This window comes from Citrus sinensis, chromosome 8 (genome assembly GCF_022201045.2).
Source record: "Citrus sinensis cultivar Valencia sweet orange chromosome 8, DVS_A1.0, whole genome shotgun sequence".
NCBI classification, from domain to species: Eukaryota; Viridiplantae; Streptophyta; class Magnoliopsida; order Sapindales; family Rutaceae; genus Citrus; species Citrus sinensis.
In genome coordinates, this window is record NC_068563.1 from 4,261,395 (window position 1) to 4,392,658 (window position 131,264).

General features: G+C 34.4%; 16 protein-coding genes, 1 long non-coding RNA gene, 2 other non-coding genes and 1 pseudogene across 26 annotated transcripts; 11 read left to right on the forward strand and 9 right to left on the reverse strand.

The window, feature by feature from the left end:
* The first annotated feature begins 246 nt into the window (after nucleotides 1-246).
* LOC102616021 (pentatricopeptide repeat-containing protein At2g15980) lies at nucleotides 247-2,944 on the forward strand. Of its 3 annotated transcripts, none has more exons than XM_025098452.2 (3): nucleotides 247-1,839; nucleotides 1,964-2,030; nucleotides 2,203-2,524. In XM_025098452.2, exon 1 carries the CDS (start codon nucleotides 288-290, stop codon nucleotides 1,770-1,772), a length of 1,485 nt encoding a protein of 494 aa, XP_024954220.2. In that variant the 5' UTR covers nucleotides 247-287; the 3' UTR covers nucleotides 1,773-1,839; nucleotides 1,964-2,030; nucleotides 2,203-2,524. The 3 variants fall into 3 exon arrangements, with proteins under 3 accessions (XP_024954220.2, XP_024954219.2, XP_006479358.2); XM_006479295.4 differs by lacking the exon at nucleotides 2,203-2,524 and adding an exon at nucleotides 2,569-2,944 and having other exon boundaries at nucleotides 248-1,839; XM_025098451.2 differs by lacking the exon at nucleotides 2,203-2,524 and adding an exon at nucleotides 2,569-2,944 and having other exon boundaries at nucleotides 247-2,030.
* A 210-nt stretch (nucleotides 2,945-3,154) lies between these two features.
* On the reverse strand, nucleotides 3,155-5,278 carry LOC102615728 (CASP-like protein 5C1). Its single transcript, XM_006479293.4, has 3 exons — nucleotides 4,739-5,278; nucleotides 3,694-3,826; nucleotides 3,155-3,609 (listed from the first exon to the last, which is right to left on the reverse strand). Exons 1-3 carry the CDS (start codon nucleotides 4,876-4,878, stop codon nucleotides 3,415-3,417), a joined length of 468 nt encoding a protein of 155 aa, XP_006479356.2. The 5' UTR covers nucleotides 4,879-5,278; the 3' UTR covers nucleotides 3,155-3,414.
* Nucleotides 5,279-5,905: 627 nt separating this feature from the next.
* LOC102615232 (mitochondrial import receptor subunit TOM6 homolog) lies at nucleotides 5,906-8,975 on the reverse strand. 4 transcript variants are annotated; one of them, XR_008051215.1, is made up of 3 exons: nucleotides 8,588-8,975; nucleotides 6,045-7,208; nucleotides 5,906-5,920 (listed from the first exon to the last, which is right to left on the reverse strand). XR_008051215.1 is itself a non-coding variant. In XM_006479292.4 (2 exons), the coding sequence occupies exon 1, from the start codon at nucleotides 8,770-8,772 to the stop codon at nucleotides 8,608-8,610; it is 165 nt and encodes a 54-aa protein (XP_006479355.1). In that variant the 5' UTR covers nucleotides 8,773-8,897; the 3' UTR covers nucleotides 6,984-7,205; nucleotides 8,588-8,607. The 4 variants fall into 4 exon arrangements, 3 of the variants coding, with proteins under 3 accessions (XP_006479355.1, XP_006479354.1, XP_024954222.1); XM_006479292.4 differs by lacking the exon at nucleotides 5,906-5,920 and having other exon boundaries at nucleotides 6,984-7,205; nucleotides 8,588-8,897; XM_006479291.4 differs by lacking the exon at nucleotides 5,906-5,920 and having other exon boundaries at nucleotides 6,984-7,243; nucleotides 8,588-8,893.
* A 5,833-nt stretch (nucleotides 8,976-14,808) lies between these two features.
* On the forward strand, nucleotides 14,809-16,964 carry LOC102614935 (RING-H2 finger protein ATL65). The gene has a single exon (XM_006479290.4). The coding sequence runs from the start codon at nucleotides 14,972-14,974 to the stop codon at nucleotides 16,205-16,207; it is 1,236 nt and encodes a 411-aa protein (XP_006479353.2). The 5' UTR covers nucleotides 14,809-14,971; the 3' UTR covers nucleotides 16,208-16,964.
* Nucleotides 16,965-19,595: 2,631 nt separating this feature from the next.
* Nucleotides 19,596-24,533, forward strand: LOC102614637 (probable CoA ligase CCL6). Its single transcript, XM_006479289.4, has 19 exons — nucleotides 19,596-19,895; nucleotides 20,224-20,287; nucleotides 20,452-20,541; nucleotides 20,622-20,678; nucleotides 20,845-20,893; nucleotides 21,019-21,095; nucleotides 21,186-21,225; nucleotides 21,315-21,409; nucleotides 21,533-21,697; nucleotides 21,899-22,009; nucleotides 22,101-22,188; nucleotides 22,290-22,356; nucleotides 22,428-22,503; nucleotides 22,579-22,696; nucleotides 23,058-23,303; nucleotides 23,433-23,572; nucleotides 23,734-23,919; nucleotides 24,009-24,128; nucleotides 24,219-24,533. Exons 1-19 carry the CDS (start codon nucleotides 19,747-19,749, stop codon nucleotides 24,264-24,266), a joined length of 1,986 nt encoding a protein of 661 aa, XP_006479352.2. The 5' UTR covers nucleotides 19,596-19,746; the 3' UTR covers nucleotides 24,267-24,533.
* TRNAI-AAU (transfer RNA isoleucine (anticodon AAU)) lies at nucleotides 20,026-20,099 on the reverse strand. Its single transcript has one exon. It is a non-coding gene; the product is annotated as a tRNA-Ile (tRNA).
* A 211-nt stretch (nucleotides 24,534-24,744) lies between the features above and the next one.
* On the reverse strand, nucleotides 24,745-26,938 carry LOC102614347 (cold-regulated 413 plasma membrane protein 1). The gene is made up of 4 exons (XM_006479288.4): nucleotides 26,618-26,938; nucleotides 25,721-25,828; nucleotides 25,567-25,637; nucleotides 24,745-25,224 (listed from the first exon to the last, which is right to left on the reverse strand). The coding sequence occupies exons 1-4, from the start codon at nucleotides 26,803-26,805 to the stop codon at nucleotides 24,971-24,973; spliced, it is 621 nt and encodes a 206-aa protein (XP_006479351.2). The 5' UTR covers nucleotides 26,806-26,938; the 3' UTR covers nucleotides 24,745-24,970.
* A 2,091-nt stretch (nucleotides 26,939-29,029) lies between these two features.
* On the reverse strand, nucleotides 29,030-30,649 carry LOC102614058 (allene oxide synthase 3-like). The gene has a single exon (XM_006479287.4). It carries the CDS (start codon nucleotides 30,605-30,607, stop codon nucleotides 29,162-29,164), a length of 1,446 nt encoding a protein of 481 aa, XP_006479350.2. The 5' UTR covers nucleotides 30,608-30,649; the 3' UTR covers nucleotides 29,030-29,161.
* A 7,953-nt stretch (nucleotides 30,650-38,602) lies between these two features.
* On the reverse strand, nucleotides 38,603-39,854 carry LOC102613753 (calmodulin-like protein 30). Its single transcript, XM_052432414.1, has 2 exons — nucleotides 39,559-39,854; nucleotides 38,603-39,423 (listed from the first exon to the last, which is right to left on the reverse strand). The coding sequence occupies exons 1-2, from the start codon at nucleotides 39,612-39,614 to the stop codon at nucleotides 38,781-38,783; spliced, it is 699 nt and encodes a 232-aa protein (XP_052288374.1). The 5' UTR covers nucleotides 39,615-39,854; the 3' UTR covers nucleotides 38,603-38,780.
* A 3,632-nt stretch (nucleotides 39,855-43,486) lies between these two features.
* LOC102613458 (uncharacterized) lies at nucleotides 43,487-50,175 on the reverse strand. The gene is made up of 7 exons (XM_006479285.4): nucleotides 50,008-50,175; nucleotides 49,737-49,902; nucleotides 49,553-49,611; nucleotides 49,073-49,191; nucleotides 48,087-48,324; nucleotides 47,359-47,482; nucleotides 43,487-43,833 (listed from the first exon to the last, which is right to left on the reverse strand). Exons 1-7 carry the CDS (start codon nucleotides 50,065-50,067, stop codon nucleotides 43,754-43,756), a joined length of 846 nt encoding a protein of 281 aa, XP_006479348.2. The 5' UTR covers nucleotides 50,068-50,175; the 3' UTR covers nucleotides 43,487-43,753.
* Nucleotides 50,176-64,767: 14,592 nt separating this feature from the next.
* Nucleotides 64,768-66,843, forward strand: LOC102613174 (protein JINGUBANG). The gene has a single exon (XM_006479284.4). It carries the CDS (start codon nucleotides 64,887-64,889, stop codon nucleotides 66,306-66,308), a length of 1,422 nt encoding a protein of 473 aa, XP_006479347.2. The 5' UTR covers nucleotides 64,768-64,886; the 3' UTR covers nucleotides 66,309-66,843.
* Nucleotides 66,844-71,256: 4,413 nt separating this feature from the next.
* On the forward strand, nucleotides 71,257-92,394 carry LOC102612574 (extra-large guanine nucleotide-binding protein 1-like; annotated as a pseudogene).
* Nucleotides 71,322-83,188, forward strand: LOC102612276 (extra-large guanine nucleotide-binding protein 1-like). 2 transcript variants are annotated; one of them, XM_052432482.1, is made up of 8 exons: nucleotides 71,322-73,550; nucleotides 73,658-73,795; nucleotides 73,888-73,992; nucleotides 74,081-74,248; nucleotides 79,898-80,090; nucleotides 80,971-81,203; nucleotides 81,669-81,835; nucleotides 82,355-83,188. In XM_052432482.1, exons 1-8 carry the CDS (start codon nucleotides 71,763-71,765, stop codon nucleotides 82,929-82,931), a joined length of 3,369 nt encoding a protein of 1,122 aa, XP_052288442.1. In that variant the 5' UTR covers nucleotides 71,322-71,762; the 3' UTR covers nucleotides 82,932-83,188. The 2 variants fall into 2 exon arrangements, with proteins under 2 accessions (XP_052288442.1, XP_024955096.2); XM_025099328.2 differs by having other exon boundaries at nucleotides 71,326-73,550; nucleotides 79,913-80,090.
* Nucleotides 81,829-91,885, reverse strand: LOC127899195 (uncharacterized). Of its 2 annotated transcripts, XR_008051159.1 has the most exons (3): nucleotides 91,737-91,885; nucleotides 82,332-82,552; nucleotides 81,829-82,099 (listed from the first exon to the last, which is right to left on the reverse strand). It is a non-coding gene; the product is annotated as an uncharacterized LOC127899195 (long non-coding RNA). The 2 variants fall into 2 exon arrangements; XR_008051158.1 differs by lacking the exon at nucleotides 81,829-82,099 and having other exon boundaries at nucleotides 82,179-82,552.
* Nucleotides 92,395-96,330: 3,936 nt separating the features above from the next.
* On the forward strand, nucleotides 96,331-96,449 carry LOC127899455 (5S ribosomal RNA). Its single transcript, XR_008051333.1, has one exon. It is a non-coding gene; the product is annotated as a 5S ribosomal RNA (ribosomal RNA).
* A 786-nt stretch (nucleotides 96,450-97,235) lies between these two features.
* Nucleotides 97,236-100,398, forward strand: LOC102611983 (luminal-binding protein 5-like). Its single transcript, XM_052431974.1, has 7 exons — nucleotides 97,236-97,369; nucleotides 97,496-97,763; nucleotides 97,923-98,134; nucleotides 98,243-98,956; nucleotides 99,033-99,187; nucleotides 99,284-99,366; nucleotides 99,446-100,398. Exons 1-7 carry the CDS (start codon nucleotides 97,321-97,323, stop codon nucleotides 99,948-99,950), a joined length of 1,986 nt encoding a protein of 661 aa, XP_052287934.1. The 5' UTR covers nucleotides 97,236-97,320; the 3' UTR covers nucleotides 99,951-100,398.
* Nucleotides 100,399-104,894: 4,496 nt separating this feature from the next.
* On the forward strand, nucleotides 104,895-107,052 carry LOC107177217 (protein DA1-like). The gene is made up of 5 exons (XM_015530717.3): nucleotides 104,895-105,066; nucleotides 105,569-105,640; nucleotides 106,238-106,341; nucleotides 106,505-106,563; nucleotides 106,734-107,052. Exons 1-5 carry the CDS (start codon nucleotides 104,983-104,985, stop codon nucleotides 107,012-107,014), a joined length of 600 nt encoding a protein of 199 aa, XP_015386203.2. The 5' UTR covers nucleotides 104,895-104,982; the 3' UTR covers nucleotides 107,015-107,052.
* Nucleotides 107,053-109,125: 2,073 nt separating this feature from the next.
* Nucleotides 109,126-112,420, forward strand: LOC102610997 (4-hydroxy-3-methylbut-2-enyl diphosphate reductase, chloroplastic-like). The gene is made up of 10 exons (XM_052431975.1): nucleotides 109,126-109,535; nucleotides 109,954-110,150; nucleotides 110,386-110,565; nucleotides 110,679-110,810; nucleotides 110,915-110,989; nucleotides 111,078-111,183; nucleotides 111,269-111,363; nucleotides 111,642-111,827; nucleotides 111,928-112,014; nucleotides 112,191-112,420. Exons 1-10 carry the CDS (start codon nucleotides 109,265-109,267, stop codon nucleotides 112,254-112,256), a joined length of 1,395 nt encoding a protein of 464 aa, XP_052287935.1. The 5' UTR covers nucleotides 109,126-109,264; the 3' UTR covers nucleotides 112,257-112,420.
* Nucleotides 112,414-115,497, reverse strand: LOC102611493 (protein DETOXIFICATION 33-like). Its single transcript, XM_006479278.4, has 7 exons — nucleotides 115,091-115,497; nucleotides 114,036-114,577; nucleotides 113,860-113,946; nucleotides 113,725-113,781; nucleotides 113,229-113,467; nucleotides 112,912-113,117; nucleotides 112,414-112,772 (listed from the first exon to the last, which is right to left on the reverse strand). The coding sequence occupies exons 1-7, from the start codon at nucleotides 115,388-115,390 to the stop codon at nucleotides 112,707-112,709; spliced, it is 1,497 nt and encodes a 498-aa protein (XP_006479341.2). The 5' UTR covers nucleotides 115,391-115,497; the 3' UTR covers nucleotides 112,414-112,706.
* Nucleotides 115,498-126,929: 11,432 nt separating this feature from the next.
* LOC102629863 (luminal-binding protein 5-like) lies at nucleotides 126,930-129,910 on the forward strand. The gene is made up of 7 exons (XM_052431976.1): nucleotides 126,930-127,055; nucleotides 127,168-127,435; nucleotides 127,593-127,804; nucleotides 127,894-128,607; nucleotides 128,684-128,831; nucleotides 128,929-129,018; nucleotides 129,098-129,910. Exons 1-7 carry the CDS (start codon nucleotides 127,007-127,009, stop codon nucleotides 129,600-129,602), a joined length of 1,986 nt encoding a protein of 661 aa, XP_052287936.1. The 5' UTR covers nucleotides 126,930-127,006; the 3' UTR covers nucleotides 129,603-129,910.
* The last annotated feature ends 1,354 nt before the right edge of the window (nucleotides 129,911-131,264 follow it).

Sequence of the window (131,264 nt, forward strand, 5' to 3'; positions counted from 1 at the left end):
ATTTGGTAGGTTCAAATAGTTTCACCCATTATATAATTTACTTGATGTTATCTTTTGAGCTGATAAGTAAACTTTTTATAATGTTTTAAATAGTGAAAATTGGACAAGAAATATCATGTAATTAAATTTAAAAAATTATAAGCGGAGCACTATGTCCCAATTCCCCATGGAGTTAGAAAAAAAAAACTACGTAAACTTGTGTTTTCTATAAATATAATAATAATAATAATAATAAATAAATAAATAAGCTTTTGTGTTTCAAAGGACAGAAACAGAATCCAAGTAAAATGGCGGTCCAAATCCTTAAACACATCATCTTCTCAGTTTCAAAGCCCAAGCCAAAACCCCAGCTACTGTCCCAATTCTCCACCTCATCATCATCTCCACCGTCTGATCAATCCCACAACCTAATCTCCACCGTCGTTTCACTCCTCACTCACCACCGCTCCAAATCACGATGGAACCACCTCCTCTCCCTCTGCCGCTCCGGTTTAACCCCCACCCAGTTTTCCCAAATTGCCCTCGGCCTTAAAAATAATCCCCATCTTGCCCTCCGCTTCTTCTCCTTCACACAACACAAGTCTCTCTGCAAACACAGCCTCAGCTCTTATGCTACAATCATTCACATCCTCTCTCGGGCCAGGCTTATCGGCCCGGCACGAGATGTCATCCGGGTCGCCCTCAGATCACCAGAAAATGATCCAAAATTGAAACTTTTTGAGGTTCTTGTGAAAACTTACAGGGAGTGTGGCTCAGCTCCGTTTGTGTTTGATTTGTTAATAAAGTGTTGCTTAGAAGTGAAAAATATTGAAAAGATTGAAACTTGTGTTGATATTGTTAGAATGTTAATGTCCCGTGGGCTTAGTGTTAAAGTCAGCACATGTAATGCTTTGATATGGGAGGTTTCTAGGGGTAAAGGTGTAATTTCGGGGTATGAGATTTATAGGGAGGTGTTTGGGTTAGATAGTGATGGGACTGAAGGAATTGGTAAAGATGTGAAAAGGGTTGTTAGAGTTAGGCCTAACGTGCACACATTCAATGCTTTGATGGTGTGTTTTTATAGGGAAGGTGCTTTTGAGAAAGTGGAGGACGTATGGGTTGAAATGGTGAGATTGGGATGTGAACCTGATTGTTATAGTTATAGTGTTTTGATGGCTGTGTTTTGTGAGGAAAGGAGGATGAGAGAAGCTGAGAAGCTATGGGAAGAAATGAGGGATAAGAATGTAGAGCATGATGTTGTCGCTTACAACACTATTATTGGTGGATTTTGTGAGATTGGAGAAATGGCAAGGGCAGAGGAGTTTTTTAGGGAGATGGGGTTGAGTGGGGTTGAGAGTAGTAGTGTGACTTTTGAGCATCTTGTTAATGGATATTGTAGAACTGGGGATGTTGATTCAGCAATTTTGGTGTATAACGATATGTGTAGGAAGGGTTTTAAGTCGGAGGGTTCTACGATTGAGGTGTTGATTGGAGAGCTTTGTGATAAGAGAAGAGTATTCGAAGCACTGGATATATTGAAGGCTGGAGTTGTAAAGTTTGGTTTGTTTCCGACAGAGAAAAGTTATATGTTCTTGATTAAGGGGTTGTGTGAGGAGGGGAAGATGGAAGAAGCATTGAAGGTTCAGGCAGAGATGGTAGGGAAAGGATTTGAGCCAAGTTTGGAGATTTATAGTGCTTTTATAGATGGTTATATGAAAGAAGGAAATGTGGAAATGGCAACAATGCTGAGGAAGGAGATGTTTGAAAATCAAGTGAGGCAGGAAGATGGTTAGTTTGGAGTTTTTGGATGAGTATTAGCCAACCCTATAAGTCATGACATCATCCAATCACCATTATAAGGTTGAATGGCTTCAACTATGTGGTGCTTCCGACTTGATATTATGAATAGCTTACTTATTTTGTGCTTTTGCTGCAACTTCAATGTCTAATATTTTCTGGCTGTTGTCTCATTGTGAACTTGTAGGTGCTTGTTTGGTATAGGGGAATTCTTTTCTGTTGTTCTGGGTGAAGCAAATCTTGACATGTTCAAGGTATGGCACTCAATAATGACTTCTTTAACAGATTGCTTCTTGTGATTATAGAAACACAAATGTTCTGGAGGTATACTTGACTGCTGAATTATCGATGTTAATTTGGTATTAAAAGGATAAGATATGAGTCCTACATAGTTGATATCATTCTGAATTTAGTTTTGTTCTTCAGAAGAACCTGTGACTTTTCATTAGAAGCTAGAAGCAAAACCTGTATCAGTCATTGGTTAAAGGGACGTATCAAGTTAGCTATCTCTGGATTACTTATATAATTTTAGGTATATGATGAGAATCATGCACTTAAAGATCTTTTTGGTGTTTTATGGTCTTAAATCACCCTAGAGTTGGATGCATTTCTCTATCTGGGTCATGAATATAGTACTCTTTAGTTTAGCATTGAAAAAGAATTCATATTTTGCTGTCCAAATTAGAAAAAGTCGATTACGTTTCTTGTAAATTGATCTGATTTTTTCGAATGGAAAAGAGTAGTAAAAGCAATAGTCCCATTTTTTATTCGCACTAAATATTTTCTTTACAGATTCGTGTCAGATGTTGCTCTTAGGCAGCCACAATTTGCTCAATGGCCATCCACATGATCAATTTTCTGAATGCATTGCGATGGAGGAAATCAAATGCTTCTGCTATTAGGCTGTGAAGTAGAAAAGAAGCAACTGGGAGATAGGAGCACCTGCCGAGAAGCAGACGGTGAATCTTTCCTAATTGGTCACATTGACCATCATATTTGATGTAACATTTTATATCCTTAAATAGGTTATTCTTATGTGAAATTCAATGTTAAGGGCAAAATCGCCTTGTGTAAATAAAATCAAAATCAGTTAAGTTACTAAACTGATGATGTAATTTGACCTCGATTCATCTATTTTCTGCCTTGCTTGTTCAGGGCAACCATTCAATCTTATTGCAACTATATTAAGATCACAAGAGAAATTCATAGCTGGGGATAAAAAAAGTTAGAGCAACCGGGGCAGGAGTTTCTTGAATATTTCTAAAAAAATCCAATGTTGTTTTATATTCTGGATCTGCTTTCTCTGGGCAGTTAGGCCACAAATGGAATGATTTTTCATCATATTTTTGCACTCTTGAGCAATCAATAGATGGAAAGATTAAAAGCAATTCAAATCTCAGAACTTCATACTTGATTGTTTCTCCCACGCTGCCCATGGATTCACTGTAATAGATTATTTATCATGCCTGCATCTACATTTTTGAAGGGAATAAGGCGAATATAATCTGTCTGCTATTAGTACTGCCTGTGTACAACTGCCCAGATCATTTACAATTTTGAAAAATGGAGTGCTACTACTATACGAATTTCTGATGTAGGAAAATCGTAAACAAAGATTGTGATGGATCGAGTTGAGAATCACAAGGAAGGGAGTAGCCAAAGATTGAAAAGCGAGGAAGCCATTGAAAGAAACCAGGTCAAGAAAGCCATTGCAGCTGATATTTGATATCGACTACAAAACTTAGGAGGGCAGTAAGGATTTTCTGCGCGGAGCAAAAGATCGACAACACTCGCCGTTGAACATGCTGCTGCTAGTGTAAGAATAGACAAGACCTGTCGTGAAACGTTACGAATTCATCAAATTTTACTTGTTATGGACGTAGTATGGAGTTGTGAACGAATCAAAATGGGGCATACCCAATCTCCAACGACAATTATAAGTAGAACTCCGGGTTGGCGAATGGGGCATTTGACTAGAACAGAGTATCCATCCACAATTGCCATCGTGAAACTCCAGGGAATGACCAAACCCATTATTGTTACCAAGTAGCTGAAAGTTTAATACCAATCCAATGAAAATCAGAACATTTCAGTCTAGTTTGAAACAGAAGAAATCCAATCTAATATCAATATGACTCTCATCACATTACAGGCAGATAAAAATAAAGTACCCAGTTGCTTTTTGCAACTTAAGAGAGTAAATAATGGAGTTCTTGAAATGAGCTGACATTTCAGAGCAACAAGGTATATTGAGCAGATGCTGCATGAGAAACTTAATTCAGCTAATGAACATTAAAATGCAGGGGATTTATGGATATACAAAATGATTCTGATGGTAGTCAACTCAATATGGAGAGAATCGCTGCACCATAAACCAAATTTCAATACTTTAATGTCACTCCTTGCTGACTAAGCCGGCGCATCAGACTTTTTAAGGGCTTTCAGAGCCGGCGCTGACCGGCTCAAATTTCTGTAGGCTGCCATGGGTAAAGTACATGGCAGTACTCTGGTGAGTGATGATTAAATAAATTCATATGGGAAGATGCAAATTTCTCAAATCTCTAAAACATTATTTAGAGATGCAACAATCATATTGCAGCTAGCAGTCTGATAAAGGACAACTGAAATGTCAAAACCAATTCAATAATAAAGGTTGACTGATTCTTCTTATTCCAAAGAGGAAAAAAAGAAAAAAAAAATTAATTAGCAGCATAAACACATAAGCAATTCTCATGTAAAGCTTCCAAAAAATATAATCGATCATCAACCATATGTTAGCAAACATAATCTTTAGATAAACTGATTCACTAACTAATTCATCAAGATCAACCACATGAATCTGTCGCTTCATTTTACAGAATTAGAAAGCCAAAAATGAAACTGAAACAAAATGATCATCCAAGAAAATCAGAAACATTCAGACATGAAATGAAAGAATATAAAAGAGAATGAAAAGATTTACCAAAAAGAAGTGTAGCTGTAAAACTCAACACCTAAAGACATGAAGAGAAGAGAAGCAGAAGAGAAAATGGTCTGTCCCAATCTCAAAGACAAACTAGCACTGGTTCCGACAGAGCCAGGCACTTGATTCTCTGTTGCCATGTTGCATCAAGATATCTTCTCTCTTTCTTTCTGAAGCTCATGATCGTCTTACTTCTTCTTCAATTCCCCACCATAGCCACCGCCTCCCCCAACAAAACTTATCATCTATATATCAACCCAGAAGCTATAAAATACTATCAAATATGATCCTTCAGTATCCAAGATTTTCGTGAAAAACATTCTTGGCCATTTCCCTTTTTTTTTTCCCCTTTTGCAAAAGAAAGAGAGAAGAAAGTTGGTGTGATGCAAAACCGGCTAGTCTTGAGGTGAGAGTTTGAACTTGTTAAAAACTAGTTTATTGGTCGATTGAATAATAATGAGAATAATAATGATGATAAAAGGTTTCTTTAATTATGACACTTGTGTTAAATTCTTTGTTTATGTGGGTGACATGGTCTTATTGGCTATGATTGATGTGGCTATATTGGATTAAGGAGATTTTGGAACTTTGCTTTTATTTTTGGTATTTTTCAATTATATATATATATATATATATATATATATATATATATATATATATATATATATATATATATATATTTCAAATAATTTTTTTTTATTTGTCAGGCAGCAACCACCAAAAATATCTGCTTGTTAATTGACAACCAACTGGAGTCGGTATATTATTTTCTCAAAAAAAAAAAAAATCATTTTTCCAATACTATTCGGCCGAAATTTCTCACGTAGATCATGAAAAACAATACTGGAGATATTAATAAATTTAAAAGAAGAATTAAAAAATTAACAACCCCTTTATTCGAAATCTTATATGGTTGTTAACAAAATGGGAGAAAAGGGTAGCTTTTATGAATGTCAAGCACTCCTGTTTTGGCTTAATAATAAATAATAACAATAAACAAACTTCAATACTCATCAAAATAATATGCAAATGGCCAGAAGAAGAAGGTGAGCCAGTGCTTCAAAGGAGGGTCATCGATTTACCACGTGTCTTCCTGTAATGGAACTCCCTTATTAGCGGGAAAGTGGCATCTACTTTACCAGGGGATGAATCTTTATTAGCCTTTTTGAACTGTAGTATTCCCTGATTACCAATACAAATCACAGGCAAAATAAAAGTGAGTTGCTCAAAAACTAATAAATTCATACCCTTTTTTTTTTTTTTTGTTACCGTGCATAGTTGAGAAATAAGTGTTCGTAAAATCTACCTCATTTGTCATTAATGGAGAATTGAACCCCAGTGAAAAAGCCCATTTAATCTTGAGTTTATCATTCTCTATGATCAATCTGTAACTTTGGATAAATTTCGATGTTGGAGCACAGCGTGGAGAAAAATAAATTAGCAACATGCATGTTTTCAAACGCACTAAAAGCAGTTGAATATTTTTACGGGTGACTTTTAAAGTCTATTTTGTGTCGGCAAACGACTCATTGGTAGCCACCCACTTGGTGTCTCTCGCGACTTTTTCTTCATAACAATCTTGTAAATCAAAATTTCTAATCTCCAACAAAGCATGTGGATTTTCTGGCAAGAGCATGGAAGGTTCAAGTCCTCTTCAAGGCATAATATTGAGAATGCTCATCATCGAACAAACAGAATGGTAACGCAGCATGGAAACTAAAACACAGCAACCCAAGTGAAATAACTTCGTAATTTTCTGTTCATACCTAGTCCTGGATGGCCGGATTGCTCGCAATTGATTTGCTACAGAAATTTCCACAGCTATCACAATCAAAATTTATGTAGCTGATAAAGACGAAAGAAAGAGAGACCCTACAAGCCACAGCCAAAAAGTCTAAGCAGAAGCTTGTGAATCAAATGCATGTGACGTGCTTTATAAGCAGGCTACTGAAGCATTTGCAATAATCAAAGCCCACCTAATTGTTTATACATGTATAGCTCATAGGTTTGGACCAATTTCTAATTTCATCACTGACTGTAGAAACTGTGCTAGAAAGAATATGGATGTTAAAATCTTGGCCAAATCACCATTCATCGAGGATATTCATTCAAAAGAAAAAATTCAATTGAGTGTGAAAGAAAAATTGAATATCCAAACCTCAGTCTCTGGAATGGATTAAGAAAATGTTAACGGTTTATTTAGGGAAGGTCTTTAGCATGTGAAAAAACGCGATAGAACAATGTATAACGACAATGGAGAAATTAATTAGTAGATACTGCTACCAAAAGTAAATTCAACAAGAATAATCATAGACCAGTTATTGCATTTTACGAAAGTACCCACCCAAGCTTCAAACTCAATAACAAGTTACAGGTATGTTACCCCTGCCAAATCCAGGGCATACATTAAAAACAATTATGACACTTCTAAACAGCACGTCGTTTTCTCTTCATCTTCATCTTACAGCTGCTGCACCACCAAACACAGAGAAAAAGACGGTTCAGCTGCTTAGAGAAACCAAAATTATTTGGCCAAGTTAAATAAAAACTACAAAACTTAACAAGTAATCAAGCATATTAAAAGAAGAACTGATGAAATAATGAGACAATTAAACCATTTTATTCAAGCAATGACTTCTCTCCTGTCCCCCTAACCCACCAACCAATTAAAAACTACAATGATCCTTCATGTTGACAAACTAAAATATTTCAATGATAGGGCACAACATTCCACAAAAGCAAATTTCTGTATATATGCACAGCTCATTGTTGAACCACCAGCACCATATTGTGCAAATCTATTACCCAATCACAGGATCCAGATCACAAGACATCCATCAAAAAAGGTTCTTTAGAAAGAAATAACCGAGTAAGGAAGGCTTGAATCATGAAGATCAAATTAAATCGGTGATATTAGCGGGGTATAAGTTACAAATTTGTACAGTTTAGGTTAGCTGGGATAACAGTCACCAAGTTGTATTCTTCTATTTTGTTCTCTTTTCCCAATTCAAATAAAAATATACAACTTCAAGGTAAAGAATGTAAACGATTTGGGAAATCACAGGGCAACAAAGCATAAAGATTCTCCTTATGCTGACCAAAGATCAAATAATCAGACCATAAAATATTAGATCTTCAACAATTTTAACTACCAACCAAGACAAGGCCAGAAGCCAATCATGGTTTGTTTCTAACAATACAGACAAGGGAGACATTTATGACACGCTTATCCAGCAAACTATTTCCCTTGTAAAGAAGTAATGGCAAATGCGACAGACTTGTTGATCAGGAGTGTATGGAGAAGAAAATAGGCAATCTAAGTATCTCGATGCCCCCATTGGTATGGTCAGCAACATTATATAACAAATATCTTTAGCTGTGCATAAATCACATTAATTGTTTTGCGCCATTTATTTGACATTGGGAATAATCATCCCAACAACGAATTTAGTGTTCCACTGCTTAACCACTCCTTGCAATCCTCCTCTTCATCAAGCTCAGTAATAATACTAATTCAAAGGGGCAGCAAAGTAACCATTGACCAGCAATCTCCTATACATTGTCGACATTTCTGAATTCCTGCTACTTACTAACTAATTGAAATAATGCGTCTCATAGATTAAAAACATCTTAGTTGTATTTGGACTATTCACACAAACAACCTAAATAAAACAAAAAACATCACACAACCTAAATTAAATACTCATGCAAAGCACAAAAAGAATCAAAACAAAGAAGAAACCGACGAATGCCCACTTCACAACAAAATCAATAATCGAACTTTACCACATCGATCAATCCCTAATCACATCAAACTCGTAACTATTTAAAACAATTGATAAACAATACCTAGAGAGAGAAAAAGAGATTTAGAATTCGAGCTTGAGCTCTTCTTTTTCTCTGGAGAAATAGTGAAGAAGGTAGGGGGTGACGCGAATCACAACGACCCAGGTCCCGAACATGGCCACGTGGCTCCGCAGCTGCTTCAAGGCCGCCGCCTTGTCTGGCTTCTTCATGAACATTCCCGGAAACATCCTTGCTTCGGCTTAAACCCTAGCTTTGTGTTACTCTTTTGATCAGACGCTTCAATATGTTTTGTTGCTGTATCGAGCGAAGATTATTATCGGGGGTTCGGGGTTTTGGGTTCTAGTTTTAGGGCGTCAAGGGAGCTACTTTGGCACGTGCGAGTGGCTTTCGACCGTCCGTTTCACACGTGTGTGATCTATTCTTGTGAAATAACGCATTGCTCCCGCGACTTTCACTAATATTTGTTACTTCTTTCTTCTCAAGCCATGAAGCTCTCAAAATGTGAGTAAAGTTTGTTTTCTTGTTTTTTTTTTTTTTTTTTCAGAATGATTAGGGGAGCCCAAATTACAATTTTAACTGAACTCTCAAGTGGCAATTAGAATATGCTATTTAGGGTCTTATAGATGGTATAACTTACGTCAACTCAAAACCAATTTCTTTTTTCTTACGACTCAAATATTGTTTGTCAAACAATTAGAGATTGAAGAAAATTACTTTAAGGTCAATTGCAAGTTACGCATAATGTAACTTAATAATTTTGTACAACTAAAACAAAAACTTGATTAAGACCTTGAGGGACTAATGCCAGCTCTATACTTGTTCGGTTATTGCTTTTAGTTTATCATAACAAGCCATAGATTTAAAATTGAAAAAAAAATATGAAACTTTTGTCCACGACCTCAAGTTTCCTTAAACCGGCCTTGCTTAGCCAAATAAAATTAGTTTTGAGTTAACGTGATTAATTCTTAGAACAATGTGCTTAATATTCACAAACAATTCAAGTTTGGTGTAGAGTGGGGTTGATTTTTGGGTATTGAGGGTCTTAGGAGATTTTTATTATTATTTACATTTAGCAATTTCAATACTAAGGTGGTTTTTTCTTTTTTTGTCTGAAATCTGAATAGACTTGAATTAGTTTGAATTTTGAATAGAGCTGAATGTATGAATCTAAATGATATGTTTATTTTTCTATTTGAATCGCTAAAGATTAAATATTAAGTCGTTTTTTAACTTTAAAAAATTGAAAACTAATATTTTTACGTTTATGCCCTTACAAATTATAAATGTTAAATAAATAATAAACATCTCAAAGAATATAAATAAAATAATAAATTATCATAACATAAATCATATTCAATTGAATACAACTTTTTAATATTATATATTATATATGTTGATCAATTTTATTATAGTTTATGATGTTTTTACGTGAAAAATATTAATAAAAAACTATGAAGATAAATAACGCTGATTTAAAGTAAATAAAAAGACAAAAATAATAATAGTTTACCACTATATATTGGGTCCAGCTACGTGGGTTTGGTGCCCCATTTTTTTGTCTTTTTTCAAATTCACTGTTGGATACAACGCAAGACTTGCATAATGGCTTAGATGTGATTTTAGGCTATTAACATTAAAGGCCCCTCTTGTTCGTGTAAAATAAGAAAAATCAAAAGTTTTATAATTATGACATAAAAGTCCATAATATATATATATATATTTTACACTATTAAACTAGATTTCCAATTAAATGACTTATTCTTACATGTATTAATATCTATTTAAATTAATAAATTTACTTATTAATTAAAAAATTAACTAGTTTATTATATAGTTAAACTATGTATATTATTTACGAACCATAATTAATGATAAATATAATTTTTTTAATTTAACATAATGGCAACCAGTTTCCTCTCACCCATGTGACCAAGGTTCAAACCCCATAATCTTTTTTATTCCAACACTAGAGATTTTACTATCTCAAGTAAATGTAATGTACAAAATATGAAAATAAATTTAATTTGATATTCTATGTAGTTAATTTTTTTTTGGAAACATAAGATTTATTTAACATATTATCAATTATTTAATTATGTAGTAAAAATATGTTAATTTACTAATAATAATAAAGTGTTAGTTTATAAATTTGTAAAATAATTTTTGTTTGTTTGAACAATGAGTTTGTATTTTTGGTTGAGTTTTTGTCCTTAAATAAAAGAATAAATTTAATTACACACTTAAATAAATTAATATTTGTTACTCCACCCCAACAGTTTAAATAGTTATTAGTACACGTCTATATAGTTGAGATCTTTCATTAACTTAACTAAGAGAAGGGTAAAAAAATTATAAACAATTACTCTATTTAAAATAATTTAAATATTTCCTTAGTTTTCTTTTATTTAAAATAACTTAAATAATTCAAAAAACTTTTCTTTTAATTTACTAGTGTTTGTATGTATAAAGAGAATAAGTGCTTGAATTCTAAACAAATCATGGCTTTTAGAAGCATTAATGCAATTAAAAATATTTAGGTGCAGGATTAATGTGTGAAAATTTAAAATTTTTTAGTGTTTTTGTTTTCATAACCAATAACAGGACTTCATTATAATTAACCTTGAAAAAGACAAAAGAAAGGGGTATCAAACCCATGTTGCAACGTAGTTTTGCCCCTATATATTATTACAAGTTATATAGAGATAGGTAATAATGCTAATTATTAAATTTTATTTAGGTAATAATGAAAATTAATTAATTAGATAGAGATATTTTGGAGAATATCTTTTAATGGTATCATTTAGACTTTTTAGATTAAGCAAAAAGCAAAAAAAAAAAAAATCAGCTCAATAACTTAATGACTAAAAATCTTTATTAAGTTGAAAAAATTAATAATGAAGCTATTGTACAATATTATTAATTATACCTTTTTAAAGTTATCAAATATAGAATTTATATAAAAATCTTAATTGTAGGATACTTATTAATTAGAGAAAGACCTAAAAAATAAGTTTTTATACTAGCGATGGCAGAAATCCCCATGGGGACAGGGGTCTTCGAGAATTTTTCTTATTTGGGGAAGGTATGAGGATAATTTTATATTTAATTTCTTATTCGGGAAAGGGATAAAGATAATTTTTTACATAATTTCTTTTTCGGGGAAGGGACATGGATGAGCTTGAATCCCCATCCCCTCCCCAATACTCATTTTCCCAATTTGATTTTTAATTCTAACTTTATTCTTTAGAAATAGTAATGAATAAATAATAAATCTAAATTATAAAATATTAAATATAAATATAAATATAAATTTCAAAATATTTATACAAATATACTATAAAATTTTAGGGCCCAACTAATAAATTGGAGTCCTAAATTTCTATTTGATTAGGTCTTATTTAAAAGGTCTTGGCCCAAAATTTTTTATTTTTAACTTTTATCTAATAAAACAACAACTAAAGCAAAATGTAAAGCTATAACATCCAAACTTTACTAAGATATATTGTCAAACTTTATTTTTATTTAAATTTTTTATTTTAATATATTAAATCAAATTTACAAACTAAAAATGTATTGGTTATTAAGATTTTTTCAAGGATCGGGAATCCCTGTTTTATAATTTGGAGAGGGAATGAAAATTTCTTTAAACAATTCTAATGGGAACGGGAACATATATAAAATATCAAAGAGAATGGGTACGAGGATATCAATCCCCTCCCCTCTCCTCCTCTCCCCATTGCATCATTATTTTATACTGTATACAACTTAAAAAATTTATTAATTCAATTATTATTAGGAAAACAAAACCCAAAAAAAAAAAATGAAATGTGGGTCACAACCAACCGTTTAATTCGCGGCCTAAAGTCGCCTTGGCCCTGGTGCAGAGTTGTGTTCAACTTAACAAACATGAAATGAACGCGACTGATGAGAAGAACTGAAGACGATTTAATGATTATTTACAGGAGTCAATATCAAGAGTTGATTTTACATTCATTTCTCGTATTGTCTCTATATATATGACAGCAAAAGATTGAAAAGAAGCAAATAATATTTTTGTCTTTTAATTAATATTATCACCCTTATTGTATTAAAAAAAAATTGCTTAATTAAATACTAGTCAACAGTCCAATATAGAGCTGACAAAATATCATAATACTTATTAACATTTTATAAATAAGGAGAGTATATCTCTTAATGCATATGAGTTGAGTTAAAAGTGGGGGGTACAGCACATAACTTGAGGAAAAAAATTTATCTATTTTTAGAGTACTATTCTTTTCTCATTTATTTTTTCCTGTGTATATTTTTTTTAACTATAATTTACATACATGTATAAATAATCAATGAATGGATAAGAAATAATGCTTCTGAAGTAATAAAAACCTTCTCTAATGTGAGACATAAAAAAGAGAGAAGATGGCTTTATTTTTCAAGTAGTGCCAAAAGCAAAAATATTTAATAAGATTTGTCAATACAATTAGTTGAATAAAAGGACAAATAAATATTATTCTTATCAAGAATTCAAGATAAGATTATGTAGTTGCAAATATCACAAAAGAAAAGACATCATCATTTCTTCAACTATTGCAACTATAAAAGCCAAAAGATTTAATGAGATTATTCTATCTCATTAGCCATTGTGAGAGATCTACACCACAAAATTTGGACTGTGTGGTTCATTTCAAAGAACTTTCTCCTTTCTTTTTTAGTGCTCCATACTTTTTATCTGATAGTCCCCACCAGCTTTAATAATCTACATACAATTTTCCACTCTTTAGATTTCACACACCGATTTTCTCACTAAAAGGACAGTGATAATCACAATATTTACATTTTTTTTTCTTTTATTAATATAGTATTTTTAGTTTATTGCGTTGTGGTTAAATTGAAATAAAATCTCGAACATACACAATCATTGGTCTACACGATATTCTCTTATCTTATACACAAGCTCTAAGCAAAACTTTAACCAAAGATAAATTCATGTATCTTAAAATTCTATTAGCACAATGGGATACAATTTATTTTGGGATCATCTTGAATTGTGTAGTGTTATTGCGCCGTTGTGATTTTAAAGTCAAATTCAAAGCTGCTATGAAAAACGAAGTTATAATTATGAATTAAAAATTGATAAGTGTGTACTCGGTATATAGCTTTTTATATTTCGATGAAAAGATTATATTCCGAAGTCATGTTAGATAAATTTTATATATATTTTGATAAACTACATAATGATTCCTAATATTAGCTTAAAAGTTAAAAACCATAATAATATTTAATGTTAACTTTCAAACCACAGTTGTAAATATTTACCGAATATTAGAGTAACTCAACTTTAGTAGCACAGATAGGGGTTGGTAAAACGCCTGCACTGTATCAATTCAATTCTACTTCGGTTCAAAATTTAAAGAGTTGTCATGGTTTCGGTTATGCCTTTTTAAGACAATCAACCGAGAATAAAAAAAAAAAAAAAAGAGTAAAAGAACCTGACAACTGAATCAGTTTCTCAAAAAAACAAATTGAACCCAAAATTGCCTTACGCTAAGAATTGTTAATTGTACAACAATTATTACAAATAACGAAACCTATGTACTTATAAAGTCCTATTAACTCGTGTTATATAAATTTACAGTGTGGTGGTGTCTATATTAGAGACATGACTTATATTTGTAATTCTAATGATCCAATACACACGCTTTCATACTTGCATGATTAGGTGAATGATCAAATTTACATGATTAAAAAATTGAAATAATAACACCAAGATCCAGAGGATTTTAGGTTTCAACAAGTAAGTGCATAATTTTCCATTTGTACGAAACAGGTCCATAATCCTTAGTGAAATGACCAAACGGACAAATTACTTAACAGAAGTGGCGGAAGATCCATTTAATACAAAACGGACAAATTATGTTGCCATTTGTGAAAATGAAAGCTCTCGGGGACCTGGGAGTTATTTCCCAAGAAAGCCAAAAGTTCAAGAGCCAATGAAGAAACTGGCAAACAGCCTGCCCCCTACAATCAGTCATCAGAAAAAGCAGAGTGGAAGTCAACAAAAAGAGTTTATATTATGCATCATGTGCCTTTTAGTTTTGTGGAAATTGCGACTGTGGGCCACCCTATCAAAGCCACGTATTCCCTTTGCTTTACTCTCACAGCCACGTGGATAACAAAGATAAACACGAAGCACCAATTATGACGTGCCGAGAAATAATAAGCGCAGCAGTAAATGCTTCTATTGTCCTTCACACGCACCTGATATCTCCCCATGTGCCTTAAATTCAGTTGCAACGACGTGTCACTCGCCCGACTCTCCGTCAACAAAAGCTCCAAAATACGCAAACAAAAACAGTCAAACCTTAACATTAAACCCCCTGCGCGAAAACCTCACTGGAGGCGCCCAACCTTCACCTCACCACCATCATCATGATCAGCTTACCCCCCGCATATCCTCCAATCAGCCCGACCACAGTTTACGACATCACGTCGTCGTCGTCGTCAACATCACCACCGTCGAATAATAATAACAATAATAATAATACCAAACCTCCAGTTGACTTCAGCCCGCCGTTGATCGCCATGGTAGTTGTGGTTGCCACCGCGTTTCTAGTCGTCACATACTCCCGCCTTATCTCCCGCCATCTCCTCCCCCCACTCATCCGCATTTTCCGCCGTTGGAAACGCTGGCGCCGCCGCCGCCGCCGCCGCTACCGACTCCCTTCCTCCAACGGCGATCCCCTCGACTCCCCGCCCTTCTACCCTTCCCCCTTCAACCATCCAATCGACTCCTTCCGCGTGTACTCCCCTTACGGCCTCGACGACTCCGTTATCAAAACCATCCCTCTCTCCCTCTTCACAGCCAAGAACAAAACGACGTCCAAGGCGTTACGCGAAGCGAGAGACTGCGCCGTTTGTTTGTTGGAGTTCGAAGAGAACGACTACGTCCGGACGCTCCCCGGCTGCTCCCATTCGTTTCACGTGGACTGCATTGATATTTGGCTGAGGTCTCACGCCAACTGTCCCTTATGCCGAGCTGGAATTTTCCTGACGGAGTCTCCGTTTGTTCCCATAATGGCGGCGAGAATCCGGCCGAGTCTCGACGACAGCTCGTTGCTGCAGCACGTGACCGTGTCCCTCGAGTCTCTATCCGAAATCCAAATGCCGACGACGACGGCCGCTTCCACGAACGGTTCTGAAATCACGCCGTGCGTTGATGACGTGGCGGTGGCGATCAACAACAATAACTTCAACTCGGAGGAGAGGTTCAACGGCCGTGATTTTTTGTTGAAGCGGTCGTATTCGTTTGGATTCGAGCGGAGTCTCGCGTCGGAGAGGATGGTGACGGAGGCGGTAACGGCGTCGCCGTGGCGGTACAGGAGGGGGAGTTTCTGGAGCAAACGGCCGTCTCCGTTTGGCTCGTTGACGAAGTCTAGAGTCTTCTCATTCAGACACTACAGAGGAATGAAATCGCCTTTTTTGAGACGGAGAGGGTTTTTCCCGTTATCAGAGTCGAGCGTGAGATTCTCCGGCTCGTCCCGCCGGAGCAAATCAATGACAAGCCCTATGTTTCCTAGATCGTCGGCGTCGGCATTCTCGTCGAGCCGGCTGCGGTGTGGGGATCCCGAGGCGTTATTATCTCCGGACAGGTTCAACAGAAGGTGAAAAAGTTCGAAGGTTTTTGGGGAAAAATATGACACGTGGATGGACGAGATTGAGAAGGGGTGAAGAGTAGACGGTGGGAGATGGATCGGTGACGGGGAGGAGATGATGGGGGGGTCAGGTGATCATAAATGGAGAGGGGAGGGATCGAGAGGAAATGGAGTAAATGAGTTAATGAGATGGTCTGGCAATTTGCGGAGAACATTTAATGGGAGGTGGGGAGGGCATTTAATGTAAAAATTGACGAGCGGGTGAAAGTTTTAATGAGCCATTTGTCGAAACACTCAGATTTTTTTTTTCTTAATAAGAGTTTGGGGCTTATTATTTATAAATATGCACAAACTGTGCGGCCTTCGTGGCTTTGGGTGTTTAATGGTGTGTCACTGTTTGCTCTGATTTCTGGAGCTCCACCGACGCACTAGTTATGGGCAAAGGGCAACTGATGATTATTTGGTGCTTTCAAGATGTGAAAAAAAACTTCTTCGGTCAACCCTTTTTTTTTTTTTTTAACTTTTGGATGCGGAAGAGCATTGATTTTGATGATAATTGGCCAAATCGTGTATAACTTGATTTGGGGTGACACTTGTAGTAAAATTTGGGCAGGAAATAGTGGCCAATTTTGTGTTACTAGCCCGAAATTGAATAATCTGTTTTTCCTGTTGTAAATTCTGGTCTGGTTATTATGTTTTTATTCAAATATTTTCAATAACAGATGGGCAAATAATTCGACTTAATCCGAAATTTTGTGGGTTAGGATCAAGTTTGGATTGGCTTCAAAACCCGATTAAATGGCTTTCTTATCAATCCGATTAGATTGTGTTCGGATAGGATCAGACCCGATTCGATCCAACAACTCAATTGGATCAACAAATAAAATTAAAGAAACAAAATCTAAAATGGTAAAAACAAGAATCCTATTTGCTAATTTGTTATCTCCGCACAAATCCTAAAACTGTAACACACGGCACTCAACCTTCCGCACCTCACTTCGGCCCAAAACCAGTCCGATATGAATTCTCAACGTCACCACCATCAGAACAACTTCACAGGCAACTCCATCGCGAGCGTGACTACGCCAGTCCAGCTTGATCTCGCCTCGGCCAGCTCGACTGGCACCTGGCGCCAAGCCACCGTTTGCATTTGAGCCCAGTCGCGGTTCACCTTCTCCAGCCCAGCCAAGCTGCGATATTTTCGAGTATTCATGCTGTTTTATTATTATTATTATTATTTTGGTATGTATCTTAATTATGATATCTTCAAATATTCAAATGACTGAGTATTTTGCATTGTATGATAAAATTTGATCACTTAAAAATTAAAATATATGTGAGTAGATTTCATTTGAAATTCCACTGGATTTGCAAAAATACAAAACATGATTTTCTTCTTCTAATTTCTGAGTCATATCTCTGTTAATGTTAACTTTAAGTGGTCTTATTAATGTTAATCCGATCCGATTCGATCTAAATTCAAAATTATCATCCAAATCGATCTAATGAGTTTGGATCGGGTCGCATATTCAAATAAAATTCGAATGACTTTTCTCAAACCAGATCAACTCAAAATTTGACCGATTAGCCCACCCTTATATTTGAACAATGGTGAAAAAGCGGGCATTAAGTTTACTTATTTGGGTTGCTAAGTAAGATATTGATTTAATTACTTTTAATATAAATTGGCGAAAATGTGAACTCAACAAGGGTAGAGAAAAATGCCGCAAACCAATGTCCGAGTACCCCCTCCCCCCAACTTTCACGTTTGAAAAATAAAATAAAATTAAAGAATAGGTGCATCAAAAGGACACCGCATGGTGCCATTTATGTTATCCTTATGCGACAGTTAATTGTAGTTTTTCTTTTTATGTTATAGGGGAATTTTAAAATACATTAGATGCAATATAATCAACTGATGTATTTATGATATGTTAAATTGAATTTAATATAACTATTATTTACATGATTTTTTAAAAAAAATTTAATACACAAATATCGTAATATCATTTACTGATTATATGACTAACAAGACATCTCTTATTTTACTCTAAAAATTTTCCATGTCATAATCATTGTATATAGTCTTTGTAATTTAATATGGGGGCTTCAAAAGCAAAGCGAATTGAAGTACATCCATCACCTAAGGGAAAAGTAGTTTCTCCTAAGCGTTCACGACACTATCAATATGACAATGATGAGACAAACATGCCATTTAATTTGCTGTACCAATTTTCTTGATCTCAAAAGACTGGAGGGGGCAACAGGCAAATGAGGCAACGTTTTTTCAAGAGTTGTCCAACTAATTAGTAATAAGTGGAGTATGATTTGATCTACGAAGCAGCCCCGCCACATGTCAATTCTAGGCCAATTAACGCCTCTCTTTTTAGGTTAGTTAGCAACACTCACGTAATCAAAAATTGTCACCACCCACCCAAACTCACCTACATTACGTACGAATAATCGTCATTAATAATGCCACCGATCATTCTCCTCGAAGATTTGTAGTACAATGCAGCGGGATGCGACTGAAATTTCGTTTTGGTGGTTGAGAATTCATCGTGCTTAACTACGAGAAAAATTATTAATCATGTACCTAGGATTTTCTTTTTCACTTTTAAATCTTCCATTTTTGATCTCTTTGTTTCCACGTGATGAAAGTAAATCTAAGCACCCTATATATTTGAGTTTCTCCATCCTATGCCTAAATCCCCCACTATATCCATGTTACGTTGATTAATAGTGGGCCAAAATTATTAATCATCTCCCTTAATGTTACATTAGTGCGCCTGCACGTACTTAAGTTTATATTAAAATTTTTTTTTCTCCTTTTATTGGTACGAGGCTACACCTTCTATTTTAGCCTCATAAATAAGATTAACAAATAGCCGTATTAGAATGTATTAATAAAAACTTATTGTATTACGTTATTATCCAATTATCCAAAATTTTTCACACGTGTAGAAGTATTTTTGTGGCACCTAAATGTCTTAAGTTGGTTCTAAATATTGATTATAGTAAGTAATGATTTAATAGGCGACGTTGCACATCTTTTAATAATGTTATTATATATTTAATTGATACGTAATTATCATATTTTTTTATAGATAGTTAGAGAATTATAACACATTTTTAAAAAAACTATACATACCAATCAAACATATTATGAATTGATTAAGGGAAAAGAAAGGGAAGAAATGAAGTTTTAATAATTTTCCGGGCAGAGCAAATATGAGAAGAAACTTGAATTGTAGGGCACATTCACCAACTTAGCACCTAACCTCATAAATAAAAAGGCCAATGTATCAAATTTCAAACACTACTGAAAACTGAGGCTCATAAAAGCCGCTCCAAAATTTATCAGATGTGCCAGCTTATTGATATTATATATAAACTAAAATATAATCTTTTGAATTTATTGCTACCGCTAGCTCAACCAACCAAACCCACCTCCCATCCTCTCTTGCTCTCTCATTTTTGTGTTAAATTCAACAAATTAAACTAAAAGCTTATCAGCTGCATAATTTCTCGCATATTTTGTTGGTGGCAACAATGTCTGAGACCTATACTGTCAAAGTTGAAGAAGCAAGGCCTGCTGCAGATGGCAAGCCGTCGGGCGGCCCGGTTTATCGGTGCATTTATGCCAAAGATGGGTTACTAGAGTCACCGGCCGGTTTGGAGTCTCCATGGCAGTTTTTTTGGTACGACCCTTCACCCTTTTCATGCATGTTCTTGTTGAAATGAACTTTTAAAGTTCAGCTTTTTAAAGTAACATTATGAAATGAAAAACGGAAAAACGGAATGGAAAAAAAATATAAAAAATATATATATTGGCCCATGCAGGTCTCGAACCTGCGACCTTCGCGTTATTAGCACGACGCTCTAACCAACTGAGCTAATAGGCCAATTGATTGCTGGGACTATCGATAATATTAATGGCATTTAATAGTGACGGAAAAAACAATCCAATTTCAAATGGTTCGTTTAATGTATATGGTGGCTAAAAGCTCCTGTGTGATATGCTTGCAGTGATTCTGCCAAAAGGATTCCAAATAACCAAATGCTGGGTGGACGCAAAGTCAGTGACGGAAAGGTACAAATTTTGGTGCCTGATATGTGCAATTTTTGCATGCATGTAGCTAGCTTATAGAATGAGTTAGTGTAAAGATTACATGAGCCTGTGGATGCTGATTGGATTCATTTTTGTTGAGAAGTGTCTTAAATGCTAGAATCAATATATGTACGTTGATTTGTCAGGTTGGTCCTTATGTGTGGCTCACATACCAAGAGGTCTATGATGCTGCGATTCGTTTCGGTTCCGCCATGAGGAGCCGTGGTGTCAATCCTGTAAGTGACAAATGTTTTTATACTATATTGATAATAGAAAGATATGTTTGATTTACTCAATATAAATGTTATGTTTCCAGGGAGATCGTTGCGGTATTTATGGATCTAATTGCCCTGAATGGATTATAGCTATGGAGGTATAATCTTTATTTCATACAGCAGTGACACTGGCAGTCTGGCACATCATATAAAGAGCTCTAAGTTACAAGTTTATTAGATTATGAGAGGAAACTAAAGATTTGGTCAATAAAGTTTGTATTGATTCAATTATGTGGTGCTATTTGTTTGGTTTTCTTGGTGCAGGCTTGTAATAGCCAGGCCATAACGTATGTACCACTATATGACACCCTAGGTATGTTATCTTCAAATTTACAGTAAACCTTGGCATGCTAGTTTAAATCATTTTTTCCCCCGGCAGATAAGAGTTTAGTGAAATACACTCAATCATCTTGTAACCTGACATGGTTTTCATCTCAGGTGCTAATGCGGTGGAGTTCATCATCAATCATGCTGAAGTTTCAATAGCTTTTGTTCAGGAGAACAAAATCCCTTCTGTAGGCATTCATTGTGTTAATTCACTGTATTGTAATGTAACAGTCACTTACGACCACGATAAACTCTGATTTTCTCTCTGTTTCATGCAGATTCTATCTTGCCTTCCAAGGTGTTGTTTGTACTTAAAAAGTGAGTATAAGTTGCTAACTATTTGAAGTACTTGAAATTTAAGTGGCCATATTTGGATTAGGATTCAAACTACTGTTTCTTTTCTTCAGCTATTGTCAGCTTTGCAAATGTTTCTAGCTCACAGAAGAAGGAAGCTGAAGAACTTGGGGTCTCTTGCTTTTCTTGGGAGGAATTTCTACAGTTGGTATGATTTTAATGCAGTTGATCCCTTACAAAAATCAGTTTGAATCATCTGTAAAGTCATGTTTGATTGGCTGTTCATTTTGATCTAGCCATCATTGTGACTTGGTTGTCCACCTTTTTCCAGGGAACTCTGGATTGTGAACTTCCACTGAAAAAGAAGACTGACATTTCTACAATAATGTATACAAGTGGAACAACAGGAGAACCTAAAGGTGTCGTTCTCACTAATCAGGCTGTTGTAGCAGAAGTACTGAGTGTCGACCAAATGTTTGTGGTTACGGGCAAAGTGGTGAGAGACCAAACACTAGTTCTGTCTCTAAATCTGAATGCCTGAATGTGATTATGATTTTCCTATTTTTCTCCTGCATTTTTCATGCCAGAATTAGGTTCTATTTTTCTTTCCATTGAAGTCAAAACTATGTCCGTTCTTAGTTACATGGTATGGCGAAGGAATGCTATAATGTTGAACTTATGGTCTTCTCTATTACAGTGTTCAGAAGAGGATACATACTTCTCATTCCTTCCTTTGGCCCATATATATGATCAGATCATTGAAACTCATTGCATCCACAAGGGTTGTTCAATAGGATTTTGGCGAGGCGTAAGAACAAACTCTATTTCACAATGTGATTTCTTCAGTTTTCTAGATTGAGGCCATCTCCACTATATTTCTTGTTGATTATTGCTTGCAGGATGTCCGGTATTTGATGGAGGACATCCAGGAACTGAAACCAACAATGTTTTCTGGGGTCCCTAGAGTGTATGACCGTATATACACTGGTACAATATGCCAATGTACACATAAATTAACTATCAATTAACATATTATGCTTAACTGTTGACTTTTTTATTCTAAACATCGGTTTTAATTTGTCTTGAAGGAATATCCAATAAAATATCATCTGGAGGCGCACTGTCAAAGAAATTGTTTGAATTTGCTTATAACTAGTATGTTTAACAACAAACCTCTGTCATTTTATTTTGTTTCTACTCCACAACTAACAAGAAGCTACCAACAGCAAGTTGGGAAATATGAAGAAGGGCATGCCACAAAACAAAGCAGCACCACTCTTAGACAGTCTCGTATTCAGTAAGGTCAGTCATTTGATCTTCCTCAGCTTGATTTGAATGTTTCTGTTTTACATTCTAAATAACTATTAATTTTGCTAGATAAGGGAAGCTTTTGGAGGAAGACTCCAAGCCATGTTATCTGGTGCAGCACCTTTGCCTATTCATGTAGAGGAGTTCCTACGGGTCACTAGTGGTGCTCCTTTGACACAAGGATATGGTATGGTAGAATGATTGTTTGTCTTAGTACTCAGTCGAAGTTGTCTAGTATATTTCAGCATTATCATGAAGCTTTTGAACGGAAACTTTGTGTATAGTTAAGAGTAAATTCCTTGACGTCAGAACCACTCATTGTTAGCACATTGATATGAAAATATATAGAAAATATTAAATGTGAAAATTGGTACACTACCTTTATCTTAATCTTCTTATAAAATCCTCAAAAATATTCCAAAACTCATTGTAATGGCCATTAACAGTCTGCTTACTTTAAAAATTAAGCTGTTTAGAATGACTAATCACTTCTTAATGTTTTCCAGTGTCATATTCTATGCCTACTTCTGATACTTTGACAATGATAGGTCTTACGGAAAGTTGTAGTGGGTGTTTTACATCCCTAGCCGATGTATTTAATATGATTGGAACTGTTGGTGTCCCTATGACAACTGTTGAAGCAAGGCTTGAGTCCGTGCCAGAGATGGGATACGATGCCCTTTCCAGTGTGCCTCGTGGAGAGATTTGTCTGAGAGGAAATACCTTGTTCTCAGGTTATTACAAGCGGCCAGATCTAACTGAAGAAGTCATTGTTGATGGGTGGTTCCATACCGGTAAAAACCCTTGGCAATACACATTTAAGAAGCTTATGTGAAGGGATGATAAATTATGAATTTCCTATTCTATTCCTCCATGTCTACTTGTAACTAAATCTTCAAATTATAATTTTGAGAGGTTCACAGGTGACATTGGAGAATGGCAACCGAGTGGAGCTATGAAAATAATTGACAGAAAAAAGAATATATTTAAGCTTTCTCAAGGAGAATATGTTGCGGTTGAGAGCATTGAGAACATATACTTACAATGCCCCTTGACAACATTGGTACATTTCTGTATCTTTGATGCATATTTGAAGCTAATGCAGACTAGAATGTTACTATGTGCCTGAAATTGAAAATGAACATTTTGTTCGTAAGTTGATCCTAAACCGAGCATTTAGGCTTCAATGGTTGAAAATTTCTGAAACTTTCAATTGATACACAGATATGGGTCTATGGGAACAGTTTCGAATCATTTCTTGTAGCTGTTGTGGTCCCTGATAGAAAGGCACTTGAGGATTGGGCGGTAAACCATCTTCATGAGGCTGTTGATTTTAAATCATTGTGTGAGAACCCTAAGGCAAGGAAATACGTTCTAGATGAGCTCAACAGCACTGCCCAGAAACACAAAGTACGTATGTGAAACATTTTCTTGATTTTCCTTCTTCCTACTTGCTTGATGAATAGTATCATCATCTGACCTGAACAACAATTCTACAGCTTAGAGGTTTTGAGATGTTAAAAGCCGTTCATCTCGAACCAACTCCCTTCGACATTGAGAAGGATCTGATTACTCCGACATTTAAACTGAAGAGGCCACAGCTGCTTAAATACTACAAGGTTTGCTTTATGCTCTTCGATTTCACATGTTGGTAAAATTATGTTGCAACTCTAGCTCTAATTTATGATTATGCTGCTGCAAACCTGCAGGACAAGATTGATCAATTGTACAGTGAAGCAAAGGGATCAAAGCCGTGAGAGCAATTTCCGAAGATAGAAAAACCAATATTCGGATATACAGATCTGCAGATGCTTCTAGAAAATTCCTTCCGACTCATGTTCAACCTTTACAAGAGAACCATGGTAAAGAAAAACTGCAATGTTGATCATTGTTCTTGTTTGTACATGAATAAGATTGTTTGAAGATTTCTGATTCAAGGAATCATGTTATTTCTGATTCAGGGAATCATGTTACTCCCTCTTGAATGTTTTCAATTATATAGAGTTATTTCCTCTTCCCTTGAATCCTTATTTTCACACATTTGATTATTTGGCTGTTTTTATGATTTCATTAAGAGAACTTTATTCAGAGCACGGGAGCAAAATAATCCTTAAAAACTTAAGCCGCAGCAGAGCCCGTGTTCATGGTCTTGTTGCAGCCAAATGTTGCTACAAATAGTTTTCGAACAAAACAGAAGTTCCAACGACAGCTAATGATAATACAACAATCTTTCAGTTCTTTCAATAAATAATTTATTTGTTCAACATAAAGATAATACACGCTTCACACTCCAAACATAGTTTTCCTTCATATTTTCCCAAAAGAAATCAATGAAAAGGAATTTACAGAGCACGATTAATTAATGATGTAAAAGAGGATAATTCATATCATCTGCAAACTTCGAAACAATCCTTATAAATTTTGTAAAATTCAAACAGTCGAGAAGCTGAAGATAAGGTGCCTATAGGATGTAAAGTACCAGGGCCCAGGCAGGATAGACCACCAGAATGATTATGCCAACTGAGTTTGAAACGCCATGGGCCTTTGTGAAGGAATTTCTAAAGCCACCAGATGCTCGGATGTGTTCTTGCAGCAAATAACAAGCGATGGCAAGACATATTACCACACCAATCCAGCTGCTTCTTATGTAGCTTGCAAATAAACTGGGAGCAACCACTATTAGAAGAATCAAAGCAGCAGGCATTTCCAGCCAATCTGCAGTTGAAGTCAAGGAACAACCAAATTTAGTTAGATTAGAATCTCATTACATAGTTGTATAATTACAAGCATGGAAAGCAGAAGCTGGAGGTCAGTATAACATTAATCTAGTGCGTGCAAGAGCCACTAAGCAAGTGTGGCTTAACTGCTTAAGCATGATATAAGATGTACAAGAGTTCAAGCCATCACAAAAACCACTTGTGTACATTCAATCAAATGATGATGTCAACTGTCAAGGGCTCAACGCAAGGCTCTCCATTGGCAAAGGTTGCACATCCCTTCACAAGTGTAAAAGTTCAAATGCAATTGAGTAAAGCAAAAACTATATCAACATTTTACCTGGGAAATGTCTTGGGAAGAAAAGGCGCAAGATAATAGCAATGAAAGCAATCCATTTTCCAACATCTCCCCTGTACAATAAAACAACATATAAGCATGAAAAGAGTAATTATGAAGTCAGCGAAGAGGTACAGCCTAAAGAGTGGAAGATCACCTGAATACGTTGAAAATCAGTGAAGGAAGACAAAAGAAGATATAAGGGATCAACAATCCTGTAAGAATGTTAGTTCTCCAATTTGTTCGGTCCAAGATCAACAAATAACTGCAGAAAGCAATATATTTAGTCAGTACACCGAGTCGATCACAACTTATGTTCTCAAAGACATTGGCAACTTCAAATTCTGATTTGTAAATTAAGTTGGTTTCAGAGCATTGAAGACCTACTGGACTAATGCATAGTCTACAATTACGACTATGAGAATCATAATGGGTAAAAGTTTTTCTTAGCAGAGGATGATGAAGATGAACACAAGCTCATATTATGGCGATGCAAAAAATAGTAAAATTGAATCTGCTCATTGATTTCACATTTGATAACACTGCAAGTGATGACTTAGAATATCAAGTTGTCTAGAGCATAACTATAGCTCAAAACATGTTAACATGATGCGTAATTTGGAATCTAGAAAAAATTAATTTCATACAATTTATGTTATTAAGCATATCGGATTTCCGACACATAACACAGCAGTGGCAAAATCCACAGAACTAATCAGAGCACTCAAATGCTAAATAAGAGGAAAGGTGTAGCATCAGAATTTTAACAGTAACATATCCACACACATCTCGAAAAACAATCAAATGATGCATATTAAAAAAAAAAAAAACTTTGTCATCATGCACAAAAGATCTAACCCAAAAAAAAAAAAAAAGGCCAAACAATTAAGCAGGAAAGAATAACAGCTCAAATATGAATTACCAGGCACATAAATCATCCCAAAACCAACACAGTCACAATACTGATAGAGCTAAATCTTAAAAAATTTTAAATTTAAAAAATGTAGACAGATATGTTGCTAGCTAAAGAGATATTGAGAGATAGTGACATTACATAGCAGCAAAAGAAGCAACCCATTCGAGAAAAGTGGTTCCAAATCCTAAACCACGGAGCTTGATGGCATCCACTGAATGATCAGCCAGCTTCTTTGCAGCCACAACAAGCTCTTTCATGTCCGAGCTTATCAAATCACTTGTCACCCCACCAGCTCTCGTGGCCAAATAACTCTTCTGACCCATCATCACTTTCAATCTTCCGGTCAAAACCCACAACTCAAGAAACAGCAAGAAGCAAGCGAAGATTACTATAGAGAAACTGTCCGATGGAGACAAAAAACTTTCGACTGTCGGCTTGTGCTGTGATTGTAATCTAATGTAAATATCAACATCTAATTGGTCGGTTCCGGAATTTAATGCCACGTGGACGCGGGAGTTTCCAATTTGAGTTCATAACGTGGCCTATGTTTTATTTATTTATTTAATTTTGTGTTCAATTGAAGCAAGGTATCCATAACTAATAAAGTAAATTAACTTTTACAATAAGGTCGGCTTAAACGGGAAAATTGAAAGTGATGGGGATTTAGCCACGTCTAGTTTTCTCTCTCGTTTCTTAGACACCTGCCATTGCCATCACTGTTTCGGACATCATCTGTTTGCTAACTTGCATTGCTGTCGCATAATTAGGCTATGTGCCTATGCATCATTAGGCAGATGAATTGTTCCAATAACTGATTGTGGGCTGTCATCTGATCATTCACCAATGCGAGTTTCCATTACATGTAGCAATTTCTGATTTATTCGCAATTTGCAAGTATTAAGAGGAGGAATCTGATGACTTGCTGCTTTCATTACTTCTCAAACGACAAATGTCCACTTTGAACTCTCGAGGCGAGTTTCTAAACTAAGTTTTAATGCGAATAATTTTATAAGTATTGTCATAATATTTTTTTTGATATATTACAATTTTAATATTTATAATTAAAAATTTATTGGGACTTATTATGAGTAATTTTATTACGATACAGTCTGAATATTAATTTTTACTGAAGAGAGATTTGCACTTACAATTAATATTAGAGAAAAATTAATCATATCCTAATGTGAAGAGCATAGTCCGAATATCAATTTTCACGAGAAAAAAATTTGACCTCATAATTAATATTAAAAAAAATCGGTCATATTATAATGTGGAGAGCCAACTAACTCCCATTATATAAGGAGACAAATCCCAACGCCGACTCTACACTAGACTTGAACCTATGCCATCAAAAACCTTGAGGGCATGGGCCCATAGGCAGATTTGTCATAATATTTGAGATGAAAAACATTAATTAGCCAACAATCTCGTTGACCAAAATTAGAGATATTTCTTCAGGCGAGGTCGAGGTGAAGGGAACTTTATTTCTTGTCTAGTAAGCGGATTACGGAGATAATACTCAGGGTTGCTGTAATCCCAGGGCTTAGAATCATTAGAGCTTTCTCGGAGAACTGTCAAGTCATCCGAATAGGCTACGGCAGAACGTCTGGGATGAACAAATCTGATTATACGAATAAGTTGGCTATAATTAGGGGCTTTGGGATAGTGAATAAAGGGCAGGCTGGGGATATTTTGGAAATTTCGCACTTGGGTCTTTCGATTGTATTGTAACATCAAGATCAAGTTGATGGAGAGGGAAAGGGAATCAGTATCAGGGTAATGGTGTGTGGGCTGATGTTAGCCCATAGGGAAATCCAGCCCAAAGCCTCACTTCTAAGGCCCGTCGAGAACTCTTAGCAAGACCTTAATAGTAGTTTAAAAATTGGGTTAATTTTGCACTGCCTCAACAGAATGATAATCTTCCCTCTATTCCAAAAGTGCAAAAAATATTAATTCATACTAAATGATGTTAATTTTAATAACTGACTAGCGTTCATAGTAACAATATAGGCTAATAAGTAATAACGGTGTTATGGGTATCTTTTACATAGTGATTAAGGTTGACATCTCTGATAAAACTGGGAAAAAGATTAAAATATTAAAAAAAAATGTGATCATCTTAAATACTGAAAATTAAGAATGAGCTGATGGGCAAAAATAAGTATTTTTATTTCTAATTTTGGCATTTGAATTAATGAAATTACAAGCCATGGCATCAAAAGAAAGAATATTTCCATCTGTTCCCTACAGATCAGGGCATCCAGAACAGTTTTGTGCTAAGAATTAACAAGCAAAGGCCTCTAATTCAGAATTCTGTTTCTTCGCATTATCAAAACCGGAAATAGAAAATCAATAAACTATATAAGCTTTAATGTTTTATAAATCACATTTGTTAGTTTAAATTTAAGACACAGTATAGCCGATCCATTAATATAATCCAGTAATATATTTTATTACATTCACGAAATCTCCCAAAGAGACACTGGGAGTTTATTACTTCTTAGATTTATTAATTTGGGAGGTATTTTAAGAATAGTCAATAATCCGAAATTGACCCAAAAGCTATGAAATCTTTTCCAAATCTAACCAAATTACAACGAGACAAGAGGTACAACAAATTTCACATGCGCAGTGATACAAAGAATTGTATACATTAATTCGAACAAACTAAACAATGATTAATTAGATGCTTGTAGCCTTGGTCAAGGATTTAATTGTTGCAGATGATCCCGTCAACAGCTTCCCAGCCTCAACAGTAAACGTGTCATACCTATGAAAGAACTCCACCAGAAAAACCCTAGACAGCAGCACCACCAGATTCTTGGCGGGACACTGCTTATTCTCGGCCGTTGGATCCTCCGTCTCCCGCCCATTTGACCAATAAACATACTTCAACAACTTCTCACCCTCCCCCACAAATCTATGGCCCACAAACTCCTCGGGATTCTCAAAAACCCTAGGATCCTTTGTAGCAAACGGCTGATACCCAAAGATCATATTACCTTTCTTGATCTCATAAGCTGCGTCATGGCTGTGGATCACCATATCAACTTTAGCCTTTCCGTACTGGAACGGCACCGGAGGCTCAATCCTCAAAGCTTCATAAACAACTGATTTGGTTAAGGCCATCCTCTCTAAGGCAGCAAAAGTGACTCCACCTTCAGCTTTAACAACGGTCCTGATTTCATCAGCAAGCTGGCGGTGTAACTTTTCTCCAGCCAATCCAACCCATTTTATCAATGCAGGAAACCCAGTCTTGAGTCCACCATATGCATTCAAAGTAGATAAAAATACTAAGTTATGGCAAGCTTCATCTCTTTGAATTCCAAACCTTTCTGCGTCATCAAGAATTGGACCCGAAAACTTATTGAACGCATCGTATAGTTTCTGATAATCAGATTTTGCAACAAAGAACGGTAATGGAAATGTGTGCAACAACAAATCTTCTAAAGGGTTTAGAAACTTTGGCAGCCTTAGTGTCGTAATTGGTGCAAGTTGAGGAAACAACCATTTATTAGCAAAACTTGGACCTTTTGATGCTATTTTTGTATCATTAGGGTTTTTGTCGCAAAATAAGCGAAAAAAGAAGTTGAAAGCTAATGTATCATTAAGGGTGTTGTAATTTGCTTCTCCTTTTTCAGCCATTTGATCTTCAAGCTCGATAAAGAGCTCGGATACACAAGTTTTAAAGAGGGGTATGAACTTGTCGTGCTTGCTCGCGAGTGTAGATAAGATGAAAGATTTCAAAGAAGAATGTTTGGGCTCAGAAGGATCAAGATAGGCACAAACACGGTGGCCTCCGGTGAAGGACACGGAAGGGAAGAAAGTGCCAAACAAAACATTGCGTTTTTCGACTTTGGATGTGTCGAAGAGGACGGGGAAGGAGACGGCATCGAGGACAGCGATGACGTTAGGGTTAGAGGCAATGAAAGGACCAGGAGGCATGTTGGTTTTGAAGATTGTGGATTTGTGTTTGTTGATTCGGTCTTGGAAGAACTTGTCTTGGCCTTGAAAGTAGAAGTAATCTAGACGATCTTTAATGGGGCCAAAGAAGGGCAAGCCATAGTCACCTGGGATTGGTTTCAGTGGAAGATTTGAGGGTGGTGATGAAGTAGAAGAGGAAGCCATTGTTTGGACACTTCAGTTTTTCGTATACGAAGGAGATGGCATGTAAAACGTTGATATAATTGAATTTTTATACATAAGTTTGGCGAATAAGTGATGAGATATTAATTTGTTCTTTTGATTAGGTTGAGTGTCCAAGTTTACTTTTGAAATTGTCAACGGCATTTATATATGAAATGACTTTTCTTACTATAAAACTTGCAGCATTTTTTTAGAAACTGACACTATACATTCGTTGTACAGTAAACTGAATATCAAGTGGGATGTATAATAAATTGGATTTTTTAAAATATATTTACATGTATTTTTTAGGAGAAAATCTATAATACATTAGAGGTATCGTGTCAGACATATAATAAGTAAATAATACAATGACATACGTACATTTATTTTGAAAAATCATCGTGTAAGTGATGATTATATTAAATATAATTACGTATGTTATGTATGCATCAATTGATTTTAATAATTAGATGTATTCTAAAATTTTTTATTATTTTAGGTCAATAGTAGTTTAGATATATATACGTATATACACACAATTTAGAAATTTATGTACCAAGATTATCTAACTCGAAAATCTATTCTTATTCCACATTTTTGTAGGGGAAAAAAAAAGGAGTTTGACAGAGATTCGAGCCGGTGTCCTCACCAACCCACCATTGGGCTTGATTACTAGAAACATATTTAACTTGATATCACGTGGCATATTTATCATTTGAGTACGACCAAGTTTGGTTGCTTCATTGGCGGGAAACTAAGTACATAGACCAAAGTAGTCTAAGAGATTTAACGTATCAAAATTGAGTAGCCATTTGTAAACTACATGATTCCATGAACACGCATGTTTGGCGCCTTTCAGGACTGAGGATAACGAAATGTTTTGGAACTGAATAATATACAATGTGAATCTCTTCTAATACTAAAGGTTTCCTTCTTTGGTGCTTTCTGATCAGCCCATTTATTTAAGTTTGTTCACCTGAAAATAGATTGTCAAACAAGAAAGTATCATATTTACGCAATTTAGATATATGTTATTGGGGTATTTTGGGTGCAATTAATTTGTACGACACGACATTCATTAATTAAGTTAATTTGTTAATCATATGTCACTAGTGACAACAAACAATAGTATTATCGACGAAATATTTTTGGGGGTTTCATATACTCTTAGTAACAGGTACTTTTTACAAAAGGAAAAAAATTGCCGTCGGATAAATATTACAAATATCATTAATTTTCTTCAAGGACAATTTACACTCGGTGATAAAGAATTGAAGATCAGACTGGCCAAAAGGTAGATGAGTAATGATAAAAGTATTCTTTTATGCTAAAATTCAAAGTAAGATAAGCCCGAACAATGTCTTGTTTTTGCTAGCTCAAAGGATTAGACAAGAACAGATAAATTTCCAGCAAAAATAAAAACAAAAATAAAAATACGATTAAAAAACTAGAAAAGTTAAGAAGAACCGCGAGTGAATAAACCGGCACATTAACAACCGGAGTCCCTCAAACATAAACCTAAGGTATCTTATTGTTCTCTAGGCATGCCATTGAAGCCACTGGGACCGCTCGAGCTTTTACTCACCTAAAATTGATTTCATTTGAAAAAAAAAAAAAAAATTTGTGAAGAAGACAATCACATGATCATGGCGCTCCCTCTTAATCTCCAATCACTTTTTAATCTGACTGAGATTTGTTCGATCCAGCAATTTACCTTTTCACATCTCCATTATTCTCACTTCACGGTAGTGTGAAGGTAATTATCTCACTTCTCCCTTGTTCGATATCTTAATTTTGCAATTAATTTCTTTGCTTTTTTCAAATTAATTTAGGGTTAGATTCAAGTTAGTTTTGGTTTAAGTTATGGTTTCCATCAAGTTAGATTTAGATTAGGTTATGGTTTCCGTTACAGTTAGGAATCTCTTCACCTTACTCAACAGTTAATGATTATGATAGATTTACATTTTAAAATAATTATATTAAATTTTATAGTGTTCAAATTAAATTCTCTGCTAAAATGTAAACAAACAGTCATTTAACTATGTCATTTGGTGACCATTTGATTTTGATTTTGATTTTTTTAATAATTTATTTTTAGATTTTTTTTTGGAGCCCCATAACCGCCCCAAATTAATCGGGTCCTTGCAGGTTCGGGGCTCGCAGGTATTGCTGCCAATAATACACAGGAAACAACTAAATGTTAGTGACATAACATTGATAATTATTAAAAAAGATCCAAAAAAACAATGAAAAATACTAAAAGCGAATAATAAATCACTCACATTTTGGAAAAGGGGATCGAGCAGTGTCTTGGCATTGGGAGTCACAATAACTTTAAGAAAGTGGCTTAATGGTCTTCAAATGACAATGATTATCAAGGCTTTTAAGTAATCAATAAAGCATAGATTTATATATAGTGTCATTAGTAAGTAATCAATAAAGCATAGATTTATATATAGTGTCATTAGGTTTTTTTTTTAATTATTACATGAGACTATTCCTCAAGAGTACAACTCATATTATATAAGATTGCAACTTATATTTACAAATCAGACTATTATTGAGACTAATTTACATCAATTCTTATGAAGTACTGCCTATATTTTTACCCTCTCTAATATTTGAGGGACGTCTACTCCGCTCACATTTCGAAAGGAAGAGGACTACCTTCACTCAAATTGAGGAAGGAAATAAAACCCTCACAATGTATTGTGAGAGCTCGAATCCATGACCTCACAATTGTGAGATTTGGATTCTAACCACTAGGTTTTGACTATATAGTGTCATTAGTTGCGTTGCCATTTTCCATCTAAATTAACTAAGTTCCTCTTGCTTTGGAGCGAATGTAATTGGTGGCGTGCAAAGAATTATATTAGTGGTTTCCATCTTATAAAGCACTTGAGTGAAGTCTTCAACTTCAAGTTATAATAACTATATCATCAGAGTATTGCTGTCTTTTCACTAAAGTATGTGCATGTTTTTAATTAATTTGCTTGTTTGCTTAGAATTACTATTTAATTTCTGTATTAACATTAAAAAAATGAAAAATGCTAGTTGCCCCGGGTCAAACCCCGAAAGCAACCAAAACAACGCCATTTTGGTTTTTTTTTTCCTCTTCTTCATGAAACGTTGTCGTTTCAGCCAAGTAAAAGCAAAACCAACTAAAGCAGAAAAACCATAGAGAAACAGCTACTTTATGAACTGAGAAAAATGTAGAATCTTTAAGCTCTTCCTCTTCGATTTACCACACCTAGGGATGGCAAAAATCCCCATGGGGATGGGTACCCTCGGGGATTTTCCCCATTCGGGGAGGGTACGGGGATAATTTTATACCCAATTTTTTTTTCGGGGAGGGGACGGGGAAAATTTTTTACCCAACTTTTTATTCGGGGAGGGGACGGGGATGAGGTGGAATCCCCATCCCCTACCCATTTCCCCATTTTAATTTTTAATTTTATTTTTATTTTTAAAATTACTAATAAATAAATAACAAAATTATAAATATTGTTAAAAATAATAAATATCAAAATAGTTGTATGTTGGGAAAGTGGTCACCCTTTGCCGGGAATTAGTTGAAGAGTATTAATTGAAGTTTTCACCAACTGTTTATTGCTTTGATTATACTGGTAGTAGTTCTTCTACTAGATCTACAGGGGATTCTTATAAGAAAGCAACCAAATGGATGACAGGTTTTAATGATTATGTAAACAATGGAGATTGTGCAGTTGTTGCAGATGAATTAGATTCATATTTGGATGAGAAAGTTATATCTCGGATGGAAGATTTTAATATTTTGAGTTGGTGGAAGACAAATGCTAATAGGTATCCTACATTAGCTCGAATTGCTAGAGATATTTTGGCAATTCCAATTACAACAGTTGCTTCTGAATCAGCTTTTAACACTAGTGGTAGAGTTGTGAGCTCATACCATAACAAACTTCATCCAAGCACATTGGAGGACTTAATGTGCTGTCAAAGTTGGTTACGAGCTTACAATAGCGGTATGAGTTTATTTTAATATGATTAATTTAAAATCGAAAATAAAAAATGTATTAGACTATTAATTATTCGGGGACCGGGGACCCTCGGGGATCCCCTGTTATTATTCGGGGAGGGGATGGGGATTCTCTCAAGCAATTTTGACGGGGACGGGGAGGGGACGGGGACATATGCAAAACATCGGGGATGGGTATGGGGAGATTGGTCCCCTCCCCTCCCCTCCCCATTGCCATCCCTACCACACCCGAGTGAAATGAAGAATCTTTAATCTCTTATATTCCTCGAATGTGATAGGCTTTAGGTGTTTCACACATGGCTAGGACTGTAGTCTCAAATTGACGACTTACTTGAAGTGGCCTATAACTAATTTAGAATTCCCATATTAAGAATGAGCGATGAGAGTTTATGTCTTTTCTTTTCTACACGAATCGGGTGAGGTACTTTGTTATGATCTCCCACTTGCTGCTTGTCATTTTGGGTGTGCTAAATATAGAAGAGAAATAAAGCTTTTCTGATAGTATTTGCTGATCTTTATATCATTTCTTATCAACCAATCTACATTCATTACATGAAATTTTAGCTGTAAAATACCCCTATTTGAAGGAGTCTGCTGTCACGCACTTATAGATCTATACGTAACTAAAAGCAACTAATCGCAACTTCAGAGTCAAGGGAGGGCTCTTTGTTTCATATCTTTCACTTCTTCTTTCGTATATGTACTTTCTGGCTGATCTAAGAAAGACAAAAAAGAGCGGTTTAGACAAAAAAGATCTCGATTTGGATCTTAAACAAAACGAACAAAACGAAGAGGAGAGGAAGAGGATTGGGTTATGTCATTCCCTGGTGAAACAAAGAGGAGAAAATGAAGAGGAGAGGAAGACGAAAATGAAGAGGAGAGGAACATTTGCTTTTGCTAGGGTGAAACAGTAGCGTTTCATGAAGAAGAGGAAAGAAAAAAAAAATTGAAACGACATCGTTTTGTTTTAGTTTTCGGAGTTTGACCCGGGATAAATAGCAGAACTCTAAAAAATTTTGATTTAAAAATTTGCAGCGCCACATCTGCAAGGCTGCAACCTCAAGCCTGTGATATCCACCTGCTCCATAACAGTGTTGGGCCTGATATCAGGTCAAGTCGTCCTACAAACCAATATCATATTTTGATTTTCGATAAAATGCATAAAGAATAGCCTTGCCGAGCCATAAATATTGCTGGAGAAATTTAACAGTTTTATGATTATTAAATTGCATAAACGCTGGTCTTCATGAGCCATAAAGATGTCAAAAGAAGCATTGAAATTTTTTGGATTTCCTTTTTTTTTTGGTTTGATGTCAGCAATTTTAAAATCTGGGATAACCTTTCAGTCAATCTGGAATGTTATGAACTATGTAACCGGAGTCATATGTTGCCCATTCCGAAGTGGTTTGAGCGGGGGACTTAGCGGGAATGATGAACGTTGATGATTACTCTGTTTTATAGAGTTTTACTCTATAGTTTGAACCTTTTTTTCCGTATTCTTTTTCCCTATTGATTCTCATCATTTCTCTGTATCCAGGTTGCGAAGGAAGATTCTGACATGGGATTGGCAGATGATGATTTTAGTACAATTGTTTCTGCTGTTGGTGAAGGCAGATCAATTTACAGCAACATGAAGGCTTTTGTCACGTTGGTTGGTTCTTCCTTTTCCCTTTTCCCGAGTTGTCCCCTCAAATTGTTAATTGTTTTTGTTTTGCAACAGTATTGGACATTTTTATTGATTTGTGGCTGTTATATTTTTTTGAAAAATAATATCGAACATAATGAAAATAACTAGATTATTAAAATAATAAAAATAACTAGATTATTAAAATAATAAAAATTTACTTTCTCTGGAAAGTAATGGGGACATCATGTATATATCCATAGTTGCTGGACGTACAGTGCTCCAATATCTGAACTTATCAACCTGAACTTGTTTCGTGTTATAATTAATGATCCCAACTCCCAATCCAAGCATATTTTAAAAGTTAAGTATATATTAAAGAAATGAAATTTAATTTGGATTTATGTTAATTAGTTTTCCTTTTTATTTTCAATCTGTTACGTAGTGGCCTTATGTTTTTTTAGCGAGCATGCATGGTTAGCACTTGTTTGGTGGTTCTCTGTTGGATTCTTTTTATAAATCTTTTTCATAGGAGTAGGGTTCGTTATGTGCCCCCAATTAGGTGTAACTTTTCTTTTCTCATTAATAAAACTTCCCTCGTACCGCTGAGATTCAACATCGTTATAGTGTTAGGAAAAGAAAAAGAAAAAAGAAACCAGATCAGACTGTCACCGTGATAGAAGCGAAGATGAAAATATAGTTGATGATTTGAAAGACGTGGAAGAAAAAAGCAGCACTGTTGAGTGTAGTCTTGACAATTAATCTTTGTATTGATTAATAAAGATAGAGACAATCATTGATCATTTTGACTTATTGTTTTGTCTACATAATCATTTGATTCTTCTTGATATCAAGCTTTCATAGTTAAAGAACAAGGCAGAGATAAAAGGAAAGGAGATATTGGTTGTAAATATATAAAAGAAATAGATTATATGGCAAATGCTATGTTACATGAAATGTAATATAGGAGCTCCCAGATTATATATATAGAGTCCTTTTTTAATACGTACTTTTAAAATAGAATTTTAAAAAATAAAGGCGTGCATATATTATTTTCTGATGCGACCGCCTACATTTTTCAAAATATAAATTTAAGATTTTACAATATTATAAATTAATTTTTCAGTTGTCTATAATATTATAAAAATCTTTTATAACGTTGTAGAACCTCGAATTCATATTTTGAAGAATAAGAATGCCTGCAGATTTGAAGATAGATCAGCGGCCCTTTCAAAATACTCTTTTTTTATTACGTCAGTTAATAACCTTCAAATCTATGAATAATCAATGGGTGAGATTTATTATATTTATACTAATAATTTTTTCAACTCCCATTCATCAAGGTCTCTTATCTCTTGCCTCAGCCTTTAAATTCTCTTTCCATTTCACTTCTTCTCACTTATTTTTTCAAGTCTCTTATATTCAATTTTTTACTTTCAACTTACCCAAAAAAAAATAAAATAAAATAAGCATGTTAACTTCTTCCTAGTGACTACTTTTGCTACTATGTTCCCTCCTCCAAATCTTGAACATGGGTTTATAAACGAGGTCGATATTGGGTTTCTTAAAATATTATCATAACCATAGTTATCATCGTCGGATACGAACTCTTCCTTTTCTTCATTATCTTTTTTGTTATTGTGGTGAAAGAATGGACTCGAAGGACCAGAGTTGTCTAACAAGACCGCAATATTTGGATTGAATGAGTTGAGTCTTTGTACCTCTAATTTGTACACAATGGAACCATGAATATGAATATGTGGGTGATAGCCGAGAAGAGTTAATGAATTATAAAGAAGACTGAGATGAAGGAAGTAGCTGCTTGAGACTCAAGAGAGGAGAAGAGAAGAGCCATATGAAGAGTCAATGGGGTTGGGGTCCATGGAGAAAGAGAAAAAAAAATATTAACCAATTTTTAATATTAACGACCATAAATTTAAACCATTGATTAACTCAGCATGGGATTGTCATAAAGAAACATTAGTTATACTAGCTAGATCGTTTTGGCACGATTGATTTATAATTTTGTTAATGGATAATTAGCCATCATGACATGCTAGCTTAGGCCAAATTCACATAAATAATCTTTTTTTGAAAGAGAAATATTCATTAAATTAGGATGAAAGTATAACTTCTTTAATGAATTGTTAAAGGTTTACATTCAGTTGTATAATTTAAATTCATCCTTGGTCCGGTTCAAATTGACTAATCAATGACAGGATTATAATATTTCACCGTTATTGGGTTATGTATTATCACGATCTGTTTATTCTATAAGCACCTTGTCACAACCAAGCTAGCTAGCTTGGACCAAGTTAATGTGCTCGTAATTAACCAGAAGATAATGAGACATAAAGAATCTAAAATTGGTGTTAATTAAAAATTAATACGATGTAATTATAGTGTATATATAGTTGACCTTGATCTTGATGCTTGTGGCCTTGGGGATCTTGATAAATTCACACATGCATACTACATTAGCATTAAAACACAACTCCTAGGGGATGCAACAGCAACACATACAGAAGCATTAATTAAGCCACTTTCACATTGCGAGTCATCATGGTCATGAATTCATCCATGTCAATCAAACCATCCCCATCAGCATCCACCCCTCGGATCATTTTCCGACAAGAATCCAAGCTGTATTTCTCCCCCATCTTCCTCAACACCTCCATCAACTCCTCAGCACTTATCTTTTTATCACCATTCAAATCAAACAGTTGAAACGCACCTTGAATATCATTCTTCTTTACTCTATTATCCCCCATGTCATGCATCATTTCAATGAACTCCTTAAAGTCAATATACCCATCTTTGTCAGTATCAATGAAACGAAAGGACTTAGCCATCTCAGCTTTTGAAATTCCCTTACCGAGAACACTCAAAGCTGAGTTGTACTCGTCCTGAGAGATCTTGCCATCTTTGTTGGTGTCAAATTTGTCGAACACCTGTCTCATCTCTTGTACGTTTGACCTCGAGGCTCTTGGCACGCTAGAATTTTGCCTTTCCTTGGGCATGCTCTCTTGGGGGGTTGATTTAACTGAGGGCTTTCTTGAAAGGCCATTATAGAAATTGAGGAAACTCACTTTCGACATCTCAAAGGATGATAATATCTTGCAACGCAAGCAAAGATGTTCAAATGCCGGGATGACTTCTGATACTGAAGTTACAGGCCTATATATACAGAAATTGCTGAGTCTAATCGGATAGGAAGTGGCACTATTGGTTTTGGTATTTAATTCCACGCTTACTAAAGAATGTAAATGTCCATGAAAAACTTGTGCTAAGTTTTAATAAAAGTGGACTAACCAGATGCAAAGCAACAGCATAAAGAAGATGTCCTTCGTCGAAAAGTTGAAATGCATCTTTTTGATTCCCCATTCAACCTGTAAATTACTGATCAAAATCTGTAAAGAGACGGATGCTTTCTCTTTCAAGTGGCGGTGGAAACAGAATTAAATTGTGACGCCCACGTGAACAAACAATAGAGGTATATGTTGACCTTTGCAGCGCACTACCACCTTGGACCCAAATTGGCAGCTGTCTTCAGAGCGAAGTTTTAACTTCTCAAAATTTTGAAATAATTAAACAAATATTACGGTATTAATTTTCATTAGTGGACTTTGTGAAATGCAAAACTAATTTATCATAAACTAGTCTTGAATTTAGTATAAGCGGCATTTGTTTTTTTCGTCGAAATATTAATAGACCTGAATTAATTTAATTTTTGAACATAAATAAATGTTTGAATATGAATAATATGTTTGTTTATTTTTTTTAATTGCTAAAAATAAATATTAAGTTTATTTTTTTAACTTAAAAAATCTGAAAACTAATATTTTTACATTTTTGTCCTTATAAATTATAAATGTTAAACAAATAATAAATATCTCAGAAAACTTAAATAAGATAATATATTATCATAATATAAATCATGTTCAATTGAATAATATATTGTAAATAAGTATATGTTAATCAATTTTATTGTAGTTCATGATGTTTTTATATAAAAAATGTTCATAAAAAATTGTGAAGATAAATAATGCTAATTTGAAGAAAATAAAAAGATAAAAGTAATAATAGTCTACCATTATATAATCACAAGTTATAGAGATAGGTAATGATACTAATTAGTAAATTTTATTTAGGTAAAGATGAAAATTAATTAATTAGATAGGGATATTTTAGAAAATATATCATTAGACTTTTTAGATTAAATAAAAAGTAAAAAGCTTTAAAAAATTGGCTCAATAAGTTAGTAATTTAATGACTTAAAATTTTCATTAAGTTGAAAAAACAAACGAACTTAACTGACTTAACTGACTGAAATTAAGTCATTAAGTAAAAAAAAAAAAAAAGAACTACACCAAGATTAAAGGCCTGTCTGGGATTGAGGTTGGGCAGTTGTAGCTTAAAAGATACAGTACTATAACGTTTGGTAAACACTAGATGTTGTAGCTTGGAAGATATGTTGATATGATTTTTTACTTATATGATGAAAAATATTTTATATCTTTAATAATTTTATCAAAATTATTATTTAAAAATTATATTTACTATATATTATTAACTTTTGTTTCATAGTTTACAATTTTTTTTTTTTTATAACTAAACTACAAAACTTCAATCCCAAAGAGGACATAAAAAGATTCTCTGTATTTCTAAATAGCAACTAAAAAGAGTACAAATGAATTATAAGTACCTTCTCATTTTTCTATTTAATTAATAATGGTCAAAAATGTAAAATGGTTAATTGATAAGGACTAATTTGAAAGAAATAGTAAACTTAGGGGACGAATTTCATAATTCTTCAAAAAAGAATATCTACTACTACTACTACTACTAATAATAATAATAAGGCAATCCCTATCTTACATGCATGTAAGATACATCCCTCTCACATGAATAGTGCATGTGTGGGATTCACACACTATTCATGTGAGAGGAATGTATCTTACATGCAGGACCCTAATAATAATAATAAAACGTGTATATAAAACCAGGCATACTCTGCAAAACAAATACTGTGTTCTTTGTCTCCTTTCGCTGGTTCTTGTTTTGGCTTTTGTATTTTTATAACGGGTTTAGTTACTTGGAGTATCTTTAATGTAGAGCAGCATGTTTTATATTCAGTTACACGCATTTGACGATCCTGGGAGCTGCTCTATATTGGAGCATCTCCAACGTAACCGCTGCCCGTTATTATTATTGAGTTTGTTTTTTTGAGTACAAGCTGCCTGCTCTGGTTGGTTGCTTAATCTTTTCATTTAAGAGTGTGTGTGTGTGTAGCTAACATTTTAGCTTGTTTATAAAAAAGGGGACTCTACTATTAAACTAACCATCAAAACTAGAGTTGAAGGTGATGTTTGGACTTAAAAATTTAGTAGCTACAACTTAAAAGTTACAAGATCAGAGTGTTTAGTAAACATTAACTGCTATATCTTGAAAGTTATAATGATATAATTTTTCACTTGAATGATGAAAATTTTATTATATTTTATTAATTTTATTAAAATTATTATTTAAAAATCGCATTTACTATATACTATTAATTTTTATTTTATAGTTATAATTTTTTTACAGCTTAAAAGTTACAACACCTCAATCCAAACAGAACCGAAACTGTCAATTTTTTTTGCCTATGGACACTGAAGGGGACAAGGGAAATTGGGAATTGGATAATTTGTTTAATCTTGTCTATTAAATGTTTATTTTTAAATTTGAAAACGAGTCTATAGCAGTACGTTTTCAAAATAATAATTTAAAAAGAATAACTTCATAAAAAAAAATTATTTTCTTATGAATTATATTTTTGTTAACTTCTTTTTTTCTCATTTGAAAAAAGAAAAGAAAAAGGAATTGTTTGATGAACAGTCTCAAACACCCTTTTACCTTTTTTTGTAGTGCAAAAAGAAAATAAGAGATTAGAATTAGGGAGAAAATTATGGTGCAATGGTGGTATCGTGCCACCGTTGCACCCAGTTATTGGATCTCAGTGGATCTCTCCATCCAAGTGAATCCAACGGCTAAATGCAACGGTGGCGTGCGTAGCCGTACCCTAGAATTAGAAACTTTTCTGATACTGTGTGTTCCGTTCTCCATTTTACAAGTGGATGAAATCCCATTTTTCCACCGATTCCCTTGCACGTAAAACAACATATTTCACTTGGACAAACAATCATGTGTGTTGAGTACATAAAAGCACTAGGTCGGCCATGCTACTATTTCCGCCCCGGCACGGATCGCTTCAGCCAAAGTGATATGAGCAGAACACGTGGGCTAACATGAGCCAACCAGAAATGAATACAACTAGGGAAACATATCGACCAGAGGTATATACCGAGCCGGCACTCATCCCCAGAGAAGCGGGAACACGATCCCACAGAATCGCAGTAGTTGCGTTTTTCCCAGAACCGTTGAAGGACACGCGAGATCCACGTTTGCCCACAATGTAACAGTTAGAGTCCCATGAGGGGCTGCCACTACCCGAAAAAGGTGGGATGAAGGGCAAACGGAAACGTGGGGAAAACGGCTATAAAAGAAGAAGAAATCGATCAAGAAAGGGACAGAAAAAATTGGGAGAGGAAAAACGCTGCCAAATTGCAATCAGGCCATTTTCTTACAAACTCCGAACAATTTAGAAACCATTTTTTAGATCTAAATTGTACTGTTTTCCCGTAAACGCCTTGAGCTAACTTAGGCATCGGAGGGTTTATGCCGGCAAAACCACCGGCGTCTCTGATCCGTTTTTAGTGAACGCAGGTCTATTGAGAGAAAGGAAGACGATTCCAATCCCAGTGGTTTGAGCAACAGCAGATAACACAAGCATTGGTGAAAGAATCTGATCAGTCAAAGGCGTGCAGATTTGAGGAATCTGGTCGGTCAAAAGGCGAGCAGATTTAAGCATCAACAATGTGCTTTAAGGTAATTTAATTTAATATCCTCAAAAATTGAAATTTTCACATTGATGTCCCTAGGAGTTGGGAGGAATTTTAGGTTCAAATTTTACTTTATATTATGCTTAATTAGTTGGAATATTTAATTTTGTATCCCCAATTTATGTATAACCACTAGAAATTCACCTTATAAATTAGAAATGATAAAACTTAATAATTAACTATAACTTGAGCCAATCAAAAAAGAGACATATCATTTACTTATATGAACTAAATATCCCAACTAAGTAAACTAAGCATAGTATCATTTGCCACATTCTTTCTTTTTCTGCATTAGGTAAGCATTAGGTAATAACAAGAGTCAGTAATGAGGAAGGAAGGATGATTTCTATAAAATCAAACAAAATTTTCATCTATGTTTTAACTCAATTCTGAAACAAGTTGCACAACAATAATTACTAATCCATTTCTCTCTTTCCCTCTCTAAATTCAACGGACAAATTTTCCTTTCCACTAGGCTAAACTATTGTAAAGGTTTTCAGATCACAGACCAGGAGAACACTGAAAGACCTGTGATATCAAGCTTACCAACTTGAAGTTGAACAATCCTAGAACATAGACATATCAGGAGGTGGTCCATACACGGTCATCCATGAAAATGGGACAATCCATTTCTCACCATCATCACCTGAAATAAAAGAACCCGTCAGTGCATATGAGTATCCATTGTTTGACCTCATAAAAGCTGTCTACTGTCTTAAAAAATACCAGTTACAAAAGCCAAAAGTAAATATGAAAAGATAAACTAGTACAATCAAGTACTAGAATGGCATGTGTACTGGAAAACAACTTCTAACGTGGACATATATATTTCATTTGATCACCATAAGCACTTTCAATAGATCATGTTGAGTTCTTATCCTTCTTTTTTTGTGAAGAGTTCTGATTAATAGTGAATACAGGGGTTTCAGAGACATGTCTTAAAATGTAATCATCGAATTTAATAATAATTGGAATATTTATGCAGAAATCTGCTCAGTTAAGTGGGACAATATTAATATATGAGATGACACTGAAAATTTAAGTGGTTTAACACTTGTCTCTGTTTACGGCAGAAAAAGGTTGAATCACTTCGGTATTGAAAGAACGATAACAGCACAGATATGGCATATTCTTTACTCGTTTATTGTGTGTCATTTGATTAGCAAAGTCAATGTATATATAGCGTTTTACTAATAATATGGAGTTCAACTTGCATTCTCGGTAATGCTTATCCCATAGAATTTGGACGAAACTTTACACTTTGACTCAATCCCTCCTATCCCTATCTCAATCCCTTTAAATAAGAACAGTCTGCTTCCATAATCCGTTGCCTCGAGCCACCCTAGTGTGCTTTGAATCATAGAACTAAGTGCAGCTGCTCACTTTTGATGCCAAACTGATTACTTGTGATTGGGCCACATTTACTCATAATCTTACCTACAATTCACCTAACAACTTTACTATTCGAGGTCAAATCACATTATTCGTGGTCTGGCCAAAAATTCCTTATTTTCCTCCTAGTAATAATTAGACGCCATGGCCTAATCGAGAATTCCTTCCTTGTAGCCTCTGGTCTGTGATCCCTGGTCAGGCATCTTGGACTAACCAAGAATTCCTCCCATGTTAGACCCTAAAATATGTGGTCCCTAGTAGATGTTCTTGGTCAATCACCTTCGACTAAACAAGAACTCCTTGGACTTTTCTTGATCCTAGTTTGACCAAGAATTTCTTCTATATAGACTCCAATAAATAGTCCATGAACCTTGCTTAGTCATTTTCGATTGACAAAGAATTTTTCCTCTGTGAACTCTAGCATGTGATCTCTAGACTGTAGTAGTGGTCCAACCCCTCATATTTAGAATTTTTATTTATGTAATTTTAGTTGAAGTGAGTTATCTTAAGAGTTAGGCGGCAAGTGTCATAGCAAGGTAGAAATTACATGAATAAAAAATTCAAAAATATGAGAGGGCCGGACCACCTACCACCTACTTGAAACCATGTACCAGGGTCCATAAAAAAGGAATTCTTAGTTGACTGCTACTAAGTGTCAAGAAGCCTGAGAGAAAGCTGAGAGAAACGGCAACATATTTTGCTTCTCTCTCTCTCTCTCTCTCGGTTTTAACAATTAAAAAATTAAAAAGATAATAAAAAAAAAGAGGGAATTTAAAAAGCAGCACATGCTCTCCTCAGTCATGGTCTCCTCAGTCACCAAACATAGTCCCCATCCTCACCGAACATACCCACCAGCTCTGCTCTTTTCCATCACCAAAACTCTATACAAGGCCCACATTTTCATTCACACACAAATTCTCCCAAACAGAAGCACCACCCGTTTTAGATCTTGAAGCAGAACCCGAAGCTACTCTCGAAGCCGAAGTCCAATCCACCATCGAGGTTGTTGAGTCCACTGAGACCATCTGCTGAGCAGAGCTTCGATTTCAAAAGAAAAAGTAGAGGATGGTGATTATGTTTGGTAGCCGGGTGAGGATAAGCTGAGAACATCTGCTGCTTTTTGGATTTCCTATTATCTTTTATCCTCTTTTTAATTTTTTAATTGTTAAAAAGAAGAGAGAGTGAGAGAAGCAAAACAGCAGCAGGTGCTGATGTTTCTCTCAGCTTTCTCTCAGGCTTCTCGACACTTAGCATTTTCGTTCTTTGTTTTGTTCTAGATGACTGAGTAGGGACCACAAACTAAGTACCACATACTAGGGGTCCATAGAAAAGGAATTCCAGCTCAAACCAAGTCCATGAAAAGTCCAATGAGTTCTGGGTTAATCAGAGACCAAAGACTAGGAACCACATACCAAAGTACAAAGGAGGATTTCCTAGTCAAACCAAGATCAGAAAAGTTAAAGGAGTTCTTGGTCAATCCAAGGTGAATTACTAGGCCCATGTATCAAGGTCCACAAAAGAGGAATTTCTTTTAGTCCAAGGTGATAAACCAAAGACAACCTATCAGAGGTCACAAAGGAGGAATTCTCAATTAGGTCATGGAGTTGATCAGGACGTCATTAGAGAAGCAAAATAAAGAGTTCTTGGTTAGACCATGAATAATGTGGTCTGACCATGAATAATAAAGTCATGAGATAAATTGTTGGTCCGATAGTGAGTACTAAGTAACGGCGGCAGTTCTGCACTTGCTAGAAGCCCATCTTGAAGAATGGGCTTTCTGTACTCCTTTCCAAGAGCAACGGTGACAAGTGAGCAATTGTAATTGGTGAGCACAAACATTCAAAACACATTAAAATGGACCGTGACATAAAATTCTAGAAGCAAATTTTGTTAGAATTTGACTAGAGAAAGGATAGAGATGGAAATACAAGAGATTGAGATAGCATTTAGAGTTTCATCCAAATCTTACGAGATAAGAATGATTAAGGAGAGATCAGCTTGAACTTAATGCTATTTGTAAAATGCTATATATAGTGTCTCTACTAATCAAATGATGCACAAAAAATAAACAAGCAAAGAGCACAAAACTATCCTATGATAATGAAGTAATCCAACTTTTCTCTCATGGACATAGGCTAAGTGCTTAATCACATAAGTTCTTAGTTTCATCACATTTGTTATACTTTCCCAAATATTTCAAACCTAGTTGACAAGATTTCTACATCAATGTTTATCATAAAATTATTTCTGTAGCAAACAAAAGCTTATCAATGCACAGAAGACATTTCTTCTTAAACCAGAGTCAAGATTTCTTTTACTGAAAACATCCATGGTATCACAAGAGGTCATTATATCAAACATCCTAAGCATGTAAACACCTCATCGTTTGAATTCTTACCGTTAAAAAATGTTTCTTAACAAATGAATTATATGGAAACTTAGTTTTTGTAGCCCGTAGGATCAGTGGACAAGTGACCAAACAATAGGGACCTAAGCCTCCGATATAGTTGAAGAAATATTGAACACTTATGAATCATCAGATGAATAATATATACCACACATTCTAATTAAGACGCATGTGAAAAGGACATGTTATGATTATGACAAAAACAAAATAATAGTGGAAGTTTCAGATTCTTAAATGAGCAAGAAACAAAATAGCAGTAGGCTGACAATTTGTACTCCACCTACCTCGAAGTTATTCACTTTGAGGATGGTGGAAGATGGGGTGTATACGTTATATATAATTCAATATCCAACTTGAAAATCCAAAACTCACCACGGAGGTTGTCAGGATTCAGCCTCAAAAACTTGCATGCTGCATCAGCCAGATTGAAAGCATCAGCCATATTGTCCCCTTCTGAGCAGTAACATAATAAGCATGTAACCTTCAAGCCTCTGGCCTGATTCAATAACCAAAAAACCTCCTAAGTCAAATTTACCGTAGTTAACATAAATCAGATCACAGTCTTTCAGAGAAAAGATGGCTCTTATAATCCTTTTCTGCATGTCTTTACAGTTGATGTGGTGGACGCTTGCTTAGTTTCTAAGCTGATGTTAAACTAGTTCTGCACATTCTTGAATTTTTTTTCTCTTTTTTTTTTTACTTTACATCAGCTTTATCCAGTATATTCCCTCTAGAACAAGCATGGCACCCCTTGCACTCTTTTATTTGTATTTTCCTTTTCCATTCAAAAAGAGAGCAACAGAAAGACGCATTGATAAATCCATTCATAACTGTCTAATGCTAATTTGATGCAAGGGGATCTCCATAAGAAATATGTAATAGGAATCTGCATAAGATACACAAGTCGTATCTCTCCAAATTGTATATATGCATACATTTACATAATGGTTGGGAAAGACAAACCAAAAAACAGATGAAGTCAAACAGAAACAATGAAACATCAAATCGTAGCTTAAAATGCAAAAATAAATCAAGCTTTACAGCAACAGACAGAAGCCATTGAAATATGTAATATGCTCATTATGAGTTCAAATTTATACCTTAAAGCATGAAAATAGGGCAGCAAAAGGCAAACTTGGGTAGTAATCTTCTTCTTCCAGATCATCCTCAAAAGTAAAATTATTCTCGTCCCCAACATCTCCTTCAGCTAAAGAGCTAAGATATTTCCAGCCCCTCTGAGCTGGGTTGTATTCCTGAAGTCTTTTCCATCCAAGTTGCTCACAGTAATCATCTGTCCCATCGACACTGGTGCTAGATAGGTAATATATCTGTGGCCCACTGAAATGACCCAAAAAAGATACATAAGACATCTTGAAAATGCAAGGCTCACTGCAAACAGTGTATCCATCTTATCCCTCAGGAGCTCCATAGAAGACAATTATTTCAATACAACTTAAACAATTTATGAACTAGCAATAATAGTAAATGGAAAATAAATTTATTGCTTTGAAATTTTCAATGACATTATGTCTCATGCTTCTTCATCAGTTACTAGCGAAAATTTTTATGAAAATTTCCGTTTAGAATGGTCTACTCTATCAGTGAAGTTTTAACTAAGCAGTTCACTCTTCAAACTCCTAAACAAAAACAAAGGCTGAAAACACACTAAAGTATAGTGGCTGTGAACAAAAAATACTCAACAGAAAAGCTATTAACGAAAAAAGAGAAAACAAAATGGATAACAAAATGAGCCACAGAGAGAGAGGGTCAAAATGAGATTGGGAGACAGATCAAACATAGGAAGATTCTGTTCTGAATTTGGCAGAAAATAATTAACTGTTTAGCATACTTCAAAATCTCCTTCCATGTTTCTCTCTACCCTATGTTTTTTGACTTAAGACAAGAGACTGGTCCTACAGCCAGTAAAGACATCTAAAACCCTACTCCTAGTAATTACTGCTTGAAAACTGAATTATTAATTAACTAGGTGCCTTGGAATGCTTACTTTACTCAAAATTCATGCTTATCAAGAGAAGAATCTAGGGGGGGAGGGGAAAAAAGAAGTTTCTGTACAATATTTCTGTACCTTGACATATCAATTCTTTGCAACCTCCCAAAGTCTAAGGCAGACAGCACAACCACATGCTTGTTTCCGCTAGCAGCAGCAAAGTCCGCCAAGTTCTTAGCATATTCAACCATCATCCCCTGTTTAAATGACCATGAAAAGATCAGAAATTTGCATGCGATCTGTAAAATGCATTACAAATCCGCTAAGGAAAAACCTGTACCATTAGAAATTGCATTACCAGGCTGCGCACGAGGTATTTAGTATCAATAAAATAGCAACATACACATTTCAGAAAATCATATACTCAACGCTAAATGATTTTCACAAACTAAGTGACATAGCTATCCATAACATATCTATATCACTTACCCAATCCATCATCATTCATCACACAACTACTTCCACCAGCAATACTTCTTCCACCAACATCACAACAAAAGCATTGCTATCGATCAAACATTACTCAAACACTAAGCTTAATGATATAACAAGCAATACCTTAACAACTGGGGATCTTTGCTGGATAAGAGTCAGCCCACTAGAAGATGACTCATAAGCTGCAAACAAGGACACAATATACACACTCAATTCACTCACTAAATGCTTTCAAAAATACACAAGGCTGCATTACTGATATTTACTTACACGTTCACAAATCTCAAAATTGAATAAAATTTTATACCTTGAAGAGGAAGAGCAAGGCCGCCACGTGGACTCGGCCGGTAAGCATCGTTACCGACGCAAGGAAGCACGAATTGATCGTCCAAGTATCCAACTGTTTCAGCTCCGGTCGACGACACGAGTAGGTCCACCGCCAGCTGGCCCACATTTCCGATCGATAACGCAGGCTACGATTCAAATTTCATATAAATTTAAAAAAAAAAATCAATACAATTGATGAATTAAAAATAAATAAATAGACATTGAAGTGAAAATTAACAAACCGAACAAACCAGTATTAGGTTTGAGCAGCTCTCGCTGAGGTGTTTGCCTTCTTCGAGAACGAATTCCATTTTAAAGAGAGAGGGTAAAAGCTCCAGTAGCTTGACCGCTTGAGAATCTCAGGAAACAAGCTTTCATTCATTTCAATACACAGAACTTCTCCGCAAGAAAGTGTAAAACGACGTAGTTTGAGATTTTAATCCTATTTTGGGGTTATTGGGCTTAACAAACTATTTGGGCTTTACAACTGACCCGAGTACTATTAACAATCTGCTATTGTCAAAGTACACCCACATTAATTAAAAGAGTTGGCTCAACTCATCTTGACATTAATCAATATATTAAGGAAACCATTTCAATCTTCAACTGTCAAAACAACTAGATCAGGAAAATTTTCACTGAATTGTCCATCAATTTGTGTTTCTTTTTTTTTTTTTTCCCTTGACTTACACTTATGACTCTTGGTCTGAACTTCGAACATTTATTGGTAAGTTGACATTATGTTTGCCTTATCCTGAAGCAAGCCAAGAAAAGCAATAGTGGGTAGCCAAAACAACTTTTGTTTGACTTGGATAATTACTTTATAGGACAAGATTTTTGAATGATAAGCTAGGTTTTATATTTAATTATTGTAAAGGATTAACAATAAATTCTCTATATATAATTCAATAAACCATCTTCTTAAAAAGTTCTTCGATACATAACGATATGTTTATGATTTTGGAATATAAAGCTTGTATCCTAAATGATATAGTACATGAAGTTGTATTCATTCATTGGCGATGTGAAATCATTAATGACGATATAAAAAGTCAACTATTACCATACACATGTCAGTCATTAATTGGTGACACATCATTTGTGATACAAATTTTTTATAGCTTTGTAAGTAGACTTACTCTTAAATTGAATTTTGCCACATATATATTTATTTTTCTGTGGTTTTATTTTTCTATGATTGATTTTTGAATACATATGCATGCATACACACAATATTTCACATTTTTTTCTTGGGCCTAGGCATACAAAATATTCCATTGAATGATAACTAACCAAAGATACACATGTCTATTTCGAAATGCGATTTGTGAATTTTAATATAGACACATAATAAAGACAAATATTGATAATAAAAAGAACGTAGAACACAAGATTTTTCATAACATAGCTATTCTTCTTGAATATACATTTCTATGATTGTATGATATATCTGGTTTCTTCACCTGGCCATAAACATTTGAAACCAATGAAGATGATCGAAGGGCTTCTAGTTTTGATGACTCTTGGCAAATGGCAATCACAATTATTGATTTAATTTTAATCATAATGGATTAGGTACACAAACTTGACACGTGCATGGATAAGTCAAATAAATGTGCAACAACCTGCAGACATTTTGGCGTGATAATCCCCATCTGCATGCTTGATTAATAGTGCATGATTTGAAACAGTTATAATCCAAAACTTAATCTAAGATTATGTCATGAATTAATCAAAAGTAGATATTTGTTTTCCTCTTTCACAGGGAACATTAAAAATAGGCCGGTTGGTAGTGGTAGCTAGGAGAGACTGCTAGTTGTCTGCTAGCATCTGTTGGATAGTCCATGTTTTGGAATCTGCACGTCTCAAAATTATGCATGGGAAAGCCAAGTGTACAGCACTATTCAACGCTAATAGTGACTTTAAGGGGCACCCACTTCCCCCTGTTCATTGGCTGTTTGTCTAGATTCAGGTGTTCAGTTTCAGTTGTACCATAGAAGCAAAGCCATGTGTACATCACTATCTCTTCTGCAAAAATTCCAGATTTTTCTCTTTCGTGCGAATTAATCTCTGGTCTTTTTAATTGATCTTCACATTCAATAATGGAAGATTGATATGTACATTTTTGGGCCCATGTCCTCATTTTGATTGAAAAAAAATATATATCAGAAAGAGTTTTCGCAAATGGGTGGAAAGGAAAGTATTTGGAGGAGTGTAAGCATCAACATGTGTATTTAGGGATGAAATAATTGAAATCCTTGTCATGACTAGAGTTTAGAATGGGACCAAATTGTGACTTCATTGAATACACACACACTTGTCATTGATGTTATGGGAAAATCAATGTCCTTATCTAGGACGTCAGAAAAAGAATTATGGAAATTAAGAAAATATTTTATATATCTTTAGTTTATTATTATTCTTATAGGATCCGCTTATAATACAGCCACTGCATGTCATACAGCAGTTTTTATTTTTTTATTTTGAAATCTATTCCCTGTTGGATTGCTTTTATAAGCAATCCAACGGCTTTTATTTTTTACGCATGAAACCTGCTACCGAACGAAAGAATTGGAAGTGGGAACTGGCAAATATCAGTAGTAATTATCACATAGCTACACCAATTTTATCTAAATATCAAAAATATCAATTTAAATTAGGCAAATGTCAAAGACACCCTCCTCAGCATGAAAATTTTGCATTTTCTTATGGCTGAAAAAATTACTTTGAAACATGTAATGTCTATATTAGTGAGAATAATATTTATATTAGTGTAAACTAAGTATATTTTTTTTTATTTTCCATTTAACTATTGGATAGTTTTCAAATAATTATAATTATTCATAGTACCAAATATCCTTATTAATCATCAAATATTGTTATTCTCAATATTAGTTGAAATAGTGACTAATATTAATGGTATAAATTTGTACTGTATACAAGACATATATAATGTACCATATATTTGATATTTGGATATACTCACAAAGTTTCTCTTACACAAATTACTTCATACAAATTTATCACAAATTATTTAAATTATTGCATACTTGTTTAATTTTTTTATTTTGCTACATTATTAAATTATCGCATGCAACATATTTGATCTTGAGTTATTACTAGTACTATAATTAATGATAGTTAAGAGAAAATAAGAATTACCTCCTACTGCCCCCCCCCCCAAAGTTATAATAACGTTAGCTTTATATATCATTTTACTATTCTACCCCTAATCTTACTGTTAGCTATAAAATTTAAATATTTTGAAAATACAAATTAAGTCAAATAACTTATATATCCTTAATGATCAATTTTATTTTATAATAAATTGTAAATTATAGAGAAAAATTACAAGTGGGGAAAATGTCGTAAATATCCCTAATAGTTGTAAATTATCCATTTAAATTGGAATAACATTTGGTTATATATATCCACAATATGTGTGTGTGTGTGTGTGAAGTAATTTTTCTAGATAATTTATTATTAAATTTATTTAATCATTAGGGTTATATAAGTCATTTCACTTTATTTATACTCTAAAAATATTTAAATTTTATGGCTAACATCAAAACTATGTGTCAAATAGTACAATGATATATAAAGCTAACACAGTTAGAGTTGCAGGAGAATTTGAACTTATTTTAAAACAAGAGAGGGTTTTTTGTTTTTCTAAACAACAAAGGATAATCTTTGTTTTTTTTTTATTATTGTTAATAACCGTCATTATAGTAATTATTATTATGATTAAACTAAATTCAACTTATGATATTTTTTACGATATTATATATTTTAATGAAATGTCTTGTATAGTCTATATGATTTTATTTTCTATAATAATAAAAGTTTTAATAATGTTTATATATATAGTCCAATTGAATGTGTTTTTCTAAAGTGTGTATAATTTGATTTTATTTTTAACCCCACTTGAAAACCACTCAATCAAGTCAACAAGGTACGATTTGTTAAAAATTAAATTTTTAATAATATCAAGCATAATTTTTTAGGTATTATTACAATAATTGTTATTGACATTGTATTGTACCCTTAACTAAATTAACAATGTAACTAGAAAACTATAATTTTAGTGCAACACCGAGAATTAAATAATTTAGGAAAAAAGATACCTATACCCCCGAGATTTGGAAAAATGATCATATAAAACCCCATATTTTCACCCAGGGACCCTAAGACCCCTTTGACTATAATACAATTTGGATTTATTGATTCAAAAAAATTGACTTTTAGATTTTTAATAAGTACAAATATAATTTAAATAGTTTAATTTGTCTAATAAATTAATAATATTAAAAAAAAGTTAATATATAAAATAATTTTTAAAATGTAAATTATGATATTTATTTTAATTATATAATAGTATTTGTTAGAAAAATTTTAAATAAATCTTTAGGTTAAATAGATTTTATAATTAATAAAATATATCTCATGTATTAATAGTATTCAAATTTTGTATACAATATTGAAAATAATTTAAAATTTTAAATATTTATTTTAATATTATGTTTCTATTTATTAAAAAAATTTAGTTTAATATAATATAAGATTGTAAAGTACTAAAATATTTTTTATATATTAATTATTTTAAAATGTATATATTGTTACATTTATTTTAATATTATATTTCAACTTATTATAAAACTTTAGAGTCAATTTTTTTGAATTAATAAAGTCAAAAAGCATTATAGTTAAAAGGGGTTTTAGTGTCTCTTAGTGAAAACTCAGGGATCTACATGATCATTTTCCCAAGCCTTGGGAAGTGAAATTTTCCTTATTTACGCTTAATTGCATATGTGATTATATGATTTAAGTATAATAATTAAAATTTTAAAGTATAATATATTAATTTGAGTAATACTCACTTATAAAATAGATATTATATAATTCAAGCAGTAATCAATGAAAAATATGATGTATAATCAATTATTACAAATTTATTACACTATTAGTATACAATGAAATAAACTATCACTAAAATATAATAATTGAAAATAAGGCAACATCAATTAAGGTATAAATTACGTATCCAACTATATAAGTATAATGTTAAATAAATTTAATTTTTATGACTCATAAAAAAATGTTGCAATTTAGAGCAATAAATAAATAGTTTTAAAATTGTAGTCAACATTATTGTTAAATTATAATGTTGAATTTATCTGTAAGAGAAAATTTTCCTTTTAATACTTAATTGAGGAAGCAAAATTAATGTTTTAATATATTTTTCTTTTTTCTTGATTGCATTAATTTCCTAATGTGTTTTTTTATACAAAATATTGTTTAATTTGAAATGCATTTACTGTGCTTAAAACATTAATTAAAGATAAATAAATGATGACTTAGTTGAATTGGATTCATGTGATAATCATATAATAAATAAATAATTTGTTTTATCTTAAACATTTGAAAAATAAAAATTTGAGTTGTACAAATTGCATATGCAATTGTTAAAAATGAAATTTTGGTTGAAGGGATGAGATATCAAAGAATTTATTTTGGAAAGAAAATGAGTACAATTAATTTGAATTAATAAAATAGGTATATCTATAATGATCAAAAGCTCAAGTATAAATAAGTTGAGTTTAAGAAATCTCATGAAGTCAAGAAGATTAAAAAGAAAAATAAAATGTTCCAACATAATTAGATTAGGTAAGTTCCTAATCTTTTAACTTACAATGTTGATTGTAGGTTATAGAAAATTGAATAGGGGTTACAATAGTGAAATTTTAATATATTGTTGTAAGTTGATATTTACTTAAATAAGAGGAGTAAAAAGAGATTCACCTTAATAATATTATTTGTTTTTCGTAATAAGGGCACCTTTGAATTTTATAATATCAACTTGGAATTTAATCAATAATGTTGAAACATAACGTAGGCACTGAGAACTTGAAACACAAAAGTAGTGAACTAATTAATTAAAGTAATTGAACCCATAAGTGAGAAAGTTTAACCAAAATATGGAACTTATCTAACCATATATAAAATCTAAAAAGTAAATTTGGTATCTAACCCAGTTTATTAAAATCTTACATAAATAATCGGAATATTCAACACAATACTAGTGAAATTATTAGTTGAAACTCATGTACCAATAAAGGAGAAAGTTTAACCAAAAGTAGGGATTAGTCCAACGAGAAATGAAAGTTACTTATAATTTAACCCAAAGTATTGTTACTTAACGAATTTAATAGAAATATTAAACACAAAACTCATGGATTGAAAAGTTGAAATATATTAACCTATAATTGAGAAAGATTAACCAAAATTAGGGATTAGTCCAACCAAAAATAAAATCTTACAAAGTATATTTAGTATTTAACCCAAATTATTGGAATCTTAACTAGATAATAGGAACACTCAACATAAAACTAGTGGAATTATTAGTTGAAATAAATGAACCTATATGAGAGAAAATTTAACCAAAATCAGAAAAATTATCCAATGAGAAATAATATATACTTGGAATTTAACCCAAAATATTGGTATTTAACGATTTTAGTAGGAATACTAAACACAAAACTAGTGGATTGAAAAGTTGAAACATATAAAGCTATAGTTGAGAAAGATTAACCAAATCAGGAACCAATAGAACCAAAAATAAAATTTTACAAAGTAAAATCGGTATCTGACCCAAATTATTGAAATCTTACCTCGATAATAGGAAGATTCAACACAAAATCACTAGAATTATTAGTTGAAATATATGAATTCATAATGGAGAAAGTTTAACCAAAATAAGGAACTATTCCGATGAGAAATGAAATTTACTTGGAATTTAACCCAAAATATTGATTTTTAACGATTTTAGTAGTAATAATAAACACAAAACTAATGGATTGAAAAGTTAAAATATATTAACATTAAATTGAGAAAGTTTAACCAAAATTTGATACAAATCCAACCAAAAATTAAACTCTACAAAGTAATTTGGTACTTACCCAAATAATTGAAATCTTTCCTAGATAATGGGAACATTCAACACAAAGCTAGTGAAATTATTAGCTGAAACCCTTATACCAATAAGAGAGAAAGCTTAACCAAAATTAGGAACTCATCCTACGAGAACTGAAATTTATTTGTAATTTAACCCAAAATATTAGTATTTAATGAATTTAGTTGGAACATTAAACACAAAACTAGTGGGTTGAAAAATTGAAATAAATGAACCAATAAATGAGAAAGACTAACCGAAATTAGAGACATACAAACTAAACTGGAAACATCCACCCATTAAATTAGTATTTAACCAAAAAAATTGGAATATAATTATTTTTATAATTTCTTAACATTTATTTATGTTAAAAAATTTTAAAATATTTTTCTCATTTAATTGATTTTTTATGTTTCAGATTTAAAATTTTCATATTTTTTCATTTCACTATATTTTTTTAAGCATTAAAAACAAATTTTAAAAATTATTTAATGAACAACCGGTAAAATACCGGTTGTTCTAGTTTTTGGCAGCGGCTGTATAAGATACAGCCCTGCACTGTAAGATGACTCATTCTTATATTAGTATAGATGTGAGAGGTCTTGTGCTGAGGGAAAAATTAAAGAGGAGGCCGATAATAAAAATGGACAAAAACATGTATTTGATTTTTTTTTTAAAGTAATTATTATTATGATAGATTGAATCCAAACAAATATTAGGGAAACCCTCTTTTTTTAAAAAAAAAAAATTGTCTGCAAATTTATAAAAAGATTCAGTGACTGTATAATACAAAGATTTACATTTGCTTTTCGGCCATCTGTTTCTACTTTCTAAAGCAAAATCATTAATTCAGTACCATCATCGATCAGTAGTGTATCAGCATCATTTTAAAATCATTAAAGTCTTGTACTGTAACATCTTCCATTCCTTTTGAGCTATCAGTTTCTAAAGCAGCATGAATGATGATGAGTGACACAGTTTGATTCACCATTAATTATTGCTCTTTGAACATATAAATGCAAACAAAATTCATTTCCTGTTCCCTGGTTCAGGCCACTGTTTAACGAAAAGAACTAAACATCTTTAATAATGGTTCAAAATTCATTTCCTTGTAGCTTCGTCTTAGTGAAGGTCATTGTTTAATGAAAACAACTAAAAATTAATCTTTAATAATGGCGTAAATCGGTGGTTACACTGTCGATTCCTTATCTCTCATGTGAATTTCAGATTGAGTCACACCGTGCACCCGTTTGTTAGCTAACCTTGTTCGTTAGTGTGTGTTAACTTAGGTAAGCAAAATTAGCGTAATCCATGTATACTTTAATCTCTTGTTAGGGCTTAAGGGAGCTGGTTTGATAACGCATAGACAAAAGTAAAGAGTAAAATATTATGATTTCAATTAAGAAATTGCACTTATCACTGCAATTTCTTATTATTGACATGTCATACTGCCCCCTATTACCAATTCTTGCTTATGCAATCAGCTTATCTGAAAGATTTGGCAAAGCAAAGGTTCAACGAGAAACTGCCATATTCACATTATCTTACTATTAATAATCTTAAGGACTGCCACATTTACAATTCGTATGAATAGAGCTGCGACCCAATGACCAATTCTTCATGCTTATGTAATCATGTTAATTAATTAACAAAAGATGAACTAACACAAGATAAAATGCATGCCCTTGAAATATTTGGCCAGAGGATCTTGTTCAACAGTTAGGAGGTTTGCTTGGTTTAATCAGACAAATCCTGAACTAATCTAAATTAAAGTCTCAATAAAAAAATAATCCTTTGAAAAATAGCTAGTTTATGTATATTATAATTATTAAGAGGATCATCAACAAACACCTGCATGCCCAGTTGCCCTAATCTTTTTTAATTACATTAGTTATCAATTCTTCTTGCTTATGCAATCTTGCCAGTTGCCATGTTCACAGAAGCTTGATTGCTTTTGAAGTAATATTGAGAGAACGTGTTTGATGATTAGCAGACAGCAGCAAGCTGGACTTCCCTCAGCTTTCACTTTTCGTCACTAACGCAATCAAAGATGGATTCTGTTGCCATTAAAGTATAAGATCAAAATATTAAAATTAAAAAAAAAAACTTATAAGCTTTTGTAAACTATATATGTAAGATCACCTTAACCTTTGACTTTGAAGGGCTCTTTTAATAGTACTTTTAATAGAAAGATGGAAAAAAAAAATTGCCCTTTAAACAAGTTCAAGAGCTAAAGGAAGTTGGTGGAACTATTTGGCAACTACAATTTCATACGCTAGCAAAGATTTTATGAACGAAGGCCAAGTGTCTATTTATATGTGATGATAAATTATTTTTCATTTTTTTTTGTGTGTGATGACACCTTATTGCTCGTGAGTCGTGATAAACGACAATGAGACCTTAATACAGCCCCACATTAGGTATGATTTTGATGACAAATAGGCTCTTTATTTGACACGTACGTAGTTTCATTTTGTTTTGCAGTTTTACAAACCCCTACCTTAAGAAACAAAATGCTTTTTATTTATTTATTAATAGGGACTCTTAACAGAGCTAAGAAATAACAAAGCGAGAGTAGAATATCCCATAAATGTCACGCAAAATAAATTGGAGCACCCCAGTAGGCGGATAGTTAAAACATGAAGGCCTAAAGGAATAGAACAAGCCAAAGTGACCAAATAATCAGCGGCAAAATTTGCCTCCCTATAGATGTGAGTAAGCTCCACACGCCAGTTCGTCTAAGGAGTTCGTGAATAGCACAAATTATGGGAGCAAACTCATTGAAAGTCACCCTATTGTTCATCACAAGTTGAGTAACGCACCGACTATCAACCTCAGCACAAAATGCTTTCTAATCATGAGAAAAGAAAGTAGCGTGTTTTGCTAATCACGAAAAGAGATAAAAAAACAAAAATACCAAAAAACATAAAAATTTATGATGTAATATCAAAATTATATAACCTGTGATTCTCAGTTCTTGAACATTATTAATTCACATGTATCTCTAATTTTTGATAACAAAGAATTAATAATATCTTTGCAAATTAATGATTTGATTTGACGAAGAGTGAAGAAATTGATTTAGATTTATATTAGTATCGATTAATGATTTTTCCTCTCTCTCCAAGGTTAATTTCTCTAATGATATTACAATTAAGGGTTTGTTGAGAGTATATAAATTCATAGAATTATGTTAACTAATATAAATCATAACTTATAATTTTCCTCATTCTCAAGGGATAATTTCTTAATTAGTTTCATCAATAAGGACTCAACCTTCTCTTAATTTCCATCATTATACATACAGAAATATAGAAAAATAAATAAATGAATAATGTTTTACCAATTATACCACTTTGTCAACGGCGTCGATGGCCTTAATTAGAAATGTAATAAATGCAGTGCAAACAATAGGATAATGAATTAATGTATCGTGACTAGCCATAGCAATCAATATATGATCCGTCAAAAAGAAAATCAAGTTGCCATTGAATGTTAAAAATGTCAAAGAAGTTGAAATTAGGGTTAGGGTTTTGCAAGTGCATGAACGCCAATATTTTAAGCTCAGTCAAATTAAATATCTATCTATCGCCAATAGAATTTAGGCTGTTATTGCAGTGAAGTAAATATATTGTCAGTGCAAAATATCAAAGAAAGCTGCTATATATACAAAGAATCGAAGTTAGTATTTGAATTAAAAAAATATATATGCAACTTAATATAATTTATTTTTTTCTTACGGACCGACAATAATTTTCATTTGTAAAGATATTGTTCAACAGTTATGACGCCATGTGTATGTTTTGCTTATATCAGCTCGTTATTGGGTACCGGAATCCACATTAGCATGTAATCTCTTAAGATAATTAACGTTAACTAATTGAATAAAAAAGATATCACGATCTTGATTAATTTATAAACAAAAATTATTATAATAATTAGTGTTTTTTAATCTTTTTATCAATTGATTTTCAATGAAGTCCAAGTATATAAATTGTAACACCCGTCAGTTTGAAGAAACTTAATGAAGGATTTGAAATCAGTAACATACAAAGCAATTACTTGAATCCGTCGCTATGCTCATTAGCTCATATTTTAATGATATTTATGTTTAATTTCTTTTTAATGTACTCAAATTTATGATTGATCTTTTATTATTATTATTAATTATTATTCGTAATGAGGTTCATTCTCGAGGGTCCAGACTTACTTATCCGACATTTAACAATCAATTTTTTAGATTAATACTGAAAAAATGCTGTTGAAAAAAGAAAACATAATTATTAATTGTTTATATACAAATGGATAAACACTTCGCTCCAGAGAGCAACTAGGCAACTACTAGAGAAAAATTCAAATTAATTAAATTGACAATATAAACGGACAAGAAATATGGATATCTACGTGGCTGGTCTTGTTGCCTGCCAGCTGTAAGTCTACTTTGGTCCTTCTGGCACATGCACGCCATCATGCTAACGTATGCCTTCGTGATTTTTGTCAAAATTTAAAATCCGAGCTCATTTTTTTTTTTTCTGAACTACGAGATAGTCCTGAGTGGGCCCTAATTGTGGGAGACACTTTTAAACCTGTACAATAACTCATACTAATTTCTGCTCGCACCGGGTCAACCGGTAAGGGGTAAAGTGCTGGTCAAAATAGTGATTCCATACGAGAACAAGTCTTGAACTCATGACCTCTCTTAAGGAGTGAGAGTGCCAAACCACTCACACCAACCAACTTTGGTTTTCGAGCTCAATTTTTATATCCACTAAAAACTCATCTTTAGTGAGTTTATAACTTCATTGAAGTTATCACTCACGTCTACAGTAAGACTTTTTTTTTTTTTGTGTGTATAGATATAATGTTGGGATAAAATTAATTTTATTTTTATAAATATATTTTAACTTAATAGAAGTGTAGTTATAAAAATTATTGTTTTGATTTAATTATCCTTATAACAAGTAATATAGAGGTAAAATATAGGTTACATAATCATTGTTTAATTGAACATGTTGAATCCAATATATAAATATTGATAATGGAGATAGATATAATTTTGAAGACCTAGCAAATACTTTTTGCAATATACAGATAATTATTACTAGATGGAGGCAAGTTCCTTAAGGCATAATCTAAAAAAATTCTAATTTTTTAATGACTAAATGGAATCATTTCTGTTTAAAGGATCACTAAATAAAAATTTTACTATAATTGATAATCATTTTTTTTTTGTTTGGCTTAGTGATTACGGAATGTGATTCAATTAAACAGTTTTTATAAACTCTATTTTTTTTTTCCAAGTGGAAATTCTAGTAATAAGCATAATGCCTTGTGAAAATAAGATTTAATGTCAAATTCTAATAATTTTTCTCAATATTTTTTATCCTTTTCGACGTGAACAAAATCAAATGATTATCATGTTTGCACCTAAACAGTTCAAAATGTATACATTAAAAATTAATCTAATGTGATGCACATGAACTTTTGTCTGCATTCCATCCCAAAAAAAATAAAATAAACAAATATAGCCCTTAACACGTATGTGATATTCATTTGTATTAAATCAATCCCATAAATAAACGACGTAATTTAAATTAGTAATTAATTTCATATCAAGCACGAATGTTCAGAGGCATGCCTATGATACATGAATCTAAGTTGTGGGATTACGAGGCCAGAGCGACAAACGTAGCTGCCGTTTGGGACATCAAAGGGAGGTAGGGGAACTGAAAAAAATGAAACCGTCACGTGGCGGTTAACTTTTTCAAAGCAAATTAATGAGAATGTATGTGAAACAAATTAATATACGGGGATCGTAGGTGCGTGGCAGCAATTTAAGAATCATTGACAATGTATGTGAAACAAATTAATGACAAAAAGCGGTTTACAGAAGCCACGTAAAATTATACGATAAGAAGATTTTGGTAAGAAAATAAAACAGCGTGTGGTTTACCAAACTTGTGACTTGCGTTATATTTATGTACAAGTAACGACTTTTTCAATGTGAATTCATAAAGAGAGATATAAAATTAATTGTCCCCCCCCCCCCCCCCCCAAAAAAAAAAAACACCATGCTTAGTTGATTTTTTTTTTTTTTTTACATGAATATAGTATGCTATGCATTGAACTTATGATGTTTATTAACGTTACTTTTTGCATCTCTATATCCCTAGTTGAAGTGAATAACATGTTACTTTTTTTTTTTTGTATGAATCACGAGGTGATCCTGAGTGAACCCCAACTGTGGGAGATACTTTTAAGCCCGTACCACAAGCCAAACTAATCCCCATTCGCACCAGATCGGCCTGTAAGGAGTAAAGTGCTGGTCAAAGTGGTGACTTCATACAAGAGCGGGGCTTGAACCTCTGACCCCTCTTAAGGAGTGAGAGTGCCGAACCACTCACACCAACCAACTTTTGTTGAATAACATGTTACTTTTTTACTACTATTTTTTAGATCTTTACTTAGCAGCTTAAATATTTAGATCATGAGACAATATTCTAACATGGTATTAATCTAAAAGAGCCAAGATGCTGCGTTTGAACACCAATGTGCTCACTTTGTTTCGTTATTCATTAATCCATCTATTTTGTTTCATCCGGTTCTATTGGATCATTAGGTCACTAATTACAAGTGAGCTTGCCAGAATATTTATTTTTGATATCATTATTGCGTCCTTAAGTAACCCGGCTAATAGTTTAAACTTTGTAATCAAACAATTTCTTTACAAGATTGGAAGCGTCCGAGAAAGATTGCATTCACTTATTTAAGCTTAAAGAGTGTTTTATTTCTGGAAGAAGCACTTTTAAGATTTTAGTCAAAACGTTAATTAAAAGCCTTAATTATTATTCAGCAACATTACTTTACTTCCTTCATAAAACGACTAAACTACACTCTAATTCTATGATCTTTCTCCAAGATAAAGGGGCAAAATCTTTTAGAGAATCGATCTTGAAGTTAAATGTTAACCATCATAATCAAGGCTTTCTCGTTAATGGCACCACTGGAAAGCAAATTGCTTGCTACTGAGTGTCCTAATTACCTTTCAACTAAGTGTAGTTTTCACCTGATCACTTCTTGTTTGCCACTATTTAAAGTTAGCTGGGCCAACTGCTGATAATTATACGAAGCATATAAAATGCTAACCTTTTGGATTCGGCCAATCGATGAAGGGACAAGTGTTCATTTAGATTAAGTTTCTGGGTAACCTTAAATGCAACAACACACTATAATTTCTGGAAATTTTAGGGATTTATCTTGCACAATGATCATTCAGGGAGGGATATTCGACCATAGTAAAGAAGAAAATATGGCATATTTTTAGCTAAAAGGTTATAAGTTTTGGCTTGTATTAATTTTTTTCATGGGTGATTAAATGATTACTTCAGGTGGCTAATATTAACGTCACATTCAATATTGTAGTGTTGTTAAAAAAAAAACCTGAAATAACTTTTTTTTTTAATCACTACAAATTAAAATAACTGTTTTTTTGAATTAAAATCAATTGATAACTTAATTTTATCTCCACTTGTATGCGAGTGTATATTCGAACTCATCAAATTTTGTTATCTTATTCTAAAAAGTTTGACCAGTTAAACTAATTAATACTTGATAATAAAACGTTTCAATTTAATTATCCAAATGAAATTATATGTGTAAATACTTGAATCCAATTACACACTTGCCCAACCTTGGATGTTTATGGCTTGGCACTGAAAGAGGAAAGAGCTAGCAGAAGCTTTTGACATTTCCAAGGTCAGCAATTTTATTTTTGCCATCATTTAAATTCAGAGTCAAACATCTGGTCTGACCATAAAATTTGGTATTGTCACATGCAACATCTGAACCCCCTTTCGTTTCTGTTTCTAGATAATATTAACGTGTGGAGCTCAAACGCCGCAAAAGCTTCTTTCCGTTCAGCTTCATTATTACCGGAACAGCCGGTTTCCACAGTTTTTGTAAAGATTACGCATCACTCCACCACGTGTCGCAAACCCACATCATTGAATCACCTACCGCTGTTCCATTTCTCTCATATTTATCGTTATATATATTCTCCCTCACGCTCCTGCACTCTTTCGAAAACTTTCAACACAATTTGATTTTCTCTCACCCCTACATTTTCTGTCAAAATCTCTACAGATTTCTCCCCTTTCTAACTGCTCTCCTTAGCTCTAAAACATGACGAACGAAGGAGGCGGTGCCATAGTTGTGAAGCCTAACAATAATCTCCACAGACCGAAATTCGGATCTTTCTTGTACCCAGAATCAGTAATTTTTAGCCCAAGAAACAACAACAATCAAGATGACGGCGACTACTATTCAGGTCACCGGAAGAGCAGCGCTTCCTCGACAAGCCCCCGCTATAACAACAACAGCGGAACACGTACACCAACCAGCGGCGAGGCATCACCTTACCTCATGTCTCCCTGGAACAACCAGCCAGTCTCACCGTACACAAAATCACCCTGGATCATGCCTCCGTATTCACCAAACGAAAACTTGTTATCATCGTGCAATGGCCTCATTGGGTCCATTGTACGCAAAGAAGGCCACATATATTCACTAGCAGCCTCAGGTGATTTGCTCTACACAGGCTCGGACAGCAAGAACATCCGAGTCTGGAAGAATTTAAAAGAGTTTTCAGGTTTCAAATCCAACAGCGGCTTGGTCAAGGCCATTATTATATCGGGTGACAGCAACAAGATTTTCACCGGCCACCAGGATGGCAAGATCAGAATCTGGAAGGTTTCACGCAAAAACGCCAGCGTCCACAAAAGGGTTGGTAGCTTACCAACTTTTAAAGATTACGTCAAAAGTTCTGTGAACCCGAAGAATTACGTGGAGGTTCGTAGAAACCGAAGCGTCCTTAAAATCAGACACTACGACGCCGTTTCTTGCTTGAGTTTGAACGCGGAGCAAGGGCTGTTGTATTCGGGTTCATGGGATAAAACACTCAAAGTGTGGAGGATTTCGGACTGTAAATGCTTGGAGTCCATAAATGCTCATGATGACGCAATAAATTCCGTCGTGGCGGGATTTGACAGCTTGGTTTTCACAGGATCCGCTGACGGGACGGTGAAAGTTTGGAGGCGTGAGCTGCAAGGCAAAGGAACGAAGCATTGTCTTGCACAGGTTTTGTTGAAGCACGAGAATGCCGTTACGGCGTTAGCGGTTAATCAGGAGTCGGCTGTGGTATATTGCGGATCGTCCGATGGGCTCGTGAACTTTTGGGAATGCGAGAAGCATTTGTCGCACGGTGGGGTCCTGCGGGGCCACAAGATGGCCGTTCTTTGCCTGGCCGCGGCTGGGAATTTGGTGTTTAGTGGGTCGGCTGACAGAAATATATGCCTTTGGAGAAGGGAAGAGAGTGGGGCCCACAGTTGCTTGGCAGTTTTGACCGGTCATACTGGGCCCGTTAAGTGCTTGGCCGTTGAGGAAGACCGTGATCATGATCATGAGTATCATCAGAAGGGAGATCAACGGTGGACTGTTTACAGTGGGAGCTTGGACAAGTCCGTTAAAGTGTGGCGCGTGTCCGAACACGCCCCTGATTTGAAGGGACTTCATTCGCCGACCCAAATGAGAAGGCAGCTGGTCTAAAGTTGAAACTTGAAGGTGAAGAGGGAGGAAAGGGCGGGAAAGGCAACGGGAATTGAGTGGGACGTGGAGTTCACGCGGAGTCACATAAAGTATAACTGGTCCCCACTAAGGCAATAGTAGCATGGGAGGAGGGGAACAGTGATATTCAGTGGTTATTGGAGTATCTGATCGGAAACTTCGGCTGGAAGGCACTTTGTATAGTCGTAGGACACCGTGGAATCCATTAGCTAATAGAAGATGCCACGTCATGCAAAAGTATGTGCAAATTGAACAGTTCTTTTATTTATTTATTTATTTCCCTTTTGAAAGTTTGTGACAAGTTGATATCAAATGTACAATTTTGTCTTAAGAATATATGGTATCTGGGGAAAAAAATGTTGTATTTAGAAGATCATTCACTTTTCTCTTGACAAGAAATTCACCTTTGAAAGTATTGATATAAACTTGCAAATATGTAAATTCATCCCAAAATTGTATGAAACTATGAATCTTGTACAAGTTTGTGAATGTGATATTGTTGCTTTGTTACCAAGAATGGAACCATCGAGCAATTCTATGTTCTTAATTGCAATGTTTTGATTAATATTTTATTGTAGTAATTAATACGGCCGGCATGGAGTAGGATTTGCTCCATACGCCCGACACTGAGTTTTGAATAAATAATTGCACCGTCTTTCAGACATACAAATTGAAAAATAAATCGCAGTCAAAGTTTGGCAAGTAATGAATTCACATTGTAAAAGCATTGTGAGTGAATTTAGCTGAATGCAAGTCTCAAACTTCTCTTATATTATCTTAGAATTTTTTTTTTCAATTAAATCAAGCACCATATGTGAAAGAGTGATGATACAGCCACAAACTCTTGTACAAACTGATGTGGCGTTAATTCGTTGATTGAATGAAAATATAAAATAATAAAAACAAATCGTGTGCGCCAAGTGATATTTAATTCAACCAATCTTATCATACCACATAAGTCTTTACAAAATAAGTTTGTACAAAAGTTTGTGCCTATATCATTATTCTATGTGAAGGGTGAAAGAGTGATGATACAATCACAAACTCTTGTACAAACCTATCTTGTACAAACTCATTTTACTAGTGAAATCAAGCACCATAAGCATCCAAGGTTGTGCAAGTGTAAACCATAAACAAATCATGAATTGGTTCAAATTCATTGTGAAGATCTTTAAAAAATCTTCTGCCAGCTCTTTCCTCTTTCAGTGTCAAACCATAAGCATCCAAGGCTGTGCAAGTGTAAATGTGTAATTGGATTCTAGTATTTACATATATAATTTCATTTAAGTACTTAAATTGAAACGTTTTACTAGCGGGTATTAATTAGTTTAATTGTCTAAAAAAAATTGATGAGTTTAAATACACGCAAATGAGTGGAGAGAAAAATGGGTTATCAATCGATATTAATTTAAAAGAACAGTTATTTAAAAACGTAGTGAAAAAAAAACGACAATTTTAGGTTTTTTTTTTTTTAACAATACTTCAATTTTGAATGTGACATTAATATTAGCTACCTGAAGTAATTAATTGATTAATCACCCCTAAAAATATATATAATACAACCTAAAACTTATGCCCTTTTAGGTAAAAATATGCCGTTTTTTCTTCTTACTACTATACTATGTTCTTAATTGCAATCTTTTGATTAATATGTTATTGTAGTAATTAATAAGGCCAGCCTGGAGTGGGATTTGCTCCATAAACCCTACATTCGTTTAGATTAAATAATTGCACTCGTCTTTCAGAAATACAAATTAAAAAAATAAATCGCAGTCAACCTATGAGAAGCAATCAATTCATATTTTAAAAACACCGTGATGAATTTAGCGGAGCTCAAATCTCAAACCTCTCTTATATTATCTTAAAAACATTTTACTAGTAAAATCAAGCACCATATGAAATAATTGGTTCAAATTCATTGTGAGGATCTTTAATTGATAGCAGTGAGGTTCTTTACCTAGCTTCCTTCTTGATAAGGGTGTTCTACATCCTCTCACTTTCATTTCGATTGAATCTCATATATCCTTTTGAAACAGATAGGAGGGGGAAAAAAAAGATTGGTTAAAGTTTCTTTTGTGGAGTATGAAGTTGAGAAAGTCCTTGTAACCTAGCCCTTACGACTATACAATGGCCGGCCCTAAATCAATATCTCATGCACATTATGACAAAGGCAAATGCATGGCTTACGCTCGAGAACGTTTCGGTCAAAAAAAGAATGCGGGACTCATGATGTGCTTCCATGAAGCTGAAGCTTGAGCTTGAGCTTGAGCAGTTCAGTTCACTAGGCTGAAATCTCTTGCACGAAGCAAAATTGAGGGCACGTGCTGTGTATGTGTTTGATATTGGCCTAACATTTGATTTGACTTCTTTAATTCCTTGTAAAAATCATTCGTTCAGGAAAGTCTTACAATTATGATGTTATGTATTATACTGCAAAAGGAAAGACAAAATTGTAATCATCACCTTAAACTCATTCACACAAAAAGGGGAATTAGAGAAAGGCAAGATATATTCTACTAAACACAGTAGATTTCTTCTAAAGTTGAGCTAAATAGCAGCCAGTCTAATGATTGCTGCCTCCTCATCATTTTATTCTTGAAATTCAGACTTTAAGTCTTTCCATTTATTTGTGAAGAGTAAACTTCTCCTATTTAGGATTAGGCATCTTCGTCCTTAGAGCATATTTTTAGGCTAGATCTAGACTTTGATTGAGTACATCAAGATAGGCCTTACTATCTTATGGTTATAATAGCAACTAATTTAGAAACAATTTCTCTATTCTTAAAGCTGATTTTGGGGTGGACTTTTATTGACTGTATTAAAGACATGTTTGGGATTGTTGTGCTATAACAGCCTAATGACCCTGACACCTATTAAATATAATAAATTGTACAATTTAAACAGGTCTTAAGGTAGATCATGGTAGCTTCTGTAATATCAATGGATTGATTTAAATTAAATAAAGAAAAAAGTAGAGCTATTGGCACCTCTTTAAAAAACTTAGTTGAAACCTAGTTGTCATGTTTATATTTCTATTCTTAGTTAAAATTAGGTTTATTATTATTTCACTATTTTAAAAATTAAAAAATATTAAATTACTACAAGAAGTATTATTCCCTACCATTAATAAAGATACAGTGATAACACACCACCTGTACCACACACTTTTAGGAAATAATAAAGAGTCGAGGAAGGTCCAATCAGGACACTGGTACGGTGTTTATAGAAATATAAAATGGGAGACGGTTACATTTGATATTGGCCCACGGACAAAGCCCAGTATTTGTTGTCCTCCGCACTAGTCACTGGTTACCGTAATTCTAATTGAACTCATGGAATCCATAATCTAGGTATAAGACATCACTCTTTCTAGATTAGAGTAAACCTTTTGACACACCCTTTTGAATTCCCCGTGAAATCATTTTTTTTTTAAATCTAAATTATCTAAATAATTAAAGTAAATTAATTTATTTCTTGTTTTGAAAGGAAATTCAATTTTTTTTATTCCGAAACGAAATTCAATCTAACACTTAAAATAAATGATTATTTTAACAAACTTTTTACATCTATCCTATTTCAAAATTTATAGTTATATTTTAAGTTTTTCTTTTGAAAAACTTATAAGAATTTAGAGTTATGATGATGAAAATTATATAATAAAAGTAAAATAATTTGAGATTTTGTGATTTGTGTAAAATTTATAAATTAAAAACTTTAAAAAAATTATTTTTGGGGTAGAGTTTTATAGCAAGATGCTAATTTTAATTTTTAAATTTATATTTTATCAATTAAATTGGAAGTTCTTGGGAAATAAAATTTGAAAAGGGTATTGTAAGGATTTTCGAGGGGTGTTAGAAGCTCCACTCTTTTTGTACTAGTGTTACGGACATATGGTTACAATTGATATTAGCCTATGGGTAAAGCCTTGTATTTTATGTTATCCCCTATAATTTTAGGTGAACTCTTTGAGGCTAGCCTTGAATTAGGGGTGGGTAAATAATCCGATCCAATCGAATCCAAATCACGGTGCAGCAATGCACATACGAAAACAAAGTTTTGATCCGATTCAATTTATATTTGAATTGAATTGGATCGTATTATAAGTTTGGGTTGAGTTCAAATTGCTTTTTTTCCAACTTGATTAATTCGAAATTTGATCGACTTGATCCGAACCCGAATCTACCTGCCCCTACAACCATCATTAGAGGATATAATTATTAAAAAAAAAAAAGTTATACGATTATTTGCAATAATTCATGTCTAAAGCAATGAAGCAAATAGTTACTTGGATGAACCTCAAACACCATCAGCAAATAATTCATGTCTTATTTATAAGTTTGAAAATGAAATATCACCATCAGTAATGCTTTGACATTGTAAATCACACTTATCCCATTACAAACAAGCAATTAGGTACCATACCATCACTTAAATTTTATATCTTAAAAATGGTCCCTTATCTAAATATAATAATTAGTCATTGAAAAATCCATAAAATTTAACATACAATCAACGACCTTATGATTGATGTAAAGTGTCTTTTTATTTTTTAGTTTTTTCAATTTTATTTGGTCATACACGCACTACTTGTTTTCTATATTAACATAAATTCCATTTTTTTATTTATTAATATTTTAATGCGATCACAATACTCGTTCCAAGTTGTATTATATGGGATTAATATTATGACATGGTCTCAAGTCTAACTCTGACCTATCTCAACTCAGGTAGTTGAACATATTTGACCAAATTACCCTTTCTTAGCGCCAAAATTCTGTTAGGTACAATCAATCGCAGCAGCAAGTACTTTGACATTTTGAAACGAAGCACACGTGTTTCATTCTGGCGTGACTGATCAGTTCCTCTCGGTTTCCTCATCAAGCCCAAAGCGTTGACGAAGGAAAAATGAACAGAGTCTTCACTGGTAAGAGCACAACTCTACAAGAAAGAATTCACATTTTCTTTGTTCTTTATTATTTCTTTCAAATGTCACTTTGTCTTCATGATTTTCATTTTCTTCATTCTCTTCTTGGCAGCCTCCCTTTTCTCCAATTCCTAATAAACGCCAAAAATGCTAGGTTTAGTTCTCTTATTGATTGATTTTGCTTTCTGGGTTTGTGAGATATGTTGATTTTGCTTCATCGGTTGTTTTTTCAATTAGTTAGAGTTTGTGGGTTTTTGAAATATTTGGTCATGCTTCATTTGTGTATTTGATGATCATTTCGTTTTGCTTCATGCTTCTTGAATCATTGAAATGATTGATTAAGTTTCTTGTATGCTTTGATGGATTGTTGAATTTATTGATTTTGCTTGGTGGGTATGTTGAACTATTGGCTTTTATTTATTGGGGGTTTTTAAATTAATGTTTTAATTGGTTTATTGGTTTGTGGAAATAGGGTTACTGGTTTTGAGTAGATTTTGAGTAGGGTTTACAAAATGGCTCAGCTTTTGAGGAAAATTCTGCCTATTGTGCCATTGAGATCAAAACCTTATGATGATGATGAGGATGATAAAAATAACGCTGAATACTCATTTGCCATTGAGTATTCTGGCCCTCCGATCAGTTCTGATATTCCCCTGGCGTCGCCAATAGTTGTTGACCAAATCCCCATGGCTGTTACGGTTGCCTCTCCTTCCTTGTTGAGTGATAGGTCCTTGCCAGTAATCCAACCAATTGTTAAAAGTACCCCAGTAGACAGAAGACGGTTGAAGGAGCCTGAATTAAGTTCTGAACCTACATTACATAGTAATTCATTCACCAATTCCGGTGTGTCCTTGACTGTTCCTAATGTGTCCTGTGAATCACAAAGTTTGGTAGATAGCTCAGGTGATGTTGGATGCGCAATTGGTGATTACTCCCAGCCCAAGTCAGTTAATGGAGTGAGAAATTCCAGTAAATTCAGAAGTCCTGATGCTCAAGATAATTCATCTAACGGAATAAGAAGTTCTGTTAAACTGCATAGTCTTGATTGTCATGATAATTCATGTGTAATTCTAAAATTATCTGATGGTAGTGAAGAAGGTGCAGATGCAGGATTACAAAATGGTATAAATCCTGCCAATTCAGATTCAACAGATTCTGGTTTAAGTTCACATGAACATACATCAAAGTTTTTTTCTCGCAAGGAGGGATATTTTGGTGATGAAGAAACTCCTTCCAATGTTAGAGGATCATCAGTTGTTATTTCTGATGATCCTGAGACAAGTGATATAGTCCATGAAGAATCTGATAACTCTGAAAGCGTCCATGTGAGGGCAAAGGCTGAAAGGTATGGGAAGAAAAGTTCATGCTGTCAATGCTTGCAGGAATATCAATCTCTTGAAATGGAGGTTTGCATAGTTTGTGATGCAATGTATTGTTGTAACTGTGTGGTGAGGGCAATGGGGTCAACACCTGAAGGAAGAAAATGTGTTTCCTGTGTTGATTCCAGGTTACATGGGTGCATGCCCATGTCATCTAATGGAATAGGAAGTTCTGGTAAATCAAATAGCCTCAACTGTCACGATAATATGCCTGCAAACAATGAATTGCCCGATAATAGGAACGATGGTGCTAATGCAGGATTTCATGATTATATGAATCCTGCTAACTCAGAGTCAACGGAGTCAGATGTAAGTTCACACAGTGTTTCCTCTGAGGTGTTTTCTTGCAAAGAGGAGGGTTTTAATAAGGAAGAAACTCCTGGCCATGTTAGAAAACCATCAGTCGTTACTTTCCGTGACCCTGACCCAAGTGATGCAGTTTATGAAGAATCTGATTATTTGGAGGTTGAAAGCATCCATGAGAGGCCAAAGGCTGTAAGGCCAGGGAAGAAAGGTTCGTGCTATCGATGCTTGAAAGGAAATCGGTTCACTGAGAAGGAGGTCTGTATTGTTTGTGGTGCAAAATATTGTTCAAACTGTGTGCTGAGGGCAATGGGGTCAATGCCAGAAGGAAGAAAATGTGTTACTTGCATTGGTTTCAGCATGGATGATTCTAAGAGACGAAACCTGGGCAAGTGTTCTCGGATGCTCAAAAGGTTGCTGACTGAGACAGAAGTTAAACAAATAATGAGATCTGAAATATCGTGCAAAGCAAATCAGTTACCACCAGAGCGTGTTTTTGTGAATGGTGAACATTTATCTCAGAAAGAGCTCGTTATACTGCTTAGCTGCCCAAACCCTCCAAAAAAGCTAAATCCAGGAACCTATTGGTACGATAAAGTGTTGGGTTTTTGGGGAAAGGTAAACATCAGAAACTGCTGCTATTATTTAATTTTCTTTTCTTGTTTATTTTGATTCCATTGCACCATGATAGAATTAATATTTGAATTCCATTGCACCATGAGCAGGAAGGACACCGGCCTTGCCAGATTATAAGCCCCCAGCTGAATGTCGGGGGTCAGATAATGAAAAATGCTAGCAATGGAAATACAAATGTCATGATCAATAATCGGGTGATTACTAGAAGAGAGCTCTGGCTGCTTAAGGTTATTTCAGTGGGCAAATTTATGTTCATTTGAAATTCAGTGTTTCTAAAAATAAGATCCATACTATTCTGTATTTCTGTTAAATGCTGCAGTTAGCAGGAGTGCAATGTGAAGGACAACCTCACTTTTGGGTGAGCGCAGATGGTTCCTACACGGAAGAGGGAATGAAAAATGTAAAGGGGCGTATATGGGACAAGGTATGTCTGCATATGGATGTGCATTAGCTTTATTAGTTAAACTATTCCTTATTTTCTGATTTGTGATTACTGTGTATCTACTTTACAGAGTACAATAAAACTACTTTGTGCTTTCTTGTCTTTGCCAACCCCGCCTGATTCTGAGAATCCTTGTGGCAATGAAGTGAATGGTGTTAACCAGTGTGAGCAGCAAAGACCTATTAATCTTCTTCTTCTTGGTGAACACAAATCCGGCACCAGTACCATATATAAACAGGTGAGAATTATTGGAACCTGTAAGAAACTTTGTCTAATACACGTGCTATTATTCATATATTATTAATCTGACTGGTGAATATTGGATGGCTTATATTTATCTTATTATGCAGCCAGCTTGTGTTGTCATTTTGCTTCATGTCTTGTCATTTCTAGGACTTCAAGATTTTAAAAAGAAAGATGTTGTAGAGCATGTTAGTTGATTTTAAAAATTTGTATTAGATGTAATGTAGTTATTCACAAAGATGACATATTATGTTATTTGACAACTAGCTTAAGATTTCATTATTTAACAACATTCATCGAAGGTACAGTAAATTGTGTAATTGCACTTTGGTATGAAGAGGGTTTTTATTGCGTGAGAAAATTATTGAAGAAATATGTATCTCATTTTCTTATTTTTTACAATAGGATTACATAATACATATATAGATTCTAAACTACATAACGTGCAAGAGTAGGAAAGTAAACAACTAACTGCAGACCAAGAAAGTAGGAAACAAACTCTATCAAAAAACTGAAATTCTATCCCTATCTTTTTTCTTTTCTATCCCTATCTTTTTTCCTTAAAAATAGGATAGAAAACATGTGACTTTTCCACACTCCCCCTCAAGCTGGTTCGAAGATATCAATCATTCCCAGCTTGCTAGTTAGTGACTCAAAGCTTGATTTATGAAGTCCTTTAGTAAGAATATCGGCTAGCTGCTTTGTTGTTGGAACAAAGGTCATGCATATCAAACCACTTTCTATTTTCTCCTTGATAAAATGACGATCCACTTCAACATGTTTAGTTCTGTCATGATGAACAGGGTTATGAGCAATGTTTATTGCTGCCTTGTTGTCACAATACAACTTCATAGGAACATCAATAATAATCTTCAATTCTTCAAGTAGCTTCTTTAACCACAAAAGTTCACAAATACCATGTGCTACTGCTCTAAATTCAGCTTCAGCACTGCTTCTTGCAACCACTGATTGCTTCTTACTCCTCCAAGTTACCAAGTTTCCTCCCACAAATGTGCAATACCCTGAAGTTGACCTTCTATCAATAACAGATCCAGCCCAATCTGCATCAGTATATACTTCAACTTGCAGATTGTTATTTTTCTTGAATAGCAGACCTTTTCCTGGAGTTTTTTTCAGGTACTTGAGAACCTTGTAAACAGCTTCCAAGTGCTCTTTACATGGAGAGTGCATAAATTGACTAATAACACTTACTGCAAAGGCTATGTCTGGCCTAGTATGAGACAAGTATATCAACTTACCAACCAACCTTTGGTAACTTTCTCTATCCACTGATTTTCCTTCAATTGCATATCCCAATTTGTGATAAGGATCAATAGGAGTGTCTCCAGGTTTGCATCCCAACATGCCAGTTTCCTTGAGCAAGTCTAAAGTATATTTCCTTTGAGAAACAAAAATGCCTTTACTGGATCTTGCAATTTCCATGCCCAAAAAGTATCTTAAGGGTCCAAGATCCTTCATCTCAAATTCTCTAGCAAGAACCTTCTTGAGATTTTCCATTTCTATTACATTGCTTCCAGTCAAGATGATATCGTCTACATATACAATGACGATCACAACACTACCATCAGTGAAGTGTTTAAAAAACATTGTATGATCTGCTTGACTCTGTAAATATCCAAAGCTACGAACAGATTTCGTAAATCTGTCAAACCAAGCTCGAGGAGATTGTTTTAAGCCGTAAAGTGATCTCTTCAACTTGCACACTTTTTCAATACCATATTCATTCTCAAAACCTGGTGGTAGATCCATATATACCTCCTCTTCAAGCTCTCCATTAAGGAACGCATTCTTAACATCTAACTGTTGTAGTTGCCATCCTAAGCTTGCTGCAAGAGACAACAAAACCCGAATGGAATTCATCTTTGCCACGGGAGCAAATGTTTCTTGGTAGTCAATGCCGTATGTTTGTGTAAAACCTTTCGCGACGAGCCTAGCTTTGTACCGCTCAAGTGACCCATCTGCTCTGTATTTAACTGTAAAAATCCACTTGCAACCCACTGGTTTTTTTTCTTCTGGTAACTTGACTAGTTCCCAAGTTTTGTTTTTTTCTAGAGCTCTCATCTCTGCATACACAGCATCTCTCCATTCTGGAATAGAAAGAGCATCTTGTACAGATTTTGGAATTGCTATAACAGACAGGTTAGCTGTAAAAGCTCTAAAAAATGGAGATAATCTATGATATGACACATACTTAGAAATTGGATGAAGAGTACAAGACCTAGTTCCTTTCCGTTGTGCAATTGGAACATCTAGATCATTTGTAGTTTCTAAAACAGATTCTGAAATAGGATTAGAATGAACGTTACCTGCAAGTTCCAAGTTGCCTGTGTTTGGATCCGAGTCTTGGCAGTGAGGAGAGGAATGATGATTTGACCTTTTCGAATTCCGTCGTGTGTAGACTTGAAGCTCTGGTTCTGGAACTCTCTCTAATGATTTTTCATTATTCACAATTGATGGCATTGTAGAAGGAACAGGAGGTACACAAGACATAATAGGCATTGGAAGAGATAATTCCCAAAAATGATCTTCCTGAGTATGATCTTCCCCCTGAAGAGAAGTTTTGGGAAAGAAAGACCTATTTTCAAAAAATGTAACATCCATTGTGACGAAGAATTTGTTAGACAATGGATCATAACATTTGTAGCCTTTTTGAGTAGGAGAATAGCCAAGAAATACACATTTTAAAGCCCTAGGATCAAGTTTGCTCCTGTTCTGTTTATGAACGTGAACAAAAGCAATGCACCCAAAAATCTTTGGTGGTAAAGATGTGAAAACCTTAGCATAGGGATAGACTTTTGTGAAAACATTTAATGGAGACTGAAAATTAAAGATTCGGGTAGGCATACGATTTATCAAGTATGATGCTGTGAGAATGGCTTCACCCCAAAACTGTTTTGGCACTCTATTTGTGAACATAAGAGAGCGTGCAACTTCTAATAGGTGTCGATTTTTCCGTTCAGCAACACCATTTTGCTGAGGAGTATCTACACAAGAGGATTGGTGCACAATGCCATTTTCCATGAAATAATGACCAAGGGCAGTAGCAAAATATTCTCTCCCATTATCAGTTCTAAAGACTTGGATTTTTGCTTGAAATTGTGTTTGAATCATGGTATGAAAGGTTTTAAAAACTGTTGCAGTTTCTGATTTTTCTTTAAGCAAGTACACCCAACAAACACGAGTGTGGTCATCAATAAAAGTTATGAACCATTTAGCCCCCGAAATGTTTGTAACACGTGAGGGTCCCCAAATATCACTGTGTATAAGAGAAAAAGGTGCAGATTTTTTATACGGCTGTGAAGGAAAAGATGCACGATGATGTTTGGACAATACACAAATTTCACACTGAAACAGAGAAGGATTTTTATTCTTGAACAGTAAAGGAAACAAATGTTGTAAATAAGAAAAACTAGGATGACCTAATCGGAGATGCCACAACATTATTTCATCTTCAATAGAGAAAGTTACTTCATTATTTGCTGCCTGAGCTTCTCCACACAAACTAACATCCTCCTCGAAGTAGTACAAACCATCTACCTCTCTAGCACTGCCAATCTTCTTCCCCGAACACAGGTCCTGAAATTCACAATAGGAAGGAGAGAATTTAGCAATGCAATGAAGATCCTTGGTAATTTTGCTAACAGATAAAAGATTACAAGACAAATTAGGAACATGAAGAACAGATGTTAACACCAAATTTGTGGAGATAGGAATAGATCCTTTTCCTGCTACGGAAGATAGTGAACCATCAGCAATTTTAATTTTTTGACTACCAGAACATGGAATATATGAAGAAAATAATTTAGAATGGCTGGTCATATGATCGGTTGCTCCTGAATCGATGATCCATGGATCTTGTTTCTCATAAACAACTCCTAGAGCAGTGAAATTATTACCTTTTTGGGCTAAAGAACTAAAGGATGAAGGATTTGGGAGAGATTGTGACTGATTTAGAAACCTGTACAGTTGCTCTAACTGCTCTTTAGTGAAGAGTTGAGATTCGGTTTCTCCAGTATTGGTTGTCGGTTGATTCTCCCCAACAACTTGGAAACCACGACTATGTTTACCAGAGAATTTATTGTTTTTCAGATTTGGAGGTTTTCCATGAAGCTTCCAACATGCATCTCTGGTATGTCTTGGCTTATGGCAATAATCACACCAAACTCTATCCTTCTCATCACTCTTCTTCAGGTTTTTGGTTCCACCAACCAGTGGAGCTTCTGGTGTAACAGAGATCAAGGCTGAGTTCTCTGCTGAAGAACCTCCCATCATCACATTCTTTCTACTTTCCTCTCTTCTTACATAAGAAAACACTTCCCTGGTAGAAGGAAGAGGTTCCTTGCCAAGTACTCGCCCACGGACTTCATCAAGGTCTGAACTCAAACCTGCTAAGAATTCAAATACACGCTCTTTTTCTAACATCTTCTTGTATTTAGCACTATCAACAGCACATTCCCACTCGCCATCATAGTACTGATCTAACTCTTGCCATAAGCCCTTCAAAATATTGTAGTATTTAGTCACTCCTTGACTACCTTGTTTGGTTTCTCGAATTCTGGTTTTTAGATCATAAATCTGGGCAGAATTTCCCAAATCAGAGTAGGTCTCAGTGACAGCATCCCACAAATCTTTTGCTGTTGGCAGAAACAAGTAAGTTTGACCTATTTCTTGTTCCATTGAATTCACTAACCATGACATGATCATTGAGTTGTCAGCATCCCAAGTTTGAAACTTTGGGTCGTCTTCAGCTGGTTCTTTAATTGAACCAGTAAGGTAACCAATCTTCCCTTTACCTCTGATAAACATCTTCACAGATTGGGACCACTGAAGAAAATTTTGACCATTCAATTTATGGGTTGTGATCTGAAGTGATGGACTATCATTAGAAACATAACTTGATGGTTGTAGATGCCGTTGCAACTGCTCTGAAGATAACTCAGAAGTTTCTTGCTCGCTATTCTTTGACATTGGTATTCAAATAGAATTGAAAACTAAACCCAAGAATCAAAGAGCGGCTCTGATACCATGAGAAAATTATTGAAGAAATATGTATCTCATTTTCTTATTTTTTACAATAGGATTACATAATACATATATAGATTCTAAACTACATAACGTGCAAGAGTAGGAAAGTAAACAACTAACTGCAGACCAAGAAAGTAGGAAACAAACTCTATCAAAAAACTGAAATTCTATCCCTATCTTTTTTCTTTTCTATCCCTATCTTTTTTCCTTAAAAATAGGATAGAAAACATGTGACTTTTCCACATTGCGCATAAAAAGCTACATACAAGGTGGTCTCATATCATCACATTGCCGCTGATACTTAAAATATAGGAGCAGAAATCCTTTCTCCTTCTTGGTTACATGCTGTGTTTTGTGACTTTATGGGAACATTATGCCTTTCTAGATCATGTTAAGTTTTTGTATTTGTTATAAGGCCAAGGCCATAAGTCTTCGTTAAGGTCTTAAGATTCCATGGTGAAAATTGAACATCAAGTTTTATTCTTTCTTTGGGCTGTAATTTAAGACTTTTATCATTTTTTTTTTATTTTGTATCCCTTTTGTTACCTTTTTCTTTTTCTCCCTTTTTAGACATTGATGCAAAAGCACATGATGACAGAAATGTTTGTTTCAGGCCAAACTTCTGTTTAAGGTTCCTTTCTCTGAAGAAGAGCGTCAAAATATTAAGTTCATGATCCAAAGTAATCTGTACTTCTATATTGGTATTTTGCTTGAGGGCCGTGAGCGATTTGAAGCAGAAAGTTTGTTTGGGAAGGGAAAAAGACAGGTTATTGACGAGCCAGGCCCTTCAGGTAACATAAAGATTAGATTTACTTCTCTTTTACATTGCTTGTTTGATTTGCTGTTTATTGAATGTTCTATGTGATTTTGTTTGGAGCATGCAGATGACGCATAAAAATGTTTGCCTTTGTTATCTACTGTTTTGAGTTATTTCTGGTAGATATTGAACATATGTATATCACTTTTTTCTGGGAGGTCTAGCTTGTCAAAAGTCAAGTTCTTTGTTATTATTTTACATGCATGGAGTGCATTTTTACTTTCACTCGATTTTTTGGACTTCTTAGTGCCTTTAGCGTTAAAATTATCAATTGTGTTGGATTGAAGTTCATCACATCAGCAAGTTGACCCTGAGGGTGGGAGGGACAACTATGATGTCCAGTATTTTGTACATTTAATTATTGAGCATTTAATAACAGTTGTCTCATTGAAATTTAAGGACATTTTAATTCCGTACCTTCACCATGTTCTTCTTGTGGACACAATTCTGGCCTGTGGTTTTGATCTCAATATCTGGTAGAACATGAAATTTGGAGATAAATCATTGTCTGCAGCCAACTAGAACTTTCTTGTGACTAACCTGAGCCATCAGCAGTAAACCTCAAATTTCTTTAAAATGTTCTTTGAACATGTTTAACTATTAAAATCATTGGAGTAAAGAGCCTATTGAAATAGCATCACATAGCTTGTGAACATGTTTGATGCTTCTTGGTGGTTGCAAATTTCAATTTTTTTTGTAAAGAAAAATAATCATATTTCTTTCTTTTCTTATTTTCTAGTTTTTTTTAAAAATTTTTTCAGAGTAAAAAATATTCAGCATGAAGAAATTTAAATTTATAATTAGTTTAGCAATTGGGAGGACTCTGATTTTATTCAGGTACAACACTAATACAGGGCAGATTGATGATAAAATGATGTATTCCATCAGTCCAAGACTGAAATCTTTCTCTGATTGGCTTCTCAAAGTCATGGCATCTGGTAATTTGGAAGCCATATTCCCAGCCGCTACCCGTGAATATGCACCATTTATTGAGGAGTTGTGGAGGGATGCAGGCTTCCAAGCCACATACAACCGGAGAAATGAATTAGACATGCTTCCCAGACATGCCACCTATTTCCTAGAACGGGTTAGATCACTCTCTATTGTCCTTGTTTGCTGAGTATTTAATTATTTGTATTTGTTTCAGCTTCAGTATATATCTTTTGTTTTTGGATCAATAGAGTCTTGATTGTTTGTCTCATTTGCCTCATGATTGTCCAGTGATCTTGAATTGCATCCTCTATTCCATAGATATGTCATAATTGTCAATGTACATATGACCTGCACCGTAATTTAAAAATTCCAAGTATATATTTAATATTCTTGTATTTTGGCTTCTTATTAATCATGTGCTTTCTTATCCCATGTCATTTCAGAAAGCATATTTCATAAAAGATATTTTTTGAAACCAAAATGAAAGGCATTCTGAATTCACACCATCAGTTCTCTTATTGTATTGTTTCTCAAAAGCTTGAATGAGGAAAGATGATTGTTTTGATTTGTAGTTCACTGTTTGCTATTTTTTCAATATTAACATTAGTTTCCCTCTCAGGCTGTTGAGATTTCAAAGACAGGCTATGAGCCCTCAGATATGGATATCTTGTATGCTGAGGAAATTACGTCAACCAATGGGCTTTTGTCCATGTTATTTTCATTACCAGAGCAAACACAAGAGAACTCCATAAGTGACTCTTCCGATCAGAATGATCCCTTGCTCAGGTTACTGTCTAATCTGTGCTTTAAATTTACATATAAGCCAAAAATGCATTGCACTTTGCCAGATTTTTGCTATTGCTGTTGCTGTCAAATGCCATTGTGAGATTTAGCTACCGAAGGAAAGGACTGCATGGGTAGTCATTCTGGCTTGCAGATTGAATTTCGGGCAGCTTAACTCAGTTTGAATGGGGATATTGTCATCATTGAATTGAGTCTGCAATTCTGTTGGAGCTGGAAGTTGTTAGCTAAGTTAGTGGTCCTACTTGGCTTGGCAAAACACAAAAAGAATAATCAGTTAATTGCCTTTCAACTTCAAGAATACTTTAAATTTACCGGAATTTCATACTTGAGTTTTAGCTATTGATTTATTTCTCTCCTTTGGCATGAAATGTTTTAGCAATCAAATATGAATAATCTTTTACAGCTGCGATGGATCTTTGGCATAAGTTTCTTGAAAGTGGGGAACGATGTATGATTATAAATTGTTCATCTAACTTACCAATTTTTGCTTTGCACTTGCAGCTATCAACTCATTAGAGTGCATCCAAGAAGCCTCGGGGAGAACTGCAAGTGGCTACAAATGTTTGAAGATGCTGATATGGTCCTCTTTTGTGTTTCTTTGACTGCCTACGATGAATATTTTGAAGATAGCAAAGGATTTCTCACCAACAAGATGTTGGCAAGCAGGCAGCTCTTCCAAAACATTGTCATTCATCCAACCTTCAATCAAAAGAACTTCCTTCTGATACTCAACAAGTATGATATGTTAGAGGAAAAGATTGAAGAAGTTCCTCTCTCTCGATGTGAGTGGTTTGAAGACTTCAATCCGGTGATCAGCCATAATCACCATAGCACTAGTAGAAGAACTAGCAACACACCACTGGCTGTATCTGCTGCCCACTACATTGCAGTGAAGTTCAAGAGGTTGTTCGATTCTCTAACTGGTCGTAAGTTGTTTGTTTCAGTAGTTACTGCCTTGGAGCCTGAGACTGTAGATGAAGCTCTCAAATATGCAAAGGAGATTCTGAAGTGGGAGGAAGAGGAACCTGTCTACACTAACATTGAGTCAACTGATTACGAGGCAAGCTCATCATCGTGAATTTTCTTCTCGGGTTGAATTTTGCTCATCCATCCTCAGTTATACAAAACATTAGAAAGGATTTTATTTTTTCCAAAGATAGAACTGAAGAACATCAGAAGAAAATACATAGGGTCAAGCACATGCTTGTGTATACTAATCCAGATTTGCATAGAAGTTAGGGAGATTAAGATTCTTTCATAGAGCTTTAAAGAACTGTCGTTTTGCCATTTCAATTAAGATTTAGTAAATAAAAGAAGAATAATTACTTTGCACGATGAGACACATTGCTGACAAGCTTGCATAAATACAAACGGACATGGAATTCATTTTCGTTGCCTGAATTTAACTGACGGATTACATATCTTGTCTACAAACAAACATGAAAAAAGACCATTTTAACTACATAAGGCTTCACAGAAAGATTGAATACACATCAAGAAGGCACAAACCGGTCCATAAGCAAACAGGTAGTAGTCTCTGATATTGTACTTTCATCTTCAACCTCTTTGGTGCTCTCCTTTTTATCTTCTTTCCCACGTACTTGTTCTTTCTTAGCTCTTAACACAAACGGCTTCCTGCCTTTAACCTTCTCTCCCAGCTTCGCAAGCTCACCCATGCATATCTCCACAACTGCCGACATTTTCACTGCTATAACCAAGAACCCACTTGGAATTTTCAGCTGGCTCTCTCTTTCTTGTTGATCTTTCTTTATTGAATATGAAACGAGAAGCAACGTGGGGTTTATGAAGAAGAGAAGGCGAGAAAAAGTCCACGTAGAATTTGGCGGGTTCTGGAGAACCGCTGGCTTTGACTGCTGGGGAGAAAAATCAATGTGTGGATGCCCACAGAGATGCCGTTTTAGAAACTTCTGTTCCATTTATCTTTCTTTGGATTGGATATTCCCGCGTTTGCAAGAAAATATCCTTTTGCGTGACAGTTCTAATGTGTGATTACTCACACATTAATTATCAATGCACAATTTCAAAAACCAACCTCTACTCTTAACTTGGAGTATTCTGATCAAACGGTGAGCTACTAATATCTTACATTGTTTTATTAATTTAGAGTTACATCTTAAAACGTTTTATTAGCACAGACTGACAGACACGTAACAATTTTATATTACTATATAAAATCTAATAAAATTAGACTCATTAATATAATATTTGATTATATAATAAAAGAGTCTATAAAAATTTATTCTGATCAAATAAATAATAATTAGAGTGATTTATCCCGTGATATGGTTTTAAACCGCACCAATTTTTTTTTATTTTTAAACTTAAAAAAATCTTTTTAGGGTAGAGTTTTATAGCAAGATGCTAATTTTATTTTTAAATTTATATTTTATCAATTAAATTAGAGGTTTTTAGGAAATAAAATTTTAAAAAGGGTATTGTAAGGATTTTAGAGCGGTGTTAGAAGCTCCACTCTATTGTACTATTGCTACAGACATACGGTTACAATTGATATTGACCTATGGGTAAAGTCATGTATTTTATGTTATCCACTATAATTCTAGGTGAATTCATTGAGGCTAACCTTGAATTAGGGGTAGACAAATAATTCAATCCAATCGAATCTAAATCGTAATGCAGCGATGCACATACAAGCACAAAGTTTTGATCCAATCCAATTTATATTCGGATTTAATTGGATAGTATTATAAGTTTGGGTTGAGTTCATATTACTTTTTGTTTTCAATTTGTTTAATCCAAAATCCGATCTCGTTAATTCGAACCTGAATTTGCCTACCCCTACAACTATCATTAGAGGATATAATTAAAAAGAAATAAGTTATACGATTATTTGCAATAATTCATGTCTAAAGCTATGAAGCAAATACCCAAACATCATCAGCAAATAATTCATGTCTTATTTATAAGTTTGAAAACGAAATAACCCCATCAATAACGCTTCCACATTGTAAATCGCACTTATTCCATTACAAACAAACAATTAAGTACCATACCATAACCTAAATTTCTATCTTAAAAATGGTTCCTTATCTAAATATAATAATTAGTCATTGAAAAATCCATAAAATTTAATATACAATCACCGACCTTATGATTGATGTAAAATGCATTTTTTTTTCAATTTTATTTTGTCACACACCCACTACTTGTTTTCTAAATTAACATAAATTCCAATTTTTTTCATTTATTAATATTTTAATGCGATCACAATACTCGTTCCAAGATGTATTATATAGGATTAATATTATGACATAGTCTCAAGTCTGACCTATCTCAGCTTAGGTAGTTGAACATATTTGACCAAATTACCCTTTCTTAGCGCCAAAATTCAGTTAGGTACAATCAATCGCAGCAGCAAGTACTTTGAAATTTTGAAACGAAGCACACATGTTTCGTTCTGGCGTGACTGATCAGTTCCTCGCAGCTTCCTCTTCAACCTCAAAGCGTTGACGAAGGAAAAATGAAAAGAGTCTTCACTGGTGAGAGCACAACTCTACAGGAAAGAATTCACATTTTCTTTGTTCTTTATTATTTCTTTCAACTGTCACTTTGTCTTCATGATTTTCATTTTCTTCATTCCCTTCGTGGCAGCCTCCCTTTTCTCCAATTCCTAATAAACGCCAAAAATGCTTGGTTTAGTTTTGGTTTTAGTTCTCTTATTGATTGATTTTGCTTTCTGGGTTTGTGAGATATGTTGATTTTGCTTCATGGGTTGTTTTTTCAATTAGTTATATTTTGATGGTTTTTGAAATATTTGGTCATGCTTCATCTGTGTATTTGATGATCATTTCGTTTTGGTTCATGCTTCTTAAATCATTGAAATGATTGATTAAGTTTCTTGTATGCTTTGATGGATTGTTGAAGTAATTGATTTTGCTCCGTGGGTATGTTGAACTAGTGGCTTTTATTTATTGGGGGTTTTTAAATTAGTGTTTTAATTGGTTTGTGGAAATAGGGTTACTGGTTTTGAGTTGATTTTGAGTAGGGTTTACAAAATGGCTCAGCTTTTGAGGAAAATTCTGCCTGTTGTGCCATTGAGATCAAAACCTTATGATGATGATGAGGATGATAAAAATAACCCTGAATATTCATTTGCCGTTGAGTATTCTGGCCCTCCGATCAGTTCTGATATTCCCCTGGCATCGCCAATAGTTGTTGACCAAATCCCCATTGCTGTTACGGTTGCCTCTCCTTCCTTGTTAAGAGATAGGTCGTTGCCAGTAATCCAACCAACTGAAAAAAGTACTCCAGGAGGCAGAAGACGGTTGAAGGAGCCTGAATTAAGTTCTGAACCTACATTACGTAGTAATTCATTGACCAATCCCGGAGCGTCCTTGACTGGTCCTAATGTGTCCTGTGAATCACAAAGTTTGGTAGATAGCTCAGGTGATGTTGGATGTGCAACTGGTGATTACTCCCAGCCCAAGTCAGTTAATGGAGTTAGAAGTTCCAGTAAATTCAGAAGTCCTGATGCTCAAGATAATTCATCTGACGTAATAAGAAGTTCTGCTAAACTGAATAGTCTTGATCGTCATGATAATTTGTGTGTAATTCTAAAATTATCTGATGGTAGTGAAGAAGGTGCAGATGCAGGACTGCAAAATGGTATAAATCCTGCCAATTTGGATTTAACAGATTCTGGTTTAAGTTCACATGAACATACATCAAAGTTTTTTTCTTGCAATGAGGGATATTTTGGTGATGAAGAAACTCCTTCCAATGTTAGAGGATCATCAGTTGTTATTTCTGATGATCCTGAGACAAGTGATATAGTCCATGAAGAATCTGATAACTCTGAAAGCGTCCATGTGAGGGCAAAGGCTGAAAGGTATGGGAAGAAAAGTTCATGCTGTCAATGCTTGCAGGAATATCAATCTCTTGAAATGGAGGTTTGCATAGTTTGCGATACAATGTATTGTTGTAACTGTGTGGTGAGAGCAATGGGGTCAACACCTGAAGGAAGAAAATGTTTTTCCTGTGTTGATTCCAGGTTAGATGTGTGCATGCCCATGTCATCTAATGGAGTAGGAAGTTCTGGTAAATCAAATAGCCTCAACTGTCACGATAATATGCCTGCAAACAATGAATTGCCCGATAATAGGAACGATGGCGCTAATGCAGGATTTCATGATTATATGAATCCTGCTAACTCAGAGTCAACGGAGTCAGATGTAAGTTCATACAGTGTTTCATCTGAGGTGTTTTCTTGCAAAGAGGAGGGTTTTAATAACGAAGAAACTCCTGGCCATGTTAGAAGACCATCAGTCGTTACTTTCCGTGACCCTGACCCAAGTGATACAGTTTATGAAGAATCTGATTATTCTGAGGTTGAAAGCATCCATGAGAGGCCAAAGGCTGTAAGGCCAGGGAAGAAAGGTTCGTGCTATCGATGCTTGAAAGGAAATCGGTTCACTGAGAAGGATTTCTGTATTGTTTGTGGTGCAAAATATTGTTCAAACTGTGTGCTGAAGGCAATGCGATCAATGCCAGAAGGAAGAAAATGTGTTACTTGCATTGGTTTCAGCGTGGATGATTCTAAGAGACGAAACCTGGGGAAGTGTTCTCGGATGCTCAAAAGATTGCTGACTGAGACGGAAGTTAAACAAATAATGAGATCTGAAATATCGTGCGAAGCAAATCAGTTACCACCAGAGCGTGTTTTTGTGAATGGTGAACCTTTATCTCAGAAAGAGCTCGTTATACTGCTTAGCTGCCCAAACCCTCCAAAAAATCTAAATCCAGGAACCTATTGGTACGATAAAGTGTTGGGTTTTTGGGGAGAGGTAAACATCAGAAACTGCTGCTATTATTTAATATTCTTTTCTTGTTTATTCTAATTCCATTGCACCATGATAGAATTAATATTTGAATTCCATTGCACCATGAACAGGAAGGACACCGGCCTTGCCAGATTATAAGCCCCCAGATGAATGTCGGGGGTCAGATAATGAAAAATGCTAGCAACGGAAATACAAATGTCATGATCAATAATCGGGAGATTACTAGAAGAGAGCTCTGGATGCTTAAGGTCATTTCAGTGGGCAAATTTATGTTCATTTGAAATTCAGTGTTTCTAAAAATAAGATCCATACTGTTCTGTATTTCTGTTAAATGCTGCAGTTAGCAGGAGTGCAATGTGAAGGACAACCTCACTTTTGGGTGAGCACAGACGGTTCCTACCTGGAAGAGAGAATGAGAGATATAAAGGGGCGTATATGGGACAAGGTATGTCTGCATATGGATGTGCATTGGCTTTCTTAGTTAAACTATTCCTTAATTTCTGATTTGTGATTACTGTGTATGTACTTAACAGAGTACAATAAAACTAGTTTGTGCTTTGTTGTCTTTGCCAACCCCTCCTGATTCTGAGAATCCTCATGGCAATGAAGTGAATGGTGTTAACCCGTGTGAGCAGCAAAGACTTATTAAACTTTTTCTTCTTGGTGAACACAAATCAGGCACGAGTACCATATATAAACAGGTAGGAATTATTGGAACCTGTAAGAAACTTTGTCTAATACACATGCTATTATTCATATAGTATTAATCTGACTGGTGAACATTGGGTGGCTTATATTTATCTTATTAGGCAGCCAGCTTGTGTTGTCATTTTGCTTCTTGTCTTGTCATTTCTAGGACTTCAAGATTTTAAAAGGAAAGATGTTGTAGACCATGTTAGTTGATTTTAAAAATTTGTATTAGATGTAATGTAGTTATTCACAAAGATGACATATTATGTTATTTGACTACTAGCTTAAGATTTCATTATTTAACAACATTCATCGAAGGTACAGTAAATTGTGTAATTGCACTTTGGTATGAAGAGGGTTTTTATTGCGCAAAAAAAGCTACATACAAGGTGGTCTTATATCATCACATTGCCGCTGATACTTAAAATATAGCAGCGGAAATCCTTTCTCCTTCTTGGTTACATGCTGTGTTTTGTGACTTTATGGGAACACTATGCCTTTCTAGATCATGTTAAGTTTTTGTATTTGTTATAAGGCCAAGGCCATAAGTCTTCGTTAAGGTCTTAAGATTCCATGGTGAAAATTGAACATCAAGTTTTATTCTTTCTTTGGGCTGTAATTTAAGACTTTTATCATTTTTTTATTTTGTATCCCTTTTGTTACCTTTTTCTCTTTCTCCCTTTTTAGACATTGGTGCAAAGGCACATGATGACAGAGATGTTTGTTTCAGGCCAAACTTCTGTTCAAGGTTCCTTTCTCTGAAGAAGAGCGTCAAAATATTAAGTTCATGATCCAAAGTAATCTGTACTTCTATATTGGTATTTTGCTTGAGGGCCGTGAGCGATTTGAAGAAGAAAGCTTGTTTGGGAAGGGAAAAAGACAGGTTATTGACGAGCCAGGTCCTTCAGGTAACATAGAGATTAGATTTACTTCTCTTTTCCAGTGCTTGTATGATTTGCTGTTTATTGAATGTTCCATGAGATCTTGTTTGGAGCATGCATATGACGCATAAAAATGTTTGCCTTTGTTATCTACTGTTTTGAGTTATTTCTGGTAGATATTGAACATATGTATATCACTTTTTTCTGGGAGGTCTAGCTTGTCAAAAGTCAAGTTCTTTGTTATTATTTTACATGCATGGAGTGCATTTTTACTTTCACTCGATTTTTTGGACTTCTTAGTGCCTTTAGCGTTAAAATTATCAATTGTGTTGGATTGAAGTTCATCACATCAGCAAGTTGACCCTGAGGGTGGGAGGGACAACTATGATGTCCAGTATTTTGTACATTTAATTATTGAGCATTTAATAACAGTTGTCTCATTGAAATTTAAGGACATTTTAATTCCGTACCTTCACCATGTTCTTCTTGTGGACACAATTCTGGCCTGTGGTTTTGATCTCAATATCTGGTAGAACATGAAATTTGGAGATAAATCATTGTCTGCAGCCAACTAGAACTTTCTTGTGACTAACCTGAGCCATCAGCAGTAAACCTCAAATTTCTTTAAAATGTTCTTTGAACATGTTTAACTATTAAAATCATTGGAGTAAAGAGCCTATTGAAATAGCATCACATAGCTTGTGAACATGTTTGATGCTTCTTGGTGGTTGCAAATTTCAATTTTTTTTGTAAAGAAAAATAATCATATTTCTTTCTTTTCTTATTTTCTAGTTTTTTTAAAAAAAATTTTCAGAGTAAAAAATATTCAGCATGAAGAAATTTAAATTTATAATTAGTTTAGCAATTGGGAGGACTCTGATTTTATTCAGGTACAACACTAATACAGGGCAGATTGATGATAAAATGATGTATTCCATCAGTCCAAGACTGAAATCTTTCTCTGATTGGCTTCTCAAAGTCATGGCATCTGGTAATTTGGAAGCCATATTCCCAGCCGCTACCCGTGAATATGCACCATTTATTGAGGAGTTGTGGAGGGATGCAGGCTTCCAAGCCACATACAACCGGAGAAATGAATTAGACATGCTTCCCAGACATGCCACCTATTTCCTAGAACGGGTTAGATCACTCTCTATTGTCCTTGTTTGCTGAGTATTTAATTATTTGTATTTGTTTCAGCTTCAGTATATATCTTTTGTTTTTGGATCAATAGAGTCTTGATTGTTTGTCTCATTTGCCTCATGATTGTCCAGTGATCTTGAATTGCATCCTCTATTCCATAGATATGTCATAATTGTCAATGTACATATGACCTGCACTGTAATTTAAAAATTCCAAGTATATATTTAATATTCTTGTATTTTGGCTTCTTATTAATCATGTGCTTTCTTATCCCATGTCATTTCAGAAAGCATATTTCATAAAAGATATTTTTTGAAACCAAAATGAAAGGCATTCTGAATTCACACCATCAGTTCTCTTCTTGTATTGTTTCTCGAAAGCTTGAACGAGGAAAGATGATTGTTTTGACTTGTAGTTCACTGTTTGCTATTTTTTCAATATTAACATTAGTTTCCCTCTCAGGCTGTTGAGATTTAAAAGACAGGCTATGAGCCCTCAGATATGGATATCTTGTATGCTGAGGGAATTACATCAAGCAATGGGCTTTCGTCCATGGTATTTTCATTACCGGAGCAGACACAAGAGAACTCCATAAGTGACTCTTCCAATCAGAATGATCCCTTGCTCAGGTTACTGTCTAATCTGTGCTTTAAATTTACGTATAAGCCAAAAATGCATTGCACTTTGCCAGATTTTTGCTATTGCTGTTGCTGTTAAATGCCATTGTGAGATTTAGCTACCGAAGTAAAGGACTTCATGGGTAGTAATTCTGGCTTGCAGATTGAATTTCGGGTAGCTTAACTCAGTTTGAATGGGGATATTGTCATCAATGAATTGAGTCTGCAATTCTGTTGGAACTGGAAGTTATTAGCTAAGTTAGTGGTCCCACTTGGCTTGGCAAGACACAGAGAATAATCAGTTAATTGCCTTTCAACTTCAAGAATACTTTAAATTTACCAGAATTTCATACTTGAGTTTTAGCTATTGATTTATTTCTCTTCTTTGGCATGAAATGTTTTAGCAATCAAATATGAATAAATCTTTTACAGCTGCGATGTATCTTTGGCATAAGTTTCTTGAAAGTGGGGAACGATGTATGATTGATTATAAATTGTTCATCTAACTTTACCAATTTTTGCTTTGCACTTACAGCTATCAACTCATTAGAGTGCATCCAAGAAGCCTCGGGGAGAACTGCAAGTGGCTACAAATGTTTGAAGATGTTGATATGATCCTCTTTTGTGTTTCTTTGACTGACTACGATGAATATTTTGAAGATAGCAAAGGATTTCTCACAAACAAGATGTTGGCAAGCAGGCAGCTCTTCCAAAACATTGTCATTCATCCAACCTTCAATCAAAAGAACTTCCTTCTGATACTCAACAAGTATGATATGTTTGGAGAAAAAATCGAAGAAGTTCCTCTCTCTCGATGTGAATGGTTTGAAGACTTCAATCCGGCGATTGAAGTTTTTTACCACAGCACTGGCAGAAGAAATAACAACGCACCACTGGCTCTATATGCCGCCCACTACATTGCAGAGAAGTTCAAGAGGTTGTTCGATTCTCTAACTGGTCGTAAGTTGTTTGTTTCAGTAGTTACTGCCTTGGAGCCTGAGACTGTACATGAAGCTCTCAAATATGCAAAGGAAATTCTGAAGTGGGACGAAGAGGAACCTTTCTACACTAACATTGAGTCAACTGATTATGAAGAGTCAACTGATGACGAAGCAAGCTCACCATCGTGATTTTTCTTCTCGGGTTGAATTTTGCTCATCCATCCTCAGTTATACAAAACATTGGAAAGTATATATATATATGTTTTTCCAAAGATAGAAGAGCATCAGAAGAAAGTACCTATGGTTAAGCACATGCTTGTGTATACTAATCCAGATTTGCATAGAAGTTAGGGAAATTAAGATTCTTTCATAGAGCTGTAAAGAACTGTCGTTTTGCCATTTCAATTAAGATTTAGCAAATAACTGAAGAATAATTACTTTGCACAATGAGACACATTGCTGACAAGCTTGCATAAATACAAACGGACATGGAATTCATTACTTGCGGATTACATATCTTGTCTACAAACAAACATGAAAAAAAAGACCATTTTAACTACATAAGGCTCCACAGAAAGATTGAATGTACATCACCAAGGCACAAACCGGTCCATAAGCAAACAGATAGTAGTCTCTGATATTGTACTTTCATCTTCAACCTCTTTGGTGCTCTCCTTTTTAACTTCTTTCCCATGTACTTGTTCTTTCTTAGCTCTCAACACAAACGGCTTCCTGCCTTTAACCTTCTCTCCCAGCTTCGCAAGCTCACCCATGCATATCTCCACAACTGCCGACATTTTCACTGCGATAACCAAGAACCCACTTGGAATTTTCAGCTGGCTCTCTCTTTCTTGTTGATCTTTCTTTATTGAATATGAAGTGAGAAGCAATGTGGGGTGGGTTTATAAAGAAGAGAAGGCGAGCAAAAGTCTACGTAGAATTTGGCGGGTTCTGAAGAACCGCTGGTTTTGACTGTTAAGAAGAAAAATCAATGTGTGATGCCCACAGAGATGCCGTTTTCAGAAACTTCTCTTCCATTTATCTTTGGATTGGATTGGATATCCTTTTGCGTGACAGTTCTATTGTGTGACTACTCACACATTAATTATAAATGCTCAGTTTCAAAACGGTGAGCTACTAATATCTTATATTGTTTTATTAATCTATAGTTACATCTTAAAACGTTTTATTATTTGAACTAAACAACAATTAAAAAAGTGTTAAATTCGTTTTTTTAGTAATATTGAGGACACCAGTTCGAATTGTTTTCATTAGATTGTTAGCCAATACTTGGTCTTAATTATAACAATCAAAGGATCTAAAAAGTGGAAAAATAATAACAAAAGTACGGTGATATGGTATGAGCAAAACCATACCGTAGATTTCCCATTTTTTTCATTAGCAAGACGGCACGTGTTCCCACTTGAGGAGTTGGCCACGGACACGTAACGTTCACGTGGCGTAATAGCTGCTTTGCGGAAAAGTCCCATCATTCACAATAATTGAGATTTTGGCCCACGGCCTTCTGGTGTCTGGATGTGGATCATTCGTTTGGATTTCTTGGCCCCTTCAATTATTTGAATCAAATATTCGGGATTAAAATTATATACCTAACCAAACTTTTATTTATTTATTTTTTAATTTGTTATATAATTTAAGGATATATTGCAATATCGGTCTATAGGAAATCTAAATACATATGAAGGCTCAGATTTAACTTCTGTTCAAAAAATTTTCCTCAGAGAAAATAGTTGTTGTCCTTAATATTACTGAAGTCATGAATCCACTATTAGACTTCGGACAAAAAGTCTTATAACTATAATTAACCAAATTTATTGTATAAAAATCAATTTAATCTGTAAAGTGAGAAATATCATTTTAATTACACTGTCCAAATACATAAATCAAAATTCCTATCTTGACAAAAATGTGATGGCGACAAAAGTAAAGGGAGGTTCAAAGCCAAATTGCAAAAATATCTTGAAAGTGCTTTTGAGGATATTTTTAAGGTGATGGGGTTGTCGATATTTTGAGATCTTAAAAGATATTATTATGTATATGACAAAAATCACATTTTAAAGCAAAGTAGGAATTAATATCCACAATTTAGAAAACGTTATTATATGTTTTTTTGTACATTCGTGCTTCACATTTTATTTATTGGTGAGAAACAACTCAAGATTTGGGGTTGCAAGGTTAACATGGAGAAAGTTTGATAATGTGTTTGCTTTTTATGAGGTAAAAGTTGACGTTTGTCGTAAAAAATACAAGCAAAGGAATGCTTTTTGTTTAATTTCATGGGAAGTGTAATATTAAGATGATTAAGGTTAAGTGTGACTTAATAATTCCTAGATCCGATAATCAAATGCCACATTTATTGAAATCCAATCACCAATCTTAATAGAAATTCTCAATTGCATATTTGCAAAACCCAAACCAGCTACAAATTAACCAAACTAAGAACAACATTTCACAATTTATGCACATAAAATCCAACCATGATGGAGATGGACCCAACTATACTCATTGTGGGGGTTTTTTTTTTTTTTTTTTTTTTTAAATATTACGTACAAGTTTTATTAATAGTTTAATTAGAAATTTAATGGAATCAGTATTGATCAACACAATGTCAAGAAGTACAACTAAAAAATCTGCTTTGAAATTTAGCCCATTTTACTTTTTATTGTTCTAATTCTTATGTTCGAACTTCGAATAGAGAAATTTTCTCATTTTAAATATTGTCTTGTTATCTTTGAGATTTTATTTTGCAAATAATACGAAAACAAGGACCCGCAACACAAAGCAAAAAGCAGAAGTAGATAGAGGTACAGTTGGTAAATTACAGTAATATTTGTTCGATCAAGGGCTAAAGCAGGTCAACAAGCATGGAAACTGAAGCTTCAAAATAGAGCACACAAGTGACTGAGCCCTTATTATTTCTCCAAATTTTTAATAATCTTGAACAACATTAGTTCTTAATAGTTAGAGTTACTTAAAATTACTTTGACTCAATGTAGGGACATCTTATGTATTAGTTTTAAAATTATTTATCTCGTTATGAACGAAAATAACATAATTTAATATTATATTTGTCCATAATATATTACTATATAAAATGTAATAAAATTAGACTCATTAATATAATATTTGATTCTATAATAAAAGAGTCTACAAAAAATTATTTTGATCAAATACATAATAATTAGAGTGATTTATCCCGTGATATGGTTTTAACTCTTAAACCACACCATTTTTTTTCCCCTCACAAGCCTATGATCATGAATTTTCCCCACGTGTGCACGTCGACAAATGTTTTCTTGTTTGAGGGCACTAACGTAAAAATAAGCATTAATATTGGGACTTATTATTTATAAAGATGGATTGTTTATATGTTATGTTATAAAGATGGAATATTTATAGGTTATGTCTATAAAATAAAATAAGCATTAATGTATCTGCTGCCCACGTCACCAACTGACTTAACAGATTTTGGCGCCATTTTCGAACTTTGTTTCTCTAAATATACAGAGAGAGAGGAACATAAAGGAGTTCGAGTGCATCAAAGTATGGGGTCTTCTTTGTGCGACAGGTCAGTTGCTTGATTGCAAAAGCTTCTGCGTGCCTTTCGAGTATGATTCACAATATGGCATAATGGATTTGTATTAATCATTAGTGATATAAACAACTAAAGGTTTTTATTATTGTCACTACAATACTAATTTTCCAATATTTTACAATGAGAGCCACGTGCCTACATCAGCTTTATCCGCCTGCATCAGTTTCATTTAGGGGTGGCAAAAAAGCCCGGGCTGGCCTTGGCCCAGGCCCGGCCAAGCCCGCGGGTCTAAAGCCCGGCCCGTACGAGTGGGCCTAGATATGGGCTCAAATATTACAAAGCCCACATATGTTAGGCCTGGACAAGGGCTTAGCAAAAAAGTCCGGACTTGGCCCAGGCTTTTTAAATTTATGAATAAAAAATAAATTTAATTTAAATAAAAAAGAAAAAATTCAAAATATTAAATTAGTTTAATTTTTTATATTAGTATTTGTTATTTTATTAGGTTGTATTATTAATATTTCATGTATTTGACCATTATTCTATTTATATATAGATTATTATCTTTAATTTAAATATTTTTCTTAATTTAAAAAATATTTTATAATTAATTTAAAAAGCCCAAGCCCGGCCCGAGCCTGGCCCAGGCTCGTCTAGGCCTGGCCCGAGTTCAGTTGGACGGGCTTTTGAAGGGCCTAGGCTTCATTTGAATCATGCGGGCTTGGGCCTAGGCTTTAAAAAGCCCGGCCCAAGCCCGCAAATTGCCATCCCTAGTTTCATTACAATGGGAGCCCCGTGCATAAATCGATTCATCAAAAAAACTATTGTTTGGGTGCGACCATACCAACACTAATACACTAGATCCTATCAGAACTCTGTAGTTAAACGTGCTTGGACGAGAGCAGTATTAAGATGGGTGACCTTTTGAGAAATTCTCGTGTTGCACTCCTCCTTTTATCTAAACCAAAGTTGGTTGATGTGAATGATTCAGCACTCTCACTCTTTAAGAGAAGTCAGGGGTTCAAGTTTCACTATCGTATAAAGTCATCACTTTGGCCAACACTTTATTCTTTACAGGCTGACCCGGTGCGAGCAACAATTAGTCTGAATTGTGATACGGACTTAAAGATACCTCCCACAATTGGGATCCACTCAGAACTATCTCGTAGTTCAGACAAAAAAAAAAAAAAAAAACTCTTGTCAATTTTGGATTTTTTTTTCTTAAAATAATAGTATGAAGTAGGAATCTTCTCGAAACTGTATGTATTATATCATATTCCTAAAAAGATTTGAATATATCTAACTCCATAACATTCTAAAGCTTGATACGTAATTGCATGATACAAATGTTGCTAATCCGAAAAGGCCCCCAATCTTTTTCCCAAATACCAAAAAAACCCTAAAATTAATCCTCCCTTTTAACGTTTAACGAACTTTGGCGATCTCGCGCGAAAATCCCTCCAACGTGGCGACTCACCATTGGCTAATCTACGTCTCTGATTAAAATTCTATTCTGATTTTGAATTCTTGCAAGATTTTGAAGAATTTTTGAAATTGTGCATTACATTGTATGATTAGAATTTAATTTTGTTCAGGAGTCCTGTTCCTTTTTGAAAGCTGCATGCCTGCATCAGTAGAAGCAACGTGTTTCATCATCATTGGCTGGAACACTATAGCAAAGAACAAGGATACAAACACTATAAATAGCCCGCCCCTTCAAGCTCTTTTCGCTCCACTTGAAAACAGAGAAAGCAGAGGAAACGCTTCGCGAAAGCAACGAAAAACAAACACAGAGAGAAAGCAAGCACAAAGGCAAAACAATGAAGATGAAGAACAAAGCATTAGCTATCTTGCTCCTCTTTGCTTTACGTAAGTGCTTTCTTCTTTCTCTTTTGCTAAAGAAACCTTTATCACCCTATTTCGTTTTGTTTATGCTCTGTTTTCTTTTGGCTGAATTTTGCTAAACCTTTTTTTTTTCCCGCTTTTTCCTTTTAGAATTCTCGTTGGGTTTAGCTGCAGCGGATGATACTACAACGAAGCTAGGGCCGGTGATTGGCATTGATCTGGGGACTACGTATTCTTGTGTGGGTGTATACAGAAACGATCACGTAGAGATTATAGCGAACGACCAAGGCAACAGAATCACCCCATCATGGGTTGCATTCACTGATACTGAACGTCTGATCGGAGAAGCCGCAAAAAATCAAGCGGCCCTCAACCCAGAGCGTACAATCTTTGATGTTAAGCGGCTCATCCGAAGAAAGTAAGCAGTGATTCTATCTGTTTTTGTTTATGGTAGTTTATATGTTTGGTGTGTGTTTGGAAGTGATTTTGTGATCGTGTTGTAATAGAGTTAAAGCTTTTTTAAGTACTTTTCTAGAAAAGCGCTTTTAAACTCGCTTGTTTGCTTTTGATGCTGTAGGTTTGATGATCCTGAGGTGCAAAGAGATATAAAATTCTTGCCTTATAAGGTTGTGAACAAAGATGGCAAGCCTTATATTCAAGTGAAAGTGAAAGGAGAGACCAAGGTCTTTAGCCCTGAGGAGATCAGTGCTATGGTGCTTCAAAAGATGAAGGAGACAGCTGAGGCATTCTTGGGGAAGAAAATCAAAGACGCTGTCGTTACCGTTCCAGGTACGTATACATAGTGAATTTCTGTATAGATGATCTAACATTCTTGTTCTGTTCCCTTTGCATATCTTTTATAGTCTAATGTGTGTTTTTTTTGGTTGTTGATTTTAGCTTATTTCAATGACGCGCAAAGGCAGGCAACGAAGGATGCAGGGGTCATAGCCGGGCTGAATGTGGCTCGGATAATCAATGAGCCCACAGCCGCGGCTATTGCCTATGGTCTAGACAAGAAAGAGGGAGAGAAGAACATTTTGGTCTATGATCTCGGTGGTGGTACATTTGACGTTAGTATCTTGAATATTGACGATGGTGTGTTTGAGGTTCGTGCCACTCGCGGAGACACTCACTTGGGAGGAGAGGACTTCGATCACAGAGTCATGGACTATTTCATTAAGTTGATTAAGAAAAAGTACAGCAGAGATATAAGCAATGATAACAAGGCTCTTGGGAAGCTTCGAAGGGAATGTGAGAGGGCCAAGAGAGCTCTGAGCAGCCAGCACCAAGTCAGAGTGGAGATGGAGTCACTCTTTGACGGTGTTGATTTCTCGGAGCCATTGACAAGAGCAAGATTTGAAGAGTTGAACGTGGACTTGTTTAAGAAGACAATGGGGCCTGTAAAGAAGGCATTGGAAGATGCTCGATTGAAGAAAACTGACATTGATGAGATTGTACTAGTCGGAGGAAGTACTCGTATCCCCAAGATTCAGCAATTGTTGAAGGACTTGTTTGATGGGAAGGAGCCTAACAAGGGAGTCAATCCAGATGAAGCTGTTGCATATGGCGCAACAGTTCAAGGTGGGATTCTTAGCGGCGAAGGGGGTAAAGGTAATAAAAAGCTTTTTGTTATTACAATCACTCTCTTTTTGTTAGCAAAGTATAAAAAGCTTTTTGTTTGTTACAGACCTGCTTTTGCTAGATGCGACCTCCCTGAGTCTTGGTATTGAAACTGTGGGTGGTGTTATGACCACGCTAATTCCCCGGAACACTGGTATCCCCACTAAGAAATCTCAGGTTTTTTCCACTTACCAAGACCAGCAAAGCACAGTGACTATTAAGGTATAACAAGTGATGCGCATGATTACATACGTGGCTAAACTGATGCTGCACATTCATTCTTTCTACTTTTGGACTAACATAAAAATTAAAATTCAGGTTTACGAAGGTGAAAGGAGCTTGACAAAGGATTGTCACGAGCTTGGACGATTCGATCTATCTGGCATTCCACCTGCTCCAAGGTAAATTACATTTGAACATATGTATTTGATATGTTGAAGATTGTTCTGGATACTTAAGCTGTTCTGAATGTTGTTACAGGGGAGTTCCTCAAATTCAGGTCACATTTGATGTTGATGCCAATGGTATCCTACATGTGACAGCTGAAGACAAGGCAGCGAAGAACAAACAATCCATCACCATAACCAATGACAAGGGGCGTTTCAGCGAGGAAGATATTCAGAGGATGGTGAAGGAGGCTGAGGAATACGCGGAGGATGATAAGAATGCGAGGGAGAGGATTGATTCCAGGAACAAGTTGGAAAGTTACATCTACAGCACGAAGAGCACCATCAACGACAATGATAATAATAAGCTCGCTGACAAGATCGATTCTGATGATAGGGAGAAGATTGAGAGCACATTGAAGGAAGCTCTTGAATGGTTGGATGACAATCAGAATGCCGGGAAGGATGATTTTGATGAGAAGCTGAAGGAGGTGGAAGCTGTATGCAATCCCGTGATCAAAGAGGTTTATGAGAAGAGTGGGGGAAATTCATCAGCTGCTGATTACTCAGAAGATGAACAACCAGATGATGATTTGTAAAAAGCTTGAGAATTCAATTTTCTTATGTTGTCAACTAATTTCCCAAAGACACCATAAACGTTAATCTGATAGTTACCATCAATTTTTCTTAAATGACATTTGATTTTTTAAATCAATTTTGAGAGTATTGGTTGCTTATAATTACAATCAAATAACAACACTGAACTGAATATCATTAGGAATTCTGATGCCTTTACAAAGAAACAAGAAACAGAAGCAAATTAAATAAGCAAAAGCAGAAGTAGATAGAGAGTAGCTAATAAATTACAGTAACTAATGTTTAATCTTCAAGCGCTGAAGAAGTCAATAAGCATGGAAACTGAAGCTTCAGAGTAAGGCAACACAAGCGAACGAGACCTCATTTCTCGTATAAAAGCAGAGACTTCCCCAGCGTTAGGAAAGTTATTGCTGTGTTCTTTAGCTTCAACGGCCTGGCTGCTGCTGCTGCTGCTTCTGCTACTGCTGCTTGTTCCCCAAATGGTTAGGCCCTTTTCACGCAGCTTGGCCAACTCACTTGTCCATATATCCACAAGTGCAGACATTGTTGTTGCTAATTAAATTTTTGAAGAAGATATTTGGAATGTAAGATGTTTCGAGATATCAAGATCTTGATGGCTGACTTGGGGAGGGGTTCGGGGTTTATAAAGGATGAATCATTGATGGTTTTGTTTAATTTTCAACGGCGCGCACATGTAAATTTTGTTGCATCTCTCTGTGGGCTATGAGACGAAGTAAACAATATAATTTTCAATGGGTCCCTTTCTCTCTGTGGTACGGCTCAATACCGCTGCAATGATATAGTGGTATGCTTAGCCAAAGAATGACTTCCGATTAAAATAAATAAATAAATTTAAAAAAGAGGAAAGATAATTTTACTTTTAAGATTACTCATCAAGCTAGAAACCAATCCTTGAAAACGTCATCACCATAAACCTATTACAAGATTTCTGTCAACTAATTATTTTCACTTGTTTCATATTAAATTTATTCTTTATCTATATCCTTAGTCTCTGATTAATATTGAAGTGTTTGGCTTTAAAAATTATAGCTTTTGTAAAAAAAAAAAAATTACTTTGAAATTAAAGTTGATAGTATATGCTAAATAGGATATTTAAATAATAATTTTAACAAAATACTCACTACGTTATAATTTTATTATTTTAAATGTGGAATAAAATCAACTTAACTTTTAAACTATAACAATTGTTTACTAAATACATTATTAGTATTGTAGTTTACAACTGCCCAACCATAATACTTAAGTGGGTATTAATCAAATTTGTTTCTTTCATTATCAATATACATTTGATGTTTGTGATTAATATGCTGGTATTAACACAAATAATTCTGTAAATCAAGATTTTGATGGCTGAATGGGGTTTATAAATGAGATGATTGATTGTTGGTTTTAGTTTTGATTTTCTACGGCGCACACATTTTGTTGTATATAGCGATCAAGTTCATATGTCTCTCCTGTGGGCTTTTAGCCTTCAATATCGAGTAAATTAAATATATCATTTTCCGTGGGGACATGGACATGCCCCAATACCGCAGCAAGGTTAGTGGCATGTGTCAATTTTAAAATTGTATAACAATTTCATGATGATAATCAAAGTGGCTAAGATCAATGTCTATTGCTGTCTTAAATCCCAAGTGGGTTACAAAACTCACTCTATTTTTCTTTTATTAAACATAATTGTTAATGGCAAAATTTCAATAAGGTTCTTCGACTATTAGATCGTGGGCGCACAAAATCAATTTCAAGATTTACCTCAAGAGTGAGACTTTTGACCCTTTTTGAAATCTTTATAAAACTCTTCCATAAAGATTTTGATCAGTATTGAGGTGTTACATTTTTTAAAATATAGTTTTTTAGAAAAAAAAATTGTAACTATAAAATATAAATTAATATTGTGTCTTAAATAAAAATTTTGACAAAAATAATAAAGATATTATGATTTTTTCATCATACAAGTAGCATATCAAATCAACTTATCTTTAAAAATATAACAATTAGTATTTATTAGGTATTTCAGTATTGTAATTTTTAAACTATAACTACTCAGTCTTTAAACCAAACAAGGCCTAAACGCATTCCATTAACGTTACACAAGTAATTCACCCTTAAACATTCTTAATTTTATGTTACACATATCCTTCATTCCTATATCAACGCGTGAAAATGATTATGATTCTCTCTTCTTCTGCATAATATATTTAGAAATTTCATCAATAACTTATCCTATTCAAACTAATGAATTTTATATTGGATATATTTGAACCGATCAAAATCATGATGCCCTCCTTTCCTTGCATAATCTGATTTTTGGCATCTCATCCACCCAAGGCCTTTTGTTTTCTTCCCCCTTTTTCTTTGATCAACAAAAATCTGAAAAAAGAAGAGACGGGTATTCATTGTTATGGAATGCAATTTTCAAGGGTGAAAACGTCATTATCTAGAGCCGGGATTTTATAAGGATTCTAGAGGTGTGCGAATAGCACAACTCTTTCTTATAATGAATTAGGCCCAATCGTTTGTCTCAACCAAAGATAAGGCCTGGAAACCTTATCCTTGACAATGCCATCACAAAATTCACCAATTGCTGGATTCTGCCAGTTATGCCCTGACTTGTTTTCTATTGATCATTCAGTGCACAAATAATTGAACACGTGTCCAATATATTGGTGGCCAATGTTGAAATGAAGGCCGACGAACTTTTTAGACCATTATTTATTTATTTATTTATTTATTAAAGACCCCAAATGTGCGGAGTTGACGGGACTCTCTTGCATGTGGATTAATAAAATATATGAGAAACATCTGAAGGAGGTCAAGAACCAAAACATCCAAGTTAAAGACAATGAAAAGTTTATTAAAAAAACAACAGGACCAAAAATACTGAAAAATCATAGTAATATAGTTTTTAAACAACAATAACTAGTGTTTACTAAACACTTTACTGCTGTAATTTTTAAGTTATAGCTGTTCAATCTCAATTCCAAACGCACCTAAAGTCTAGTAAGAGAACCATCAAAGATAAAAAAAAGTTAATGGAGAGACTGCCTCTTCTAATACTTGTGACCAGTGACTAACGTAATTATTTATTTATCTTAATAGTTACTTAGCACCTCAATTCTTACTCCACCTTCAAATTAAACGTATTTATTTGGATTGATAGTTTGAGACCCTCAACTTCTTACTTTCATTTTAACAGATCATCAACTTGGCTGTACATGCTTTCATTGGGATAACTACTTCTATTTGTTATTAGTATTATTATTATTATATTTGTGAACATTTCTCTTATGTGCTCTATAATCCCATTTTATTTCATATGACACCTGTTAATTAAATTTTCTCCTTAGGTAGAGTTTGGATTTTGCTTTAGTTATTGTTTTCAATTAAATCATTAATGATAAAAATCTTATGATTCAATGGGGGGGAAAAAAAAACTCTCTCTTCACATGTTTGTGAACTTATAAAAATCTCTTTTATCATGCTATTGCTTTTAATGTCCAATGCACATGCAATCTTGCTTTCATGCACGCAAATCAAATTTTCTAGATTAAAATTTATTCACATCAATGACAAAAAATTAACTCTATGATTTAATTCCCCCATTACCATGATCTTTATCTGCGCCATTATTATTGATTTTCGCCCTTTCTATCAGATTATTATTAATTACAAATGCTTTAAAAATTTGGATGAACATTTTTCTCCGGGGCAAAAATTTGTTCACTAGTAAATGGTAAAATTTGATCCAATTCATGGTTTAGCTTGCTTTTATTTTGATGATTTGTTATCCATTGAAACTCGATTGCAGGAACAAGATGAAATCAATGATATCGAATTGGCCACACAGCTTTCTCTTCTTGATCTCAATGTAAAGGGAAAAAAGCATGGTGAAGTTGGTAAATGATCACTATTTTTCTTTTTGCTAATTAATATTTTTATTAGCTAATGAAGATACCAGCTAATTAATTAATCATTACATATATATACATGCAGTTGCGGATGAAGACGAAGAACTTGCTAGAGCTATCAAAGAAAGCCTCAGATCTTCTTCAAATTCAAAACAAAGGTGACTTATCGGAAAATCAAGTTAAAATTTTTGATAAATTGAAGAAATTTTCACAATTAATTGTTAACCAAAAGCTAATTTGACATGAAATTTTTGAATATATGACTTCACATGAATTGATTATTCCAGGTCTTGGTCCACGTCTATAGGAAGCTCAAGTACAATAGATTGTGATGTTTGCAATAAGGCGGTAAGCATATGTATAACATGTTAAATTGAAGGGAAAATGATACCAAGACCCTCAAATTTGGCCCCTAATAGTTGACACTACACATGGTGCTTGTCCACTCTCATTTTGCAATACCAATCACGCCATCGGGTAAATTTTGAAAAATATGTTTTGTTGTATATCCCAAACAAATGAAAAGGACTAAACAATGAGCTGTTTAAAGTTTATGTCCATTTCTGGAATATCAGAAATCTAATTGGACATTTGGGCAAGTGTCATTTTCCTAAAATTAATGAGTTTTGGTTCAAATTTCATTAATATATACTAAATATTATTACATTCTCAAACAGTTATCACCAGGCATGAATTATTGTAACCCTGAATTTTGGAATCAGCGATTTTGCTACAACCATTTCAGTGATGGGACTCCAGTCTGCTGTGGATGCGTTAGATTGAAGGTATATATAAAAGAAGAAAAAAAAATATGTATATGTCTATTCTTCAAAAATTAAAATAAATTAAAAATGTCTTTATTTTTTGGCTTCATATTGAAAATAAAAAAAGCATACAATAAAATTTAAGATTCGAATCTGGTTCACACTAGAGTTAAAGTTAACAAAAATGAATTCTCTACTTTGTGTAGCGATCAGACTTAGAATATTTTGATCTCAGTGATGGTCGAACAATCTGTCCTGATTGTTATTCTACATCGATCAAATGCACACAACAAATTGAACCTCTTGTAAATAATGTGCTGCAATTTTTCAAAGAAAAAGGCATGGAAATTCAGGAACAAGTTCCCGTTTTCTTGGTCACAAGAATGGAGATGAGTAGACATACAAGTCAAGGAACAAGCCTTGGGGTAACTTTTTCAATATTTATATTAATGATTTTATTTATTTATTTCTTTAATTTTACGTGGAAAGAATTTAAACTCGTTATATTACTTCAATTACGCCAAAATAGCAAACTACTATAATAATTATCGAGGTGTAATACTTTTGTATATTGACTATAAAAATATTCTTTTTTCTATTTTTTGTTTTCACTGCATATAAATGATTTATGATTAATACCGGAGCCAATACCATTCTTTCTTTTCTTTTTTAGCATCCTATTGGATTCCATTCCAAATTAAAGTATCTATTTAAACTGAATTATATATGTATTTTGACCTCTTACTTTCATTACAAGTGATCAAATTGAATTAGTGTTTAGAGAATTGGGCTAATACTTAAATAAATTTGTATATATTTTGCACCAAATGAAGGAAACATTTTCGAAATTTACATTTCATGTGTGTGCTTTTGATCTATCATCATTTAAATGTTACTTAAACTATTACCTATTACTTGTGCAAACAGCATGTTCATCCAAATGCCACTATATTTGGGCTAACTCATGTGCTTCCATATGGCAGTATCGATCTCCGAAGTGTAAGTAACTTTATCAATTTATATTTTTCTTCAATTTCTCGAATATGATGTACATATGCAGATGTCATCTTACTCAAAACGCTTGTAAACGAACTTGAAGTAAAACCATAACAAAACAACATCATTTTGTAACAATCAAATGATACTTTGGAGGGCCGCTGCCCTCCAACTTGGAGGACAGCAGTTCGAACCCCCACAAATGTATTGTTGGAGTATTTCCTTCCTCAATTAAAATTGAGTGAAGGTTATCCAAAAGTGAGGAGTAGAGATCTCTCGAATATTTGTGAGGGTTAAAATCTGGGCAGAGCTCCATTAGTATTGATGTAAGTTGGTCCCAGTAATAGTCTGATTTGTAAATATCAGTTATAGTCTCATGTAATATGAGTTGTAGTTTGAACAATAGCCTCATGTAATAAAAAAAATGATGCTTTGGATTAATTAAAGTTCAAGTTCACATTTTGTGTCGCGCACACACACACAGAGATATTAAAATATAATTTTTTTAATTTGCTTTAATTTTAATTCGCATTTTATAAGATGTGAACAATTCTTCTTATAAGATAACCCGCTGGTCTGCTAAAATATATACATGTATAGGTCACAAGCTCTTCACTAAGGGGAAGACGAGTTATTTTGGAGGAAAAGGATTATGAAGTAACTGGATGCAAAGCGACAATAATGGTTCTATATGGTTTGCCCATGTACGTACTTACTATATCCATCTTAAATATACAAATTTAACCTCAATTAAAGTTTTTTTCTTTTAAGTATATAATTGTCATCATTACAGACAATTAATTAATTGAGCGTTTGTAAAACGTACTCTGTATTTCATTATATTAATTTTTGAGAATCAACTTACAGGTGTATGACTGGTGGGGTTTTAGCTCATGAAATGATGCATGCATGGCTTGGAATTCAAGGTCAGCTTTAAAATTATTATTATTATTATTGTTTATTAGTTTAGTAGCAACTAAATTCGATTCCTTTTGATTATGTGAGCAGGATTCAAATCTCGGATGTCTTATTTTTTGTATATAAGATTTTACCAACTAAATTAGTTGTTAGACGCTTATTTAAATTAATATTGTAGGGATTCGGCGATTGGAGCCAAAAATTGCGGAAGGAATATGCCAAGTAATGGGGCATGAGTGGTTGGACTGGTTTGAATCTAAAGACCCTCAGGGCTCATACAGCTCTATTGAAGAGGCTCAATATGCGAGGAACTTGAAGAAAGCTTACAAGCACCTTGTAGAAGTCGATTCTTCTCGTGCTTATGGTGATGGATTCAGAGATGCTAAGCACTCTGTTGCTAAATATGGCCTTCGTAATGTTATTAATCATATAAGAAGATACAGAGCTCTTCCTAATTAATTAATTTGAACTATACATGAATAATTGATATGTTTATTCCCCTATTATATATACAATACAATGTGAATTGATAGGAGTTCAAAAGTAAATTATGTAATAAATTAATAATGCAATATTGATATCATAAAATCACATAAGCCGAACTCATATTCAAAAGATTATTTCAAACGAGATTTTTTTTTTCTATCACCCATTGTCACATGAAAACCAATTTTTTTAACTGATCTTTATAAGTGAAAGTATAGTGTGGACTATTCATGCATAACTAATACCATATAAAAATCCATAAACCTAATTTATGCTATTATTAGCCCATAAACATAAAGGCATAAAATGCTATTAAACTAATATGAGATATTTTCTCTCTTTTAAATATTGCTTTCATATTAAAAAAGAATGTCACATAAATTATTCCAGTAAGTAGAATGATATCTTAGAATAACCTTATATCATGGTATTAAAAATTAGGGAAAGGGAAAAAGAGAAAAAAAGAAAAAGAAAGAAAGAAAGAAAGAAAAGGTTATCAATAGGGTTAATTTTTGTGATGGAAATGAGAAAATCTAAAAGAGTATGCTCCAGAAGCTAAATTGTATTCACACATTCAGAAGGTGAAAGCGAAGTAGGTAGAAGTGGGCATGCGTATATGGTGTGAAGACTCGAGAGTATGCCAAGTTTGAATGTGTTTCAGATGAGGAAATTAGACACCATTGATATGATGGCAACCCTATTTTATTGGATTTGGCCTCAGACGTCAATGTCTTAAGTAAATTAACCATGATGTAACATCACAACAAATATAGAAGAAATTTATTTGAGATATTTGTAAATAAATTAAATCCATTATATATAATTATATATCGTACTCTAAAGTCTAATAAGTACCGTCGGATACCCAGTTATGTGGCTATGATTTTTTGTGGTATCATAATTCAACGATTGTAATATATATTCAATATCATCACCTTTTTATGTCCATAGTTAGGCCTCGTTTGTTTGGGATTATTATGTTGTGGTTGGGCTGTCACGGTGTTTACCACTACCAAACACAATGACTGGTGATCGAGTTAAAAAAATTTGTGATGGAAATTAGCCTTGTTGGCTGTGACATCTCGCAATTCTGCCGAATGAGACTTTATTGAGTTTATTCAACACTAAAGATTTATTTGTTAAACGTTTAAATTTTATTAACTTCAAATTTTCTTTTAAATTTATTTGTTTGTTTTTATATCTTATCTGATTTTTAAACATTTATATTTGAGTAAGTTTTTTATGTGAATGAAAAAAGATTTCAATAAAAAATAAATATTATGCTCTAAAAATATCTCTTTAAAGAATATTTATTTTCTACACTATAAAACATAATTGTTTTCTTTATTTTGATTTATGTTTACATAAATATCAAATTATTATGTTTAAAATGTTTTTTTATTTATAAAAACAAAAAAAATACCACTAATATTCATATATTAAAAACTAAAAAAATAAATATACTATTTAAAAATTTATATTCAAACCTTTTTAGACTTTAAAAAAAATGAACATCCACCGTAGTCCGAACGCAGCCTAAATATATATATATTTTTATTAACAGTTTCACTATTTTTAGAGGCCACGGAACCTCCTCCGTTTGAAACTGTCCCGTACTCGGGAGTCGAGTGAATCATCAAAACGCATCTGTCACTTTAAGATTCCAAGTTGGCGGATCGGAAAGACTATTTGGCTAAACCCACCTAACGTTCGGGTAAAAGGTCAAATAGTCATGAGTCAATATTGAACACTGAGTGCATAATGTCATCGTTTTTTTTTTTTTTGTTTTTGGAGCAACGAGCATAACTAACTTTTTTATTTTTTTTTTCCAAATTCAATTATAATATTTTTATATACTAATATAAATCTTACACCTGATAATAATAACAATTTAAATTTAAATTTAATTTAATTCTGGTTTTCAGATTTTATGTTAATTCGACTAAATTTACAATAATTCACCAACCATTTAATTTTGTGAAGGAGGATAATATTTCAAAGCACACCAAGTACGACGATCCTAGTAAACAAAACGACAAATAATCCCTCAATTTGGGGGGCGAGAAAAAAAAAACCATAAAAAAATCATGCGAGACACGATAAAATGTGAGGATATAATACGCACACCTGCCGAGCACGGTTCATAGTTCATTCTCAGACTCCACGCTGTCCGCCAACTTTTGCGCCGTCTCTTTCTCGCTGAATCCGTGAATCTCCCTCATCATGGCGACGACTCTGCAGTTCTGCCGTGTTTGCGCGCGAACTGACATAGGTTCGCGCCATAATAATCGCTCCGGAGCGCTGGCTCCGCCGCGCCGGAGGCCTGTGATCGTCAGGTGCTCCGGTGAAAAATCGACGAGCTCGGCGGCGGCTATTGGTGCCGAATTTGACGCGAAACTGTTTCGGCATAACTTGACGAGAAGTGATAATTACAATCGGAGAGGATTTGGCCACAAGGAAGAGACTTTGGAGCTCATGAATCAGGAGTACACAAGTAAGATTTTCATTTTTTTGGTTTAAATTAATTTTTTTTGTTACTGGATTTCCTCTTGTTTATTCAGTAGGAAATGAAATTATTGTTACTTAAAATTTCTTTATTTTAGCTAATAATTCACCTTAGTTTATATTTTTGAAATGGATACATTAAGTAATAAAAACTAAAAAAAAATCAAAGAAATTTGTGTGATTTTTACTTTTCATTTTTTTTAATCTATGAAAATTTTTATTTTTATTTTTTAAATTTTTTTTAGGACAGCCAGACCAATCGGTGATTTATGTTTTTATGAACTCATCATCAGTTTGTGATTAACAAATTTTAAGAGAGATTTGTTAAAATTTTAGTGTTTCTATTTGTAGTTAGTGTTAATGTGGCGGCGATGATTTTTTATTGATTTCGATGAGAATTCTTTCAGGTGATATTATAAAGAAATTGAAGGAGAATGGATTTGAGTATACTTGGGGAAATGTTAAGGTGAAGCTGGCCGAATCATATGGCTTTTGCTGGGGAGTTGAGCGTGCTGTGCAGATTGCTTATGAAGCAAGAAAACAGTTTCCCGAGGAGAAGATCTGGATTACCAATGAAATCATACACAATCCAACTGTTAATAAGGTCTTGAAAAAAAAAAATTAAAATGAATACTTCTTCTCTAATATTTTCAATTTAGATATTTTTCTTGCCCCGTTGTTTGTTAAGTTGTTCATTTGTTCATTTTCGTGGTTATGGATTGTAAAGAGTAAATCTGTATTGATGAAACTGTTATGCTCTTTGCTTCAATCATGATTTGATCCTTTCATTATTATATTCTAGTAAAATGATTACTGAGGCTCTTAAGTATACATGGCAGCGGTTGGAGGAGATGGCAGTTCAAAATATACCTGTTGAGGAAGGAAAGAAGCAATTTGATGTGGTAAATAAGGGTGATGTTGTGGTTTTGCCTGCATTTGGGGCTGCAGTTGAAGAAATGGTGACTCTGAATAACAAGAATGTACAGATTGTTGATACAACTTGCCCTTGGGTGTCTAAGGTACCCTTAGCTGAGACAGATCAGCTGCTATTATGATTATTCATTTGCCTGTTTATATCTTCAATCCCTCTTCATGTTACATATTGTATATAAGTTTTAAAATTTTTGTGAAGGTCTGGACTACTGTTGAGAAGCACAAGAAGGGAGACTACACTTCAATTATTCACGGTAAATATTCTCATGAGGAAACTGTAGCAACTGCATCGTTTGCAGGAAAGTATATCATAGTCAAGAATATGAAAGAGGTATGTTCAGAAGGTGGATTATATTCTGTTTTCTGGAGAATCTGTAGAGCAATATTAGGAGATATTCATTCGAATGTTTTTTTTTCAATTGTGATTTAATCCAGGCTGAGTATGTGTGTGATTACATTCTTGGGGGTGAACTTAATGGATCTAGCTCAACAAAAGAAGCATTCCTTGAGGTATGAGCTTTGTCGCTTATTTGACTGTGAATGTCGACAATTTTGGGGAGCTTTGCAGATATTGATATAGTTATTTGCTTGCCTACAGAAATTCAAGAAAGCTGTTTCAAAAGGGTTTGATCCAGATGTTGACCTGGTAAAAGTTGGCATTGCAAACCAAACTACAATGCTCAAGGGTGAAACAGAAGAGATTGGTTAGTTGCACTAATGCTGATGTCGACCCATCTGTTTCCAAGAAAGTTTTGGGTTCTGATATTTAAGGAATTTTCATTGTTCCAGGAAAACTAGTCGAGAAGACCATGATGCGTAAATTTGGAGTTGAAAATGTCAATGAACACTTCATAAGCTTCAACACAATTTGTGATGCTACACAAGTAATTTCTTTTCCTAACTCATCGTTTTTCCTTTTCAGATTTTTATAATTTTGTGAGTGATAGCACTTCCTGTCCACTGCATGTGTCTTAATACTCCTAATAAAAACCTGGAATGTTGAACTACGAATGCTAAAGCTAACAACATGGTTGACCATTTGTTTTCGATGACCAAACTGCTCTGCCAGCAATATTCAGCCACTGGTTAAACTGCAAGTTGTGTACCATTTTGTTGTGTTCAGTAAAATATAACCTAATGATTTTGGATTCAATTTTTGCAGGAGCGACAAGATGCAATGTATAAGATGGTTGAGGAAAAGGTCGATCTTATCTTGGTTGTTGGTGGGTGGAACTCGAGCAATACCTCACACCTTCAAGAGATTGCAGAAGACCGTGGAATTCCCTCATACTGGATCGATAGTGAGAAGAGAATAGGTCCCGGAAACAAAATAGCATATAAATTGATGGTATGTGTGAACATATTGAATTTTACTTGCATCAACAGAGTAATTTTCAAGTTTCAAAGTTTCTTTATTAATTATCTGCGCATCGTTATCTTGTAAATAGCATGGTGAGCTGGTGGAGAAAGAAAATTGGCTGCCGAAAGGCCAGATCACAATCGGTATAACATCCGGTGCCTCCACCCCAGATAAGGTAATTTCTTCTGCATAAAATTTCTAAATAGATTCTTGCTTACCTTGATCTTATTTTTTCATTCTTGACTTCTGATTTACCATGCCATAACTAATTACATCATTTTCATCCGCTGGTGGTGAATTTTATAAGCTGTTTGATAAGATTGTTATAATTTTCCTCTGTGTTTTATCCAGGCTGTTGAAGACGTCCTTAAAAAGGTATTTGAGATCAAGCGTGAAGAAGCCTTGCAATTAGCGTAAACTGAGGTCCAAACATACACATTATCAATAAATTTCGATGTGATTGTATCACTAGATATTGTAAAATTATAAACACAGCCCTCTGCCGGGTCTTTTATCAGTGCCCATGTAATCTGAAATTTATATTTTTTGTGCAATATGAAGCTAGAGATTACAATTTCTAACCAGCAGGATATTTATTGTAAACCTCCAATGAAATCACAGACAAGATTGGACAATTACTGTCTTGTTGAACAAAAGGAGAGTAAAAAGAATAGCACGCTTCAGAACAAAAGGAGAGTAAAAAGAGTAGCACGCTTCATTGAAAAATTAAGCATGCCTCCTCTATCAATCAATTGAAAGAATTTTGTGTACCAACGACATCCCTCTGCAGTAAACCTCCTGATTTGAATCATCAATGATTTGTATTTCTTCTGGTAATGAAATTTATCAATCATCTACTTCTAACTTTTATTCAAGTAGTTGCGGATCTGGAGGACCCTCCATCGTTTTCAGACGATCCTCTGCTTCCAAAGCCTGGCACCATTTAACAAGTTTATCAATAGATTAACTTGATTAAAATTCAGAAGCTAATGTCATTCTTGGTACTGAGTCCTGCAGAATTGTACATTGAATTACAGAACCATAGAGCTTTTGTAAGAGAAACTTAATTTACCTCTTTCTGCCAGTTAGTTTGAAGCATCCGAATCACAAGAACAGTTGTTTGAAATAGGCAACCGAGCAACAATCCTGACCATATGCCATTAATGCCAAGTTTAAATCCGTAGCCCAGCAAGGCACCTACAGGAAGTCCGAAGACATAATAACACGCTATGCTTATCAATGCAACTAAAAACTGCCAGCCTGCGCCTACTGCCACCCCTGCAATGTTAAAGATTTTACGCAAATATGATTTTAGACGCAAATCTTGTACAAGATTTTTCTGAACTGAAATGCTTAGACTAAGAATCTGTCGAGCGTAGTAGCAGTTACCAAGGAGAACCGCTTGGATGCTGTTGAGGAAGATTGTTGCAGCCAGAAAATATGCAAGCTTTGACGTCTCCCTTATGAGAATTGGTTTGTCTGTGAACAGTTTGGGAAACTGGTTCTCGAATGCCAGAATCAAAACAGTAAATAAAATTCCAAACGCTGCAGATGTTATTACTGACACCACGATTGAGAATTTTGCAGCTTTTGGATGTCCAGCCCCAAGTTCATTAGACACCCGCACGCTTCAAGAGAAATCAGGATGTACTTAAATGAAAGCAGCTAGATAAATACATAAGAGAATGGATGATAAAGTTATGCCTTCTTTTGGGTAACAAATTACGCACATTCTCATGCCTTCAATGATTTCAATCGTAATATTCCTTTCTAAAACAATGAAATCAAATTTTCTTCTACTACTCAATTGTCATTGGTTCTATGGTGTCGTTCAGTTAAAAAGTTATAAATCACTTAAAATTATTCCAAAGAAGCAGTGACTGACCTTATTGCTGTATGGAAACCTAAACTTATCATCAAAGTCCATTGTTGCAAGTTCATGCTGCCAATTCAAACCATGAGGAGGAAGAATGGAAGAGGATTTAGCAAACTTAATACATAGAAACATAAGAAAACTCACCAAATCGAAACGGCATCTACTGCAATTTCTGGATTGTTTAGCCATCCTACCATGAGAATAACTGCTGTGTAATACCAAAGCTCCAAGCTGTTTGCACAAACATGTTGTACGTGTCATGTCAATAACGTGGAATATCATAAAGTTCACTAAATATCTCAACTCGAATCATTAATTACCATAACATTACAGCTGATGCAAGTGAGAGTTTCACAAAACTAGCTAATGACTTGAAAGCCCTCAAAGAAAAGCCAGTCCATGCATCTGGGAAACATCCAGAAGTTACATAGACTACTAGTCCCACGACCATAAGCCACAAAGAAATATCCCCAGCAATGGCTGCACCAACAATGCCGTAATTGAGCTTTGCCACCAGAATCCAATTTAAAAACACATGAAATATTAATGCTGCCATCGAAATCATAGTCATGACCCAAACTCTGCTTTGCGATTGTAGAAATTTCTGTATTGGAGAGTTTATAGCATAAGCAAACAGTTGCGGAACTATCCATTTAGAATACTTCCCTGCAAGCTCTGAAATTTCCTTGTCTTGGCTTAGAAGCTTTAAAAATGGCGTTGCAAAGATATAAAAAGGCATTAGGCACAAAGCTGTGGCGCCGGTAACAACGAATGATCTTTGCAAATAAATTCCAAGCATATCAAATCGTCCAGCACCGACAGCCTGACCAGATAGGGTCTCCAGAGCACTGCCCATCCCCAGCTAATTAACACAAATTATACCCAAAAACAGAACAATACCGAATTCAGTTCAAATTCAAATGAAATTTACCATTTCTTAGAACAGAGTATTAGCTTTCTAGCAATCAATTCTTCAGTTGATAACCTTTCAATCTCACATTTCATCTCAAGTATGACTATCAACCAAAATTATTACTACAATTTGTCAGAATTTTTAGATATTACAATCCTGAGTCTATTAGGAGTCTGAATTCATACACTTATATCACAACCCAAGAGCATAGCTCAAAATCTACACCAACTAGTGGCCAGACCTTTATCTCATACCAACACAGACATATAAACCCCACTTATCTATCACAATTCACACTCTCATTACAAGTTTTACATTCAATGTTACAAGTACAAGGTTTCACAGAGCATGTGTGACGAGACGAGTGTTATAAGTTTTACTTCATACGCATTCACATCGCCCCAAAAAAAGAGAAAAAAAAATCATCAATACAGAATTCGAAGTAAATGATTAGCTACTCACCATGATTCCATAAACAAAGCCTTCAATGACATTTTGAACAACGGAGACGGCTGCAAATTCAACTTCACCCAAATGACCAACAAAGGCAGCGGTAACAAAGGTGATTGAGAATTCAGATCCTGAGGCTAAAATCACGGGGCCAGCAATTTCCCATATCTTCTTTGATTCATTCCAGATTCTTTCTCTGAAGTTTTTGTGACTGCCCAAGTCATCATCTTGTTCCCTTGTCTTTGTCTCTATCTCAAATTTCTGGCGCTTCTCCGCCATTAATGCTGCTGTCTCTTCCTCTGTTTCTTCCATCAAACACCTCTCACCCTCGCTCACAGCCTGTAGTCTTTCTTTTAATGAGTGTGAGGATTTGTTTGAAGCTATTATTTGTGTGAAGAGTTTAATAAACACACGTACGTTGCATGCGCAACTTCCTCATTTGTACATTTTTTTCACAATGATTTTAATTTTTATTCCACTTATACAAAGGCGATTGCCAAATTTTCACCATATCTTAATCAATATATATCATTTACCTCATATTATTTTTATAATAGTCAATAATCGATTGACAATATAAGTTTACAATATTATCCTTATTTTTAAATACATTTTATTTATATTTATTATAAATTAAATAAATCACATGAATGGAAATTAAAATAAAAAATTAAGTATTAAAAATAAGAAATATATGTTTTGATGTAAAAAAATAAATTTCTTTTACTTTTTACATTCAATTTTAAAATATTATAAAATATTTGTTATAAGAAAATATTTACAAAATAAAAAAAGTACGAGAAAAAAGTTTATTATTAATTTTTTTTTGTTCACAACAAAACATATATTTCTTGCTTTTAATATTCAATTTTTTTATTTTAATTTCCATTTATATGATTTATTTAATATATAATAAATATAAATAAAAGTGTATTTAAAAATAATGACAATATTGTAAACTTATACTGTTAGGAGATTATTAGTTATTATAAAAACAATAGGGGTAAATGATATATATTAACTACGGTAGGAGAAAAATTGACAAATTTTCCATATACAAATGTATAAAGTTATTTGTCCCTAACTACCCCACAAATTACAATTATTGCGATTTAGTAATCCACATTTTCCAAGTAGAGTCTTACGAAATCTTTCATCTTTATCTTCAATTACTTATGAAACAACTTAAATTCATTATGACCATTTTTCATTGGCCGTCCACAAATTCTATTATCAAGAAACGTGGCCCAGCTAAATAAATTTTGTTTGGTTAACCGTTTCAGTTCAAATCCTACAAAAAATTGATTTGGACATCGCTCACGCTTCGATTCTTTTGAAAAATTAAATTGTTAGTGAGTAAAACTATATTAGGAGTAAAATTATAAATATATATAATCAATAAAATTACTTAAAAATCATCCAGTTAAATTATTTGGGACCACCATACCTTAATTAATAAATGTAATCTAATTTTAAATTTATATCTTAAAATGTGCGGACGTTTAATAAACATATTTTGAGGTGTTTATGAAAAGATGGTTGGTAGAAATTTATCAAGGACAATGACAGGTAGATATAAGTTGGTGTTATTAAAAGCTCCTTGATTTGAAAATTCAAACTTGGTAAGCTGTGAATTCAATTTTATAACAAACAGTGAATTTAAGTCGGTACTTGAAATCGGTTGGTTACTTCCTTTTTCGGTGCAACATTGTTGGATACAGTGCTTTTCTAAAAAAGATGTGAGTGTCAAATGAAAACTTAAGGTATCAACAATGAAAAATTTTAAAAGCAACAGTTATTTCAACAGAGAATGAGAGATGGCTGAAGCATTTTTTTCAAGTCTTGGCCAACTGTTATTTGATTCATTGTAACATAGTGGGATTTGCCCTTATGAAATTGTTACTCAAGTTGGTGATGAAGGAATAATTGTGATAAGAATAAAGCAAAAAGAGAAATGTAATCATAAAGAATGGTATAGTATTCTATTAATCTTTCTGTCTTGAAGTTCAAAGAAAAATGTATGGTCAGTATAATATTTTATGAATAATAATAAAGCCGGAAATAAGGAATACAAATCATAAAATCTCAAACACTAGGATTTTTGAACTCATAAACAACAAGATATTTTATGCTTGCAAGTATAATTTCAACTCCTCTGTCATGCTGTTGATTCTGCTGATGAATTGAGTTGCGATCGCACTGCTTCTCGCTTGTTTCTCAGACTGGACGGTCAAATTTAATGGGTACAGAATCTTGGATTTTGATGTCCATATCTGAAATACCAACTTATGTTATGCCACTAAGAGTTTCTCTATTATGTTGATTGCTCATGGTGATTGTCATTTCAAAATTATATCGTATTGTCTCAAATCCTGTACTACCAGATGCACTGTTAAGAACGAAATTAGAGAATTGTACGGCACAAGGCATTGTAATATATAGATACGGCCTGTGCTTTTATGTCATAGAACCAATAATGAATTATGCATGAAACAAGAAACTGATGCGAGTTGTGATTAGAGCACCAAAACCAGCATACACGACTGGTACTCAAGGGTCAGTCTGAAAGCAACCAACAAGGATTAATTCTAGTGTAATTAATTTATCATTCTTAAGTACCTGCAGTGCCGAAAAACTCCAAACTGTCTGATATATCGTGATCCCACCATACCTTGAAGGGGCAATAACACTTATTGTTTTCTTCATCACCTCCTTCCCCTCAATGTCAAATAGAGAAAGATCACTGTGAAACTGCTTCACCAGTAAACCGGAAGAAAAACTTAAAATGAAAGTAAAACATCACATTTGAACCAAAGAATTTTTGGAGTTTCACAAGAAAGATAAAAAAAGAAATGATAGTTAGCATCAAATCCTTATGAAGATCTTGATCAGACCATGCTTATAATGCACAATACGTACCTAGAACTCCTTATACAGTCCCCCTTCCTTTATGCTAGTTACTAGACAAGAAAAAGGAAACTTACCTCTCCACTATCGTAGTAATCCATGTAGAATTTATTGACATGAACCTCAGTGCTGAAAGCATCAATAGGAGTAGAAAGAAATCCATTTGGGCCTTGTTTGAGGGAAATACTCCGACGAGACTAGACGTGATGAGCAGATGTTTGGTGGCAGAAGTCTGTGAGCAGGTGTGTCTTGTAAGAGCCAGGTAGTAGGGGAACAGGGGTAGGAATATCCTGCTCATCCACGAGCACGTCATCCGCGAGGCCAATTTCCTGTAAGAAGCATAAAGCCATTCCTGCTGTATTCTCGCTAAGGGTTTATTCGAGGAGACCCAGTCAACGACAGTTGGCAAGGCATGCTCTCCAGCCCGAGAATCTAGGCACGAAGGCCACGCAACCACCCACGACTACGAAAATGGGGAATCCACGTTCGAGAGGTGGGAGGATAACGGGCGTAGACTGCGGAAAACTGGAATTCAGAGGAAGCCTATAAAAAGGTAGCCAACGAAGGTAAAAGGGTTAGCAATTTTGAGATTAGAAGAGAGAAAACAACCTAACAGCCATAAGATTTGTGGCAAGCGTTCCCCGAACCTTCATATCTGACTTGAGCGTCGGAGGGTTTGCGTCGGGAAAACAACCGGCGTACTCTGACCTGTCTGTGTGCGCAGGAACCTCTAGAGAAGAAGCTTTACGAGGAGAGATCCTGGTCGTGGTGAAGTTGATCGAGCAGAGACCTTGGTCGTAGAGCGAGGACAACCAGAATCTCGCATCAACAGGCCTAACACTCACCCACGACAAAATTCAGCACTTCTGGAATCGTAACGGAACTCCTAAAGCTCCTAATTGCACTAGGAGTTCCACCTACCATTGTCAGCAGCATCGCTAAATGTACTCCAATAGGGGCAAAACCGACCAACGAGTGCTTTAAAGGCATACAAGGACGGTCCTTTCAAGAGTACCTGTAATCGCAAAAGGCAAGCATAATAAGCAGGAAATCTTGCATGTTATGCAGCAATGTACGAGGAACAAAAATGATATGAGTGCTTATTATTGAAAAAAAAAAGTTACAGTCAATGCACTATGCATTTAAGTGAGACATTAAGACCCATGGTGAATAATATAATTGATTTTGTTCAAACATAAATTGGTCTATCATGATGACTGCTGGTACCTAAAATAAGTTTGTCAGTACCTGTTGATGACTCAAATACTATTTAATCTCCAAGGAACTTGACTTTACAAGTATTAACAAATAAAATCTCAATTTCATGAGTGTCAATGAATAAGGCTGTTAAAAGAGCAAGTCTACCCAGAAAAAGAACATCAAATATTATTTTTGCACTGAATTGGTCTATACATCAAAAGTTTGGCAACTAAGACAATTTTAAGTTTTAAAGAGTAAGAACAGATGAAAGAAAACAAAATAAGAAAGGATGCAAAATGATAACCTCATATCCTGCACCCATTAGAATAACACCGAAAAGTAAGAAAAGATGCAAAATGATAACCTCATATCCTGCATCCATTAGAATAACACCAAAATCTTGAAGAGATGGTCTTGGAAGAGTACTTGAAAATTCCTACTTTTCAGATTGCCTCGGTAGAATGTAAAAAACTCCATCCGCATAAATTACAGAGTTGTGTCAACAGAAAGCTTATCCAAATCATTTCCATTGTAGCAAAGGATTTTGGTAGAATAACCAGACCTTTTTGCAACCTTAATCAGGGTGATTTGTGTAATGTAACTGCAGGCCATGAGTGATAATCCCATTATTTTGCCTCAAGAGATAGAATTCAACGGATCAAAACCTGCGTAGGATAGCTAGGTCTTAACCTCTGAACATTCTCTTGTGAAATATATTTACTTTACTAACTAATTAGTAGATGCGATGTCTTTAAACTATCCTGTTGTTTATGTAAATAATAGTATATTTCACACATAAATTTTTCCTAATACTTTTGAGTTCTCATGGTTACGTTCATTTTGGTGATGAACATCTGCTTGGTTCTACAAGAATTTATAAGAATTGAGCCATAAACAATTCCCTTTGAAGTCGCCTCACGTCTCTCTTATATTTGTGATTTTTTAAATCAAAAGTAACCTTTACTTTGCTTGGATTCCCAACACATAAGAAGCCATTAAAAGGATAGCATACCTTTTCTTTCTACAGGCATCACTATTTTCTATTTTCATCATAGGGATGGACATGAGGCTAATCCCTGCAGTGATCCAACAAGGTATTTTATAATTAAATTGTCCCTTTGAACTTAGTTCTCGGTATCTCCAGTTAGTTAAGTTGAGTTTTCTTTCATAAAATAAACATTTTATTCTTCAGGCTTTAGTCTCATTCCCCTCAATGTTTTTTCTACTAACTATCTATTTAACACTTTGGTTAATGGATCTGCAATGTTATCCTTTGAATTTATATAGTCAATAGAAATAACTCTAGTATAGAGTAGTTATCTAATGGTGTTATGTCTATGACGTACATATCTAGACTTATCATTATACATATTGCTATGTTCCCTTCCAATGATGGATTAACTATCACAATATATGTAAATTGCTGGTACAAGTTTTAGCCATTTTGGAATATCATTTAAAAAATTCCCTAGTCATTATGTCTCTTTACCACATTTGTCTAATGCGATGAATTCATATTCCATTATTGACTTGGCTATCATTGTTTATTTGGATGATTTTCATGAAACGACAATATCTGCTAGTTTAAACACGTAGCCACTGGTAGACATTGAGTCTTTCACATCAAATATCCAGTTTGCATCATTGTACCTTCTAGTATAGCTAGATAATAGTATAATGTAGCTCATATTTACGAGTATAGTGTAAGCATATGAGTACTCTTACTATAGCTTTCCAGTGATCGGCAATTGGATTACTCATATAGCTAGTAAGTTTGCTTACTGTATAAGCTAAGTCTGGCCTTATACAACTTGTTAGGTATATCAAACTGTTTATCACTCTAGAGTATTCCACTTGAGAGAACCTTCACCTCTATTTGTAGATAGATGCAAACTTGTATCCAGAGGTGTTCTTGCCCCAACATAATCTTCTTTGTTGAATTTTCTAAGAATTTTATTCATATAATGTGATTGATTCAGAATAAATTTTTTAGACGTCTTTCAAATTTTTATTCCCAAAATGACATTTGCTAGACCTATTTTTTTCATGTCAAAACTAGACTTCAACATATTATTGGTAAATATGATCATTTTGTCATCATTCCCAACAATTAACATTTCATCAACGTAAAGATATAAAATGACATAGCCATTTTCTACCTCTTTGATGTATATATATATATACATACATTATAAATGTTCAAATCTAGAATTTTAAAGTGTAGGAACGTCCGAGAAAATGTATAAACTGTGTGGTTTGAGCGCTTTATTTCATATATATATAAAATGAGCCTCTTGTTCACTGTCTTGAATTTCTTCTTGTTCTTGGTCCTCACTATCTTCGTTGATAGCCTCGTGTTTGTTTAATCAAACTTGAATTTTTCTTGAATTTACATGGAAACACATGCTCAAAGAATGATGCAATTTTGGATTTTATTATTGTATTCTTATAAATATCTAGTGTGATAGGCACTACTATTATGTGAATAACTTATGAAAATGCAATCAACAATCTTTATTTATGTCTTCACTTTTTTTCTCCTTTTATGAAGGAATGACAACTTTAGCAAGACACCCCTACACTTGCAAGTATTTGTAGGAAAATACTCTACTTTTCTATAGTTCATACGAGTCTTTTTTGCTTCTTTTTAGGTTACATTTTTTAAAAGGATAAAACAACTTCTCCCCACATATTCTTAGGTATCCCAAAACTTATTAATATTGCATTCATAATTTCTTTCAAGGTATGATTTTTTCGTTTAGTAATCTCATTAAATTAAGGCGACTAAGGAGTTGTAGTTTGATGTATGATTCCATATTACTCAGAAAGTGACTTAAATAGAACAATATACTCACCACCTCTATCAATTCTCAACTCCTTAATTTCCTTATATAGTTTATTCTCAGCTTCATTTTTATAGAGCATAAATTTCTCTATAGCTTTGTTCTTACTTTTTATATATAGGTAATAAAATATTTATTACCGTACCTCGATTCTATGGATTTAAAATCATATATATCACTATGTATTAAGCCAATTTTCAATTCCTTGAAATGATAACCTTATTCATTTTGTTTCAATAGAAAAGTCACACTTATGTTTCGTACCAATTCGGAAAGTGGGCATATGATTCATGTTAATTAACTTATGCAAGGCATTATAATTAACATATCCTAATCTATCATGCCATAAATTAGAAAACTCAAGAAAATAAGCAGAAGAAATAGCTTTATTATTCTTTGTTTTTACAACTATTACATTCAGTTTGAACAGCCCATCGAGTACGTATCATTTTCCCATATACAATCCATTTTTAGGCAAAATTATTTTATCTGACTCGAACACCATTCAGAATCCATACTTGTTTAAAAGCAATCCAGATACGAGATTCTTGTGAATTTCTGGCACGTACAAAACATTGTTTAGAATTACCTCTTTTCTAGAAGTCATCTTTAGAATCATTTGTCTTTGACCTTCTATCTCAGGCGTGGTTGAATTCTCTATATATAGCTTTTCACCTTTTCTATTACATTCAAAGAAAATAAACATTTCTTTTATCTGAGCATACATGTCAAATGGCAGCACTATCAATCCATTATCTCTTAGATTGAAGTGCACCAGATCTACTTCAAAAACTACTCTAGAAAGATTAATGTCTAACATATCTTTTGACATGTCCTCTACCAAATTAGTTTCTCGATGTCCCTTTTTCTTCGGCAATCCACATTCCAAAGCCTTGTGATTCATTTTATCATAGTTGAAGCATTTCCTTTGAAATTTGGTTTGCCTATTGGAAATCCATCCTTTCGCACCTAGCTTGTTCTTGTTGGCCTTTCTATTCCTAGTACTTTGACTACATTCTATAGCATTGGCCTTAACCATAGAAAATGACAATTTTTTTTTTTGGTTGCTTCTGCAGCTTAAAGTTTGATAATTAGATATTTAAAATTCATTTCCTTTCTCTTATACTTTAGATAACTCTTGAAATTTTTTCATGTTGGAGGCAGTGATAGCAGCCACTTAAAAGTTTCATTGAAATCCATCCCTTTGGGATAAAATTCTGCTAGAATAATTTGCTAGTCTTGAACTTGATTTGTAACAATTTTGAAGCCCATTATCGTATAATCTAGGAAGCAGCCTATGACATGACAAATTTCTTAGTACTAGCATCTTTAGTTTATACTTTCGCTCTAATGACTCCTATAGCTTAGTGGCTTTTTTCTTTCCAGCATACACACTATGTAAAGAATTGCTCAAAGCCATTCAACATATAATTTCTACAAAGAAAATTGGAATGATTCCAAGCATTTATTGCAGTAATAAGAATCTTCCAAGATTCAAGGTGGTCAAGTAAAAGAAAATTTTTTATTGTTACCATTTGAAGTTCTTTTAGTGAATTTCTTAGGTTTTTTGCATGAAGAATAACTACAGAGACAACAGCACCAGTGCCAACACTAGCACACGAGATAGTAGGAAGAGGGTCAAAATTTATCGTTTGCTAGCTCATATTAGTTGCCATTTCAACAAATAAAATCTATTATAAGATTATTGTGTGTGTTATTATTAATTAGCAAGCGATATAAGACTACCCACTTTGTATGTAAAAATATACTAGTTAGGTTCTTAGAAAAAGCTAGAGGGATGATAGTGGTTCCGCTTAAAAGCCAAACTCCTTGGGTAATGTATATAGCCTTGATGATAAAACTTTTCTAATGTACTTAAGATTACTAATAAGTCTCTTACACACCTATCACAATTTTATAATATTAATAATAAAATAAATTGACATAGCAAATATATAACATATAAATCAACAATGCCTATAAAGATATAGTGTCCTTAAAAAAGATTCGTCACTTTCGCAATGGCGTTTAAATTAGATTGGTGTATGTGTCCCAAAATACAATGAATCTGAATAGTGTTGACAACATAATGCCACTATTCTAGCGAACTTTCAACAAATATTTGAATTATGTCACACTAAAGTCCAAAACTAGAAATTATTTGCTTAAGAGAGAAGAATAAGAATCACTTGGATTTTTGGTGTATTTTGCAAGTGAACACAAAAGCCAATATATATAGGTTTCAAAGGATAGCTTTAGTTAGTTAAAATTCAATGTGGGATTTTTTTGCATTTCCCCAAACCAATAAGTGCTTTTTAAGATTCAATTTTTGATTCACTCAAACACCAATTTGAGCATATATGATTTGTTGAAAAGTTCACAGAGAAGATTTCGAATCATCCATGTAACTATATTTGTTTAATATTTATTTTCTCAAAATTGGTCTCAGAGTAGCTACTTCGTGTTATTTTTTCTAACAAATATAAGTCCAACTCTGCCCATTAACCCATCAGATTAATGAGACCTTGCCATTAAGCCATCAAAATGGTGAGGAGACCAGCTCTTCCCATTAACTTATCAAAATAATGAAGTTAGAGTTTTTCCTCAGAAATTTCATGAACTGATATCAAGTGTTTTCAAAGAATCTAGATTTCTCAAAAGAAGTTAGTAACTCACCCAAAAATCCATTACAAAAACGGTATAGATCATTGAGCTTGGTAAGTTTAACTTCCAAGTGAAGATGGAATTTTTCCTTAAAAAGAGGAGAATCTTATATCCAAGTAGGATAATGATCCAATAATTTATATTTAAGGAATTTTACTTGAAAACTTGGTAAATGAAAGTCCCAATCTCCAAGCAAAATCCCTTTCTGAAATTCTGGCAAGTATACAGAGTGATCTACATTGAACATAAGATCAAGACATTGAAGGTTGAGCAATTGAAAAATCTCTTCAGGAAATTCACCTTGCAAAGAACATTCACTGAGAGATAAGTAAATCAAAGAAGATAAATTTCCCATTGCTGGAGGAACTGCAGAAGAAATATCGATAAGGTAAAGTGCACTCATGTTGGTCAACTTCTTAGCTAGATTTTGCTAGACCTGGCTTTTGGACCTCCATCTTGGAGAGCTCTAGCAACTCTGTTGGTACTTGACCTAAAAAGAAAGACAGAGAGAGATCCAGAGATGTTAGCTTCGAAAGTTTCAGGATTTGAGATGGAATTTTACATAGAAGGAATGTAAAATTGATAGAACCATAGAGGCAACTACTAGTGAGTTTAGCATGATCACATGACCAGTGTCCTAATGATCACATTCGATGCCATCCCATGAGCAACAATCAGTAACATTTCCTTCCTCCTGGCACCAGGATTCAACCTTGGTATAAGCTTAAGGATAAGCAGAAACAAAGTTATCAATCACAAGGCTTTGTTTGAATTGCAATAAGGCAGAACGCTCATCATTACGGCACTGTCGGTGCAAATGAGCAAGATAATAACTAATAAGACAAAACAATGAGAGCAAAACAATTGCATGCATGCAATTGAAGTGAGATGAGAATAACCCCCATAATGCTTTTAACACAATAGGATATGAAAGCTTTGAGGAATTTTCTTTAAAGGCCGTGCATGGAACTGAGATGAGGTTTACATCGGCAGTTCCAAGTGCATCTATTATCTCCAAGTCAAGTTTTTATTAAAAATTATTAAGCTTGATATGATATCTTGACACAATTTTTTTTTTTTTTTCAGAATTCAAAGTCTTGCTACCTTGTCTAATACGCACTCTTTTTTTTTTTTTTTTTTTTTTTTTTATGCAGTGTAGCATTTCTGTTGAAATTGTTAAAATAGTTATATAGAATTACAATTGCTTTATCCATGTGATTTTATTTAAGTTGTAGGAGGAGTGAAAGTGATTTTTTATTTAAAGTAACGGCAATCTAGTTTCTTTTTCCACTAATGTGAGCAGGTATAAATTCAATATATTTTGTTTCCACTCAAGAAATTTTGCGAACTAAATTATTGGCACCTATATATATTTGGGGTGGGTAAAAGGCTGAGCCGAAGCGGAAGTGTTTTAGATAAAAAAAATTATTTTTAGTAGTAAAATATAAATTTACGAATGCTTTATGATCATCAGTTATGTTGCAGTATAAGCTAGTTCTTAAAAAAAAATATTATAGTGTAATTGAATACGTGTCAGTTTTGATAATTTTTAAGAACAATAATATCGAATATGAATCTTCATGCAATTAAATGTGTTGTATCATAATCATAAAAAGCGGAATATTTAACCCAACAAGATTCAGACATTTGATACGTTATTATTATTGGAGGATACAAATGTTGCTAATCCGAAAAAGGCCCCCAATCTTTTTCCCACGATACCGAAAAAAGCAGCGCAGACTGAGTTTGTGGGAAGAGCTCTCAGGTTTAATATCTATTAAACACACTATTTTGAAGGGGTAAAGAACCTTAACTGTGACTACACCCTTAATTCAGATTAGTCGAGACCCAATGCGGTCGCAGGACACCGGATGGTTTACAACCAAAAAAAAAAAAAAAACCCCCTAAACTAATTTCTCTCTTTTAACGTTTAACGAACTTTGGATCTCGCGGGAAAATCCCTCCAACGTGGCGACCTACAATTGGCTACTCTACGTGTTTGATTAAAGTCCGATTCTAATTTTGAGTTCTTGTGAGATTTGACGAAAGAACTCATGTTAAGTATGTCTTAGGCTTTAATATAGATACGGAATCCTAGTCCTTGAATGCTGCGGCCGGCAAGCAAAAGCAACGTGTTTCATCATCATTGGCTCGACCACTATAGCAAAGGACAAAGGATACAAACACTATAAATAGCTCGCCCCTTCAAGCTCTTTTCGCTCCACTTGAAAACAGAGAAAGCAGAGGAAACGCTTCATAAAAGCAGCCAAAAAACAAATCCAGAAAGAAAGCACGCGCAAAAGCAAGCAAAACAATGAAGATCAAGAACAAAGAATTAGCTATCTTTTTTCTCTTTGCTTTACGTAAGTACTTTCCTCTTTCTGTTCTGCTAGAAGAAACCTTTATCATCGTATTTGGTTTTGTTTATGCTCTGTGCTTTTGGCCGAATTTCACTTTTTTTTTTTGTTTTTTCAGATTTCTCGTCAGGTTTAGCTGCAGCGGATGATACTACAACGAAGCTAAGGACGGTGATTGGCATTGATCTAGGGACTACGTATTCGTGTGTGGGTGTATACAGAAACGATCATGTAGAGATTATAGCGAACGACCAAGGCAACAGAATCACCCCGTCATGGGTTGCATTCACTGATAGTGAACGTCTGATTGGGGAAGCCGCCAAAAATCAAGCGGCCCTCAACCCAGAGCGTACGATCTTTGATGTTAAGCGCCTCATCGGGGGAAAGTAAGCAGTCACACTCCCTGTTTTAGTTTACGATAGTTTATTGTTGGTGTGTGTTTGGAGGCGATTTTGTGCTTGTCTGGTAATAGAGTTAAAGCTGTTTTAAGTAATTCCCTAAAAAATCACTTTTAAACTCGCTTGTTTGCTTTTGATGCTGTAGGTTTGATGATCCTGAGGTGCAAAGAGATATAAAGTTCTTGCCTTATAAGGTTGTGAACAAAGATGGCAAGCCTTATATTCAAGTGAAAGTGAAAGGAGAGACCAAGGTCTTTAGCCCTGAGGAGATCGGTGCTATGGTGCTTCAAAAGATGAAGGAAACAGCTGAGGCATTCTTGGGGAAGAAAATTAAAGACGCTGTCGTTACCGTTCCAGGTACATATACATATTACCGTTCTTGTTCTGTACTGTTTGCATATCTTGTATTGTAGTCTAATGGGTGTCTTTTTGGTTGTTGATTTTAGCTTATTTCAATGACGCGCAAAGGCAGGCAACGAAGGATGCAGGGGTCATAGCCGGGCTGAATGTGGCTCGGATAATCAATGAGCCCACAGCCGCGGCTATTGCCTATGGTCTCGACAAGAAAGAGGGAGAGAAGAACATTTTGGTCTATGATCTCGGTGGTGGTACATTTGATGTTAGTATCTTGAATATTGACGATGGTGTGTTTGAGGTTCGTGCCACTCGCGGAGACACTCACTTGGGAGGAGAGGACTTCGATCACAGAGTCATGGACTATTTCATTAAGTTGATTAAGAAAAAGTACAGCAGAGATATAAGCAATGATAACAAGGCTCTTGGGAAGCTTCGAAGGGAATGTGAGAGGGCCAAGAGAGCTCTGAGCAGCCAGCACCAAGTCAGAGTGGAGATGGAGTCACTCTTTGACGGTGTTGATTTCTCGGAGCCATTGACAAGAGCAAGATTTGAAGAGTTGAACGTGGACTTGTTTAAGAAGACAATGGGGCCTGTAAAGAAGGCATTGGAAGATGCTCGATTGAAGAAAACTGAAATTGATGAGATTGTACTAGTCGGAGGAAGTACTCGTATCCCCAAGATTCAGCAATTGTTGAAGGACTTGTTTGATGGGAAGGAGCCTAACAAGGGAGTCAATCCAGATGAAGCTGTTGCATATGGCGCAACAGTTCAAGGTGGGATTCTTAGCGGCGAAGGGGGTAAAGGTAATAAAAAGCTTTTTGTTATTACAATCACTCTCTTTTTGTTAGCAAAGTATAAAAAGCTTTTTGTTTGTTACAGACCTGCTTTTGCTAGATGCGACCTCCCTGAGTCTTGGTATTGAAACTGTGGGTGGTGTTATGACCACGCTGATTCCCCGGAACACTGGTATCCCCACTAAGAAATCTCAGGTTTTTTCCACTTACCAAGACCAGCAAAGCACCGTGACAATTTAAGGTATAACAAGTGATGTGCATGATTACATGCGTGGCTAAACTGATGCTGCACAGTCATTCTTTCTACTTTTGGACTAACATAAAAATTAAAATTCAGGTGTACGAAGGTGAAAGAAGCTTGACAAAGGATTGTCACGAGCTTGGACGATTCGATCTATCTGGCATTCCACCTGCTCCAAGGTAAGTTACATTTCAATATATGCATTCGATTGGTTGAAGATTGATCTGGATACTTAACATGTTCTAAATGTTGTTACAGGGGAGTTCCTCAAATTCAGGTCACATTTGATGTTGATGCCAATGGTATCCTACATGTGACAGCTGAAGACAAGGCAGCGAAGAACGAGCAATCCATCACCATAACCAATGATAAGGGCCGTTTCAGCGAGGAAGAGATTCAGAGGATGGTGAAGGTGGCTGAGGAATACGCGGAGGAGGATAAGAATGCGAGGGAGAGGATTGATTCCAGGAACAAATTGGAAAGTTACATCTACAACATGAGGAGCACCATCAACGAAAAAGATAGTAATAAGCTGGCTGACAAGATCGATTCTGATGATAAGGAGAAGATCGAGAGCACACTGACGGAAGCTCTTGAATGGTTGGATGACAATCAGAATGCCGAGAAGGATGATTTTGATGAGAAGCTGAAGGAGGTGGAAGCTGTATGCAATCCTGTGATCAAAGAGGTTTATGAGAAGAGTGGGGGGAGTTCGTCACCTGCTGATTATTCAGAAGATGAAGAACCAGATGATGAGCAGTAAAAACCTTGGGGATTCAATTTTCTTTTGTTGCCTTTTTATTTTTTTATTTTTTGTTTATTTTGCCATGTTGTCAACTAATTTCCCAGAGATACCATAAATGTTATTCTAATAGTTACCATCAATTTTCCTGAAATGACTTTTAATTTTTTTTTTTTTTTGGTTTAAACCATTCGATTTCCGGCAACCGCATTGGGTCCCGACTAATTCGGATTCGGAGTGTAGTCACAGTTAAGGCTCTTTACCCCTCTCAAATGGTGTGTTTAGTAAGGATCGAACCCGAGAGCTCTTCTCACTTACCCAGCCTGCGCCGCCAACTGAGCCACAACCGTTTGGTAGACTTTTAATTTTTTAAATCTATTTGTGATTGTATTGATTTCTTATATTTACAACTTACAAGCACATACCAATATTGAACCAAAATCTTATTAAGAATTCTGATGCCTTCACAAAAAAAAAAAAAAAAAAAGATACAGAAGCAAGTTAAATAAGCAAAAGCAAAAGTAGACAGAGACTAGCTAATAAATTACAGCAGCTAATGAATAATCTTCAAGCATTAAAGAAGTCGATAAGCATGGAAACTGAAGCTTCAGAGTGAGGCAACATAAGTGAATGAGATTTCATTGCTTGTATGAAAGCAGAGACTTTCCCAGCGTCAAGAAAGTTATTGCTGTGTTCTTTAGCTTCAACGGCCTGGCTGCTGCTGCTACTACTGCTGCTTGATTCAACAACATTAATAATATTGTGGTGGCTGGAGCCATTATCATTTCCCCAAATGGTTACACCCTTTTCACGCAGCTTGGCTAACTCACTTGTCCATATATCCACAAGTGCAGACATTATTGTTGCTAATTCAATTTTGAAGAAGATATCTTGAGTTAATGTCTTTGATTGTAAGATGTTTTGAGATATCAAGATTTTGATGGCTGAATGGGGTTTATAAAGGCTATGATCAATTGTTGGTTTTGTTTCCATTTTCAACGGCGCACAAATTTTGTTGTATAGAGCGATCAAGTTCACACGTCTCTTTTCTGTGGGCATTAGCCTTTAAGATGAAGTAATTTAAATTTATCATTTTCGACGGGGACATGGGCATGCCTCAATACCGCCGCAAAGTTAGTGGTATGTCTCAATTTTAAAATTGTATAATAATTTCAAGATAATCAAAGTGGCTAAAACCAATATCCATTACTCTCTTAAATCCTATGTGGGTTACAAAATTCACTCCATTTTCTTTTAATATAATTGTTAGCGAAAATATTTCAAAAGGTTTCTTAGACTATTACATGATGGGCGCCCAAAATCAATTTCAAGTTTTGCCAACAGAGTGAGACTTTTGATACCTTTTGAAATCCTTATAAAACCCTTTTATTAAGACCTTATTTAGTATTGAGATGTTATATTTTTTAAACTATAATTATTGTGAAAAAAAATTATAACTGAAAAATAAAAGTTAACATTGTATTGTAAATATGATATACAAGTGGTGAATCAAATCAATTTTGTTTTTAAAACACAACAGTAAGTGCTGTAATGTTTAAGCTATTGCCCCCAATCTCTAGACCAAATAAGGCCCAAGTGTATTTTATTAACGTTACACAGGTAACTCACTCATAAATATACCCAATTTTATTCTACAAATATCTTTCATTCTTATGTCAACCG

Bases quoted from the DNA above. Each gene is read 5' to 3' on its own strand.
- LOC102616021 (XM_025098451.2), top strand. From the start codon at position 288: ATGGCGGTCCAAATCCTTAAACACATCATCTTCTCAGTTTCAAAGCCC.
- LOC102611493 (XM_006479278.4), bottom strand. From the start codon at position 115,390: ATGGAAGAAACAGAGGAAGAGACAGCAGCATTAATGGCGGAGAAGCGC. The intron at 114,578-115,090 runs GTGAGTAGCTAA...TGTGTTAATTAG, and splicing joins GCTTTGTTTATGGAATCATG to CTGGGGATGGGCAGTGCTCT. The intron at 113,468-113,724 runs GTCAGTCACTGC...TTTCTCTTGAAG, and splicing joins GGTTTCCATACAGCAATAAG to CGTGCGGGTGTCTAATGAAC.
- LOC102614347 (XM_006479288.4), bottom strand. From the start codon at position 26,805: ATGATGGGTCAGAAGAGTTATTTGGCCACGAGAGCTGGTGGGGTGACA. The intron at 25,638-25,720 runs GTGATCTTCCAC...TTTATTGTACAG, and splicing joins CTGATTTTCAACGTATTCAG to GGGAGATGTTGGAAAATGGA. The intron at 25,225-25,566 runs GTAAAATGTTGA...CTTCAACTGCAG, and splicing joins CTTCCCAAGACATTTCCCAG to ATTGGCTGGAAATGCCTGCT.
- LOC102615728 (XM_006479293.4), bottom strand. From the start codon at position 4,878: ATGGCAACAGAGAATCAAGTGCCTGGCTCTGTCGGAACCAGTGCTAGT. The intron at 3,827-4,738 runs GTAAATCTTTTC...TTAAACTTTCAG, and splicing joins TACAGCTACACTTCTTTTTG to CTACTTGGTAACAATAATGG. The intron at 3,610-3,693 runs GTATGCCCCATT...GTTTCACGACAG, and splicing joins TAATTGTCGTTGGAGATTGG to GTCTTGTCTATTCTTACACT.
- LOC102614935 (XM_006479290.4), top strand. From the start codon at position 14,972: ATGATCAGCTTACCCCCCGCATATCCTCCAATCAGCCCGACCACAGTT.
- LOC102612276 (XM_052432482.1), top strand. From the start codon at position 71,763: ATGGCTCAGCTTTTGAGGAAAATTCTGCCTATTGTGCCATTGAGATCA. The intron at 81,204-81,668 runs GTTAGATCACTC...TTTCCCTCTCAG, and splicing joins CCACCTATTTCCTAGAACGG to GCTGTTGAGATTTCAAAGAC. The intron at 81,836-82,354 runs GTTACTGTCTAA...TTGCACTTGCAG, and splicing joins CAGAATGATCCCTTGCTCAG to CTATCAACTCATTAGAGTGC.
- LOC107177217 (XM_015530717.3), top strand. From the start codon at position 104,983: ATGGAAATTCAGGAACAAGTTCCCGTTTTCTTGGTCACAAGAATGGAG. The intron at 105,641-106,237 runs GTAAGTAACTTT...ATACATGTATAG, and splicing joins GCAGTATCGATCTCCGAAGT to GTCACAAGCTCTTCACTAAG. The intron at 106,342-106,504 runs GTACGTACTTAC...ATCAACTTACAG, and splicing joins GTTCTATATGGTTTGCCCAT to GTGTATGACTGGTGGGGTTT.
- LOC102613753 (XM_052432414.1), bottom strand. From the start codon at position 39,614: ATGCATTTCAACTTTTCGACGAAGGACATCTTCTTTATGCTGTTGCTT. The intron at 39,424-39,558 runs GTTAGTCCACTT...CTGTATATATAG, and splicing joins ATGCTGTTGCTTTGCATCTG to GCCTGTAACTTCAGTATCAG.
- LOC102613458 (XM_006479285.4), bottom strand. From the start codon at position 50,067: ATGGAATTCGTTCTCGAAGAAGGCAAACACCTCAGCGAGAGCTGCTCA. The intron at 49,903-50,007 runs GTTTGTTCGGTT...TTTGAATCGTAG, and splicing joins GCTGCTCAAACCTAATACTG to CCTGCGTTATCGATCGGAAA. The intron at 49,192-49,552 runs GTATTGCTTGTT...TCATTTAAACAG, and splicing joins AAAGATCCCCAGTTGTTAAG to GGGATGATGGTTGAATATGC.
- LOC102629863 (XM_052431976.1), top strand. From the start codon at position 127,007: ATGAAGATCAAGAACAAAGAATTAGCTATCTTTTTTCTCTTTGCTTTA. The intron at 127,056-127,167 runs GTAAGTACTTTC...TTGTTTTTTCAG, and splicing joins CTTTTTTCTCTTTGCTTTAC to ATTTCTCGTCAGGTTTAGCT. The intron at 128,608-128,683 runs GTAATAAAAAGC...TGTTTGTTACAG, and splicing joins TAGCGGCGAAGGGGGTAAAG to ACCTGCTTTTGCTAGATGCG.
- LOC102614637 (XM_006479289.4), top strand. From the start codon at position 19,747: ATGTCTGAGACCTATACTGTCAAAGTTGAAGAAGCAAGGCCTGCTGCA. The intron at 20,894-21,018 runs GTATGTTATCTT...TTTTCATCTCAG, and splicing joins ACCACTATATGACACCCTAG to GTGCTAATGCGGTGGAGTTC. The intron at 23,304-23,432 runs GTAAAAACCCTT...AGAGGTTCACAG, and splicing joins TGATGGGTGGTTCCATACCG to GTGACATTGGAGAATGGCAA.
- LOC102613174 (XM_006479284.4), top strand. From the start codon at position 64,887: ATGACGAACGAAGGAGGCGGTGCCATAGTTGTGAAGCCTAACAATAAT.
- LOC102614058 (XM_006479287.4), bottom strand. From the start codon at position 30,607: ATGGCTTCCTCTTCTACTTCATCACCACCCTCAAATCTTCCACTGAAA.
- LOC102611983 (XM_052431974.1), top strand. From the start codon at position 97,321: ATGAAGATGAAGAACAAAGCATTAGCTATCTTGCTCCTCTTTGCTTTA. The intron at 98,957-99,032 runs GTAATAAAAAGC...TGTTTGTTACAG, and splicing joins TAGCGGCGAAGGGGGTAAAG to ACCTGCTTTTGCTAGATGCG. The intron at 99,188-99,283 runs GTATAACAAGTG...ATTAAAATTCAG, and splicing joins AAAGCACAGTGACTATTAAG to GTTTACGAAGGTGAAAGGAG.
- LOC102610997 (XM_052431975.1), top strand. From the start codon at position 109,265: ATGGCGACGACTCTGCAGTTCTGCCGTGTTTGCGCGCGAACTGACATA. The intron at 109,536-109,953 runs GTAAGATTTTCA...GAATTCTTTCAG, and splicing joins CATGAATCAGGAGTACACAA to GTGATATTATAAAGAAATTG. The intron at 111,364-111,641 runs GTAATTTCTTTT...CAATTTTTGCAG, and splicing joins CAATTTGTGATGCTACACAA to GAGCGACAAGATGCAATGTA.
- LOC102615232 (XM_006479292.4), bottom strand. From the start codon at position 8,772: ATGTTTCCGGGAATGTTCATGAAGAAGCCAGACAAGGCGGCGGCCTTG.